Source organism: Dipodomys spectabilis, unplaced genomic scaffold (assembly GCF_019054845.1).
Source record: "Dipodomys spectabilis isolate Male_0828 unplaced genomic scaffold, ASM1905484v1 ptg000024l, whole genome shotgun sequence".
In the NCBI taxonomy this organism is placed as follows: Eukaryota; Metazoa; Chordata; class Mammalia; order Rodentia; family Heteromyidae; genus Dipodomys; species Dipodomys spectabilis.
The window spans coordinates 27,316,035-27,460,213 of NW_024870701.1; the positions used below are offsets into that span (position 1 = coordinate 27,316,035).

The following is a 144,179-nucleotide window of genomic DNA, read 5'->3' on the forward strand; positions in this document are numbered from 1 at the left end:
ACATAACCAAGTGGACAAAAACCACACACATTTCTAGCCACACACCTGAGCTCACAGTCTAGAAGTAGAAATAGATAAATAAGCTAAGGCGTTCTGATCTTACAGCCTGACACCCAGTTTTTGCTCTCTTTTTTTTAGTGTTTTTTGGTAGCTGGTTTGAGCTAATCTCTTAGACTCAGGCTCTGTATAAATGTGGAAAGACCATGGGAAGGAGTGGAGCTGTTGAGTCAGTTAATTTTTAGTTAAGTAGATGTACAAAGAGGTTACAATTCTACAAAGTAGGTTATGAGTACAATGCATCTTGATCAGTGTCACCCCTTCCATCAATCTCCCCCATTTTCTCCCTCCCATCTCTACCCTCAAGTTATGAGGTTCAGTTTTTACATAATGTATATTGAATATAATAACTGTATTTGCTCACCCTTCTTCCTCCATACAATTTGTTTTTAATGAAAGGATTTTTTTTTCTAAGAATTTGTGAAGCTAGAATTCCAAATGAAGCTTATATTCAACTTCTCAGAACCTGTGATCCACTCAAGCTGAATGACTAAAAGGTACAGGATCTAATGTGGACTGTACCCAAGCCTGTTTGATTACTGCATGCTCCTTTTCCTGAGGAACATCGTGGAACACTGCAAAAATCTAGCCTTATACTACCAAGTTTATTTGTATGTTTCACTTGCACAATTTATTCAGGTAATAATTTACTCATCTAAGTGCTTTCTTTATCCTAAATAGACTTTGAGTTGTCAAGAATTTATAGGTACCTAATTGTTGCAGATTTTTTTTAATATGCATTTTACATTTTCAAAAATTGTTTAGATTTTCCTCAGTGGCTTCAGTATTGACTGCATTTTCTAATATTCATGCCTCACTAAAGTACTTTTAATGAACATTGTTTCACTCGTAATAGCAGTTTGCTCAGTATTTCCTTAGGGAATTCCTTAAGATTCAAGAAAAGAAGACAGTTGTTCCTGACTCAATCACCCAAAAAGCTTCTACTTCTGGTCCATTGGTCCTCAGACTGAGGACTGAGTATGAGGTGGGTGGACAGAGACCCTTCTTCTTCCTAAGAAGAACTAGGTCACTAGGCCAGGATGGAACCTGAAACTCAGCATTTGGGGCAGTATTGAGATTTGAACTCAGAGCCTTGCTGGACTGGCACCCTATCACTAGAGCGATGTCCCCAAGCTTTTTTGCTTTATTTTACTGCTAAAGTCTTGGATTTTTTCCCTGGAGCTATCCTCAGATGCTGATCCTCCTACCTCTGGCCTGTTGCATAGCTGAGATCATATACCAACTCACACAGCTTGTTGATCCAAATGTGAAGTCTTGCTAGTAGTTTGTATAGGCTGACCTTAAACCTTGATCCTTCCCATCTCTGCCTCCTGAGTAGCTAGGATTACAAGTATAAGCCACTGTGCTCAGCCTTTGAATCCATATTTTAACAAGCCCCTTAGGTGATTCTGAAGTATATGAGTGGCAGACCAGCTAGGAGAAAAAAAAGCCTTTTTTTTTAAACATACTGAAATTGTGATGTCTACAAATACCTTACATATACTTGCACATACATGTATGCGTATACATGTCTATACGAGTATTTTTATATGTAGACTAACCTTCCTCAACTATTTTTTCATTTGAGGATTTTCCCACAGCATTAAATACTCTCTGAAAGCCATGAATTTCATGATTTCATGTAACTGTTCTACATAGTATCATTTAACCTTTTTGGTTGGCTATAGGTCATCACTTAAGAAATCTTTTAAATTTATTTTCATAGACTGGAGCTTCTCAAACTGGAGATCCTCCTACCTCAGCAGGAGGCTTCTCAAGTGCTGGGATTACAGGCATGCAATACCCTGCCCAGCATTAACCTTTTCCAGGAAGATCCTATAAAGATAATGTTGGGGCTAGAGATAGAGCATCTGCTTAGCATCTGAGGCTCTGAGTTCCAGTACTAATTCCCTAATACTACAAAAAATAAAAATAAATAAAATGCTAAGAAGATTCATTGTCATTCCTAATACAAATTAGTTTTATTATATCTTTCAACTAACATATAATTACTGACTTCGTATTCATATGCCTGCTTTAAAAATGGGTAATTTGGGATGAAAATTCTCACTTTTTCAAATAAGTCCATGACAAATACACAGTGAAGATTCACTTTTGTCCTAACAATGGTATAACTTTATAGTGAAATGGGCTGGCTCTGTTCTTACATATTGATGAGTTTTCCAGGCAATGAACAAGTGAGCATTTTTCTTACATGGAAATTACTAGAAGGGAATTGCTGGTTGTGTTTTGAACGTTTTGAATGTTCCTTCTTGACAGGTAAGATGAGAGTTGAAGGGGAGTAAGCCGCTGTTTCTTCCCCAACAGCAAGTAAGCAGTGTCTAAAACTGGAAAGTAACACTTTAACATGTTAGGCTTAGAGCAAAGGGGAGGGTCAGGGCTGGAGCTCAGTAGGAGCCAGTGAGCATGTACAGCATGCTGAGTTAACTGACAGCCCCTTCCCTCAAAAAAGAAGAATGGGAAAGAATACTAGATGAATAGTTAAAATTGGGGAGGGATCATGTGTAGGTATGCAAATATGTTAAAACCCATTCTTTTGTATAACTTCAGATACACTTAAAAGCATTTAAATTTTTTAAAGTGGAGGCAAGGGCCCGTGCCAGAAGGGCAGCAGCTCTGTTATTTTGTTGGAGGACAAGGAGAAGTAAGCCTTATAGTACTAGTACCATTTGATGCTTTGAACGACTTGTATATATGTTCATTCAATATGACAGTTACTTGAGCACACTATAGGAAGAAGAATATCTGAATCATGCTGTCAGTACTCACCTGTCTCCAGTTGACAATTCCACACAAGTTTTTAGAACATTCTAGTTCATTCTAGCTCTCTGCAGCCTCAGTGGCATTTTTTGAAGATGCACATCTGAGCCACCTCTTCAGCCTCATTCCAGTGTTGGCTATGCTGCTGCCCCAGTGCATGGGCCTTGCTGAGACTTTATGTTGTCACAAAACCTTCACAGGGCCTGCCTCCTTGCCTGCAGTGTTCCCTTGGCCTCTCCCCAATTAGTCGAGTGGGTTTAATCACAGCTCTGCCACCCCAGCCTCATGGGAGGCCTGCCTGACTCCTGGGTGCACATGACTCTCAGCACCAGCATTCACTTCCAGGTGCTCAGCACTCCGTGTTTGCGTGTTTGCTTTTGCTTCCGTGAGTATTTGACTTTTTCTCTTTTCCATCCCAAGAGCAAACTGTGTCTAATTTTGTTTCCCTTTGTGTCTAGCTTCATACTGGACTACAATAAATGATGTGTTGACCGGCTCCGTTTTCTCGTCCTCTGTTATTTTGTTAATATTCAACAACTTGTGCTCCTATTAAATCCATATTAAAATCAAAATCCGTACCCCTAATCTCTAAACATACACTGACGAAAAAATGGTTGGCCGTAACTCTTTAACAGGCAAATAATTGTTAGTATTAGCCTTAAAACTCTAGCTTGACTGGGCTCAGTCATGCCTGTAAAACCAGCTGCTTGGTGGGATATATCAGAGGGTTGTGGTTCAAGGCCAGCCTGGGCAAAAAGTGAGACTCCAGTTCAACAAACTAGTGTGGTATAGTTGTACCCTCTGTAATCATAGCTACAAGGGAGGCAGAAATAGGAGTATTGCAGTTCATACTTGCGCAGGCAAAAAATGTGAGATCTTAAAAAACAAAAAGGGCTGAGGGAATAGCACAGGGGTGCTTGCCTAGCAAGTATAATTTGATTTCAAACAAAAAATTTTGCTTGGTGTCTTAAGAAATGAAGACTGAAACCTAGAGCTAAGGAAAAAGTTGGAAGAAAGATTTTTTTTTTTCCTGCCAGAGAGGTTAATGTTGGCTCTTGCTCTGTGTAAGGATCAGAGCAAAGGGAGGAAGGAGGCGTGTGAGGGTTGAACCCCAGGCAGGCGTGTGGTGCCCCAGGAGAGTAGGAGAATGGTGGTAGAACCTTTACTCAAGTTTACTAGAAAAAATAGAAGATCTCATTTATTCTGAGCCACATATGAGTGGAATGGAAACAAGGATCCTCAATTTCCCCATTTCCTCAAATTTGGCTTAATACTGGCCCTGTTTCTTGGAAGTAGATCCTCATCTTGCCTTAAACTTCCTTTGAAGTCTGTTAGACTCATGATTAGGGACCTCTTCCCCCAATTTATAAACCATGAGTCAAGACTGAGTTCTGAATTCCATGAGTTGGATGACAGCAGGAGGGAGAGAGGGTGAGAGTGCCCAAAGGCATGCAGTTGACAGAACTGGAGTCAGAGGCAACTGCAGAACCTGTGACTCCAAGAATTGTTCAGAAAGCTAAGAGTAGGACCCTGACCTTCCAACAAGCTGCAGGATGAGGAGATGGGTTGAACCAATTCCATGTAGATGTTGAAAGGCCAGGGTGGCTTCAATCAACACCTAGACTCAGGTACTTATGTCCTGGATGCATTCCAAGGGTTAAAAAGCTGTCATATCCAGGATAATAAAGAAGTCGGAGGGAAGCTAAGTTCCCCAAAGGAAAAAAATATTTCCACCCCTAAATAAAGCTAGCTGAGAATCACTGCTGCTCAGATGTCAGCTGGCTAATTATACACTCAGTAGACATGGCAGGTACACAGATTAAATTCACCCAAGATTGAATAAAAGGAGCAAGTAGAGGGATCAAGTTTTCTAGCTAGAAAAATCCGACTCTCACTGCCAGGTGTTCAGGCAGCCTCAGACAGAGCTAAACAACATTGAGTTCAATAACACCAAATGACAACAAGGTCATTCTTGTTTTGTACATTGTTGTGGCTTGCAGTGATGATAGGTTTGTCTGACCACATTTCCTTCACACATTCTGGACAGGAGCTGACCTTGTAGCCTGGGGTGGTAGTCCCAGTGCAGCTGACTAGTACCCCTGGGGATAGCCTAAGACTTTCCCAAGGATACACAGGCAAGCTTTCACTTGTGTCCTAAAATTGATCTTCCTGACAACTAGTGTTGTCTTGTGTAATGGAGCAGAGCTGGGGATGAAAACTTTCCAGAATCCCAAAGGCAAGGATAACTGGAATACTGGTATTAATGGAAAAGATGGAAGAGTTAGGTAGTTAGCAATTTTTGCTTAGAACAAAATTGAGAGAGGATACAATCTATTTGATGGTGGTGTGTTTATTTTGGGGGTAGGTGCTGAAGATTGAGCCCATAATGACAGACCTGAGGCTTGAACTCTGGGCTTGAGCTCCTTTTGCTCAAGGTTAGTGTTCTACCACTTTGAGTCACAACTCCACAGGGATTTTCCTGCCTGGACTGGCTTTGAACTGTGATGTTCAGATCTTAGCCTCCTAGTAGCTAGGATTACAGGCATGAACCACAGGCCCCCACCATGACAGTTTTAAGAGCAACTTTATTTCAGGCTCGGGTGGCTCACATTTGTAATGCTAGCTATTTAGGAGGCTGAGATCTGAAAAACAAGAATCATGGGTCAAAGCCAGCCAGGGCTAGAAAGTCTGTAAGACTCATATCAAATTAACCACCAAAAAAGCCCAAGTGGAGTACAGATCAAGTGGTAGAGCTCCAGCCTCGCACATAAAAGCCAAAGGAAAGTCCAAAGCTCCAGTAATGGAGTGCACACAAGCATATGTTGTGTACATACACACAGGTACACAGGTACACACACACAACTTTATAATTCACATACTATACAACTCAGTGTGTGTGTGTATGTACCTGTCCTAGGACTTGAACTCAGGCCCTGAGCTTTGACCCCTGAACTTTTAATCTCAAAACTATCGCTCTACCACTTGAGCAACAACTCTACTTCCTGCTTTTTGGTAGTTAATTGGAGACAAGAGTCACAGACTTTCCTGAGCTGGCTGTGAAGCAAGATCCTTAGAACTCAGCCTCTTGAATAGCTAGGATTACAGGAGTGAGCTACCACCACCCACCCAAACCATTGATTTTTTTCCCCCACACATTTATAGTGTTGTATAAACATCACTACTCTCGATTTTAAAATATCTTATTATATATTTTTACATAACCCATATTCTTCGGCCGTCAGTCACTCCCACCTCCTCCTTCTCCCAACCATATATCACTAGACAATCTGGTTTCTGTTTACAGATTTCCCTATTCTGAACATTGTATTTATGTATTTATTTATTTATTGCCAGTCCTGGGGTTTAAACTCAGGGCCAGGGCACTGTCCTTGAGCCTCTGTACTCAAAGTTAGCGCTCTGCCACTTGAGCCACAGCACCAATTTGGCTTTTTCTGCTTATGTGGTACTGAGGAATTGAACCCAGAGCTTCATGCATGCTAGTCACGCACTTTACCACTAAGCCACATTCTCAGCCCAACATCATATTTTAATAGGGTTCTACAACACATGGTCCTAGGTAGCTAGTGTCTTTCATTTACTATAGTGTTTGTAAGATATACCCATTTTGCATCAGTACTCTATGCCTTTTTATAGCAAATAATATCCCATTATATTTATATATATATATTTTATACTGTATCCATTCTTCATTGATTCAATGATTGTTAAAAAATGTTCTACAAAATACCTATATCAAAAACGTAGGCTAAGCCGGGCGCTGGTGGCTCACGCCTGTAATCCTAGCTACTCAGGAGGCTGAGATCTGAGAATCGCGGTTCAAAGCCAGCCCGGGCAGGAGAGACCGTGAGACTCCTATCTCCAATAAACCACCAGAAAACCGGAAGTGGCGCTGTAGCTCAAGTGGTAGAGCGCTTGAGCTGAAGAGCTGAGGGACAGCGCCCAGGCCCAGAGTTCAAGCCCCATGACTGACAAAAAAAAAAAAACAAAAAAACGTGGGCTATATATACAGGTTAAATATTAATATGGTAACACTCTAAATTACTACTATTTCAGGTGAAAATATTAAAACTTTCTTTAAAAATACAATTTAGGAGCCAGATGTGGAGCTTCATGCTGTACCAACACTCAGGAAGCTGTGGTAGGGAGGGAGATCATGTGTCCAAGGTCAGCCTGTCTCAAAAATCAAAAGCCAAAACAAAATGAGAACTGGTAGAGATTGCATGTAGTCCCAGCTACAAAGAAGGTTAAGGAAAGAGGAGCTCAAGTTCGGAATCTGAGGACAGTCTGAGTAACAGTGAGGCCCCGTATCAAAAATATGAAGAACAGAAAACAATATAAAAATAGTTTGTGTCTGGGTGCCGGTGGCTCATGCCTGATATCCTAGCTTCCTAGCTATTCAGAAGGCTGAGATCTGAAGATCGTGGTTTGAAGCCAGCCTGGGCAGGAAAGTCCATGAGACTCTTATCTCCAATAAACTACCCAGAAAAGGCCAGACGTGGCTGTAGCTCAAGTGGTAGAGTTACAGAGCACAGAGAGGCTCAAGGACAAGGCTCAGGCCCTGAGTTCAGGCCACAGAACCGGGTGGGAACTGGGGAGAGGGGGGAGAGGAGAAGCACAGTTTTTCATAACTGACAGAAGAAAAAACTTTCATCACACACGTAGCTTATTTTCCCATCAAACAGAATTTGTGATTAACATCTTACAAAAACACATTTCCCAGGCCTCAATCAGTGAATCATTGTAAATAATTGAGGAAGGAACACACCTTTCCTTTACAAACCCTGCCAGTGTGGAGGAAGAGTGAATGTGTTCCACTCATTCTATGAAGTCAGCATAACCTTGCTGCTAAACCTGAGGGACATTAAAAGAAAGGAAAATGACATGCCAATCTCTGTCTTCACACCCTGAAGAAAATAGATAATTGAATCCAAAAGAATAAGACATCTTCACAACAGGAGTTTATTCCAAAATACAAGGTTTGCTTAACATTATTCACATGAACAAAAATTGGGGAAAAGTTGGTAAGATGATTTGCATAGAACATTCCTGATAATTTACTATTCACTTATGATAAGAACACTTATATTGCCGGGCCCTGGTGGTTCATGCCTATAATCCTAGCTACTAAGAAGGCTGAGATCTGAGGATCACAGTTCAAAGCCAGCCAGGGCAGGAAAGTCTGTGAGATTCTTATCTCCAATTAACCACCAGAAAATCAGAAATGGAGCTGTGGCTCAAGTGGTAGAGCACTAGCCTTGAGCTGAAGAGCTGAGGGACAGCACCCAGGCCCAGAGTTCAGACCCACAACAACAACAAAAGAATACATATTAAGAATGCTAAAGAATACCCTTATTCTGGTAAATAATATCTGCAAAAAGTAAATATAAGCTGGATATGGGTGGCTCATGCCTGTAATCCTAGATACTCAGGATATTGAGATCTATGGATCATGGTCAAAGCCAGCCCAGGCAGGAAAATCTTTGAGACTCTTATCTCCAACAAACTACTCAGACAAAGCCAGAAATGGTGTTGTTTCTCAAGTGGTCGAGCGCTAGCCTTGAGCACAGAGAGGGTCAGGGACGGAACCCAGGCCCTGAGTTCAAGCCACAGGACAAGTACCCACCCTCCTCAAAAAAAAAGTTAAATGTAATACTAGTATTGATAGTTTTTCTTCTGAGCTAACGGATAAAGATGCAAAATCAATACCACTTCTGAGGTTTTTTTTAACAAGACAGAAATTTGCACAAAAGAGAATTTATTAATGTGCACAAAACAACTAGCTCACAGGAGTTGTGTGTGGTCTCCGCATGAGGCCTGAAGGGACATCATCAGGGCCCTGTCTCTCCACTTTGTTCCCAACCATGTTATACAGTTTCTTCACATACCTGGCTGTCAGGACAGCCATCAGCAGCTTCAGGTTTCAAGGTGCAAGTTCAATGGGAAAGAGCTCCTGCCTCCTCTTAGCAGTCAGTGCCAAACTTCCCAGCTGAAGCTCATCAGATCTGATGAGTAATTTGGTTCCTTCAAGCCTGAGGACCTTGTACCTTCATGGAGTTAGGTGTTCAGTGAATTCCGTCCCAGGTCAGGGCATTTTGCTAGCAGAAGGGTGAATGGATCCCGGGAGGCTTGGGAAAAGCAAATAGCTATATGCCTATGTCTTAACAATACACAGCAACTCTCCTTCATTCTTTTTAGCTTCTCAGTACCATGAGCATATATTATTTACAAGAGCAGACATATAGCTCCAAATATCCAATAACCTGGATTACATTTTTTGGGGGGGTATGGGGTGAAGAGTGGAACTGTTTCACTTCAACTGTTTCACACTTTGGAGATGGAGTCTCATGGATTTTTCTGCCCAGGCTGGCCTCCAACTGTGATCCTCTGGATCTCAGCCTCCTGGGTAGCTACCAATATTCTTACATTTTAGATAAAGAATCTTAATACAAATAACATAAGCATCTTAGTGTCACATAGCCAAAGGAGATTGGGCCGAGGTATAAGAAATGAGTCTTCTGGACTGGAACACAAGTTGCTTCCACCATCCATTGCTGCTCAAGTCTGATTCCTTTCTCAGAGCTCAAATGCCTGTTCACATTTCTGTAGTCAGAAAATTATATGGTGCATATCATGATTGTTTTCTGCTCGGATTCCAAACCACTGCTTGTTTGTGAAGAAGGATGAATATGATCAAAATATTTTATATACATGTGTGCAAATGGAACAATGAAGCTTGATGAGATTGGTTTGGGAAGGAAGAGGGAGATAAAGAAGCATTACGGGGAGGGGATTCTGATCAAAGTACATTGTATGCATGTATGGACATGTCAGAGTGAAATTCTCTTGGACAACTAATAGATGCTAATGAACAATGAGAGCAAAAACTAATCTAAATAGGTGGTAGCTGAAAGGGATTTTAGGAATAATTAGTTCAAAGCTAACACTCCTACTTTAGAAGATGCGGGGGCCTAGGTGGAGAGAAGTATTCACAAGCACAGAAAGGCTGTAGTTAGAGTACCTAATGTCTATGTACTTGTTGGACTGTATTCACACCCTGATACTCTACTTTCTTTCCCTAGCCAATCTGGCCTTAGGAAACATACCTTAACTAACCCCTCTAAGCTTCACCCTGCACTTCCGTAAAATAAGGAAATTGCACTGAATTTCACTAGATCCTAAATTTACATTATTTCACATCTTAACCCAGATCTAAACGTGAATCATAAAAGAGCAAATCACAGTTTATGCCTTGGCTTTCTTAGCAAGATATAAAATAATGCCATATTTCACAATCAATGCTGATCAGATTCTAGAAAATAAGGAAATATACCCCTCCTGTGAAATCATTGCAGAAAGGCAATAAAATAATAAAAGTACAGCATTTGGAATAAAGTCTGGCAAGTGGTAAATACGGAGAATCAGGTGATATGGTGGTGGTGAGTACTACACCCTGGATTCTTTTCTCGGAGATGAGATTGCACCTGAGCTTTGTTTGTACCTGTCTCTGGCTTGTAGGCAGGATAGTGATTTTCCTTTTCCTTAAAAATATTATTAGCATATACATGTGCATAACTGTGCTTTGATCAAATCCACCGCTTCTGTTTCTTTCTTATCTTCCCCTTTTTGAAAACAATATGGAACTGTTTCATACTGTACTTTAAAAAATCATATTCACCCCCATTTACCTTCTCCCTTCACTGGTTTCTACCCTTAAATAGTTCTCATTTTATTCTTGTCATTCTTTTTTAAATTTGTAGGTTTAGATTCTACATATGAGCTCCGAGCTTTCCCTCCTTGCTTGCTTGGCAATATTAATTTACTAGCAGATTAGGCATTGTCTTGCTTCACAGGCTTAACTCAGTGTGATCAAGCAAAAATGAAGCAAACAACAAATGAAGAATGACATATAGAGGTGGAAGAAATCAAGCTGTCATTAATCAGCAGGTGATGTGATTATGTACATTAAAAAAAAAAAAGAGCTGGGCACCAGTGGCTCACGCCTGTAATCCTAGTTACTCAGGAGGCTGAGATCTGAGAATCATGGTTCAAAGCCATCCTGGGCAGGGAAGTCCGTGAGACTCTTATCTCCAATTAAGCAGTAGAAAACTGGAAGTGGCGCTGTGGTTCAAGTGGTAGAGCACTTGCCTTGAGCTGAAGAGCTGAGGGACAGCACCCAGACCCAGAGTTCAAGCCCCATGTCCACAAAAAAAAAAAAAGCACAAGCAGCTAATCTTTTAGGATTAATAAATTAGTTTAGCCAGGTTGCTAAATGCATTTAATATATAATATATAACATATGTACTATATAACATATAACATAATATATATATATAGAGAGAGAGAGAGAGAGAGAGGTTGGAGATGTGGCTCAAGTGGTAGAACACCAGCCAATGAATGAAAGCAGGTGTGAGAGAGCAAGTTTGAGTCCTGGTCTTGGACAAAAAAGAAGAAGAAGGAGAAGGAGAAGGAGGAGAAGGAAGGAGGAGGAGGGGGAGGAGGAGGAGGAAGAAGAAAGAAAAAGAAAAAAAGAAAAAGGAACCAAACAAATTGTATTTCTATATTTCAATAACAGACATGCCAGAAATTGGAATTATGAAATAAAATAAGGACATTCGATTCCTTCCTGCAGCATTTAGCTTCATGTTTAGGAGTGTGAGCATTTGAAATCCCAAGTCAGTAATCAACCATGTATCCTGGGCAAAATCACTGGATCTCTATAAGTTTACTATTCTTCCTTAGAACTGGATAATATAGCCATATCTATTTTAAAGATTCTCAGAAAGATTAAATGCATTTTTAATATGATCAAAGCACAATGGATAGTATCTAACACACAATAGCATATCAATAGGTATTAGCAAACAATATGATGTCTAAATTGCATGTTTCAAATTCTTCTAAAGCAGACATGCTTGCATTGTTTGTAACTCTGCTAATGTGTATAAACCACATGAGTTTTTCTCTTTTTGCTTGACTCAGCAATATTAATTTATTAGCAGATGTAGGCATTGCCTTTCTTGTTGGTGTCTTTATTTGCTCTAAATTTAGTCCTAAAGGAGTTGAAGGAGGTTTTCGAGTTTTCTGATCCAAATTCACCAGGTTTATTGTTTTGTTCAAAAACTGTAATTCAGAGGGTGTTTGGAAGCATCTGTTGAAGACCATTTTTAAACATGTTTTGTAGACATTTGTAACATCTCTTTAGATTGTTATGTGCACCCTGAATTGATTCTCCAACAATTTGCATATGGTGATATCCTGACTAATATTCCAAATTTGATACGACTCTATTTGTGGGCTTGCATGATTTCTAACTTATAATCTATGGATAGTAAAGAAATTGCCTTGTGAGAAGCAATTCACTTTTTCAATCTTGGTGAGTGGAAGAGCCACAAGCTCACAATCCAACTAGATAGGACCAGGGCATGGTAACTTTACATTTGAATAGCACATAGTAATAGATTTGTATATTTTCCCTAATTCTTATGACCATTTAGTCACATGGACAAGAGAGTATCATGAATTCCATTTTAAAGATGAGGAAATTAGAAGAGGTATTAATTGACTTTCCTAAGCTTATTAAATAGTACTAAATGATAAAACCAAGACCATAGTCAGGTTTTCTGGCTGCTAAGAGCCTTTCCCACTTTATTGGTAGAGGGAAATGATAAGGATTCCCATTTTCTTTCATCAATTTTTTTTTTGTCAGTCATGGGGCCTGAACTCTGGGCCTGGGTGCTGTCCCTCAGCTCTTCAGCTCAAGGCTAGTGCTCTACCACTTGAGCCACAGTGCCACTTCTGGCTTTTTCTGCTTATGTGGTGCTGAGGAATCAAACCCAGGACCTGAAACATGCAAACTCTACCACTGAGCCACCTTCCTAGATCTCTTTCACCAACTTTTACAGACCAGTTCTAGAAAAGGCTTGATAGTACTTGCCATTGTTGGTCTGTTAGGAGCTTTTAGTAAAAACCTATACCCAGCTGTGAGCCGGTGGCTCACACCTGTAATCCTAGCTACTCAAGAGGCTGAGATCTAAAGATCATGGTTTAAAGCCAGCCTGGGCAGCAAGTCTGTGAGACTCTTATCTCCAATTAACTATCAGAAAACCAGAAATGGTGCTGTGGCTCAAGTGGTAGAGCGCTAGCCTTGAGCTGAAGAGCTGAGGGATAGCACCCAGGCTCAGAGTTCAAGCCCCACAACTGACAAAAAAAAAAAAAAAATCTATGCCCAATCTCACCTTGGAAATGCTATAATTCATTTATTTATCCCAGGCAAATATTTTAGACTGTAGTAATCTAACAGTATGTCTTAGAGCTGAGAAATGTTGGGATTGAAAGATAGAGAATAGTCATTAATGAAGTAATTAGAATAACAGAAGGGAACTTTGTAGTTAACACTCAACCTTTTCTTTCTTTTCCTTAAGCAAAACATGCCAATAAAACCTCACAAAAGGGGGCTGGGAAGGTGGCTCAGTGGTAGAGCGCTTGCCTCACATGCCTGAGGCCCTGGGTTCCATTCCTCAGCACCACATAAGCAAAAAGAAAAAGAGTGCTAGCCTTGAGCTGAAAAGCTGAAGGACAGCGCCCAGGCCCAAAGTTCAGGCCCCACGACTGGATCCCCTTCTCCCCCCAAAAAACTCACAAAAGCCAGGCAGCAGTGGTTCACACCTGTAATCCAATCCTAGCTACTCCGGAGGCTGAGATGTAAGGATCACAATTCAAAGTGAGCCAAGGCAGGAAAGTTCACAGGATTCTTTATTTCCAATTAACAAAAAAAAGTGGGGGGAGAACCACCAAAAAAAACCCAAAACCCTACAACAACCCAAAAGCAGAATTGGGAATGTGGTTCAAGTGGAAGTGTTCCAGCTTTGTGTGGGAAAAGACAAATGAGAGCACAAAGCTTTGAGTTCAAGCCTCAGTACCTGCACAAAAAAGAAAAAGAAGGAGGAAAAAGACAAATGCACACATAGAGAACTAGGCCTCCAGCCCTGGTCTCAGGCATGTTAGGAGCTAACTTCCCTTTTGGTGTAAACGGAGGCAGCATAGAAGACAGGAAGTGTGGGGCAACTCAAAGGCAAACATGACAGCTGAGCAAAGTTGGTAGGAAGTGCCCAGGAGGCAAAAGTCAGCCATGGAAAGGAAAGGGGAAGAAGCAAACGCAAACAGGCAGCAGCTGCTGCTGGCAGGAGAAAGAAAAGTCTCAGAGGGGTCAGTGACCTGACAGGTGGGGCTTCGGCAGATCACCTGTCTTAGGAGGAGGGGCTGGCTACTAGAGCCACCCCTTGCCCTTCCTGAGGAGCTCGTGCTGAGATGCAAGGTAGCATCTCATCATGGGACTCAAATGCATCCTTCTCTCCAGTACTCATTTGATGGTAGTGTATTTATCCTTAGATCTTAAAAAACAAAAAAGTACTATTTTCAACCCTGCTCAGGTCTGGGAAGCTAAGCCTGGTGCTCTGACCTCATGTCAGACAATAAGGACCATTTTGATGGTGATAACGTTTAACAGTGTAGAAGAGGATGAAGGGCTAGATGATGACTTGGAGAATGCCAAGGAGGAGGGTCAGGAGATCATGGAGATGCTCCTCTCTGGACCAAGTATGGACTAGCTCATGTGCTGAGCATGGTGGTGGAGCTGGGCTAGGGGCCGAGGGAGACAGACTCTTTGCCCATTTCCGTGCAGGAACTCATGGTCTGAAGGTCCTCATCATCATTGCCACCACCTGGCTAGATGGGAGCTAAAAGGTCTAGGGAGAAATTTTGGGATGCATGAGCTCTTCGTTTACTGAACAGGAACATCTTCCTGACTGTGCTCCATGCTTATACTGTGTGTTTGTGTATGTGTGTGTATGTGTGTGTACCAGTATCAGGGCTTGAACTCAGGGCTGGTTAATTGGTTCATTGACGATATGAGTCTTTAGATTAATCTGCCCACATTGGCTTTGAAACCACGATCCTCATATTTCAGCCTCCTGAGTCACTGAGTAGTAGGGTTACAGGGATGAGCCATCTAGCTCCTGCCTGGCTCAGGTCCTATTTTTATGCTCACTTTATATGTGTAAATAATGAATTGATGAACCTTTTGAAAAAAATGCTTTTGGCCATAAGTAAAGTTAATTATTATCTCTGAAGAATAACATTTTTAAAAAATACAAAAAGACTGTGGCATTGGTTAGATAGGATAGTTTCCCAACAAGGTTGAAATCTTTTAAAAAAAAAAAGTAAATTTGAATATTCACTAGAGGAGGCCTTTAACACTTAATTATACCATTGCACAACATCCAGGTTTTGTTTATTTATTTATTTCTCCTTCTGATGAACTTGTCATTTCCGGCATTCTGTACCTGCAATGTTCTCTCTTGTACCTGTGACATAAGACTGTCAGATGACAAGTTCACTCACTGAATTAAAAATTGTCTGGATTTATAGCTGACTTGGAGTTTCTGGGAAAGACTATTTCAGTTCATGTTTGCCACCATCTAATTCTGAATTCTAAAAAGTGGTACCCAGTAGGCTCAGTGTGGTTGAAAAAGAAAGCCCATCATTGGAAAGCATTTTAAATGACAAACGATTTTCTAAATCATTCAGTGTTGTTCATTATGGCCCTCTCTAACAAATTTGCATTTTAAACCCTACAAGTCTACACCATGAGCCTACAGCCTGGCCTCTAAACCGCACAGTCCAGAGAACTTGTTTAGAAGGTAGGCTCTCCAGCCTAATTCACATCCACCGCATCAGAATCCACCTTTACTCAAGACTCCCAGGTGATGTGTGTGCATGTGAAAGTTGGACACACATTGCTCGGGGACACATCAAGAGGGTCTCTGAGGCCTGGCTTTAGGGTACAGCTATTTGGGGTACAAGGTAGCACCACACCACATACTGTGTAGAAGGCTGGGAAGCCAGAGCATTCTTTCTATTTCCAACTCTGGGGCTGGGAGTGTAGTTTAGTGGCAGAAAACGTGTTTAGTGTGTGTGTGATGCCCTGGGGTTCAAGCCCTACTACTTAAAACAAAAAATTAAGGGGCTGGGAAGGTGGCTCAGAGGTAGAGTGCTTGCCTCGCATGCATGAGGCTCTGGGTTCGATTCATCAGCACCACATGAATAGAAAAGGCCGGAAGTGCCACTGTGGCTCAAGTGGTAGAGTGCTAGCCTTGAGCTAAAGAGCTGAGGGAAAGCGCACAGGCCTAGAGTTCAAGCAGAAAAAATAAAATAAAATTTAAAAAAATAAAATTAAATTAAAAAATTAAGCTCTGTTGCTAAAGGAACTTCCACATATAAACAAGTGACTTAAAATTTTAGGAAAACTTGCAAGAATAGCACAAAGAACTTATGCATCTCTTTTACCCAGATTCACCAATTGTTAATGGTTTGCAACATAGACTTAAATTCTTTTCCCCTCTCTCCCTGTATATCCTGGTATGCCTTTTACCTTTTTTGCAAGGGCAGTATTGGAGATTGAACCCAAAGCCTCTTGTATCCAAAGCAAGTGCTCTACCACTTGAGTCACAGTCCTAAAACCCTAGCATCCTGCCTTTTTGTTTTTTGTGCTGGTCATGGGGCTTGAACTCAGGGCCCAGGCACTCTACCACTTGAGTCACAGCTCTAATTCCAGCCTTTGACAGTTAATTGGAGAATCTCATAGAGCAGGGTGCTGGTGGCTCATACGTGTAACCCTAACTACTCAGGAGGCTGAGGATCTGTTTGAATCAGCCCAGGAAGAAAAGTCTGTGGAACACATCTCCAATTAATCACAGAAAAAGCTGGAAGTAGAGCTGTGGCTTAAGTGGTAGAGTGCTATCCTTGAGCAAAAGAAGCACAGGGACTATGCCCAAGCTCTGAGTTCAAGACCCAGGACCAGCACACACACATATACAAAAGTCTCATGGTCTTTCCTGCCCTAGATGGCTTTGAACTTCCATCCTAAGATCTCAGCTTCTGAGCTAGGAGTACAGGTGTGAGCTACCAGAGCCTAGCTCACTGAGTCTTTTTTTTTTTTAATTTTTTTTTTGGGGTCCGGTCATGGGCCTGAACTCTGGGCCTGGGCACTGTCCCTCAACTCTTCAGCTCAAGGCTAGTGCTGTACCACTTGAGCCACAGCGCCACTTTTCTTTTTTCTTTTTCTTTTTGCTTATGTAGTGCTGAGGAATCGAACCCAGGGCCTCAGACTTGCAAGGCAAGCACTCTACCACTGAGCCACCTTCCCAGCCCCTAACTGAGTCTTAATGTAGAGGATAAGAATACAAGTTCCAGCCGGGTGCCGGTGGCTCATGCTTGTAATCCTAGCTACTCAGGAGGCTGCGATCTGAGGATCACAGTTCAAAGCCAGCCAGGGCAAGAAAGTCTGTGAGACTCTTATCTCTCAAGCCACTAGAAAACCGGAAGTGGTGCTGTGGCTCAAGTGGTAGAGCAGTAGCCTTGAACTGAAGAGCGCAAGGACAGTGCCCAAGCCCAGAGTTAAGCCCCATGACCGACTAAATAAATAAATACATGTTCCAGATAGCCTATGTTCTAGTCACTTTGGAGTTCCAATTTAGTTCAAATTTTCATCTTGTTTGTGTATGTATATTGTTTGTATATGTAAATACAGATATAAATAGAGACAACACATTTACATGATTTAGAAAGAAATTAACAATGAAAAGTTTCCTCCTACCTCACCTCCCATGTACCCAGTTCCTAGTCCATCTCGTACAACGATCGTTATAAATCTACATTATTGTCCTCCTTTTAAACACAAAAGACATCATAATCACATAGTTCTTGACCTTGCTCCTTTAAGATGTTTTCATATATATGAAAGCTGTACTGCTTGAACCATGCCTCCATTTCTTGCTGATTGATGGAAGATAGGAGTGTCTCAGATTTGTCTGCCAGGCTAGCTTTGAACTGTTACCCTTAGATCTCAGCCTCCTGAGTATCTAGGATTATAGGTGTGAACTACAAGCCAGACACCAGTGGCTCACGCCTGTAATCCTAGCTACTTAGGACGCTGAGATCTGAGGATCATGGTTCAAAGTCAGCAGAAAAGCCCCCCTGAGACTCTTATTTCCAATTAACCACTCAAAAGCCAGAAATAGTATTGTGGCTCAAGTGGTAGAGTGCCAGCTTTGAGCACAAAGAGGCTCAGGGACAGTGACCGGGCCTTAAGCTATTTCCTTTGCCTTGAAAATCCCTACCCCATCCTTTTCTGCTGGCCCAGTCCTACTTTACCTTGAGAGCAGCTGAAAAGTCACCCTTTCCCAAGCCTTCTGTAGTCCCTGGGGGCAACTTTCCTTCCTCTTCCTCACAATGCTGCTCTCTCAAAGTTTCAGAATTCTCAACAGCCCCTTCTGCCCCCACTATACTTACAGCTATGCGAAGACCTTTGTGGATTATTCTGAGTCCCTCATAGGTACTGCTTGCATGGAGATGAGATCATACAAGGTGATGGAGGAGCTGTGTGCTCCCTTGACCTTTGCTGTCAGCAGCCTCCCAGCCTCCATGGATACTGTGGACTGCTGCCAGACAAAGGTGGGCCGTGATTTTCCCTCCTTTCCCACCTAATTCCTTCCTTCCTGATCTGCCCCTTTCCCCCCTTGGGATGATGAGCTCAGCTGCCGGGAGGCCCGTGCTGGACTGGGCATTGACAGCCCTGTTAGTTACATTCTGGGTTTTCTTTTTTTCTTATTTGGAGAGAAGTAAAAATTAAAATGGAGCTTTTGGCCCCACCCATGTTCTCTTCCTACTAAGTCTTTGGCCTCCTCTCAAGTTAAAAGGACACATGGCTTGATAGTTAAATACACATCAAAGCTTCAAACTTCCTAGCTGTTAAGCCAAAGATGAAAGTTTCCTCCAAGTTTTTAGGAATATGAGAAACACTTGCAGTGTTGAGTCGTTTCTTTCAGAGGCAATTTATTTTTTGTAAACAGGTAAAGAGAGAGGTGTGGTATTACACACCTATAATCCCCAACACTTGGGGGAACAAGGCTGGAAGGTCCTGAATCCAAAGGCCAGCCTGAGCTATATAGTAAGACCCTGCCTCATAACAACAACCAAAAAGCAGAGCATGATAGCTCAAGCCTGTAACCCTGGATACTTGGGAGGTGGACTTCTCAACCAATAACTAGGCCAATTAGTGCATGCCTGTCATTCCCAGGAACATGGGGAAATATAATAGAAGGATCATGCCCAGGTCAGCCCAGGCATAAAGCAAGACCCAGCTTGAAAACAACTACTGCTATTGGGCACTGGTGGCTCAAGCCTTTAATCCTGGCTGCTCAAGAGGCTGCGATCTAAGGATCACGGTTCAAAGCCAGCTTGGTAGCAAAGTTCATGAGACTCTATCTACAATTAACTATCAACAAGCTGGAAGTGGAACTGTGGCTCAAGTGGTAGAGTACCAGCCTTAAGTCACACAAAAGCTTGAGGACCAAGAGTTCAAGCCCCTAGTACTCACACACACCCAAAACAGTAACCAATGGCACAGATGCCAAGTGGAACACCTGCCTGGAAAGTGAGAGACACTAAGTTCAACATGCAGTAGCACCCAAAACCAAGGCTGGGGGTGTAGCTTTGTGGTAGAACACTTGTCTAGCTTACTAAAGGCCCTGAGTTCAATTCCCAGGATGGCAAACACACACACACACACACACACACACACACACAAACACACACACACACAAAAACAACAACCAAACAAAAAAAAAACCCATTTGGGTTAACAATAAAATGCTATGACATGAACACATACCTGCAGCTGTGAATTGGGCTGTTTCCACATGCTGGAGGCGGAGATGTGTCAACCACTAAGGAAACTAGAGGAAAGAAAACACATATAAGCTTCTGCCTTCCCAGATGTAGGTAGGAATGAAGATGTTTCACCTGGAGAGGTCAAAACAAAGCAGGTACCTTTGCTCCCCTGGCATGCTTTGGGAATGTGGTCTTCAACATTTTTTTTTTGCTTGCCTACCCATTAAAAGAAATGTGAGAAATGTGATAAATTGTGCTGATTGTACTTTTAAAGGTCATATCTAAAATGTTTCACCATAACTTTATATAATTGCAAACTTAGTTATTTCTGTCCTAAGTATTGGCATTTTAAAGCCAGAGTGTTACATCATTCTATAAGTGTATCCAAGAGAATCTAAATATCAAAGTGCATCTATCATTCACTTAAGAAAACACACAAATAAGCTTTTCTTTAAAAGAAATTTTATATCACTCTTTTGTCTCTTTCTTGTATTTCTATTATACCTGCCCTTGAGTGTTTTAGTATATTTTAGGGTGGAAAGTTTTTTATTGCTCAGCCCATATTCCACGAAAATTAAAAAAAATTCTTTGTTTTGCATTACTAGGATTTCAACTCAGGACCTTATGCTTGGTAGGCAAGTGTTTTACCACTTGAGTCATGCCTCCAACCCTAAACATCCTTTTACACAACTAAATGTCTTAAGCTTAAAAACTCATTTTGATTGTACAATTAAGACATTAATACCCAATTGATCTAATAAATATAACATTTTAATTTCTTTTTTTTGCCAGTCCCGGGACTTAAACTCAGGACCTGGGCACTGTTCCTGAGCTTTTGCTCAAGGCTAGCATTCTACCTCGAGCCACAGCACCACTTCCAGCTTTTTCTGTTTATGTGGTAGTGAGGAATCAAACCCTAGGCTTCATGCATACTAGGCAAGCACTCTACCACTAAGCCACATTCCCAGCCCCAAGAAACATTTTTAAAGAAGAGTCTCATTATATAGCCCAGGCTGGTTTTAAACTCACAATTTTCCTGCCTTAACTGCCCCAGAACTGGAACTAAAGTGATGTGTCACTGGCTTAGAAATTTTGAAATATTATCAAAATTAAAGTATAGCTAAGCACTGGTGGTTTATTTCTGTAATCCTAGTTATTCAGGAGGTTGAGGTCTGAGGATTGTAGTTTGAAGTGAGTCCAGCAGGAAAGCCTATAAGACTCTTATCTCCAGTAAACTACCAAAAAGCTGGACATGGTGTTTGTGGTTAAAGTGAGAGAGTGCTAGCCTTGAGCAAAAAAAGCTTAAGGACAGTGGTCCTGAATTCAAGCCCCATGACTGGTCTGCATGCATGTGTGCGTGTGCACACACACAAATACACACATACACACATACACACACACACAAGCATACATACACTGGAGTGAAATAATACTTACTCTAGTCCTACTTTTTCTACTCCTATAGACAGGAACACGAAACATGCTTTCCATTAATTCCACAAATATTCAGCCAGACATAGGTGACTCTTACCTATAATCCTAGCTAGTCAGGAGGCTGAAATGTGAGAATCATGGCTTGAAGCCAGCCTGGACAAACAAATTTGTAAGATTCTTATCTCCAACAAATCAACAAAAAGTGAGAAGTAGAGGTGTGACTCAATTGGTGAAGTGCTAACCTTTATCAAAAAAGCCTTGTGAGTTCAAGCCCCAGTGCTGGTCAAAAAAAAAAAAAGAGTACCTTTACTGTATCAATGGCTATTCTAGGCTCCTATAATATGTCAATAGGGACTTATACTACCTTCTAGTATGGAAAATGATAAATGCTATGAGGAAAGGGAGAACGGGGTAAGGGGATTTACGATATAGCCTGAGAGTTAAGAATGGATTGTTGACAAGAATGTAGCTCAATGACAAAGCACTTGGCTAGTACGCATGTGACCTGGGTTTCATCTTCAGAAGCAATTGAATGGACAAAAAGAATGTATAGTGATTCTAAAACAGTCACGGTGGGTCTCATTTGGAAGATGGCTTCAGAACACAGAAGAAATTGGCAGAGTAGGTAGCTGGAGGACAGCTAGGCAGACAACACAGCCTGTGCACAACTTCCTATTGTGGGAACACACCTGGCACCTTCTAGGGTCAAGAAAGGAAGTTGGAAAAAGAAAAAGTAAAGGAAGTTGGAAAGGCAGGAGCAGAGTGATGAGGAAAATGAGAGGAGTCGAGAGGATAATGGCAGTACCTAGTGTAAGGATGTAGACTTACTCTCAGAAGCATTGCTGGGCACTGGAGGCTCACATCTGTAATCCTAGCTACTCAGTAGGGTGAGATCTGAGGATTGTGGTTTGAAGCCAGCTTAGGTAGACAGATCTGAGAAATTCTTATCTCCAATTAGCCAGCAAAAATCCAGGACTGAAAATAAAAAGGTCAGGGCTAGGAAGGTGGCTCAGTGGTAGAGTGCTTGCCTCCCATGCATGAGGCCCTGGGTTCGATTCCTCAGCACCACATAAACAGAAAAGGCCAGAAGTGGTGCTGTGGCTCAAGTAGTAGAGTGTTAGCCTTGAGCTGAAGAGCTGAGGGACAGTGCCTAGGCCCAGAGTTCAAGCCCCATGACTGACAGAAAAAAGCTAGGACTGGAGGTTTGCCTCAAGTAGTAAAGCACCAGCCATGAGTGAAAGGCTAAGCCAGAGGCCCTGAATTCAAGCCAACAAACAGACACACACATGCATGCACACACACAATTGGGACTTTAATAAAAGATGACATATTTTAAGAGGATTGCTTTATTATTACATTGAGAAGGCCCAAACACATGAACTAGAGACTTTTAGAGGAATGAATTCAAGCATCATCTGATGGCTGCTCAGACCAGGGGATAGCAGGAGATAATGAGGGACATTCTATCTCAGACAAGACATAGGGTGTAAGATTAAGAAGGAAGCTCAGTATGATTCTAGGGTTCTTGATCTGAGCAGCTGGAAAGATGCAGTTGTCCTCAACTGAGACAGGAAAGTGAGGGGGTTGAATAGATTTTGAGGAAGAATACTGTTTCATTTTTGAGATGCTAATTTTGGGATATGCACTATGCTGCTGTATTCAGGTGAGTGATCTGACCTGGAGATGTAAATTTGGGAGTTGTCATCATATGCGATGATTTCATATATATTAGTTGATATTGGAAGTCAAGAGACTGGATGAGATCACTAAGGACATAAGTATAGACTTTAAAAAAAGTCAAAGGAAGAGCCCTAGGTCACTCACTGCAAGGTTAAAGGGTTTTGAGAGAAGAGATGGAGCAAAGAAAAAGGCAACAACTGTGTCAGATGTCATAAGCAAGTCAATCAAGATGACCGTCCAGTTGATCATTGAATTTAACCAAAGTGAAGTCAACTGTCAACTTTGCCAAGAGTAGTTTGGATATAGTAGTAAGGAGTAAAGCATGATGGAGTGAATTGAAGAGGAGAACCTCTCAGTTATCAACTATATCTATAACCTTGTCTGTGTTCTTGTAATTATAGTCCATATATGTGTAGGTGTTTTTTTTAAATGAGGCAGAGTGCCATTGTATAATCAGGCTAGTCTAGAACCCACTATGTAGTCCACACAAGCCTCTGTCTCCCAAGGATTAGTATTACAGGCATGGGCCACCAGGCATAGCCATATGTGTGTGTATATGTGTGTGTTTATAGTGTTAACATACAAAATGTTTGATATGTTTTTAATCTTACCTAAAAGGCACCTATTTTTGTATATTGCTGCCAACTAGGAGAGAGCTAAGGACAAAGTATTACATAGAAAATTCTTAGTTTTGTTGCAAAGGAAGCAGAGATATGGGTGACAGATGGATCAGAGAAGACCTTGTAGGGTTGGGGAATAACAGCAGTTTGTATGTTTATAGGAATAAATCAGCAGAGATGGGAAATGATGCTAATATAGAAACAGAGTGAGCCAGATGCTGGTGGCTCATGCCTGTCATCCTAGCTACTCAGGAGGGAGAAACTTGAGAATCACAGTTTGAAGACAACACAAGTCCTGGGGCTTGAACTCAGGGTCTGGGTACTGTCCCTGAGCCTCTTTGTAATCAAGGCCAGTGCTCTACCACTTGAGCCACAGCTCAACTTCTGGCTTTTATTTTTATTTTTTTTAGTGTGAAAATACTGTACAGAGGAGTTACAATTACATGGACAAGATAATGAGTACATTTCTTATCAAGCATTGTAGCCTCTTCCTTTGTTTCCCCTTCCCATCCATTCCATCAACTTCTGGCTTTTTTCTGAGTAGTTTATTGGAGATAAGAGTCTCATGGACTTTCCTGCATGGGTTGACCTAGAACTGTGATCCTCAGATCTGCTTCCTAGTCGCTAGGGTTATACGGCCTGAGCCACCAGCACCTGGCCTCCATGTGATCCTTTTTTTTTTTTTTGTCAGTCATGGGGCCTGAACTCTGGGCCTGGGCACGATCCCTCAGCTTTTCAGCTCAAGGATAGTGTTCTACCACTTGAGCCACACCACCACTTCTGGCTCTTTCTGCTTATGTGGTGCTGAGGAATCAGGGCCTCATGCATGCGAGGCAAGCACTGTACCACTGAGCCGCCTTCCCAGCCCCTCCATGTGATTCTCATCTCCTATTAGTCACCAAATAGCTGCAAGTGAAGATGTGGCTCAAGTGGCAGAGTGCCAGTCTTGAGTGAACACACCAACCAAAAGAGGGCCTGAATTCAAGCCCCAGTATCAGCACAAATGCACACACACACACACACACACACACACACACACACACACACGCATAGACACAGAAGTGGGAAAGTGTGAGTGGACAATTGCTGGAGAAAAGGTGATGATGTTGATTAGGACAGGGGAGCATTGCCTTAGTACAGGGCCTTGTGCTAGCTAGGAGCAGGGAACTGCAGATGCATGATAGAGAAAAGGCTGGTGGGTGGGTATGGGTAGCCGTGATAGTGGGATTTTGTGGAAGTTTTTGTCTCATTGTTTTAGTTTCCTCAATGAACTAGGAAGCAAGATTGTTCAGTGATAATGAGAGCAAAGGGGAGCAAGTATAGGTTAGGGGCAAGAAAAGCTAACAAATCTACAAAGAATAGAGGAGGCAGATTGCTGGGCAGAACTAAGAGTCAAGCCAAGAGTCATGGTGATGGAATTGAAGGGAAAGTAGTCTGTGAAGGGGGGACACAAGGGATTTGAGGGTATGCAGGAGTGATTATAATGACTAGCTGGGGTTTAAGCTGGGTAGAGATGGATGGGGACCCAGGCGAGGGTTGATCTTTTAGTTTAATTCAGAAACACCTGGAAAGAAGCAAGTTGCGATATTGTAAACTAATCTAAGGCGACAAGGACCTGAGGGGGCCTCCAGATGACAGCATAGGGGCTGATGTCCCAAGTCCCACTCTGTAAGCAACTGCAAAGAGGTGGTGATGGGAATGTGAGATATTTGAAATCCTGATTATGAAGAAGCTAGAATTTACAATGATTAGAAACAGGAGAGGGAGTGGCTGAGCCAGGAGAGAGAAGATCTTTGGGGTGGGAGGAGTCAAGGAACTAAGAGGCCAGGCTGGGCACTGGGCAGACCAACTAAGTGGCACATCACTAAGTGGGATGGAAAGGAGGCTGAATGAGGGTGATGGAGAGATTACTGGGTAGTAAGATTTGAAGCGGCTGGTTGAGAGGGGTCACTAGTCTACAAGCATTGTTGTAGAGCAAGAAGGACTCCCTTCCACACCACCAGGCACAGTCTAGGAGGCTTAGGGTTGAAAACACTCTTGCTCCTCCTACTTTACAGGTGGAAGGTAAAACAGCATCCAAGGGGGGAAATGTCAGGTTTTAAGAAAAAGTTGAAGGGAATCTGAAGGGAAATTGGGAGAAGAGGCTGAACCTGTACAGAATGTCATTTGTATAAGCAAATGGCGTGACAGACTATCATCTAGACTCATAGGATTCTCCTATCCTTTTTAGTCCTGTCCTTTTGAGTGAAGTTAGATAGACCCTGCATGAGTCTCCGCATGTGAGTTTATGCATGTGATTGTGGTACACAATATGATAACCAAGCTAGAAGTGGTGGTGCATGCCTGTAGTCCTAGCTACCCAGGAAGCTGAAGCAGAAGGGTCACTTTGAACTCAGGTGTTTATTGCCAGGTTGAGAAAGAAACACTGACTCTTTAAAAAAGTGGCATTGGCTGAGATAGGAGGATGGTGACTCGAAGCCAGCCTGGGTAACAAAGTCTGTGAGACTCTTCTTCACTTAACCATCAGAAAAACCAAAAGTGGGGCTTGGCTCAAAGTAGTAGAGCGCAAACCTTGAACAAAGAAAAACTCAGGAACAATACTCAGACCCTGAGTTCAAGCCCCATGACCAACTTAAAAAAAAGTGGACTTCGAGTTCAAACCACAAACTGTAGGCGCGTGCACGCACACACACACACACACAGAGTAACCAGCATCTTGATGTTTTGATGAGATTCTTCCCTTTGCTAGCCATGATCAAGCAAACTGCCATCAGAATGAACCTATGAGAGGACTACATGTCAAAGAATGAGGGGTACCTCAGGTGACAGCCACTAGTCTGCTGTCCTCAAGTTACTAAATGCTGCCAATGACCATGGGAACCTAGAAGCAGCTCAGTTTTCCTAGTGGAGCCTTACTTTGTAGAGGATTTTGCTCAGCAGTTTCTAGACTCCATAAAATCTACAAGGTAATAAATGCGTGCTGTTTTACCTTCTAAATTTGTTATATTGTCACACAACATTAGTACAGATGAGATGGAAGATTCCGAATTAAAAAAAAAAAACTCCTGAGGAAGAGTGCTGTGGTTCAAAGCAGGAGAGCGCTAGCCTTGAGCAAATGAGCCCAGGGACAGTGCCTAGGCTCTGAGTTCAAGCCCCACAACTGACCAAAAAACAAAACATGTATGCCCATATGTGTGTGTGTGCGCGCGCGCGTGTGTGTGTGCGTGTGCACGTGTGCACGCACACACACCAATTCAAAAACCTCCTGAGGTGTATTACTGAAGAATCACATTGATCTATTACTAAATCATTTTTCATGACCTATCAGATGACAGATCTTTCCTTCAATTTTGTTGATCTCAGGCAATTACAAACCACCTGACTTGCAAAATAATTTCATATACATTCATTATAGTCATTTCCTTTCTCGGCACAGATATGCTTTTGAACTCACTCTATTGATTGTCCTGGAACTTTTTATATCTTGAGTCACCTCACTCAGGAGTGAGAATTAGAAAATAGTTCACAGTACATGGAAGATCTGGAAATGGATTCCCTTAAAACTACTTTTAAAAAGTCTTAAATCACAGGCATCAGGGAGCACTAATTTGCAGATGGCAGCTTGCCACCTGGAGTACCTCAATTCTTTGACATGTGGTCCCCTCCATAGGTTCATTCTGATGGCAATTTGCTTGATCACAGCTAGCAAACGGAAGAATCTCATCAAGACATCAAGATGCTGGTTACACACACACACACACACACACACACAGTCTCTCTCTGTCTCTCTCTCTGTTCCTGGTGGTACTAGGGTTTGGGGTTTGAACTCAAAGGCCACTTTTTTTTTTTTAAAGTTGGTCATGGGACTTGAACTTAGGGCCTAGTGTTTGTCCCTGAGTTTTCTTTGCTCAAGGCTAGCACTGTACTGCTTCCTGGTAGAAGAGGGAAGAGACCAGGCTATGATGTCTAGGAAGACACTCCCTAAGACATGACTTAGAGCTGCGGAATAACTGATCTTGGGGGGCTCCTGACAGAAGTAGTTCCTGGCTGCCTACACATGGAAGGGCGATGCTTCATATAATTAGCACGTGTTTATTGGAACTTAAATTTAAAAAAATTTGCTGCAAAATTAACCCTATGGCCTTGCACATGCTAAAAATGTGTTTTTACCACTGTCACATATCTACCTGTGGGTTGTGTGTGTGTGTGTACGTGCAGGTACTGGGGATTGAACTCAGGGCAGTGTTCCTTAGCTTTTCCTACTCAAAGTATTTTACTTTAGTGGTTAATTGGAGATGAGATTCTCATGGACTTTTCCTGCCCCAGCTGGCTTCGAATCTGGATCCTTAGATTTCAGCCTCCTGAGTAGCTAGGATTACAAGTGAGAGTCACCAGCGTGCCTGGCTGACACTTTTAAATGATAAATGCATATGCATCCTACTAAATTATCAACTACACAAAGTATATAGTCAGCGCAGCGATTGTGCCTTTCCTCCACCCCATCCACTGTTTTGCACAGCGACTTCCTCAGTTCTAGGCGACCTAGTGAATGGGACGGTGACAGGCTTGAGAGGTTGTTTCCAACTGGATTCCTTGCAGGTCTCTTCCAGCCAGAAGCGCAGCTACTCGGGAATCCCGCAAGGCTCCTTCTGCATGCGTGACTCCCTGCCTGTCCAGCGCGTCTCTCGAGTTCGTGATTCCCAGTTGGTGGGAAGACAAGGCAGGCACAGCCAGGGCCAACTGCTTCTCAAAGAAGACCATGACCACACCACCACCACCCCCGGGCCCTGCAAAGTCTCGCATTCCCCCAGCCGCTCAGGTCCTCCAAACAAAACAGAAGCCAAAGCCCGGGAGGCAGGGCCGAGGGACCTTCCTCAGCACTTCCTGCACGCAGGACTCGGACGCGATGCTCGGCTGTACTCGCCAGCACCGGGTGGCACTTTCTCCGACGACGCCCTCCAGGGGTAGCCAGTCCACGCGGAGAGAGCGCAGCGCGCTCCGCCAGGGCAGGGCCGGGCCACTGCCCGCGGGCGCCTGCGCAGAGCGACCCTCTCGTCTCGGGGCGGGAGGCGGGAGCAGCCGGGAGAGAGGAGAGCAGCTGGGGAGAGGAGCCAAACCCTGAAATTACCCGGATGTGGTCCCCGCGTGCGCATGCTCAGTGTCCTCCCGACAAGTTGGCAGCAACAACACGGCCCTGGTCGTCGTCGCCGCTGCGGTAACGGAGCGGCTCGGGTGGCGGAGCCCGCGTTCGCCGCCACTGGCTCGGCTCCGGAGGTCCTTTCCGCTCCGTTCTCGGCCCTGCGGCCGTCCGGGGGGGGCGGGAGCGCGGGTGAGGGCTAGCGGGCGTCCCGCGGGAGAGGCCCTCCCCCACCCCTCCCGTCGCGGGGCCGCCCGGGAGCTCGAGGCGGCCCGGCCCGCGCGAGCCGCGGCGCCGAGGAGGGGCTGCCGTGCCCGGCCCGGACGGCCGGGGCGGGGGCCGAGGAGCGAGCGGGCGGGCGCCCCAGGCGGCTCCCCGGGAGCGACGAGCCGCGGCAGGAGAGCGGCGCCCGAGCCCAGGTAACGCGCCATGTCCCCTCCCCTTCCCCCGGGCCCGCGCGCCCCGCCCCGGGGCGGGGGCTCCCGGCGGCGGCGGCGGCGGCGGCGGCCCCGGCCCGGGCGGCTGCGGCGAACGGGAGCGCGCGTCCGGGTGCGTCCCGGTAGCGAGCGTGGCCGCCGGCCCGGTCGGGCCGGGCAGGGTAGGGCAGGACCGGGGCCGGGCCAGGCCGGACGGGCCGCGGTGTTCGCGGAGCCCCTCGGTCTCCCAACTTGGTCTCGCGGCCCCAACTCCACTCGCAGTTTGGCGGTCCATCCCGTCCAACTCCGGCGGCAGCCGCTCCAGCTCCTCTTTGTTGTTCCTGCGGAGTGCGCCGGGGCCCCGGCCGGGCGCGGGGCGGGGGGCCGGGGCGGGGGGGGGGGAGGCCGCGGCGTGTCGCTGCCTTTCATCTCCTCGGAAGAAATCGCTCCATTCCTTTTTATTCCCCCCCCCCCCCCTCCCCGGCCAGGTTTTGTGTCCTCATTGTGCCTCACTTTCTCTTCCCGGTTGTATCTTTCCGGTCCGGGTCTCCCGCTTTGATTTGTTTACTTTTTGGGTATTGTGGGTGATGGCGGCGTGCGGGAACCCCCACCTCTCGGCCCCGCGCGGAGCCTTCGCTTCCCGTAGCGCCGGTCTCGGGGTGGGGCGGGGCGGGGTGGGGTGGGGGGGGCGTAGTTCACCTTGTGGTGGGGGCCGGGCCCGCGGGGTAGAAGTCGGAGTAGAGTTTGGTGGAGAATGGAGGGCGTTGGCTTCCGCACGCGTGCCCCGGCCGCTGTGCGGGTCTCTCCAGCTCGGTGTCCCCCGGACCCTGCGTGTGTTTGAGTTCACTGATCCCCGTTACCGGGTGTGGAGGGAAAAGGGCACGGTGAAGATGGATGGTTCTCCCGCTCGCTCTCCACCGCCGTGGTGAATTTGTTTTTGTTTTGAAAACATTAAAAACCTGTTTTGGGGCTTTGTTACGTCCCGTGTTGTAAGTGCTCCCGGTTACGGACCGCCGCTGAAGGTGGGATTGCCCCTTCCTTAGCAATAACATCCCAAGACAGTCAGGGGGTTAGGACTTTTTGCAGGCTTGGAGTCTGGGGCCAGGTTTTGCATCCTTTCTGTCTCAGGAGCGGTTTGATTATTCCAGTGGTGTAAGAAATAGATTCGATACTTTTTTTTTTTTGCTAGCAGAAACCAGGTAGAATCCCTAATTAAGAGATCCAGAAATACGCAGTTGCAAACAGTAACCATTAGAACGCAGCGTTTGGGAATTTTTAGAGATAATTTCATAAATTACGTTTACTGTCTGGTGTCAAGACTAAATATCTTTCTGCTGAAATATATGCGGTAAGTTCTAACGCGTAACTTTCCCTTCTAAGGACTTCTCTATATTGGCAAGTTCTGATATTAGCACCCGCTCTTCCAAAGTGTAAATAAATGGTCGATACAACATCTAACAATAGGGTTTCTCATTACTACTCGATAATGCTGCCCTAGTTTGTGTTTCTGAATGAGTTTGTTACAGAACAAATAGAGGTGGACCAGAATTAATTATTTTAGTAGTTTTAGCTCCAAATGTAGTGAGGAATTATGTAAATTACTGACATTAAAAGTCTTCCTAGAGAAAATATAACATTTTATGAAGTAGAAGTAGCATTTTCAGGTTTTTCGATGAGTTTTCTTTAAAAAATACTTCATGTTAAGTTTTAAATTCTTGAGGCAGGAATGCCTATTTCTAATTAGCTAAGTACCTTCAGTGCAAATCTTAAACTCAGAGAAAAGAAACAATTGCAAGTCATTTTCAGAATTAATGAAAATTAGTGCTGAATAAGTCACTTGGAGATACTTTGTAGTGAGTTTTATAAGGACCATTCACTTTCTCTGATGGCTTTGCTCTTGAAACAATTCCGCTTGCATTAGGATGCAGCAGATGTTATTTTTGAAAATTAATCTTCATTTAGGTTGCACTTCAGTTGAGGTGTTTCTCTCTTTGTGTATGAATACTTTTTCAGGATCCCTTTACTTTTCCCCTAAATTAAAACATTTAAACTAATTCATGCAGCCCAGTCACACTCCAGCTCTCTCACTTGGAAGCTGTTTTTTTGTTTTTGGGGGCGCCCCCCCCCCCCATTAAGCCAGTGTTGTAACATCATTAGACATCATTCTAAGTGAACTGTGGATTGCTGGCCTCCAGTGGGGCAGTTAACCTTACGGAATCTGCCTGGTTCTTTACATTTAAAATACATGCTTAATGTGTTGTTAAGTTTTTGTATTTGTGAGAACATTTTTTTTTCTGATACTTTTGCCAGTTCTTTCTTTCCTCTTTAGTTCATGTCTTTTTCTTTCAGTTTTCATTCAGTGATTTTAGAATGAATGGTTCTTGAATCACCTTGTAATAGCCATTTCAATACTCATTGAACATGACTGGATATCTTGTTTTACCCAGAAGATTATGTTAGATTGTTGTTTGTTTAAAATAATGAGGAGTAGTGACTCTGTAGTAACCCTTGGTCACATATAAAATTAACTGAAAGGCTGGGGTGGTGGTTTACACTTGGACACCTCAGTTACTCTAGAGGTTGGGAAGATCTTGATTAATAAAAAGTTAAGGAGATTCAGGCCCATATCTCAACTGTGTATTATAGTGAGTGCCTGTAATATCTACTTGGGAGGCAAAGGTTAGGAGGATTGCAGTCCAAGGCCACCTTGGTAAATAGTTTAAGACTCTACATGAAAGGTGTATGTGCATGACTCATGTAGAGCATCAGCCTAGCAACTTTGTTAAGGCCTTGAGTTTAAACCTCAGTAATGCCCTTTCCCCCCTCCCAAATTGTCCCCCTCCCCAAAGCCTCAATAGAACAGTTACATTTTATTATTTTCTGTTCGAAGTTGAAGTTAAAGGAATTAGACCAGTATAACATGGCATCTAAGACAGTTTTCTTACATTATCAAGTTTTAAGCATTTTGCCCAAAATTGATGAAGACTCAGTCATTTGATATAAGAATTTAAAACAGTTGACAAATATGTAAGGATTTTATTCACTTGAGCTACGTACAGTGTGATTCTGTGGGCATCCTAATATTCCAAATATATGATAATGAGACAAATTTAGGATTGCTGGATTTTTTTTTCTTATCTTAAAATGTGTAATTTAGGCAATGGAAAATTTGACTGAATTTGTTTTTTAGGAACAAGATAGTTTAGGTTGGGTCAACTTGACACTGTTACATGGTATAATGTGGCATCCAGAAAAATTTATTTTAAACAGGAGGAGTGAATGAAGACTAGGTAGTGCTTATGTTTGCAAGTCTAAGATGGTAAGTGGTCCAATTCTTATAATTATATGTATGCATGTATATAATTTATGGTAGTACCTGTGCTTGAACACATGGTCTTGTATTCTTTGGCTTTTTGTGTTCAAGGCGGGAATGCTACTCACATCTCCACTTGCTGTTTTTTCAGGTTAATTGGAGAGAACAGTCTCAGACTTTTCTGCTGTGGCTAGTTTTGAACTGAGATTCTCAGATCTCAGCCTCCTGAGTAGCTAGCATTACAGGCGTGATTATAGTGCCTGGCTATAAACTTAATAATTGAGTGGTGATAATGTGGCCCTGAAGATTAGATCATAGGACAGCTATAGGAGCTGGTGAATTTATTGTTACATCTTAATCAAGTTAAATTTAAAGATAATTATAAATACATTCCAATACTAGTACTCTGCATTTCATATTTATGTTTATATTTTATTTTTTGTCAGTTGTGGGGCCGAACTCAGAATCTGGGTAGTGTCCTTGAGCTCTTTTGCTCAAGGCTACCATTTGGAGCCACACCTCCACTTCAGTTTTCTGGTGGTTAATTGGAGATGAGTTTCACGGCCTTTCCTCCCTGAGCTGGCTTTGAACCGTAATCCACACATCTCAGCCTCCTGAGTAGCTAAGATAATAGGTGTGAGTCACTAGTGCCAGCTTTAATTTTTGTGCTGATATCAGAGCTAGACACAATGTCTAGGTGCTGCCCCTTAGCCTTTTCACTGAAGGCTGGCTTTCTGCCATTTGAGCCCTAGTTCCACTTCCAGATTTAGGTGATTAATAGAACATAAAGAGTTTGGCCGACTTTTCTGCCTTGGCTGGCTTTGAACTGCAATCCTCAGATCTTAACCTCTGTAGTATAGGATTACAGGTGTTAGCCATAGGTGTCTGGTTTCATATTTTTATTTTAAATGAGAATTTGTAGTGGTTTAAAAAACTTGTTGGTATATGGATTTTCCTTTTCTCAGTTGTGCCTTGGCTTACTTTCCCACTGGTAGGAATGAAACATAGGTTGTATGAATGATAGACAAGCTCTCTTAACACTGAACTGCACCCAAGTTGTAGAGCAGAAGATTTCAACCTTGGCCATAAATGGAGATTTCTTAGTGAGCTGTGCCAATAACTGATGCCTGCATTCTACCCACAGAAATTTTGATTCAGTTGGACGGGGTGGAGCCAGGTTCATTGAACCACAGTAGGTTAGCCATTAGGGTTCTCTTTTTCCCTGTGTCAACTTTACATTCTTTTAAAAAGAAAATAAATAAAATTTTTATTTCTTGCAAGGCTGTCTGTCTTTCTGTCACTCTCATCTTGTCTTCACTCTTCTCTTAATCTTATTTTAAAATTTTTGCAATACTGGACATTGAACCAAGGACCTGTAACTTCAGCACTATACAACTCGAGCCACATTCACAGCCATTTGGTTTGTATTTGCTTAGAGATAGGATCCTTTGCCAAGACTGGCCTTGGACTTTCTTCCTGCTTCTACCTTTGCCTTCTCAGTAGCTAGGATTGCAGCATGTACCATAGTATCTGGCTTCTTTCCCCATTTTTCAGTTTACTTGTAAGGAGCAAGTTTTAGGAAGCTTTAGTTTCCATGATGAGAAGTTAGTATATCATTATTTTAAGTAGGAAGTTGGTCTTGTTTTAAAACATTATTCTCCAAAGTGTTACTTTGTGTTTTTTAGTAGAAAAAAGATGACTTTAGGTCCCTAAATCAACATCTAAGCTTCCAGTGGAATTTCATCTTCACAGGAGGCTATCTTGCTTGGAAATCATAAAATTTTCTAGCTCTCTGCTAACTAGTTACTTTACTGGTTTTAAAGAAGGAAGTTATATTGATTTAGCTTTTGTTGTCAGGGATTAATTATACACTGAAGAAGTTGCTCCACTATCTCAACTAATTGACAGGTCTAAAAAGCTCATTCAAGAGCATGTTTACTTTTATTTGTTTCTTTTAGCAGTACTGGGATTTGAACTCAGGTCCTTTTGTTTACTAAGGAAGTGCTTAAGGTACAGTTCCAGACCTACAGTTCTCTTTACTTTTTTTTTTTTTTTAAACTGGTAATAGAGATTGAATTTGGGACCTCCAACATGGTAGACAAGCATTCTACCACTGAAACTACACTAGCCCTTAGTTCTCCATTTATATCACCTGAAGTAGCTCTCAAGTGCTGGTCACTGGAAGAGCTATTAAAAAAAAGCAGTATTTTTTTGGTCATTCTATGTCAAAACATCCTGGTTCAGAATGAGAATGAAGAGGCATTATTTTTTGAAGAAGCATTATTAAGAACAAACAAAAAATGAAAAAAAAGGAAAAAAATTAAAAACTTTTAAATTGAAACAGCTTTGATTATTGATCATGATTATTTGTTTTAATTTAGTACACTTTGTTTTTAAATCAGTATACTGGGACAATTTTTTTTGGGGGGGGTCTGGTCGTGGGGCCTGAACTCTGGGCCTGGGCGCTGTCCCTCAACTCTTCAGCTCAAGGCTAGCGCTCTACCACTTGAGCCACAGCGCCACTTCCAGCTTTTTTTCTTTTTGCTTATGTGGTGCTGAGAATTGAACCCAGCGCCTCATGTATGCAAGGCAAGCGCTCTACCACTGAACCACCTTCCCAGTTCCTGGGATAATTTTTTAAAATGTGAATGAATATATGCAGTTCAGGTCTTTAAAAATCGGTGTGTGTCTGTTTTTATGTGTTCTGAGTACAGATGGCTCACACCTGTACTCCTGCTCAGAAGGCTGAGATCTAAGGATTGTGGTTTGAAGCCAGTTTGGACAGGAACATCCATGAAATTCTTGTTTCCAATAAACTACTGAAAGAGCTAGAAGTGAAGGTCTGGCTCAAATGGTAGCACGCTAGCCTTGAGCAAAAGCTCTGGACAGTGCCTAGGCCCTGAGTTCCAGTCCCAGGAGTTGTTGTGTAGGCCTAGCTAGCCTGGTACTTGAGATCCACCTGCCTTAGCCTTCTGAGTATTGGGATTACAGGTGTGTGCTATCATACCAGACTTTGAAATGTATTTTAATTTATTTATTTTTGGTAGTAATAGGGGTTGAGTTCAGGATCTAGCACTTGCTAAGCATCTACCATGTGAACCATGTCAAACCCCTTTTACTTTATATATATGCCATATGTGTCTGGGCCAGTGTGAACCATGATCTTCCTATTTATGCTTTCTACATTCCTAGGATAAGATAGAGATCTTGTAGGTCTTTTGCCCAGGCTAGCACTCTTGCTGATCTCTGCCCTGCAAGTAGCTAGGGTTACAGGTCTGAGCCACTATGTCTAGCTTCAAAATGTGCTTCCAAATGTAAAACAATTAAAGTTATTTATCAGTAATATTCATTGGGTAAGTTTTAGAGATTTGATGCCAGTATGTAGGTAGGCAGTCATTGTAACAATTGAATTGTTTGGTGAAAGAAGTGCAAGTAGTACTTAATGAACTAACTAAGCCAGCAATCATTGTACATAAATAAAGTGCATCAATGTCATTGATATCTCCTACTAAAATTAGTTGTAGAAAGAATTTTGTATTTATAAATACTGAAATAATGCAGCTAATTGTCAGAAAAATGGCACAAATTCTTTGTAACTGGTCTTGAAAATTAGTTGCATGTAATTATGTTGTTGTACTTTGTTTCACTATCTAGTTTGTAATCTATAAAGTGACATTTGTAAAGTACATCAGTGCCTAGTAAAACTGATAACTGAGACTCCTAGAGTGCTTTCTAAAGGCCGACGATCCACCGTGATTGCTGTTTAGTAGACCTGGGCTACCCTGCATGGGATTCTTTTCAAAGAGTAAATTAGATAATATTAAATAGGTGTTTCAGTTATCAGTTATTAAAATTCAACTTATTTTCCAATGTCCTAAAATAGTAGACTGGCTGTGTTCCATGGCTCATTTGTAATCCTAGCCACTCGATAGACTGAGATTGGAGGATCATGTTTTGAGGCCAGGAGACTTCATCTGATTCAGTGAATGTCATCCCAGCTATTTTGGCAAAATGGAAATAGGAGAACTGAAGGTATAAACACCATCTGGCATTTGAAAAATAACAGAAGCAAAAGGGCCGGGGTATAATGTTGCTCAGGTGATAGTCTAGCTAGCACTTGCCTAGTAAGCACCAGGCCCTGAGTTTAAACCCTAGTATTGCCAAAAAATAAACCAGTGATTCCCAAATGATGGTGCATACATTCCTGGGGATCCCTAGGACCATTTTATTAAAGTGATTCTTGAAATCAGAATTCCTTCCTTCCTTCCCTCCCTCCCTCTCTCCCCCCTCCCTCCCTCCTTTCTCTTCCTTCCTTCCTTCCTTCCTTCCTTCCTTCCTTCCTTCCTTCCTTCCTTCCTTCCTTCCTTCCTTCCTTCCTTCCTTCCTTTCCTCCTTCCTTTCCTTTCTTTCTTCTTCCTCCCTCCCTCCCTCCCTCCCTCCCTTGTTCTCTCTCTCTCTCTTTCTTTCTTTCATCGGTCCTGGGGCTTTGAACTCTGGGCCTGGGCACTGTCCCTGAGCTCTTCAGCTCAAGGCGAGTGCTCTACCACTTGAGCCACAACGCTACTTCCAGTTTTCTGGTGGTTAATTGGAAATAGAGTCTCATGGACTTTCCTGCCTGGGCTGGCTTTGAACTGCAGTCCTCAGATCTCAGCTTCCTGGGTATCTAGGATTGCAGGTATTAGCCACCAGTGCCCAGCTCAGAATTATTTTCATAATGCAGCTAAAATGGTAATTTTCTTTCCATTGTTCAGATTTACAGTGAGAAGGCAAAAGGGGAGTGCAGAAAGGGAGGGAAGAAGGGTAAACAAATGCAATCATGCTATTCATTCAGTATGTATTATGTAGAAAATGACCTATGTAACTTGTGCAGGGAGGGGAGGGCTGGGGATGACATTCAAAACAAGAAATATATTCATTACTTGACTTATGAAATGGTAACCCTTCTGTTCAACATCTTAATAATAACAATAAAATTATATTTTAATTATTTCTGTCAGTCGTGGGGCTTGAACTCAGGGCTTGGACAGTGTCCCTGAGCTTTATCACTCAAGGCTAACACTCTACCACTTTGTGCCACAGTTCCACTTCCAGTTTTCTGGTGGTTAATTGAAGATAAGAGTCTTATAGACTTTCCTGCCTGGGCAAGCTTTGAACTGAGATCCTCAGATCTCAACCTTCTGAGATCAGCTAGCTGTAGCCACCAGCACCTAGCACTACATTAAAATTACAATGATAGTGGGATAGTAGTGGTAAATTGGTGATGTCCTAGAGTAAATTAGGATAGTTGCACCAAAACTATGAATCTTTATTGTATTCTTCACACATGGGAAACATTTGAAAATAATTTCAGCTTCACTTAAGAATGACATTGGTGGAGCACTAAAAAGTTTTAACTTTTAAAATCTATGCCCTTGAGTGTATGTCTTTAATATTTCATGTGATTAAATAGAAAGTATAAATACACAATTTCTACAACTTGAAGTACAATGTCCATTTCTTGGAAGTGTATTTGTATCACTTGAGTTGCATGCTGAACTTACTGCTTTTTTTTTTTTTGGGTCCGGTCGTGGGGCCTGAACTCTGGGCCTGGGCGCTGTCACTCAGCTCTTCAGCTCAAGGCTAGAGCTCTACCACTTGAGCCACAGCGCCACTTCTGGCTTTTTTTCTTTTTCTTATTGCTTATGTGGTGCTGAGGAATCGAACCCAGGGCCTCATGCATGCAAGACAAGCACTCTACCACTGAGCCACCTTCCCAGCCCCTGAACTTACTGCTTTTTAAAATGGAATAGTTAAACATTTTTTTTGAGCTTTATTATTTTGGTCCTGGCCCTCAGGTTTGAACTCAGGGCCTAGGCACTGTCCTTGAATTTTTACTGTCTAGTGTTATACTACTTGAGCCACAGCTCCACTTTTGGCATTTTTGATGGTTAATTGGGGATAAGAGTCTCCTTCCTTGCTTGGGCTGGTTTCTTATTGCATTCCTCAGATCTCAGCCTCCTGAGCAGCTAAGATTATAAGTGTGAGTCACTGGCACCCAGCTTGTTTTTATATTTACTTAAGAAATGACCAATAATGTGATAATATAAAATAATACTTAGGGGAATGAACTCCAGGAAATGGAAACAAGGGTTTTTTTTTCCCCCTTTGATTCTGCTTTTGTTTTCTGTCATGCTTGTTTATCTGTCTTTGGGAGGATAAGGGGGCCACAGAAATGGAGGGACAAGGGGTGGACAAATACAGTAGGGGTACTCACTAGACCCTATGTTGAAAATGAAATATAAAACTTGTGGGTGGAGATGATAGGGAAAAACTGGGAGAGAGCAAGGAAAGGGGTGACATTGTCCAAAAAGAAATGTACTGTTGACCTGAGTTATGTAACTGTAACCCTGCTATACATCACCTTTATGATAATAATTTAAATTTTTTTATGTTTTTGTTTGTTTGTTTTTTGGTTGTGGGACTTGAACTCTGGGCTTGGGCACTATCCCTGAGCTCTTCAGCTCAAAGCTAACACTCTACCACTTGAGCCACAGCACCACTTCTTTAAAAATTTTTAAAAAATGACCAATAGATACATCATACTTCTTAAGATCTAGATATTTGGCAGCTATTTCTTTGAAAATGAATGAAGTTGGCTCACCACATCAAGGAAACAACTATTGTTGCCAAAGATAAAATCTGATCTTTTAAAATGATAGTTACATTTTTGGAGAACTTGTATCTGTGATTGAAAAAAAAAAAACTGTATGTGTGTATGTGTGTATGTGTATATGTGTATGTATTCTATAGGGAAATGGGTCAATATGTGGCAGAATTTTCCCAAATGGCTAGTTATGTAACAAAATCATATAGGGGTAAGAGATCTACTCCCAAGTATAACACAGACCTATGGATTTTGTTTTTTTTCCTGATGCTAAATCTTGTGGAAATGAAGATATCAACCAATCCGGCTTTGCAATTTTCTTATCTAGTGTTGTTAGTATAGGAGAATGGGACAAACTGTAATGGCTAAAATAAAAAATCAAAAGTATGCTGGTTGCCAGTGGCTCACACCTATAATTCCTAGCTGTGTAGAAGGCTGAGGTCTGAGGATCATGGTTCAAAGCCAGCTGGGATAGAAAAGTCCGTGAGACTCTTATCTGCAGCTAGCCACCAAAAAAGCTGGAAGTGGAGCTATGGTTCAAGTGGTAGAGAACTATCTTTGAGTAATAAAGCTCAGGGACAGCACTAAGACCCTGAGTTCAATCCCCAGGACTGGAACACACAGGAAAAAGCAAGTCAGAAGTATCTGTTGTTTAAGTTTAAAACGAAAAACATTACTAAAAGGAGAATGCAAGGAGGAGTCAGAAGACATCCAGCTAAATAAATTACTTAGGGAATCTTTTTTTGAAATAACTATATGATAATGGACTAATAAAAAGATACATGAGTTTTCCTTTTATCAAGAGTTGTATGAAAATATTTTAAAATCAAATAATGATAGATGCATAAGAACTTAAAAAAAAAAACACAGTGGTCCAGTGGAACAGAACAAAAGATCCAGAAATAAACCCATAGACCTACAGCCATCTATTATTTGATAAGGGAGCCAGAAACATAGGCTGAAAGACAGACTCTTGAACACATGGTGCTGGGAAAACTGGATATCCACATGCAGAAAATTGAAAATGGATCCCTATTATTTTGTACCAGTATCAAGTCAAAATGGATTAAAGACCTCCATGTAAGACCTGAAACCATGAAGCTATTGCTGGGAGGAGTAGGAGAAACATTAGGACTCCTTGGTGCAGGTTAGAACTTTGTGTGTAAAGTTCCAGAAACACAGCAAACCAAAGAAAGTCTTAATAAATGGGATTGTCAAACTAAAAAGTCTGCATGTCAAAGGACCTAGCCAACAAGCTAAAAAGATAGTCTACAGAATGGGAGATTTTTACCAGCTGTATAATGACCTAATATACATATTATAGAGAACAAATTAAAACCCAACCAACAGCCCAATTAATAAATGGGCTAATGAGCTAAAGAGTCTTCTCAGAAGAAGTAAAAATGGCCAATACATGAAGAAATACCTAGCATCTCTGACCATAAAGGAAGTGCAAATCAAAACAGCACTGAGATTCTATCTCCCCCCAATTACAGTGGCCTTTTATCAAGAAGACAAACAATAACAGATGCTGGGGAAGTTGTAGCCAAAAGGGAAACCTGATGGGTATGTAAATTTGTTCAACCACTATGGAAAGCATTATGGAGGTTCCTCAAAAAACTAAACTTAGACCTACAGCAGTTCCACTCCTGGGCATTTATCCAAAAGATTACAAACCAAGGTACAGCACAAGCCACCAGCACAACCATGTTCATTACAGCACTATTCACCATAGTCAAGGTATAGGATCAGCCCAGATGCCCCCCTTAATGGATGAATGGATTAAGAAAATGTGATATATATACACACTTGAGTTTTACGCATCTATTAAAAAGAATGATATTGTACCATTTGTAAAGAGATGGAAAGACTTGGAAAATATTATGTTAAGTCAGGCCAAGAGACAAAAGTTGCATGTGTTCCCTCATAAGCTAGAATTAGCTTTTCAACTAATAAGTTAAATTCATTTGTTGGTATTCAAGGGTATACAAATGTTTTAACTGAAATATGGCAGATTCAAGGGAGAGTTCAAATAGTGTACCTTAGAAAGGCATAGTCAAAGTTCAACAGATGAACACCAGGAGACAGTTCTTGAGTGGGGAGGGGTCATGGCATGAGAGGCAGACAAATGAAGGGGAGAAATAGGGGAGAAATGCAGTTAATTCAGTATGTATCCTACAGAATTTATAAGAGTGAGGAAAGGAGTAGGTTGGGAGGGATAGATGAGAATGTTGAAAGAGGTGACATGATCAAGATGCATTATACTAATAAATTGCTTTGTTAAATGGCAATTTCCTTCTACAATTACTTAAAGATAATAAGATATTATTTTAAAATCCCAGTTTTGGTTACTTGTTTTACAGGCACTAACACAAGTGACTATTTCTGACCATTTCCTCTTTTGTTTGAATAGTGGTTATTTTATTTTTAATTGTGTGTCTGAACAGTTTTCTCTGAAAATTCTACTGATTAATTACTTTGGTTTGGCTTTTAATGCTCCATCTTTGCTAGAATTACCTTTTTCCCAAATGCCCCACAGTAGAGGAAGCTACAGATAGATCAGGTGGGACTCAGCACCAATGAGGAGCTCTTGGACAAATTTAAGCAACAGAGTTTTAGAAGAAAGTTTTTAGGCGGGGCTTACCTGGCATCCATTCTTGTCTTCTTTCTGTCCTGTAGATGATGTCCTAGTCTCTGAAAAATGCTACACAACAGAGAACATTACAAAGTTTCACAAGGCAAACACAAAACAAAACCAAGTATTAATAAAAACCAACAGCAAGTATTAAAAGCTAACTCATTTGACAGGTAAATGCTTGATAGTCATTGACCAAATGGTTGAATGCAAATGCTTCAGAAGGATCCAAACAGATAAAACTTAGTCTAATCATGGCTAAAATTTTAGTAGTTAACAGAATAGTTATTACCATTTCACACAGCATTTTTGTATAATAATTATGATGTCATTGTCAACATCATCAAGCTCTTTTTTTGAGGGGGGGCTCCGGCTGTGGTGCCTGAACTTTGAGCCTGGGCGCTGTCCCTCAGCTCTTTAGCTCAAGGCTAGCACTCTATCACTTGAGTCACAGCGCCACTTCCGGCTTTTTTTCTTTTTGCTTATGTGGTGCTGAGGAATGGAACCCAGGGCCTTAGGCATGCAAGGCAAAGCACTCTACCACTGAGCCACCTTCCCAGCCCCCATCAAGCTCTTGTCAGAATTAGGGCTACCAGGATACAAGCCTGCAGAAGGCTAACATCATCAACAATTTATTTTAGAGGACACCAGCTTGGCAAAGTGTTCTCAGATTTTGCATTCTAGCCAGGTGTCAGTGGCTCATGTCTGTAATCCTCTCTACTCTGGAGGCTGATAATTTGAGTATTGTGGTTTGAAGCCTGGCCAGGCAGGAAAGTCTGTGGACTCTTATTTCCAGTTAACTACCAAAAAAAAAAAAAAAGCCAGAAGTGGAGCTGTGACTCAAGTGGTAGAGTGCTAATCTTGAGCAAAAGAAGCTCAACGACAGTGCTCAGGCTTTGAGTTGAAGCCTCAAGGCTGGCAAATAAATAAATTCACATTCTAGAAAGCTTACATTATTTGGGAAACACAAATACACTTAACATACAAAAGAGCCAGAAACAATTATCATCACATTAACACATATGTCACACATACATATGAGTTTAGCTTTTATTTTTGGAATGAAGTTTTGAATCTTAACCTATGCAGGGAAATAGGTGTCTGTCACTGACTCAGTGCCAATGATTTAGTCATGACTGTTTCTTAATTTTTTTTTTTTTTTTTTTTGCTAATCCTGGGGCTTGAACTTAGGGCCTGAGCACTGTCCCTGGACCACAGCACCACTTCTGGCCTTTTCTGTTTATTTGGTGCTGAGGAATCGAACCCAGGACTTCATGCATGCTAGGCAAGCACTCTACCCCTAAGCCACCTTCCCAACCCTAGTTCTTAAACACTTTGAAAGAGAGTCCCAGGCTAAAGTTTATTAATCACATATCAAGACACATAATTTCTAGAATATAATACATTTGGCATGTGTAATGTAGTAAGCTCAAAAGTAAACAAACATCTTAGAAGTCAGTGCCAACACTCATTAACTAAAACAATTTAAATGTAAGCCTTAGATTGATTCTCAGCCTGTTTAATTTTAGAGTCTTTTAACAAGTTTGATTACCTGGCTTTGTAGTTTAAGAATTTGTTTTTCTAGTGAAAAACAGCTTATGATTAATAGCAAAGCTAGACGAAAAGTACACATTAGATAGATACAAAAACAAGCCTGTTTCTGTTGCTGACTTTATGTCCCATTAACTCTTACCATGACTGTCTAGCACCTGTGTTGTTGTTATTGATTCTCATATAGCCCTAACATCTCTACTAGTTTTTCAGACTGAGCATATTGTAAAACTGAATTTGTTTCCCCCTTTTAAAAGCTTTTATCCTTCATAATTCAGTTAACTTGGTTGGGAAGTGTATCATGTTTTTGCTTCCTCCCCTCCTGTCCCCCCAATACCCCCGCTCCCCACTGACTCTACTTTTTTTTTTTTTTTTAATTGTAAAGATACTATACAGAGGGTTACAGTTACATGAGTGAGGTAATGAGTATACTTCCTCTTGAACATTGTTACCCCCTCCATTGTTTTCCCCCTACCATCCCCTCCCTCCCTCCCTTCCCCGAGGTTCTTTTTTTTTTTTTTTTGATTGTGATTAAGTGATTACATAATTTCCGGAAATTCACAGTATTGTGGAATAATGATGCTCATTTAAAGTCATAAGTTCATTCTAACTTTCCTGGAGCAAATTGTCTATCACAGTCTGTAATATATAACTGTGTTCACATGTTATATATCATACATGTGATGAGCAGCATGGGGATATTTAGTAGTGGTTCAACCAGATGAGTGGGAGTTGTTTGTTTCTTAAGTCCTGTTAGTTTTGTCATATCACCTAGCATTTTGGATTTAGCATCCACTTATCAGGGAGACCATGTACCGTTTGTCTCTTCGTTCTTGGTGACTCCACTTTTTTCCTGTGCCCATACCCCAGTAGGCCTTTACTGTTTTGCTCATCATTGTTCTTTGATTCTTTCTTCCATGTTGTCACTGAAGTTTTTGTTTTGTTTTGTTTTTCCTACTACAAATCTAATGCTGTTATTCTCCCTCACAAACCTAATCTATAATATAATACAAATCTTATTTGTCTGCTTTTTTTCCTGGAATTTTTCTTTAGCCTATCTTTTTTTTTTTTTGCTAGTACTGGAAGATTTGAATTCAGGTCTCACACTTACTGGGCTTGCTTGCTCCTCTGGAACACTTGAAGCATGCTTCTTTTTGTTAGTTATTTTGGAGATAGAGTCTTGTGGACTTTTCTACTCAGGTAGGCTTTGAACTGTGATCTTTCAGCTCTCAGACTCCTAGATAGTGAGGATTTCTGGCCTAAATCATTGGCATTCTGCTTTGCCTGGAAAGTTTTTTTTTTTTTTTGGGGGGGTCCGGTTGTGGGGCCTGAACTCTGGGCCTGGGCCTGGGTGCTGTCCCTCAGCTTTTCAGCTCAAGGCTAGCGCTCTACCACTTGAGCCACAGTGCCACTTCTGGCTTTTTTCTTTTTTCTTTGTGGTGCTGAGGAATCGAACCCAGGGCCTCAGGCATGCAAGGCAAGCGCTCTACCACTGAGCCACCTTCCCAGCCCCCCCTTTTTAAAATTTTTTTACTTTTTATTCATTATTTTTTTTTGTGCTGGTACCATGGCTTGAACTCTACCTGGGTGCTGTCCCTGAGCTTTGTCTCTCTCATTGTGTCTGCCCTTTGAAACTAGTCATAGCTCAATTTCTCAGACTTGACATTCTAACACTTCAGGTTGGGTATTTGTCTTTGTTCTGAGGACTATCCTTTGTATTGGAGGATGTTTAGTAGTGGCCTTTTCCATACCACTAGATTTCCGGTAGTACTAGCTCCAATTTTCTCCTTATATTTGTGGCCATCAAAATTATCTTGAGCCAGGCACTGGTGGCTCACACCTTTAATCCTAACCATGTAAGAGGCTGAGATCTGAGGATCTTGGTTTGAAGCTAGCCCAAGCAGAAAAGCCCCTATGAGACTCTTATCTCCAATTAACTACCCCTTGGTGCTGTGGCTCAAGGGGTAGAGAGCTAGCTAGCCTTGAGCACAAAGAGGCTCAGGGACATTGCCCAGGCCTTGAGTTTAAGCCCCATAACTGATCCCCCCCCCCAAAAAAAAAAATCTTGTAAGCTGGGTGCTGAGATCTGAGGACTTTGGTTCAAAGTCAGCCCAAGTGGGAAAGTTAGTGAGACTTATCTCCACTTACCAAAAAATGCAGGAAGTGGAACTGTGACTCAAGTAGTAGAATGCTAGCCTTGAGTACTAAAGCTCAGGACAGTGCCCAGGCACTGCGTTCAAGACCCAGGACCAGCACCAAAAAAATAAAAAAAATAAATGCTAAGTATTTATCTAAGTTGGTTGCTGCTTGAGAATTGTTGTTATGGCCATATGACTCAGACCAGTCAAATGTGAGCATAAGCAATAGACTTTAGAAAACCATTTGAGCTATACTACTCCCTTCCTCTGCCATTTAATAATTTCATAACATATGTAAAGAAAAGTGTCTGTCTTCCTATTCCCTAAGAGATGGAATGAACAGTGCCACCATTTGACCTGTGATGAACAAGTAGCGTATACAGAACATTGATGTTGTGGGGGTTTATTATAACTGCAACATACCCTATCCTATCCTGACTGATACATTATGCCAAGGCATAGGTATAGTATAGTATATACATACTATACATATATATGTTTAATAGGTGTGTGAATTTTCTGGGTTCCTTCTTATGTAGTCCCAAATTACTTTGCCACCCTGCCTCTTTTAGCATTTGTTACTTAATGTGATCATGTATTTGAACTTCTTAGATCAGTATGTTTTTTTTTTTTTTTTGACTGAACCTAGAATTTCACACAAAGGCTAAGTAGATGTATACTACCAAGCCCTTCCCCATCCTCAAGATGTTTCGTTGTTATCTATAAGTGGTAATCCTCATTAATATGGGAGTACCAATTCCCTAGTAGTTGAGACTATAGGTGCACACCACTATACCAAGCCAAAATCAGTAATTCAGTAATTAAAAAAAAATTTAAGTAGTTGTACAAAGGTGTTGCCATTTAATGCAGTAATTCTTTTGTTTTGTTTTTGTTGGTCATGGGGCTTGAACTCTGGGCCTGGGCATTGTCCCTTAGCTCTTCAGCTCAAGGCAAGTATTCTACCACTTGAGCCACAATGCCACTTCTAGTTATCTGGAAGTTAATTGGAGATAAGAGTCTCATGGACGGACTATCCTGCTCAGGCTGGCTTTGAACCTCAATCCTCAGATTTCAGCCTTCTGAGTAGGATTACAGGTGTGAGCCATTGGTGCCTGGCTTTACTGTAGTAGTTCTTAATGGAGTAAGAACTGTTTTTGTCCCTCCCACCCTTTCCCCCCCTTCCTGGTACTGGGCCTTAAATTCTGGGCCTCATGCTTGTTTGGCTGGCACTCTGGCACTCTCCCACTTGATTTGGGGATAGAGTTTTGCAAACTTTTTGCCCAGGTTGGCCTAGGTTTCAACCTCTTCAGTAGAACTGCTTTTTAAGCAGTGTTGTGAGAATTCTAGAAAGGCGCATTGGTGGTGTGTGGTGAAATGTCATTCTGTAAGAGACTGAAAAATTGAGCTCACAAGGTCTTTAAATGCCCCTGAAATCCATGTAGTAGGAAAACATGGTTTAGAACCCAGTTTCATTTTAATACTTAGGCCATTTTCTAGGAAATACATTTTCTCAATTTCTAAATTAGTTTTGAGTTTTTGTTTTGTTTTGTCGGTCGTGGGGCTTGAACTCTGGGCCTGGGTGCTGTTCCTCAGCTCTTCAGCTCAAGGCGAGCGCTCTACCACTTGAGCTACAGCGCCACTTCCTCTAAATTAGTTTTATTTAGAGCTTTTTCAAGAGTTTACTGTATGGATTTGGAGGCATGGAGCTCAGGTGGTAAAGTGCCAGCCAGAGCCAAAGTGTCAGATACTGAGTTTGAGTTCTGGTTTCTGGTGTTGGGGAAAGTTCACTGTATCAAACTAGGTGCAAGCTGGGCTCACACCTGTAGTCCTAGTACTCACGAGGCTGAGATCTGAGGATTACTGTTCTAAGCCAGCCCAGGCAGGAAAGTTGACCTGGGGCAGAGGGGTGGGGTGGGGAGAAAGAAAAGAAATTAGGAGCTGGTGGCTCAAGCCTGTATCCTAACTATTTAGGACTCTGAGATCTCAGAGTTGCAGTTTGAAGTCAGCTTAGGTGGACAAATTTGCTGCAAGACTTTGCTCTCCAACTAATCATCAAAACAGTTCAGACTCCAGTACCATCACAAAAGAAAAGAAAAGAAAAAGAAAAAAGTTCACTGTGAAAATCACGTTGACATACACTTAGAAGGTCTGAATTTCTTTTGCCATTTTCTGTTTATGAGGTACTTAGGAATCAAACCCAGGGCTTCGTGCATGCTAGGCAAGCACTTTCTCACTAAGCAACATTCCAGCTCCCAAAGTTCTGAATTTCTAACTGTCATGTTTAGGATGCGGTCATCTACTTTGTGTGTGTATGTGGGTGCTACTGAGCCTTATTCTTGTTAGGCAGTACTACTGTATCACTGGAGCTACACACACCCTCAATTCCTCTAACTTCTTTATTACACATTTTTAAGTCAGTGGGTAGGTATGTCTGAGCATTTATGTATTGGCATACATATTTGATTATGTGTTACTTTTTCACTCTTGGTCTTTTTTTTTTGCTGGTCGTGGGGCCTGAACTCTGGGTCTGGGCGCTGTCCCTAAGCTCTTCAGCTCAAGGCTAGTGCTCTACCATTTGAGCCACAGTGCCATTTCCAGCCTTTTTCTGCTTATGTGGTGCTGAGGAATCGAACCCAGGGCCTCATGCATGCAGGGCAAGCACTCTACCACTGAGCTACCTTCCCAGCCCCACTCTTGGTCTTATAGTTAGGACATTGTTAAAAATTTTATGAATATGAAAGGAGGTTAAAATTTTATTTCAGGAGAGCCTAAGAGATGGTACAAATTAGTTAATTACAAAAATGGAAAGTTGGTTTGACAGAGTTGAGTACTACTTTGATTATACATCTACTTATGTTTGTAGTGCTGTGCAAATGAGAGATACAACACTGGCATTGACAATGCTACTTGCTTTCTTCCTTTCCCTTTCCTCCTTTCCCTTTCTCTTTCCCTTTCCCTGTCCTTTTTCCTTTCCTTTTCTGTCAGTCATGGGGCTTGAACTCTGAGCCTGGGCTCTGACCCTGACCTCTTCAACTCAAGGCTAGCACTCTACCACTTGAGCCACAGTTCCACTTCCAGTTTTCTGGTGGTTAATTGGAGATAAGAGTCTCATGGACTTTCCTGCTTGGGCCGGCTTTGAACTGCAGTCCTCAGATCTCAGCCTTCTGAGTAGGAAAGGTTACAGGCATGAGCCACTGGTGCCTGGCTTTGTTTTTATTTGTTTATTTATTTGTTGTGGTTCTGGGGCTTGAACACAAGACCTGGGCAGTGTCTCTGAGTTTTGTGGGTTTTTTTCCTTAAGACTAGTGCACTACCACTTGAGCCACATTTCCACTTCCAGCTTTTTGGAGATAAGAATCTCATGGATTTTACTGCTCTGGCTGGCTTCAAACCATGATCCTCAGATCTCAGCCTTCTGAATAGCTAAGATTATAGGTGCCTGGCCATTGCTCCCATTTTATAGATGAGATTATTGAAAAGGATGTTAACATGTCCACTCATTCTAGAACTTTAATTGAAACATGCAATTGTACTTACACCAATATCATACTATATATAGTATAGGAATATATTTGTGTATCCTTGCTGGTGCTGTTCTTTGTATGGAACTTAAAAATGATCTGTAGGTACCTGTGGTCATAGGAATATAACAAATACAGATATGAGAAAGTTGTGTTTAAAATCAAGGTCATTATCACTTGTGTTCACAGAAACTTGTGATTAAAGCAACTTTTGCAATACCATTAGGTTCCCAAATAGAACAAGTTTTAGAAATGATATTTGATGGGGAAGTTGTAGAGAAGCAGTTACACTCAAACATTTTTAATTATAAATTGTTACAGATCTTTTGGATTTATAGTGTATCAATTAAAGTATTTGTAGTCTTAAATAACTTATAATAGAACAAGCTAAACTGTAATAGGAATGTGTTTAAATCTGAACTGAGAGAAGGTTGTCAAGAAATACAAGAAAAAGAGTGAGTACACTAGGAAAGTAATTTTGGAATTGAGAGAAAACACATGCTAGGAGAAAATTCTTGGAGAAATTAGAAGATACAAATGGCACTTTGAAAGATAGGACTTTGTTGAGTAGCTAATAGGGCTACATGTTTTAGGCAAAAGAAATAGCATGACAAAGCATCTGAAAGCATATACAAAATTGTATAAAAACTTGTGTGTATGTGCATGCATCTGTGCACATGCGTACACATGCACATGGGTCAGTATGGGGCTTGTCAGGGCCTTATTCTCTTGCTTGGCTTTTTCACTCAAGGATAGTGATGTACCACTTGAGCCATACCTCTGTTTTCTAGCTTTTTGTTGCTTTATTGGAAATAAGAGTCTCTTGGATTTGTCTGCCTGGGCTGGCTTCAGAGTAGCTAGTTTCATAGCTACTGGCACCAAGCCAGCAATGTATTCATTGGAAGATTTACCTTTTGTAGGAACTGAGTATGTAATGGTGAAGACATTAATAACATTTAGTAATGGCTGTATCTACGAGTGCTAAGTACAGTCCTTGTTCCCTAGAGCTTGCTGTCTGGAAATTAAAATTGTGAATTTGGCATTGAGAGATATCAAATTGTTGGTTTTCTTGGATGAAATTGGAAGGCGTTTTGTTTTTTGTTTTATTTATTTATTTATTTTTTGTACTGGGATTGAATCTAGGGCTTCTAATATGTGACAAGCACTCTACCACTGAACAACATCCAAGCCTTTAAAAATTTACTTTTTTTAGGAGGCTGAGATCTGAAAGATGGTGGTTTGAAGCTAGCCTGGGCAGAAAAGTTTGAAAGACTCCATCCCAAATGAAGCAGCAAAAAGCCAAGTGGAGATGTAATTCAAGTGGTAGAACAATATCTGTGAGCAAGAAAGAGGACCAACTGACTGTGAGGTTACCAACATTAACCCTGGTACCTGGGAAAATAATTACATGTATGACAGGTTTCTGCTAAATTGCCCAGACAGGCTTTGAGTTCCTGCGTCAGCCTCCTGAGTAGTTGGGATTATATGTATATATCACCATGCCGCTCAGGTTTAGAGTGTTTGCTTTGGTATTTGCAGTGATTTCTTTTGCTTCTTGTCTTTATTTTCCCTTCAAGTTAAATCACCAGCACCTACAACTGATAGTTTACATACCTTGGACATTCTTTAATTTGTCTTAAATTGAAGATCTGGTAGTAGTGGGCTAGCCTTCTCAAATGTCACTTCTTTCAGTGAATAGTGGCTATTGACTTGATAGGCACAGACTTGGCACATTTTATTCATACATATAATTTGCCTGTTCCTGTTGTGTGCCTTTGAGTTCTTACATTTTCATTGTATTTTAGGATAATCTCCTTCTAAACCAATTAAGATAAATATTTTAGAACGTTTTGTCCCGGTCATGGGAGTGGTTATATCTTGCTCCAATCTTTTTTTTTTTTGGTCAGTCGTGGGGCTTGAACTCTGGGCCTGGGCACTGTCCCTGAGCTCTTCAGCTCAAGTGATCACTTTACCACTTGAGCCACAGCACCACTTCCAAATAAATATTTTAGTATTCGGACAGTAGGTATTTTATACTGAATACTATATGCCATAAAATTTCTGATTTTCTCCTTGAGTTATCCTTTTAGTACAGTTTCAGAGAGTTGTAAGTTATCTGTTCCACTAGTTAGTGTGAAAATTGGGATCCTTACTGAAGATCTGTGACTACAAAACCCCCAAGTGCTAGTAATCTTTAATTATCTAGAAAATGTGTCTTTTAGCATGCATTAACTAATATTGGAAAGTGTAAGTATTCAAAGACATGAAAAAAATTGCTTATCTCTGTAGAGGTTATAATGAATTGAGGACATAGGCATTTATTTAAAAGACCTAAGGGAAGCATTGTTAAATACTGAGTGATTATTAATTCTTTTTTTTTTCTTTTTTGGGGGGGGTCCGGTCATGGGGCATGAACTCTGGGCATAGGCGCTGTCCCTCAGCTCTTCAGCTCAAGGCTAGTGCTCTACCACTTGAGCCACAGTGCCACTTCCGGCTTTTTTCTTTTTGCTTATGTGGTTCTGAGGAATCGAACCCAGGGCCTCTTGCATGCAAAGCAAACACTCTACCACCGAGCCACCTTCCTAGCCTATGATTATTAATTCTAAGAAAGTTTAAAACTAGAATAGTGCAGGAAAAATAGAAAGCAGTGAAAATTTACTTTAGTACTTTATACTTGATAAGAAGTAATTGAGTATGTTTCTAATAAGAAAGACTAACTTTTAAATGTTTTTGGAATGTCAATAATAGTAACTTTTTTTCCTTTGTTTTGTTTTGGTTCTTAGGTTTGAACTCAGGGCTTGGGTGCAATCTCTGAGCTTTTTGGTGGTTAATTGGAGATAAAAGTCTCAAGAATTTTCTGACTGGGATGGCTTTGAACTATGATCCTCAGATCTCAGCCTCCTGAGTAGCTAGGGTTACAAGGGTAAACCATTGGTTTCTAGCCCCAAACAGCAGCATTTTTGCTAAGTCTTTTTTTTTTTTTTGTTGGTTGTGGGGCTTGAACTCTGGGCCTGGGAGCTGTCCCTCAGCTCTTCAGCTCAAGGCGAGCGCGCTACCACTTGAGCTACAGCGCCACTTCCGGTTTTCTGGTGGTTTATTGGAGATAGGAGTCTCACGGTCTCTCCTGCCCGGCCTGGCTTTGAACCTCGATCCTCAGATCTCAGCCTCCTGAGTAGCTAGGATTACAGGCGTGAGCCACCAGCGCCCGGCTTTGCTAAGTCTTATTAAAATCTAAGCATCAGTTATTTAAAAACTTATTTGCATTGTGTCTTTCTTTGACTTAACTAAAGTGTTTTTATCTTTTCCCAAATAATTGAATCTATTTTGTGAAATGTGCAATGTGTTCTCACATCTCTCTCTCTTTCTCTCTCTTTCTCTTTCTTTTAGATTATCCTGAACACCAGATGTCTTACAGTTTTCCTTGCAACATTAGCTATTTTTCACTGCCTCTAGAAGATCAATATTGCTCTGGAAATTGGAGACATATTTGACTTAAAAGAAAAAACTTGAACAAATGGACAATATGTCTATTACGAATACACCAACAAGTAATGATGCCTGTTTGAGCATTGTACATAGTTTGATGTGCCATAGACAAGGTGGAGAAAGTGAAACTTTTGCGAAAAGAGCAATTGAGAGTTTGGTAAAGAAGCTGAAGGAGAAAAAAGATGAATTGGATTCTTTAATAACCGCTATAACTACAAATGGAGCTCATCCTAGTAAATGTGTTACCATACAGAGAACATTAGATGGAAGGCTTCAGGTTGGTCTCCAATAGTTTTTTTTTTTAATGTTCTTTGTGATAGCAAATTTAAAAGCATAGTTTTTTCCTCTTAAGTTATTATAGGATAATTTAATGCAAGCTCCATCTTTGTAAATCCTGTGTATTCTGTTACCAGTATGCATTGTGGGAATATACAGATGACTATTCAAACTCAAAGGTCAGTCAAGAAATATTGAGAAACAAAAATAAGAAACAGAAGAAACCTTGTATCCTGAGAAAGCTATGTTTAGCACTTGTACTCAACTTTAAAAACAATTTGCTTATTCTTTTATAATTTAGAGGTGTGATACCTGCTTTACCAATACCAAATATTTCACTGGTCACATTTTTCATGTAGAACTATATAATATATCTTCTATGCATGAGTAGAAATTTTACATAGATTTTTAAAACACACTAGATTTTAGTTATAGTGTCTGTAACATTAAAAAAGCAACCGAGTGCAAGCTTTGAAAAGTTTCATATTTTAGCTTAAATGTATTACCATAGTTGAGATAGTATGCATGTATGTGTATATATATATGTATTTATGTATTTTATTTTGTAGTACTAGGATTTAACTTAGGATTTCATGTTTGCAAGGCAGGTACTCTGCCATTTGGGTTGTACCTCAGCTCTATTTTTGCTTTAGTTATGTTTTCAGGTAGTGTTTCCAGTTTTGCAGTAGACTGGTCTTGGGCTTTGATCCTCTTTGTCTATGGCTCAAGTAGCTGGGGTCACAAGCACTTACTACCTTGCCATTTGTATGGATTAAAATAGAATCATGTTAACCTATTGCCTATGCTGATTTTGTTTTTGTATTTTTAAATATTTTAATTGTTATAAAAGTGATGTACAGAGGGATTAAAGTTATGTAAGTCAGTAAAGACTACATTTCTTTTGGGGCAGTATCACCTCTTCCCTTGCTTTCTCCCAGTATTTTCTCTTCCATCCCTACTCAAGTTGTATAGTTCATGTTCAACACAGTTTCCAGTTAGTACCATTGCTGCATTTTTTCACCTTTGTCCCTCTATTTATGTGTCTGCTCTTACATTCCTCAAAACATATAAATGAATGAACAGAACACAAAGAAAACAAAACAAAAGCAGCAAAACAGAAAAAAAAAAAAAGAACTTGTTTCCATTTCCTGGAGTTCATTTCGATAAATACTATTTTTATGAGGGCTGAGGAAGGTGGCTCAGTGGTAGAGCGCTTGCCTTGCATGCATGAGGGTTCGATTCCTCAGCACAACATAAGCAAAAAGAAAAAAAAAAAAGCCAGAAGTGGCACTGTGGCTCAAGTGGTAGAGCGCTAACCTTTGAGCTGAGGAGCTGAGGGTCAGTGCCTAGGCCCAGAGTTCAGGCCTCATGACTGGACCCCCCCCCAAAAAAAAATATATATATATTATTTTTATGATCAGATCTAAGCTGATTTTGAGCTGCAATCTCTTCTTCCTATGTAGCTAGAATTACTGGTGTGAGCTACTATGTCCTACGCGCCCCACCCCCACCCACCCCACTTTTTTTTTTTTTTAGAAAGGATTTTACTGAAGTCTGATCCACTATACTCTGCCTTTCTGAGACAGGATTTTACCAAGTAGCTCAGGCTGGTCTTGAACTGCTACTTTAGCCTTGGGATTATAGGTATAAGCCACCACATCTGGTTTAAATTATTTATTTTGAGCTTTTTCTCATTTATGAAATGGCAGTTGTATTTGGAAAATAAACCTTTCAAACCATTGTAGACTTACAACACATATCACTTCTGTGAAAATTCTTCAGAAAGAAAGGAAGCAAGCAGTTACGCAGGAGACACCAGTTGGGGTTTTTCTAAAAACTGGAGATAGTGTCACATTCCACAGATTGAGGAATCCTCAAGATACTTCTTCCATCTCTGATTGCAATCACAAACCTCAGATGGCTTTAGTTATGTTCTGACCAACCAGGTACAAATAGCCTCCAATATCTCCCTCCCCCCTTAGGGTCTGTTAATTGGTTGCACTTAACAACTCAAGGAAGCATATTTACTGGTTTATTATGAATGATACTAGTATACAGGTGTGAATAGATGAATAAGGAGTGGTACATTTTCCATGCACACTCCAGGACTCTCCATATGTTTAAGAGGTTCTTATCCCAACCTTGTTCTTATGGATTTTTTATATAGGGTCCAGTAACTACATAAGCATGATTGATTATTAAATCTTGTCCATTAGTGATGAACTCTAGCTCTTTTCCAGTAGGAAAGTGGGGCTGAAGTTCCACCAGTCCTTCTTCGTTGGTCTCAACTAGCTCCCATCCTGCAGGCTGGGGGCTGCCAGCCTTTATTCAACTCATTAGCATAGAAAAAAAGACATCACTTTGAAGGGTCCAAGATAGAGTTGTATACAAGGAAAGGGCAAAACCAAATGCTTATTTCACAATGTCAAAAATCCCAAGAATAAGAAATGTGATGATGAAGTAAAAACATTTATAAAATACCTTGTTTAGGGGCTGGGAAGGTGGCTCAGTGGTAGAGCGCTTGCCTTGCATGCTCGAGGCCCTGGGTTCGATTCCTCAGCACCACATAAGCAAAAAGAAAAAAAAAAAGCCGGAAGTAGCGCTGTGACTCAAGTGGTAGAGCGCTAGCCTTGAGCTGAAGAGCTGAGGGACAGTGCCCAGGCCCAGAGTTCAGGCCCCACGACTGGACCCCCCCCAAAAAAATACCTTGTTTAATGTCTAACACATAACGGATGTTTAATAAATGGTTGTTTACTACTCAGGAAAGTAGTATGGAGGTTCCTCTAAAGACTCCTGAGCATTTACCCAAATGATCATAGCCTAGGCCACACTAAAGCTACCAGCCCAACTATGTTCATTGAAGCATTATTTACCATAACAAAGATATAACATCAACCCAGATGCCCCTCAGTAGATGAATGGATCAAGAAAATGTGATATATATATATATATGCATACACACACAATGGAATTCTATGCTTCCATCAGAAAGAATGATTCCGCCTCACTCATAAGGAAATAGAAAAACTTGGAAAAAAATAGTATTAAGTGAAGTAAGCCAGATCCAAAGAAACATAGGCTCCATAGTTTCCTTTATCTGTAATAATTAGTATATACCTCAGATAGTCCTAGCAGAATATTACAGTAGCTCAGTAACTATGTACATAGGACTATATAAAATGATGCTAATTAAAATGGAAAAAAAGGATTTTTTTAATGTACTGTTTGCAGTTATTTCTTTTTTCTTTTGTTCCCCCCTCCTCTGGTTTATTCCCTGTGGTTACTGTTTTTTATTTTGGTACCCTTTATCTTGTATATAGGGTAGGGAAGGGGAACCACAAAAACAGTGGGACAAAGGCTGAACCAATGTAACCGTGATACTCACTAGACACTATATTGGAAATGACCTTTACAATGGGGGGCGGGGGGAAGCTGGAGAAAATGAGGGAGAAGGTAACATTGTTTGACAAGAAATGTACTCATGAGCTTATTTATGTAACTGTAACCCCGCTGTACAATAAAACAATACAATAAAAACAAATACAATAAAATAAAAACAAATGGTTGTTTATTTTTCCTCAGGTTGCTGGTCGGAAAGGATTTCCTCATGTGATCTATGCCCGTCTGTGGAGGTGGCCTGACCTTCATAAAAATGAGCTAAAGCATGTTAAATATTGTCAGTATGCATTTGACTTAAAATGTGATAGTGTCTGTGTGAATCCATATCATTATGAACGAGTTGTTTCACCTGGAATTGGTAAGTAGACTATGTTTCTCATGACACATAAATAAAAAGATAAGAAGTGTTTTAATTTTGCTAAGACAAAGTTTATATTTGGGGATTACTAAGGACTTCAATTCAGGGTAAAGAATCTTACATTTTTAGCTGGGTACTAGTGACTCACACCTACCTATTCAGGAGAATCAAGGTTGGAAGCCTTTTGGGCAGCAAATCATTCAGACTCTTTTCTCTTAACTAATCAACAGAAAGTCAGAAATAAAGGTGTGACGGAAGTGGTAGAGGACTTTTTCTTAAGGAAAAAAAGTGGAGTAAGAGCCAAGGTCCTGAGTTCATAAATCAGTATTGACACCAAAAAAAAAAAAAAAAAAGCCATTTTTTTAATGGAATACAAATATTTAAATTTGAACTTGAGAATAAACCTTTATTTTGAAAGCTAAAGCTAAAAATTGGTAATTTGTCCATTTAGCACATGATTTTTGAAAACTAAGAATCATAAAATTGAATAATTTGTATATTTGATAGTATTTATGCTATTTCTGAAATGGTTCATAATTTTGTAATTTCTAGTTTAAATTTATATTCTAAAATTTAAAATAATGGAAGATAATTTTATGGTAATAATTAATGTTCCTTTTTTTTTTTCCCTTTAAAAAATTTAGATCTCTCAGGATTAACACTGCAGAGCAATGGTAGGTAATCTGTTTCTTGTAACTTGCTCTTTTTCACTTATCCTGTCTCCTTTGTCTTTTGGGTTACATGGAAGTAGTTTGTATGAGTGTCAAAAACCGTTATCAAGAAAAAAGCTTACTGCTTTGGAAATGTAGATTTTTTTTTTAAAGGGTATCCATTAACAAAAATTGAAATTAAATTGCATTTGGCTCCTTGGATTTGAGCTGCCATTTATGAATTAAAATACTCTTAAAAATATGATTGAAGTCAGGTGTTAGAGGTTCATGCCTGTAATCTTAGCTACTCAGGAGGCTGAGATTTTAGGTTCATGATTTGAGGCCAGCCTGGACAGGAAAGTCTTTGAGACTCTTATTTCCAGTTAACCACCAAAAAAACCAGAAGTAGAACTATGGCTCAAGCACACCTTGAACAAAAGAAGCTTGAGGATAGCGCCCAGACCCTGAGTTCAAGCTCCAGGACCAGCACACAAAAAAGATAGAATGCACCAACAACAATAATATACCATTCAACTTACTAGATTTTGAATTCATAGAAATGAACTATTTTGTTACTACCTGTAGTATATAATAATTTTATAATTGTATGTAACAAACATAATCTTTTAGAAAGGTCAGTAATCTAGGTTTTTTTTTTTCTCATTTTACCCTAACTTCTACGGATAATAATGGGAGTGATTTAAACTTATATGAATTCTTAGTTTTTATATCTTATGTTTGAAATGAATAAAACAAAGCTATTTTAAGGTATATGCCAGTGATAGATGATCTAATCCTATTTTAAGAAAAAAAATACTTTGAGGGACTGGGAAGGTGGCTCAGTGGTAGAGTGCTTGCTTTGCATGCATGAGGCCCTGGGTTCGATTCCTCAGCACCACATAAGCAAAAAGAAAAAAGCCAGAAGTGGCACTGTGGCTCAAGTGGTAGAACGCTAGCCTTGAGCTGAAGAGATGAGGGACAGCGCTCAGGCCCAGAGTTCAGGCCCCATGACCGGACCCCCGCCCCCCCAAAAAAGAAAAAAAGTATTTTGAGATGAGAAAGTGAAATCCAGTTGGAATATGTTGTGTGTGTATATGTGTGTGTGTAATATGTGAGGATGGAATTTTAAATCTTTAGCTCTGTTAAAAGTTGTTAATCTCTGTAAGAACCTACTAATTTGTAAAGAAGCTCTAATAGAGAGTCCCTGTCTTCTTTGAAAGGTGCTATTGTTCTGGAAGTAGCTTGGCACCTCTTTTCATTGTACCTCTTTTCAGTGCATCCTTAAAATTTAGGAAGAACATTCAATCATACTTGTTTTTATACTCCTGTTCTCCCTCATCAGTAATAGAAGAAGAATCTAATACTTTATAGCATACCATTGTTCCTGATGTACAGGTCTCTGACAAGTGTGGGTTAATACGAGCTGTAGTGTTTTGGGAATGGTAGCTTTAAGATTGCTTAAAACTCTGCTTCTTTGCCATTAAGATGGTATCATCTAGCCTCTTCTTTTGAAAGCAAACATCTTTTCTGTCTTCACCATCCTGCATGTTTTTGGAGAACATTTAACCCAATGGGTATTAGGGATAAGAAGACCACATTGGTGACTTCAAAATTTTCCTATGGAAATGGTTGTGAAGGATCTGAATCCTAAAGGCTCCTTACAGATCTCTATGCTAAAATAATTCCTATTCTGAATAGTTGTAATGGATGGGATTGTGTAGGTTGATATCCTCTCTTTAGTGTTTCCCCCCTAGTAGAGGTTATTTAAAGGCTTATTTTCTCAGAAAACAGGTACTTCTCAAAGTTCCTTCAAAAGTTTGACAAAGAAATAATACAGGGACAGGTAACTAAAAGTTAAGAAAATGGAATAATTATTTAAGGGTCAGTTCTTAAGGTTATCACTTCTAGTCTGTCTCATTTCCTTTTAAAAATTGTCTGCAACTATAATGACCTGTGTATTTTACAAATATTTAATGAGCATGTATTGCCAGTACTGTGTTAGGCTCAGGGACACTGTAATAAATACATGTTTTGTGCACTTCAGTCTGATGGAGGAAAATCATTTAAGTGAGTACCATACTATTAGACAAGTGCTGAGTCTGCCTTCTGGTAGTGAGGAAAACACAGACATGGGAAAAGATTCCTGGGATGGAAGCACTTTTGTTGTTGTTCTCTATAGAGGGAACATTTTTTACCCCTTCTAGAATTAATTAATCTATTTATTTATTTATTTGTTTATTCTTGTTGGTTGTGAGGCCTGAACTCTGGGCCTGGGTGCTGTCCCTCAGCTCTTCAGTTTAAGGCTAGTGCTCTACCACTTGAGCCACAGCATCACTTCCGGCTTTTTCTGCTTATGTGGTACTGAGGAATCGAACCCTGGGCCTCATGCATGCCAGGCAAGTACTCTACCACTGAGCCACCTTCCTAGCCCCCCCTTATAGAAATTTTACAATCTCTCTGTATGTGTTACTCCTCAGAAATTATGGTTAAGGGGCTGGGAAGGTGGCTCAGTGGTAGAGCGCTTGCCTTGCATGCCTGAGGCCCTGGGTTCGATTCCTCAGCACCACATAAGCAAAAAGAAAAAAGCCAGAAGTGGCGCTGTGGCTCAAGTGGTAGAGTGCTAGCCTTGAGCTGAAGAGCTGAGGGACAGTGCCCAGGCCCAGAGTTCAGGCCCCATGACCGGACCCCCCCCAAAAAAAAATTATGGTTAAATAACAATAGCTAACACTTACCTGAGTAGTCATTATATGTCAGGTACTGAACTAACTGCTTGATGAATATTATGTCATCATTGTTTTTGTGCTCCTACATGTCAAGTGAAATTATCAATACTTTTCCAGGTGAAGAGGTTGGTGCCTGGAGAGGTCAAGGAACTTATCCAATGTTAGTTAGCTAGGAGGAATTGAAATAATTGATGTTGCTATTGAGTGTATAAATGACAGAAGATTTAAACTCCAAGAGGTTAGGAATATTAATTTTGTTTATTGATATATCCCAAATGTTAGAAGAGTACCTGGAACGTAAGTGCTCAGTAAATATTTTTTCAGTGAATGAATTTGTTGAATGCTATCCCACAAAGAGAAGTAGTTTACAGTTTAGTGTCTGTTTTATGGACTTAATATATATATTTTTTTAAAATTTTATTTTTTGAATAGGCAATACATGGTGTACAAATCAAAATACTATAAAAAGGTATCCAGTGAAAAGAAGTGCTCTCACCCCTACTTCCATTCCCCCTATGTCAGGCAATCAATTTGATTAGCTTCTGGTGTTTCCAGTTTTCTTTTTCTTTTGGGTCCAGTCGTGGGGCCTGAACTCTGGGCCTAGGCTCTGTCCCTTAGCTCTTCAGCTCAAGGCTAGCACTCTACTACTTGAGCCACAGCGCCACTTCTGGCTTTTTTCTTTTTGCTTATGTGGTGCTGAGGAATCGAACCCAGGGCCTCATGCATGCAAGGCAAGTGCTCTACCTCTGAGCCACCTTCCCAACCCCTCCAGTTTTCTTTATGCAAAAACAAACATGTATTATTTCCCTCCTTTCTTACAGAAAAGCATACTGTGCACACTATTCTGGACCTTGTTTTGTTTATTTTTTTACTTACAATGTAAAAAAGTATGCACATGATAATAGTGTATAGTAGTGTTTTGTAACATTTCTTGTTGGCAAAAATATGTTACAGAACCCTGTCCTTATTGATACCTTAAATTTTATGTGGTGAATATACATTATAGGGTATTTGATATAAAAGATCCATAAGTAGTAATTTGAAGGTTGAATTTGGGAAAGTTTAGGCAGCATATTCAGGGAAGAAAAATTTAGGAGGCTTAACAGTCTAAAGTACAAAACAGTTGGTAGTTCAAAATCTTATGGTTACCCATTAAGACTTTTCAGGGTAAAAAATGAGTATTAGCTACAATAGCTTTTTCCTTTTCTATTAGCAGTATTGGTATGTGGGTAAAAAGATCTTAGTCGCTATTACAACAATATCCTAAAATGTCCAGGAATTAAATAGAGATGACAGGATCTATATGTAAAATGTTGCAGAACTTGAGTATAATACTGAATGAGTAAAGAAATACCCACTTCATGCCTGGAACAAATTTTCTGGGTTATTTTTATTATTTGGTCAGTATTAACAATAGAGTGGTTAGGTCCAACTTTTTATTGATATATTACTGATATATAATGACATGTCAAGCATTCTTTTTGTTTTGTTTCTGTGGAATGTTTTGTGCTGATACTGGGGCTTGAACTCAGAGCCTGGATGCTGTCCTAGTTCTCTACCACTTGAGCCGCACCTCCAGCTTTAGTTGGTTAACTGGAGAAAGGTATCTCATGGACCTTCTTGCCTAGGCTGGCTTCAAACTGTGATCCTCAGATCTCAGTTTCCGGAGTAGCTAGAATTACAGACATAAGGCACCAGTACCCAGCTCAATAGAATTTTTTTTGTTTTTATTTTATTATTATTACTTTTTATTTTGAAAATACTGTATAGAGGGGTTACAATTACATGGGCAAGATAATGAGTGCATTTCTTTTTTTTTGGGGGGGGGGGGAGGTTCTGGTCATGGGGCCTTAACTCTGGGCCTGGGCGCTGTCCCTCAGCTCTTCAGCTCAAGGCTAGTGCTCTACCACTTGAGCCACAGCGTCACTTCCAGCTTTTTTCTTTTTGCTTATGTGGTGCTGAGGAATCGAACCCAGGGCCTCATGCATGCAAGGCAAGCGCTTTACCACTGAGCCGCCTTCCCAGCCCCTGAGTACATTTCTTATCAAGCATTGTTGCCTCCTCCTTTGTTTCCCCTTCCCATCCCTTCCCATCTCTACCTCCCTCCCTCAATAGAATTTTTTAAAGATAAAATTTGGAGTGAAATTTATTGGTCTTTAGAATATTATCTTCAAGGCTTTTGATTATCTTCAAGACTTTTGATATATGAATTTGCTTTTTAATAGATAGTACATAAGAACTTAATAGATTATTCTTACCACTTTGAAATAATCTGAATTTAATATAAAAAATAACCATGTAACTAATTGAAATTTTAGTATAATAGTTGTTTTGTTTTGTTGTGTTTTCCCAAGATGGACTTAGGGAAAGATAAAGGAAATGACATACTGATTCTTAATAGGAAGGAGAATATCTTTTTGTGGACTCTTAACTTACTGCTTTAAGAAAAAAGCCCTGATACTAGAATTCAGTGTCTTTTAAAATTGTGGAGTAACATTAATTCAGAAAGAGATTCAGTGCGTGTTAGTAAAGTTAAAAAGCAAAAAACCAAAACAATATCCCAGAAACAAAATTGACTTTATGAATGCAATTCAGTTTTCTTTTTCATATGCAGCAAAACAAATTGTTCCCTAGTTGGCTAGTGGAAAAGAGTTACTGCTTCATCAGCTGAAGTTTATAGTTATTAGAAGTTCATTAAACTATAATAACCACAAGCTGGCTCATGCCTATAATCCATTCTAGTTAGGATCATGGTTCAAAGCCAGCCCAGGCAGAGACACTTATCTCCAATTAACCACTAAAAAACTGAAGTAGCAAGTGGGTAGAGTGCTAGCCTGGAGCAAAAGAGCTCAGGAATAGGGCCCAGGCCCCAAGTTCAAGAACTACCCCTCTCTCTCTCTCTCTCTCTCTCTCTCTCTCTCTCTCTCTCTCTCTCTCTCTCTCTCACACACACACACACACACACACACACACACACACACACACACACACACACACACACACACACACACGCGCGCTCTCTCACCGCATAGGTGAATGATATTGATTACTGAGTCTTGCATATCATGGCCATACATACACACACACGCTCTCTCTCTCTTACCGCATAGGTGAATGATATTGATTACTGAGTCTTGCATATCATGCACACACACACACACGCTCTCTCTCTCTCTCTCTCTCTCTCTCTCTCTCTCTCTCTCTCTCTCACCGCGTAGGTGAATGATATTGATTACTGAGTCTTGCATATCATGGCCCCAAGTTCAAGAACTACGACTGACACACACACTCTCTCTCTCTCTCTAACCACATAGGTGAATGATATTGATTACTGAGTCTTGCATATCATGTATTTATCATCATTCTTATGTGGATTGGGATTCTATGATGAAATTTCAATTTGATTTTTTTTTTCTTTTGTGTATGTTATAGTTATTGTTGTTTGATTTTATTCCAGAGTCTCATTTACTCTGTGGCTCAGGTTGGACATAAACTGATGATTCTTTCACCTCAGCTTTGTGAGTGCTAGAATTATAGTCATGCACCACCAAGTCCCACTTCAGTTTGATGTTTTTAGGATTTTTATGTTTGGTTTTAAACAGACACCGAGTATCAATTTCAAAGGATTTGTTACTTTATAATTCTAGATACTGAAAGTGGATTTGTCAGATTACCTTCACATCCCTAGTGTGAAGTTCAAAAAGAGCTAAGTATTCAGTCTCAGTTTGAACTGAATAGTAATCGGCCTTCTCAGATGAAGAAACAGTTTGTTAGCATTTGATTTTTACTTACCTCATATTATGTATTTAGATAATTACTTTTTTCTAGTTTATCAAGAGACTGAGGAATATCTCTTTAGGATCATTGCTAGAAGCCTTTAGAGTATGGTCTACCCTCAGATTTCAGTCAGGTTGATAAAACATATCTGGTACTCCTATGTCTAAATCAATAGTTTTTTCTGGTAAAGTGTGTGTTTTTAAAATAATATTAGAAAGTTAGAAATACTAAATATTCAAATAAAAATTAGGATTGTTTATGTTATAGATTTTAATGTTGTATGTGTGATTTTTCTTCCTGTGAATAGAAACTTGTAAAATTTTGAAATGTATTTAATGTTTTGCACAGCTCCACCAAGTATGTTGGTGAAGGATGAATATGTTCATGACTTTGAGGGGCAGCCTTCGTTACCTACTGAAGGACATTCAATTCAAACCATCCAGCATCCACCAAGTAACCGTGGGTCAACCGAGACATATAGCACCCCAGCTCTGTTAGCCCCATCTGAGCCTAATGCTACCAGCACCACCAACTTTCCCAACATTCCTGTGGCTTCTACAAGTAAGTTACACAGACAGTGTCAGCAAATTGATTGTTCCTATTAAACATTTATCTTTAGTCACTTGGAGGGAAACTCAAAGCAAGTACAAAAATTAAAAGTGCTGTGATATCTTTCATAGGTAAACAGTTTCTTTTTTAAATTTTTGTAGTGTTGGTTATTGAACTCTGGACTTGGGGCTTGTATGCAAGCTGTCTACCACTGAGCTATATACCTTGGCCCCTGTGGGGTGGAAGTGGAGGGGGGGGATGGTGTTTATGTAAAGATTCTTTTTTGTGTGTGTGTGTGTGTGTGTGCTGGTACTGGGGCTTGAACTCAGGGCCCTGCTTGTCTTTTTTGCTAATGACTACACTCTACCACTTGAGCCACACTTCTGGCTTTTCACTGGTTAATTGGAGATAAGAGTCCCTTGGATTTGTGCCCTGGCTGGCTTCAAACTGGGATCCTCAAATTGAAGGCTCCTGAGTTGCTATGATTCTAAGTGTGAAACATGCAAGTACTTGGAATTTTTTTTTAATTTTAATTTAATTTAATTTTTTAGTACTTGGAATTTAAGTGATGACTTCAGTTACATTATTTTAATCATTCATTAATACAGTTTCTGGATAGAGAAACATTCAAGAGTTAACAAGTAGTTTTGTTGTATTTTTTTTCTCCTGATATTGAGAATTGAATCCAGGACCTTGTGCATGCTAGGCAAGTGCTCTCCTCTCTGAGCGATGCCCCTAATACATTTTGAACTAAGATGAGATTTTGTTTTGTTCTATAGTATTTTATTTTTGGTGCCAGTTCTAGGGCTCAAACAGAGGGCCTGGGTTCTGTTTTTGAACTTTTATGCTCAAGTCTAGTGCTCTGCCACTTGAGCCACTTGTGCTTTTCATTGCTTAATTGGGGAAAAGAGTCTCAGGGTCTTTTCCTGCCTGTGCTGGCTTTGAACTGTGATTCTCAGATCTCAGCCTCCTGAGTAGCTAGGATTACAGATGTGAGCCACCAGCAACTAGTAAACCAAGATATTTTTAAAGATCCTGTTATTATAATTGCATCCTTCTTTTTAGTCCAGTATTCCAAATTTGCTTTAGCTGAGGGAATATTAATTTTATAACAGCCACCTGTTTTCCCTTGTGAAAAAAAACCAACAAACTTATTTATAAATAAATCATTAAATGCATTAGCCAATTTTGATACAAAAATTAAACTTTATACATTTTTTTCTCTAGTAAGTCTGTTAGAAAAAGATTCTTCCTGAACAGGTGCTGGTGGTTTATACCTATAAACCTAGCTATACAGAAGGCTGAAATTTGAGCATCCCAGTTCAAAGCCAGCTTGGGCAGAAGAGTATGAGAACCTCTTTATCTTCAGTTAACCAGCCAAATGCGAGTGCTAGCTGCAAGTGAGAAAACAGTGAGAATGTAAGGCCTTGAGTTTAGGCTGCATTGTTGTACACACACACACACACACACACACACACACACACACACACACACACACACACACACACACACACACACACGAGTATGAGAACCTCTTTATCTTCAGTTAACCAGCTGCATTGTTGTACACACACACACACACACACACACGAGTATGAGAACCTCTTTATCTTCAGTTAACCAGCCAAATGCGAGTGCTAGCTGCAAGTGAGAAAACAGTGAGAATGTAAGGCCTTGAGTTTAGGCTGCATTGTTGTACACACACACACACACACACACACACACACACTGCTGCACACACACACACACACACACGTTCTTCTTGTGGTAACAATGTGACCTTTCCTGTCACAGTCTAGGAGTCCGAGGGCTGTTAGGGTCATGTTTCCTTTCTTCTTTTTGCATTGGTAGCAGTTGAACTTTTGGCCTTATGGGTGCTAGGGAAACACTTTACCACTGAGTTATTTCCCCCCGCTCAGGTTCATATTTTCTTTCTTTTTTTCTTTTTGTACTGATCCTGGATCTTGAACTCAGGAGCCTCGGTGCTGACTCTGAGCTTTTTTTGCTCAAGGCAAGTGCTCTATCACTTGAGCCACAGCTTTACTCCCTAGGTTCAGCTTTCCTCTGGGCCTAAAGAAGATAATATCACCTAGTTTTTTTTTTTTGTCAGTCGTGGGGCTTGAACTCAGGGCTTGGGCACTATCCCTCAGCTCTTCAGCTCAAGGCAAGCTCTACCACTTGAGCCACAGCGCCACTTCTAGTTTTCTAGTGGTTTATTGGAGATAAGAGTCTCACGGAGTTTCCTGCCTGGGCTGGATTTGAACTGCGATCCTCAAATATTTCCACATTTTAACAATAGTTAAAGAGTTCGGTGTTTGGCAACCAGTAAAAATTACTAAATCATAGAGCGTTGCCATATATATATGGTAATTGCATTTGGTAGCTAAGGGGAATGTACTTAAATATCAGCAATAGATTGTTGGTAGATCTGGATTGATACTTTGTTGGTTTCTCTCAGAAGAGATTATTCTATTAATGTTAATATCAGGTAAAATTCAAACACTGAATTTTTTTTTTTTTTTCCATCATGGGGCCTGAACTCTGGGACTGGGCACTGTCCATTAGCTCTTCAGCTCAAGGCTAGTACTCTACCACTTGAGCCACAGTGTCACTTCCAGCTTTTTTCTGCTTATGTGGTGCTGAGGAATTGAACCCAGGCTCTCATGTATGCAAGGCAAACACTCTACCACTGAGCCACCTTCCCAGCTGCAAACATTGAAATTTTTATCTATGGAATAGATAGATTTTTTTCCCCCTTTTTCTAAGGTGCTTGGGATCCCACCAGGGTATTACCCATATTAGACCTACTTTGCCCACTGAGTTATATCCTTAGCCACCATGATTGTGTTTTTAGCACTTTTCATTAATCCATTTTATTACTTTAAAGCAATATCTTTTGGTTTGCTACATGAAAGATGACAATAACATTATGGATGATATTTTGTATTTATTTAGTATAGAGTACCGCTACTGACCACCAATCTACTATCTAATTTTGTCTTGGTATTTTGAAGGTCAATTTCCATAATTGAGGAGTAGATTCTGTATATTTTAGGATTTGTGGCAAAAGGTTTCCATATAGGCCCATCAGCTGCACTAGACTTAGGAGAAAAAGAACTAAGCAACCCAAAGACAGCGATGGGAAAGGAAGAATGAAAGAGAAAGAGGGAATAGCCTACACTAAGCAAAAGGAAAGAAATATAATCATCACCTGATGTGGAAGAAATAATTTGTATTGTCAAAGCTCATAGAATTCACAAAATTTATAGACTATGATAATGACGATTTGCCTTGTGAAGGTTACAATGTGTTTGTTACTTTAACTAAGTATCACTAGTCCACAATACCGTGAACTATGTGAAATATATGTAATTACCTAATCTCACTTTAAAAAAAACAAAAGTGAGAGAAGGTATGGATTAGGAGCAATGGGTGACAATGTTATCAGACACCTTGTACTCATATACTGTTTTGTAGAATGGGAACTTCTTTTGTGCAACTACTTAAAGATATAATAATAAAAAATGTAAAAAAATGTTTCCATATATTTCAAAAAGATATTTTGATAGGGGAAATGGAGCTATGGTTCAAGTGGTAGAGAGTCAGTCTTCAGAGAAAGCTGTGTAACAGTGTCCAAGTGCTGAGCTCAAGCCCCATTATTGCATAAAAATAAAATGAAGCAAAATAAAAGAAATGTGTTGATGGAATTAAAATAAAGCAATTGAGGTGAAATAGAGGTATTGGAAGGCTATTTCATATGTTCTATTATTGATTTTGTTCTATTATTTATCTTATGTACCTGGAATTACTTGATGGAAATATTTAGAACAGATAACTTGTGGGCCATTTTATAATTTGTGTTCATTTTAGTACATGAATATCTTCAGAGTTTCTAAGTATGTGTAAACTAAAATAATTTAGTTTCTTCAATGTAATGACAGTTTTTATAAATTAGATAAGAGTATGTAGCATGTAGAGGTGTTGAAACCAAGAGTAAGAATGTAATTAACCTTTAAAGATAACTGAGAATTTTGAGAGATAACCTTTAAAATAACTGAAAATTTGAGGGATGAGTATGAAGATAATTTGGTAAAAAACATTATTTTTAAAAAGAAATAAAAAGCTTTTGATAATATAATTTTTAACTTTAACAAAATATATGGTAGGTAGAGAGGAGAAAAAAGTTCCTTGTGTTTGGTACTTTGAGTAGTGGTGACATTTACTCTTCTCCTATACATTCCCATTTGATGAGAAAAGAAAGATTATGCCAGTGACAAATAACTATATAATTTCAATGCTATCCAAATAAACAGTTGGCTTAATGGTGTCTCTCTCTCTCTCTCTCTCTCTCTCTCTTTCTCTCTCTCTCTCTCTCTCTCTCTCTCTCTCTCTCTCCCCCTCTCTCCCTCTCTCCCTCCCCTTGGGCTTGAACTTAGGGCCTGGTTGAAACTAGCACTCTAGCACTTGAACCACAGCTCCACTTCTGGCTTTTTGGTTAATGGAGATAAGAGTCTCATGGACTGTCTTCGATCCTTGACCTTCAAACCTCAGCCTCCTAAGTAGCTAGGATTATACACCCCAGCAGGCTTGAAAATCTATTTTTTAATTTAAATTTTAATATAAAGGTGATGTACAGAGGGGTTACAGTTACATAAGTCAGGTAATAAGTACACTTCTTTTTTGAACAGTGCTCTCCCCTCCCTTCCCCATCCCGCCCTGGTTGTAAAGTTCATTTCCAACATAATAATCTAGTGCTATTTCTTAAAGAGTACATTAGTTGGATGGTGCTGGTGGCTCATGCCTGTAATCCTAGCTGCTTAGGAGATTGAGATCTAAGGGTCCAGATTGGAAGCCAGCCTAAGTAGGAAAAGTCCATGAGACTCCTATCTCCAATTAACTATCCAAAAAACCAAAAGTAGAACTGTAGGTTGATTGGTAGAACATCAGCTTTGTGCAAAAAAACTAAGGGACAGCACCCAGGCCTTGAGTTCAAGCCCCGGTACTGGCACCAAATAAGAGACAAAAGAACTATATTTTCAACTTAAGAAGAAAATCCCCAAAAAATGCCAGACAGTAAGCAATATAGTAGGATTTTTTTTTTTCTTTTTGAGACCAACTTAGGTTTATTTAAAGCTGAAAGTCTGCTATGCTGGAAAACTCTCGGTCTTTGGCCAACAAAGTTGGTTTATAGACATCAAATTATAATGGCCCAAAGTTTTTCTCTGCTTGTTTTAGAGATTACTTGTAGAGAGTGACAAGACATTTCACTCACTGGGGCATCTTCTTTCCTGGACACTATTGGATGAACACTGCCACATTTCAGTTTTTATAGTGTGCAGACCTTTGTGATTGTCCCATGCTTTCTTCCTTTATCTAATGTTGTAGATCATCTGGAGATGATTGTTCAGCACAACAGATTGGCTCACTCAGTGCCTACTGTTCATGAGATGATTTTTTGTTATTGTTGTTGGTTGTGTGGCTTGAACTCAGGGCCTGGGCACTGTCGTCCCTCAGCTCTTTCACTCAAGGCTAGCATTTGACCATTTCAAACCACAGCACCACTTCCGGTCTGCTGACTTTCAACTGTGATCCTCAGATCTCAGCCTCCTAAGTAGCTAGGATAACAGGCATGAATCACCAGCACCCAGCTGATTTTTGAGTAGAATAAAAGCCAGCAATTAGTCCTTTGAGAGAGAAAAAGAGAGACTAATTTCATGTACATTTGGGCCTATAATAGTGTTCTTGTAAAGGCACAGTTCTTGGTTTTTAAAGAAAGCACATGAAAAAAAAATTTAAATAGGCTGGTAGTATTATTTGAATCCAAATACTGCATTGGACAGTGGAGCTGGATGTTTTTATCCTCATCTTCTTCATCACATTCCGTTTAAAATATTTTCCTGATCTGCTTTTTAAAAATCAACTCTAGCATTCTGTCATTACCAGTACCACCAGTGTCTTTATAATTATAAAGGTAATTATAAATTATTAGTACCAGTATCTTTATAATTATAAAGATTTTATTTTATTTCAGTTTTCAGCATTTGCATGAGCCTGGGTTTTACAAGTCCAAATCAAAGTCCAGAGAGAATTAGATGATGTGGCAACAGGTTGAACTGATACTCTTCTGAAGTTATGGTAGACTAGACATGAAGTGGGATTTTGCTGTCATTTGAAGAATATTAATGAGCATAAAGTCCACTAAAATTAGGCAAACATTATTTGAGATGGAACAATTCTGAAGAAGTTCTCAAGATTTGCCTTTATAGATATTTTTGGGTTTTTTACTTGATAGGAAATGAATATAGTTTTGAGTTATGAGATATAATTGGTCCTTCACATATTGTATAAAACCATAGGATTGCTTCCATACATGTACCATGTTAATGTCTTCTTGTTTCTCTAGGTCAGCCTGCCAGTATTCTGGCAGGCAGCCATAGTGAAGGACTGTTGCAGATAGCTTCAGGGCCTCAGCCAGGACAGCAGCAGAATGGATTTACTGGTCAGCCAGCTACTTACCATCATAGTATGTACATGCTTTTCAAAGTCTTTTAAATAGCTTAGAAAAAAATAGGCAGCCTTTATAAAAGCAAATTAATCCATGTGGGCCTTAATTTTTAGACAGCACTACCACCTGGACTGGAAGTAGGACTGCACCATACACACCTAATTTGCCTCACCACCAAAACGGCCATCTTCAGCACCACCCGCCTATGCCGCCCCATCCCGGACATTACTGTAAGCTCTTGTTTTTGTTGTAAGGGCTTTTTCTTTTATAGGACTTTGTTTTCTTTCTGTTTCTTTATTTTTAAATGTTTTTTCATCTTTCATTCATCATCAGTTTAGTTCCATTAGTTCTTTTTGCTATTTTTTTTGTGTTTTTGGTAAACAGTATTATTTATAGTTACACCATTCTCTGTTGCGGATGATTCATTAACATCACATTGATTTCCATTCATTTGTCTGTTTGCTTTGTATGTGATTTTAGATTTCATATGTGTCTTGAATATCCTCTCAAGGTTTCCCTCACCATAGAACAGTGCCATAGAAACTCAGATATTGAATCTGATTGTACTTGGCAGGCATGATTGGGAGCACACAGATAGCTAGCAGTTTCAGGCAGCATAGGAACATTGTTCATTTGGCTTATTAAGATTAGGAATATAAAACTTCCCTTTTCTTCTTGTTTTAAAACTAATAATACAGACAACTTGGAAGATGTTGAGACACATAAATAAAAAAATTTTAAATACCTAGAATTCTATAATTCAGATATAATCACTTCCAGTCAGATAAATGTATATTTATTTAAAAAATGGGGGAGGGTTCATGCTATATGTATACGGTTATATATTGTTTTTTATTAGTTATTACTGTTTCTAAATGTGTTGAAGAAAGGAAGTTTTAATGGCTTCTTGGATCACCATTAGTAGTTAAGTATGCTGGATTTGGCTGTATGATGATTGCCAACTTACTTAACCTCATTTAGTCTCAAGGACAGTAGTAGCTATGTATTTCAAGGAGTCTTGTAAGAATTGAGTGAAATAATTCATGTAAGCTTTTTTAAAAAGCACAGTGACTTAATGCATAATGTTTTGTTATGTTAGCTACTACCTTATATAGCTTTAATTCAATAAACATGCACACTTGTTTTTATAATAGTCCTGTTTAAATTGTGGATTGTCTTATAATTTATACTGCATTAAATGTTATATGAATAATTCATTTATAATCCACATTAAATATAGCATGTAAAACTATAAATTGCTTAATAACACTTGATAGCACTAAAATGTTAGCTATTAAGTATCCACAAACGTAACTCAAAAGTCTTTGCTCATTATAATTATAAAGAACTTTTAAGTTCTTAGGCATTGCATAAGATTGATCTCAGTAAAGTCTTAAGTTATTATAAGGTTTATTAAAAGTTTTAGCATTGGAAAACTTTTAATAAATAAAAATGAGATTTTTATTGTCTTTTCTTTAGGGCCAGTTCACAATGAGCTTGCATTCCAGCCTCCCATTTCCAATCATCCTGGTAAGTGTATGTCAAAATTGATTCCCAGTAATTAGATAGTCATTATAGTAATTGGAGTATACACTCAGGTTTTAATGTAGTTAGAGGACAGCTTCTAATGTATGTTATATATTATGATACAGGTTAGTCAGCAGTTTTAGTGTAACTGATATAGTCATACATAATATGCCTCTATTTGCTTCATTTTACTAGTCTGAAAGAAAAGACAAGAAATATTTAGGTTTAGTACTGAATACATAAATATGCAGAAGAGTAAAAAAGTAGCCTTCAAAATACAACATCTGTAGAACTGTGTAGCTTAAAAAAAACAGGAAAGAATCTTAAATAGATACTGAAAAGAAAAAGAGTTCAACTGTATCTGTCTTAGAAGAAAGATTCAAGTCTGGGAAAGTGGCTCAGTGGTAGAGTGCTTGCCTTGCATGCATGGGGCCCTGGGTTCAATTCTTCAGTACCACATAAGCAGAAAAAGCTGGAAGTGGTACTGTGGCTCCAGAGCCTTGAGCTAAAGCCCAGAGTTTAGGCCCCATGACTGACCAAAAAAAAAAAAAAAAAATGCCTCAGAACTAATTTTTAAGCTGGGTGCCAGTGGCTCATGCCTATACTCTTAGCTAGGCAGGAGGCTAAGATCTGAGGATCACAGTTCAAAGCCAGCCTGGGCAGGAAAGTCCGTGAGACTCCCATCTTCAATAAACCACCAGAAAACTGGAAGTGGTGCTATTGCTCAAATGGTAGAGCACTCACCTTAAGCTGAAGAGCTGAGGGACAGCGCTCAGGCCCAGAGTTCAAGCTCCATGACTGACCCATGACTGAGTATTAAAATTCAGAACTTATGTGGTTATATTATGTTCAGAAGAATAACAGCTAGGTAGCTTTCTTCAACTAAGAGTTCATATATAATTAATTATTTATTACCTTTTGAAGTAATAAAACAGGTCTAATTTTTTTTTTAAGTATCAAAGGTCACTGGGTGCTGGTGGCATATGCCTGTAATCCTAGCTACTTAGGAGGCTGAGATCTGTGGATCGCAGTTCAAGGCTAGCCTGGGCATGAAAGTCTGTGAGACTCTTACCTCTAATATCTTAAACTACTAAAAATAATCTGGTAGTGGTGTTGTGGCTCAAGTGGTAGAGTGCTACCCTTGAGCAAAAGAAGCTCAGGGATAGCTCCCAGGCCCAGCATTCAAGCCCCAGGACCAGAAAAAAAAGAAAAGATGAGAAGAAAGTATCAAAGGTCCCCTCTAATACAAAAATACAATTTTGAATTTTTTTCCTTCTCAGAATTGTTTTTCTTAATTTTAAAAAGATGCAGATATAATAGTTGTGTCTTAGAATTTGCAAGGGGAATGGTTCCAGGATGCCCCTAAGATAGTAAACTCTGTGGATATATGTGTCTCTTATGTAAAATGACACCTGGAACTTATCCCCCTGTGGATACGGAAAGATAATGTATATGTTTGCAGTAAAGGTTATTAAAAGATAACTTGGACATTCTAAGTATTTGTTCAACTTTGTGTGACTATGTTCTGTTATTATTTATGCTGATTCTAATTTATCTTCCAGTTAAAAAAAATTGAAGACATCTTTGTGCTTATAATTTTCTCATATTTCAGTTTGGGAGATTAAAAGTACTTCTGGATCAAAAAGACAAATTGCTTTATAGTAATAGTAATAAAATCAGCAGTATGAGAACAGTTTTACATGTTCATTAGTAGCAGATCTCATTCATTTAGGAGACAGATCATATTTCCTTTGGGTTGACGAAAGTATAGTTGGTGAGAAACAACAAACTTTTTTTTTGACACTTGTGGGGCTTGAACTCAGGGTCTGGGTGCTGTCCCACCTTGTGCCTGTGTTCAAGCAGTTTACCACTTGAGCCAGAGCATCACTTTCAATTTTTGAGTGGTCAATTGGAGCTAAGAGTCTCACAGGGATTTTGTGCCTGGGCTAGTTTTGAGTCGCAGTCCTCAGATCTCAGCCTCCTGAGTAGCTAGGATTTCAGGCATGAGCCAACAAAGCCCGGCAAGAAACACTTTTCATGCCCTACATATTTACTAGTTGTTACCCTCTTAATATATTTTGTATATATGTGTTATGTATTTGTTACATTCTTTTGTGGGTCAAGACCTTTTACCTTTTCATACACTTTTTTTTTTTTTTGGTCGGTCCTGGGGCTTGAACTCTGGGCCTGGGCACTGTCCCTCAGCTCTTCAGCTCAAGGCGAGCGCTCTACCACTTGAGCTACAGCGCCACTTCCGGTTTTCTGGTGGTTTATTGGAGATAGGAGTCTCACGGTCTCTCCTGCCCGGGCTGGCTTTGAACCGCGATCCTCAGATCTCAGCCTCCTGAGTAGCTAGGATTACAGGCGTGAGCCACCAGCGCCCTGCTTTTTCATACACTTTTTAAAAAACTGTAATATACAGGAAAGCACATAATATATAGCGTAAACTGGGTTATGGAACTTTTGTTCTGCCAAGGGACATTTGGATATTACAATATTTGCTGGCCATACAAAATTGTTAGTGTTAGGAAATTGAGTCATGCATGTTAGGAGAGATCAAGCAGATGAAAGGAGAGAAAGAAGGCAGAGGCCTCAGTAGATTAGAACAGGCTGCAGAGGGATGCCATGTAATATCCAGCAGCATTGGAGAAATGAAGAGTGGGGAGTGTGTGTGGGGGGGGTTGTAGTTTTTATACATTCTGGAATGACATTCTTTTTGGAATTTCTTTGTCCTGTACTGCTGGAGATTTATTGTCCAAACTCTCCTGTTTGGGATTTATGGTAGGGGTATCCTCCTGACACCAGCAGTCCTGTACTTTCAGATAAGGTCAGGGGTGAAGTTTTCCTGTGAACCAGGTGGGGTCCCTGGGGGCAGGTGGTTCAGTGGGCCATGGGAGCAGCATAGAGTTATGAGAACAAGTAATTCCCATCAGTTAGTACAGGCAGCTGCACCATTGGGAAGCTGATAAGAATACCTGTCTGTTCCATCACATATCAAATAATTTCTCAGGTTTTATATAGCCCAAGGTTCAGACAACTTCCCTCCTCTGGATAAATAATATTAAAGCCAACACCTGTATAACTGCCAGCCCACATTGAGAACTAGAACATTTCAGTACCCCTATGAATACTCCTACCCCTTGCATTTTTGTCTTACCGATAAACCTTTTCCTCCTTTCTACTCTAAAATAACCACCATACTGTTTTGGGTAGTGTTTTACTTCATTTTGGTTTACTTCATTCTCATAGTAGAACTTCTGATTAGGTTGAACAACCCTTGGTGTTCAGACAATAGCATTGACTTAGATGAGTATATGCCTTTTCTGGAGCCTGCATATCACTGACATCTCTGTCTTTCAATAGAATAAGAAAAGCACTGTATTCATAAACTTCTTTGTTAAATTGGCAACTCCTTTTATACATCCACTTAAAGATGATAATAATTTCTGGAAAGGACTAAATGGTGAAGGACAAAGAAAAGGACTAAATGGTGAAGATGATCTGGAATGGTCTCTGTTCAGCTACTTTCAGGAGAAGACTAGCTTTGCATATGTACTTTCAATGATTTTAGAAATTTGGAACTCCCAGGTAGTTTTTGGTTGTAGATATTAATTACTCCCTGAGTAGTTTTACTTTAACAGTTTTTCATTTCTCTTTTTGTTAAAAGAATAATCAAACTGCTCTCTGTTGGGAGAGCTCCCCATCCTTCTGCCATTCTCCTTAGTAATTACTCTACTGCTATGTAGTTTTCTTTTAGAATTTGATTTTATACTTTTTCTCTGTGCAAGAACTTGTTTTCTTCCCCTGCTTGTTGCTTGGTTGCAGGACATACTTCCTTAGTTAGGCAGAAGGAAGTCTCTGATCCTATTCTATACTTTTCTAGTCTCATCTTATTTTAGGCTTTAACCATTTTCCACTATTTAAGCTTGCTAGGTACATTTTTTTTTCTTTCTGCTTTTTTTGTATATACTGTTTGTTGACCTGATGAGTACTATATTCTAGTATATATTGCAATATAACACATTATTCCAAAACATACAAGTAAAAGCAATAATTATTAACTGGTTTTATTACTCCGTTTTTATGCATAGATATCTTTTTTATGTCTTAACTGGATAGTCTGACTTGAGGTCTGGTGAGGTTATGATGAAGTTGTTAGCTTGACTGCCAGCTAACAACTAGTAGTCAGGAGATAGTTTGTCAGTATACTTAGCAAGTTAGTGTTACATATGGCAGGAAGCTCTAAGTTTTTCTCAGTATGGACTTCTTTGTAGAGCTCTTGACTATCTTACAACCTAACCAACAAGAGATCAGGAGAAAGTATGACAGAATCTCAGTGTCTTTGTGAACCACAGAAGTTACACCATCATTTCTGTCTTAAATGTGTGTGTATGTCAAGGGAGGGGGTAAGTGGCGGTGGGGGGGGGTGGGGGGCAGGAACTGACTATACATGGGTATGAATATCAAAACACAAGAATCATTGGAAGCCATCTTGAATTCCAGGAACCAGGCAACCCCTACTTTTCCATATGTAGCTCAGGCACACCACCATTGGGAAATTTGTTGGGTCCTTTGTCCCTAGCTACTTAGTACTTTCTCATCATCCAAATTACAGTTATGCGTTTACGTGTCTGTTGTCCTTATTTAGTAACAAATAGGAAAGAAAATGAAGTCAAGCTCTCTCCCCCCTAATAGTAGGGATTAGATTTGGTACCTTATTTTTTTAGGCAAGTACTTTACCACTTGAGCCATACCCCCAGTCTTGAAGTTTTCAGAAAGGATAGTCTAGCTAATTAATTTTCACAGACTTACTTGGTATTTACTTTAAGTTGACATATTAATCAGATTCATCAATTTGATTACAAGTTAAAATGAAAAGTTTCTTCTGTGTCTTTGAGGTTGTTTTTTCAAACTCAGAAATGGATTTGAGACCTACAGCTGTTCCATTTTGGGTGGTACTTTGGAGCTATTCACCATATGAAAGATATTACCTATATGTGTTAATAAAAGATTCTCATGGGGCATCTTAGAGATCTAAATAATAAAAGGAATGATTTGTAGTTATTTGTCCAGATTTTAACTTTTTTTGATGACTGTTTTCTCAAAAATGAAAGATAGTATCTTGGAGAGATGCATTTTCCATTATAAGTGAACAATATTTATATTTATTTGTTAAAAACTGTGTTTATAATCTAATTCCCTGAGGGGCCTGGGCATTGTTCCTGAGCTTCTTTTGCTCAAGGCTAGCACTCTGCCACGTGAGCCACAGCATCACTTCTAGGTTTTTCTGTTTATTTGGTACTGAGGAATCGAACCCAGGGCTTCATGTGAGCACTAGGCAAGCACTCTACCACTTAGCCACATTCCTAGCCCTAACTAAGTTCTTACATTGTAACTCAGTCTTTCAAAACAATTTTTGTTGGCCAGTGATAAGCAAAGATTAGCTTTTACTTTAGGAGCAAAAATTAAAAATTAAAATCTGAGCCTGGCGCTGTAATCCTAGCTACTCAGGAGGCTGAGATCTGGGGATCATGGTTCAAAGCCAGCCTAAGCAGGATAGTCCATGAGACTCTTATTTCCAATTAACCACCAGAAAACCAGAAGTGGCGCTGTGGTTTAAGTGGTAAAGCACTGGCCTTGAGCTGAAGAGCTGAGGGACAGTGGCCAGGCCCAGAGTTCAAGTCTCACTACCAACCAAAAAAAAAAAAAAATGTAATCTGAGTGCCAGTGGTGCATGCCTGTGATCCTAAGAAGACTGAGATGCAGAGAATTGTGATTTGAACCCAGCCTGGGCAGAAAAGTCCATGACATTCCCTGTCTTAAATAACCAGCAAAAATCTGGGTTCAAGAAGTAGAATACCAACTGAGCAAGCAAGACAAACAAGTTTAAGCTCTCAGTTTAAACCCTGTACCAGCAAAAAAGAAAAAAGAAAAACAAAGTCAAGCACATAACAATCCTTTATTTCCTTTTAACTAATTTAGAGCATTAAGAAAGCCATCTGTGCCAGATGACAGTGGTTCATACTTGTAATCATAGCTACTTAGAAGTAGCTATGAGGAACGTGGATCAAAACCAGCTTGAGCAGGAAAAGTTTGTGAGATTTTATCTCCAATTATAAACATGGAAGTGGAGCTATGACTCAAATGGTAGAGAGAGCCTTGAGCAAAGAAGCTGAGGGACAGCACCAAGGCCCAGAGTCAAACCCCAGGAACAGCAGAGGGGAGAGAGGGGGAGAAAGGAGGAGAAAGGGAAGAGAGAGACAGAGACAGAGACAGAGAGACAGAGACAGAGAGAGAGAGAGAGAGAGAGAGAGGAGCAAAGGGAGTAATTTCAAATGATTACTTTTACTAGACTTGACAAGCTGCAGGGTTGTCATTTAATGACATTTACTCATTGGTACAAGAGTGAAGAAATATCCAGAAATGTTTCATGTTTAATGAGTATTTTCTATCACCTTCCCCTGTTTTAAAAATTTAAGAATGTGATGGGGCTGGGAAGGTGGCTCAATGGTAGAGTGCTTGCCTTGCATGCATGAGGCCCTGGGTTCGATTCCACATAAGCAGAAAAAGCTGGAAGTGGTGCTGTGGCTCAACTGGTAGAATGGTAGCCTTGAGCTGAAGAGCTGAGGGACAGCACCCAGGCCCAGAGTTCAGACCCCACAACCAGGGGGAAAAAAATTAAAAATAAAATAAGAATGTTGAGAATAGAAGAGGAAAGTGTGTGTGATATTTTGTAGCCTAGCCCCATCAAATTTTCTTCAGTGTTCATCATAGCTTGAATTTTCTTGTTCATTTGATTACTGATTTGCCCCTGTAGAATAGGGATTATGACTGCTTTGTTTACTGCTGTGTGAGCAGTGTTAGATTTCTAATGCTGTGTAAACGTCTGTTTAATAAGCCAAAAAGGAAAACCAAATAATTTTAATGTATGTGAGTTCAATGTAATAATTGTATTTGCGTAAAATCAGAAATACTTGATCAACTATTTGTAGTCTAAACTATTGCCCTTTTCCTCAGTCATGTAAAATTATTTAAAATCATTTGTTGTCCAAATTAATATGCTAAATATAATTTTTAAAGTTAAAATGGTCATTGTTAACATGAATTAACTTTACAGAAAAATGCCTCTTGTGAAATTAATTACACAATTAATTACATAATTAAAATGATGTAAGAGTTACTGAGTTAGAAAATAGAAGACATGGAAATTCCTACTTTTTAAATGAACTTTCAACATGGTTTTAAACCATTTTTATGTACTTCATTTCCCTCTTGTCTCCCTTGACCTTTTCTTTTAGGAAAAGCTTGGTCTTATGGAGTGAAAATGAGTCCTATTATCTTTCTCACATGGGTGGATGTTTTCTTATTTATTTCATACAGCTCCTGAATATTGGTGTTCCATTGCTTACTTTGAAATGGATGTTCAGGTAGGAGAGACATTTAAGGTTCCTTCAAGTTGCCCTATTGTAACTGTTGATGGATATGTGGATCCTTCTGGAGGAGATCGCTTTTGCTTGGGTCAACTCTCCAATGTCCACAGGACAGAAGCTATTGAGAGAGCAAGGTATTGATGTATAGTTACTTATTTTTTTAAAAAATTATCTAGTACATTGTCTTTTAATCGAGATTCTTTTCCATGTACTCAATTTATGAGTTCTTAAATAGAAAGAAAGAAAGGTCATTTATTTTATTTTATTTAATAAATTTTACTTATTTAATACATCATATATTTTATTTAATAAAATATTTATTTAACTTTGATATATTATTTATATTTCTCTAATATATAATAAAAAGTAGTCAAGTTTCTGTGCATTGAATAGTAACTATATCTGTGCTGTAGAATTTAATAGCTATTAGCCACATACGGCTTTTGAGCACTTAAGCTTTGATTCATATGATTAGCTGAATTTTTAATTTAATTTTAGTATGTTGCTAATGACTATTGATTGGTTTATAAGCCTTAGTTTCCTCATAAAAATAGAAATTGTAGTATTTACCTTATTCAGTTATGTTAAATGAGATTTCATGTTAAATGTTTCTAACATAAACACTATATATATGCTCATTATTATTGCTATGAGAAGGAAAAGAAAGAAGGAACTGTAAAGTTAAACAGGGCTAGGTTATAGTTATGGTGTTATAGTATGTCCTTATTTTTAATTTCAGTATTGTATATGCGATAGGGAATAAAGTTTATTTGTAAATACATGAGATGAAATGTAATTCTGTGCTTCCTTTCTAAGGTTGCATATTGGCAAAGGTGTGCAGTTGGAATGTAAAGGTGAAGGTGACGTTTGGGTCAGGTGCCTTAGTGACCATGCAGTCTTTGTGCAGAGTTACTACTTAGACAGAGAAGCTGGACGTGCACCTGGAGATGCTGTTCATAAGATCTACCCAAGTGCATATATAAAGGTTAGTTGTAATTTTATTCAAATATTTTAGATTTAGAAACTTCTGTTTGTTGCTTAAAGAATTGAAAGGGAACTGGGCACTAATGGCTCATACTTATAATCTCAGCTATTTGGAAGGCAGAGATCAAGAAGATCATAGTTTGAAGCCAGTCTAGGCAAAATGTTCATGAGACTTTGTCAGTAGCTGGCATGGTGTCATGAATGTGTCAGTCCAGCTATGCAGAAAGCATAAAGGGTTCGGGACATGACTCAAATATGGTAGAACATCTATCTGACTTCAAACCTTAGCACAAATACATACGTCCAATTGAAGTGAGTGACAGAAAAATACCTTACATTAATACATAATCAAAAATTGTGTTTAACTGGGAGTGGTGGTGTGTATTTGTCCTCTCAGCTAGATGGGAGCTAACATGTAGAGAATCAAGTTCCTGGCTAACCCAGACAACAAAAAGTTTATGAGAGCCTATCTTAACAGAAAAAGCTGGGCATAATAGTGTGTAATCTGTCACCCTAGCTATGATAAGTGTAAATAAAAGGGTTATAGTCTAGCCTCTTCAGGACAAAAAGCAAGATACTTTTTAAAGAATAACTACTAGCCGGGCGTTGGTGGCTCACGCCTGTAATCCTAGCTACTCAGGAGGCTGAGATCTGAGGATCGCGGTTCAAAGCCAGCCCGGGCAGGAGAGACCGTGAGACTCCTATCTCCAATAAACCACCAGAAAACCGGAAGTGGCGCTGTAGCTCAAGTGGTAGAGCGCTCGCCTTGAGCTGAAGAGCTGAGGGACAGCGCCCAGGCCCAGAGTTCAAGCCCCACGACCGACAAAAAAAAAAGAATAACTACTAGAGCCAAAAGTGCTGATTTAAGAGGTCGGATTCTGTGTAATAAGTGCAAAGCCCTAAGTTCAGACCTTAGTACTGAAAAAAATTTGAGTTTGTTTTGAGTGTGGAACACATGAGTAGTTGTAGTTTTGTGATTGCATTCATGCCGTACAGTTTTATTAACAGATTTGTCAGATGTTTTAGAGTTATACAATAAAATAGTGAATAGTGAATGAAACTTCCAAATTCGTATTCCTTTAATATGAAATTGGTAAAAATCAGCTTCTAGAGTTTCATTTTAGCCAGTGTTTAGGATTTTGTGGAAAGCAACGTGACCATTAATAGTGTTTCAATATTAATAACATTCAGCATAAATAGAATTTCAAATTAAGATCCTGAGGCGCCTGAGGTGCTTTTCACTAGTTATTACATATTGCACGCGTTTCAGTTTGCTTTTGTGATATCTACTATTTGGGGAAGAGAAAAGTAGATGTAATTAACCTTAAAAGGGGTGTGTGTGTGTGTGTGTGTGTGTGTGTGTGTGTGTGTGTGTGTGTGTGTGTGTGTGTGTGTGTGTGTGTGTGTGTGTGTGTGTGTGTGTGTGTGTGTGTGTGTGTGTGTGTGTGTGTGTGTGTGTGTGTGTGTGTGTGTGTGTGTGTGTGTGTGTGTGTGTGTGTGTGTGTGTGTGTGTCTGGCTTTTCTGCTCCACTGCTCCACTCACTTCTGGCTTTTGATGGTTAATTGGAGAGAAGGGTTTTACCACCTTTCCTCCCCTGGCTGGCTTTAAACTGTGATCCTCAGATTGCAGCCTCCTGGGGGTAGTTAGGATTACAGAAATGAACCACCAGTGCCTCACAAATACGTTTTTAATTTCAGATTTTCATCTTTAAAATAGTTATGATTAAAATATTTTTAACTTAAATTTTATTAATTTCAGATTGCAATATTTTTATTTGCAGATATGCATTTTTAGCTATTGTATATCTCATCACTTATTTTCGGGAAGTTTCTTAAGATACAAATAATATGGCCAAATAGTATCGACAGAAATGCAAGTGTGGGCTGAGAAGGTGGCTGAGTGGTAGAGTGCTTGCCTTGCATGCCTGAGGCCCTGGGTTCCATTCCTCAGCACCACATAAGCAGAAGAAAAAAAAAGCTGGAAGGGGTGCTGTGGCTCAAGTGGTAGAGCGCTAGCCTTGAGCTGAAGAGCTGAAGGACAGCACCCAGGCCCAGAGTTCAGGCCCCACTACTGGACCCAAAAAATAAAAATGAAATGAAAGTGCTTCATTGTTTAAAATAGTAAACTCAATATTGTCACATTCAACTATAGTTCAGATTTTTAATGTGAAGCTTTTTTTTCGTTCTTTCTTTTTTTTGGGGGGGGGGCTCATTTGGGGCTTGAATTCAGGGCGTGGGGACTGAATGCTCAGTGCTATGCTCAGTGTTTATGCTCAAAGCTAGCCTCTGTCACTTGAGTCACAGTTCCACTTCTGGCTTTTTGGTGGTTAATTAGAGATTAGTATCACACAGACTCACCTGCCTGGTTTGGCTTTGAACCACAGTACTCAGATCTCAGCCTCCTGAGTAGCTAGGATTACAAACCAGGGTTACAACTTTGACAGTTTACTAGGTTCTTCCCAATATTTATTTTGCTTTCCCCATACTTTTTTCTTTTATGGAGTAATTGGATTTCTTGTTTGTTTTTAGTGGTACTAGAATTTGAACTCAGCTTTGTGCTTGCTAGATAGGTACCCTATCATTTGAGACACACCTCCAGTTCTTATGGAGTAATTTTAAAAAATTGTTATTATAAAGGTGTTGGACAGAGAGATTACAGTTTCATAAGGAGTACATTTCTTTTTGGAAAGTGTCAGTCCTCTCTTGCTCTCTGTTTATCCCTCCCATCCTCACCCACGAGTTACATAGTTCATTTTCAACATGGTGTCTAATGAGTACCACTGCTGCATTTGTTCACCCTTTGTCCCTCGGTTTTAGCAGTTTCTTAGAAAATGAAACACATTCTTACCATACAACCCAACAGCCACATTACTTGGCATTTACCAAAATAGTTTGAAAACCCTTGACCACAAAATAATCCTGCACACAGATGATCATAGCAGTTTTTCTTTTATAGTTGTCAAACGAGAAAACAACTAAGATGTTCCTTAGTACTTGAATGAACATCAGACAATGGAAAGGTATAAAAAACAAGTGAGCTATGAAGCCATGAAAAGACATGGAGGAAAACTTGATTGATATTTCTAAGTGAAAGAAACCATTCTGATAAGGCTGCACATCAAAGTATTACAGAATACTGGAAAAGACAATAGAGTTGGGTGCCAGAGGTGCTACTCAGGAAGCTTATATTGCAATTTGAAGCCAGCACAGACAAGTCACAGAGACTCCTAATAATTGGGAAAATGACTCACTAGAGCCAAAACAGAGCTTAAGGACTTGAGTTTGGTCCTTCAGTGGTGTTAATGAAGACAGGCTTTTTTTCTTTCAGATAAGCACTTAATAGAGAAAAGTGTTTTACTGTCTGGAGAGTTTATTATTGTTACATTTTTATGGTTTATGTAAATACCTATGTTTGAAGAAAGTTTTTAAAAGTATCTGAGAATTTATGGTTTGGGTTCCAAACCTGTTTTATTTGTCACCAACTTGTAGGTCATGCATTCTTTAATTTCTTTTATCTTCAGTGATAAATATGGTTGCTCATATTTGGTTTGTCTGTATGCCAAGAGAATTTTTTTTTAAATTTAGTTTACTTTTAGAAAGGGTAATGTACTACATGATTCAAAAACTAACATGATTTTGGAAAGAAGTTTATGTTGAGTAGCCTTGCTTCTGCCCTCTCTTTGTCCTGTTTTCTTGCAACTTAGATGACTACTCTTTCTTTGTAATTTTCTCCAGTTAAACATTCTAGTATTAGAAAATACATTATTTTAGGAAGATGGCATTTTCTCGGGAAAAAGGGTGATATGATTTGTTATCTCTAATTTATTGCTTTTTGGAAGAATATTACAGTGGTTTCACCAGGATAGATGTGAAAGTGACATTCACTCCTTCCTCACTCTGACAGTCCTTGCAAGGGATGCTATTTGATAAGGAGCAATGAAATTACTTACTAGCTCTTCTTTGCTCGTCCTGAAAAAGTGGCTTACTGGTACAGCCTCACCAAAAAATAATAAGTAACATTTATTAATAGCTTTTTGTGTACTATGCCTAATTTACAATTATCCTATGAAAGTATGTGTATTTACTATTCTCATTTTATAGATAAGAAAGCTGACATTCCTGTGGGGTTTTAAAACTTTTCCCATATGATTAGTAGATGTCTGTGGTGGGGTCCAAATTTGGCCTTTTTTTCTTTTAAAAGTATAAATATTTTCAAACTTTGAGAAAATAGAAACTAACTTAAGGAGACCCCACATAGTCAGCAGATAAATTATGAGTTTGTATTTGATCTATCCTGGATTTTCTTTTTTCTCTGGAGTATTTTGAAAACAAATCTAATATACTATGCTGCTCTTAGGTACAAGAATATACTTCTGTGATAAAAAGATCTATTTTCTTATTAGTGACATTGAAATTTGTTTAATTCCTTCATATACCATGAAGGATAACAAATGTTCAGGAAAGATGGTGGCCAGGTAGTCAGATCATTGACTTTAGCCTAATACTCAGCAATTTGTCTCTGGAAGATTAGGGCAATTTCTTAACTATTGTTTAATGTAGATAGGTGGCATTTCACAAACAGTAATGGCTTGTCCACATTGCCCAGAGCCTTGATTTAGAGCTCCTATGGCAGATAATTCATCGTGACAGAGAAAATGTACCTGTTGATGAGCTCGGACTTTTCCTAATTAGTACCACACAAATTACAATCTACCATAGAAATTTAGTAATTTCAGACATTTTATTGGAAGAAGCAAAACAAAGCTATGAGTTTTCAATAAATTATACATTTTTTTGATGTATGAAATAATCCTAACATTAACTACTTTTTTTGTTTTTGTTTTTTTACAAAAAAGGTCTTTGATTTGCGTCAGTGTCATCGACAAATGCAGCAGCAGGCGGCCACTGCACAAGCTGCAGCTGCTGCCCAGGCAGCAGCCGTGGCAGGAAACATCCCTGGGCCTGGATCAGTAGGTGGAATAGCTCCAGCTATCAGTAAGTATGCTTTTATTATTATTTTTAAATCTTGAGTCTCTAGGTGATTAGTTCCTCATATGGTGGAATTAAAATTTTTTACTGGGGTGATAACAGTTTTGAACTTGTAAAAACTTTTCTTCTGTAATAGTTGCCTTTGCCTAGAATAGGACCCTTTTTGTATTCTTTTTTATAGAACAAAGGGGAATCTGGGACAGGGGGCAATTACTTTTTGTTTGACGCTTATTATTATTATCTCACCAGCCAGGGTGGGTTTTAAACAAGGCGTGATTGACTTTATTCTGGTAAGGAAAGCTATTTCAGTTTCAGAATTGGACACCTCTTCAACTTTAAAAAGTATGCTAAGCATGGAAGAAAACTAAATAAGGGTGGTATTTTGATAACTTGTAGACTTTTTAAATTGTAGAGTAAAATTGAACTGTGTGCCAAGTTTCACACTGATGGGGAATTTTTTACTGCAGAGTTAAACTCCTGACTATAGACTTTTATGATGGAAACACGTGGCACCCATCTTCCACGTCTGAAGGCATAACTAGTGATTCATTCAACCCCTGTTCTTAACCTCTTCAGTGTGGTAAGCAAATCACACTGGCTAAGAAAACTGCAGTGGTCCTGCAGGTTTCTCTACAGTACATGCAAATTCTTCCCATTAGTTTCATGGTAATATTAATAAATGCAGATTGACTATATGACTATATGTTTGACTGGAAGATTAGATATAGACTCCATTGTGACTTATGTTCAGGAGTTTTCAACATAGACATAGATACCACATACTCATTAGAGAGTTTGATTTTTAACAGATCTGAGCATCTATATCATTTGCTAGTTTTAATGTTACAAATGCTTTTTTCTCAAGAGTTCTAACTAGTATTAAATTTTATATTGCCATCTACCTGCTTCCATTGAGTTATACTGCGAAATTGAGAGAGAGAGAGACATCATCGGGGTCAGCTGAATGTGGAACCAGGCATATGTACTGTCTGCGTAGTAGTCATGTCTTACTCTGAACTGTGCTGTTTAGATAGACATAGGTTCTTAGAACCAGTCTGTAGACATGGTCTACTGTTTACAAGCAAATTGTTTCTAAGCCCTTCACCTCCATTTCTAAAGAGGAAAATAGGGGTGTTGGTAGATTGTGCTTACTTTCTAATTGGTGGTGACTAGAAGACACCTGGTGGAGTATAAAGCTGCTTAAACCAAAAGTTTTCAGCTCCTGTTGAGGTTTAGGACTACAGTTATTTCTTGGCACTTTACCAGAGAAGATAAGTTGTATGCTGAGGAAAATAAAATAGGGAGGATGGGAAGAGATCACCTATCTCTCTGACATTTCCAAACTTCTCTGTTAGGTCTGTCAGCTGCGGCCGGCATTGGTGTTGATGACCTTCGTCGCTTGTGCATACTCAGGATGAGCTTTGTAAAAGGCTGGGGACCTGATTACCCAAGACAGAGTATCAAAGAAACACCGTGCTGGATTGAGATTCACTTACACCGGGCCCTCCAGCTCCTAGATGAAGTGCTTCACACCATGCCTATTGCAGACCCACAACCTTTAGACTGAGGTCTCTTGCCATGGGGACCCTTATCACATTCAGGATGGTGGACTATAAAATACAGTCCTGTTTATAATCTGAAGATTTATTTCATTTTTGTTCTGCTTTATAAAGGGTTGAAAAAATGTGTTTGCTGCCTTGCTCCTAGCAGACAGAAACTGGATTAAAACAATTATTTTTTTCCTCTTTAGACTTTTCAGGCATGGCTCAGAGCTTGAAGATCAGGAAGAACACACTTATTAATTGTCATCAGTTATGTATGAAGGAGTCATTCCAGTGCTGGAAATTTTAGTCCTTTAAAATGTCTTAGAGCCTTTTATATGCAGAACATCAGCGTGTGTGTTATTACAGAATAAATTCAATATTGCTGATTTTAAAGGCAGAGAAGTTCTCAAAGTTAATTCACCTATGATATTCTGTGTGCAAGTTGTTATTATTGAACGTACTTTCCTCCAAAATACTGTGCCATGTGGGTGAGTTAATTTTACCAAGAGCAACTTTACTCTGTATTTAAAGACTTAAGATAGTAATGTATTATAACCTTTTATCCAAAATATTTTTTGCAAGTTAAACTAGATTTCAACTCAGATTGTCTTGCAACTTCAATTTTCTTTTTGCCAAGACAAAACACTAATCTATGTGTATATTAAGAATTCGTTAAAATTACCAGACAGATGTCATTCAAAATTACATTTGTTATCCCCATTGGATGACTTTATCAGGAAGTGTACTTTTGCCCTGTTAAACAGTAGATGTATTCTTCTATATTTCTAGGCATAAGGTTGGTTACTTAGAGGCCTAGAAGAGAAATTCTTTCCTTCACTAATTCATAGGGGAAATTTTTGTATTTTTAAAAACACTAAAAGCAGTGTCACTATTATCTCACTGTTCTGCAAGGTGGCAGTGCTTAAATAATGAGTATTTTGGAAACTGCTAAATTCTATGTTAAATACTGTGCAGAATAATGGAAACATTGCAGTTCCTCATAGGTAGTTTGGATATTTTTGTACTTGATTTGATGTGTGACTTTTTTTTTCATATACTGTTTAAATCATGTATGTTATGACATTGTTTAAAATTCAGTTTTTGTATCTTGGGGCAAGACCGCAAACTTTTTATACCTTTTGGTTATTCTAAGCCTTTTGCCATCAATGATCATATCAATCGGCAGTGACTTTGTATAGAGAATTTAAGTAGAAAAGTTGCAGAATGTATTGACTGTACCACAGACACAATATGTATGCTTTTTACCTAGCTAGTAGAATAAATAAAACTGAATCTCAACATACAAAGTTGAATTCTAGGTTTGATTTTTAAAATGTTTTTCTTTTGCACTTTTGAGTCCAATCTCAGTGGCAAGACACCTTCTACTGAATGACAGCCATCAGCCAGATGTATTGGGCAGCTTTGGTTTCCCCTTACACTCTACCAGGACTTTCCCATGGACATTATGTATTGGGTAGAGTTGGTTATTTTCTGAACTTTTATTTTACTAAAGCAAAAATTGGCCTAGTGGTATATATGACATATAGATTGTCTTCTACAAGGTAGTGTGAAATAAAATCAAAGATTACCAGATACTTTTACTTTTTAGCTTGGAGGGTTTCTATAAGCTTTCTATTAATCTTTAAGGTGTGTTTTCTACATTTGAGCTCTAGAAACACTCATTAATAATTCTTATATCAACTGAAATGAACAAGTCCTACAGCCTCACTCAGAAGGTCTTTAATCAGACTATCCTAGAGGCCACTGAGTGCTCACTGCTGTGACTTAAATCTCCATCTCCATCCAAGTTACATGACTTCTTTTTTTTTTTTTTTTTTGGTTTTTTGCTAGTCCTGGGGTTTGAACTCAGGGCCTGGGCATTGCCCCTGAGCTTTTTTGCTCAAGGTTAGTGCTCTACCACTTGAGCCACAGCTCTGCTTCCTGCTCTTTGGTGGTTAATTGGAGATAAGAGTCTCATAGACTTTCCTGCCCAGGCTGGCTTTGAACCTTTATCTTCAGATCTCAGCTTTCTGAGTAGCTAGGATTACAGGTGTAAGCCACTGATACCTGGCTACACGTCTTGTTTTTTAACCAGCTTTGCTACCAATTCATTTCTATTCTTAAGCGCTCACAGATACTTTTGGTAAAGACTTAAATTTATGTATGTAAGTTTATTGATTTCTTTTAACAAAAGTTTTACTGGCAGAATTATAAAAAGGTATCTTTAGACGTTTTTGTCTTTAGGTCCATTTTACTATGAATGATGAATAAAAATGTGAGGAGAGAGCTTTAGAACAACAGATTTTTTTTTAAAATCCAGATTATGAATTAACCATGCAGTGCTATAATTTGTTGCATCTTTTTCTACTTTAAAAAAGGTTTTCATGCTAATCATCTTCAGAAAGTATGTGGAAGATATTTGCTGAGAAGTATCTCTTCAGAGCCAAGCCGCCTATCTTGGTTTCAAATAAGAGCCATAAACTACAGAAGTACTTCTAGTTATTGTTTGCTTGTATTTGACCTATATTGTCTTATGCTTTTGGGAAAATACCTTGTATGTTACCAGTTACTGTCTGACAACATGGTTGTCAAACTGTATTTCCATCGCTTAGAAGTGGTCATTTTTCATGAATAAGACTAAAGAATCTCACTGTTGAAATTGTATGTCCACTTTAGGGTAAAATCATTTCTGTACTGTTCTTAAAGTCTGATTATTATGTGGATATGGTTCTGGGTGGCTTTTCTCTAATTCATATCTCAAAGAATCTCAGAATCTCAGATTTCAATGAGAGATGAACCAGTTACATCCAGCTTGAAATCCATTCCACTCTTGTCTTGTGCCTTTCCTTGTATTGTCCAAGAAAATCCTTAATGGTGTTGCCTTTTTTTTTGCCTGGGAGTACATTCTTTGGTGGGATAGAGTCTATTTTTTTTAATAGTTTACTGCCCCTGGTTTACTAATGTAATGATAATAAATCACTGCCATATATAACCTTGCTTTTCCAGAAACATGGATCATTTGTATTGCCCTAACCACTAAGGGGTGGGAAGGGGAGGGGTTGTCTCTGCCAGTCTTCCTATAAATAGTACAGGTTTATAAATCAGGTGATCCGGCTTAATGTAACTGTACCTGGAAAGTCCAGTTAAACAGCAAATTACTCACTGTGTTGTATTTCAAAGTTTATAAAGCCATTTTTGTGATGGAATGGCAAATAAAATGTACGATCTTTCAGATGGTAAATCCCGAATTGTAAAAGTTGACTGCTGTTTTAAAAAGGTGAATTGTAGGCATCTTTTGGACTGGCTATCTGGGGAAGAAAATGTGGACTTTCCCCATAATGCTCCCTCAGTATCTGTTGAGGTGAAATATTCCTGTTCTGTTCTTGTGGTACCTGGTGAATAGTCACTCACTAGCTGTTTTATGCAAAGTCAGATTAGTTGAGGCCCTTAAGGAGAGCCTGTTGGGAGGAGTTTTAGTCTCTGAGCATGTCAGAGCTCCCTTTTTAATAGTTGCTATAATTTGTTTCCTTCATGGTCATTTTATTAGCATTTTATTTAATGTTAGCAGACTGGCAAAATGATGAATTTAGGTTACTGAGATAAATTGAATACATGAATGTGACTTTCTGTAAAGTTGGTTAACTCTTATAGGTGGGGTTAGGATAACACAGCATGAAGAAGCTTCTTTCATTCTAAAAGCAGAAATCATCTTGTTATAGTTAGTGATCTGTAAATAATTATCTGAATCCTACTTTGCATGATTATAGAGAGTAGGCTGTAAGATTTTTGTGCAAGCTTTTCTAGTTTTTAATCTTCTTTTCCAGTATACCAAGAAAGATGTAAAAATTCAGTGGCCTTATTTATAACAGTATTCTTGGCCCTGCCTTATTCTTAGCGCTTGTCCCAGTGCTGCTAGGTTATTTATCTGGTATTGCAGTGGAATGAAATTTCCCACTAACTTGCTCTAGTTAGCAGGAAAACCTTTTATTTCAGCTATTTTTGATGCGATTATTGAAAACATTCATCAGATAATGTATTGGATATAACATTTCTGGGTTTTTTGTTTGATTTGATGGTACTGAGGATTGAACTCAGGGCCTTGTTCTTGCTAGGAAGGTGAATCAGACTTTTGGCTCTCCCTTTTATAGTAAGTTTCTGTATTGATGAGTGTAAGTAGTCTGTAATAAGCTTTTTCGATGAGCCCCATTGTGATCTGTTGTTAGGAAACACTGCTCATGACCCCTATTTCAGCCCCTTTTTGTATTGGTTATTTTCAAGGTGGTTATTTTGCTGTATGCCCAAGACAAATGGGCAGTCTTACTTGTGTTTCCCTGTCATTGAGGGTTACAGGTATGTGCTACCATGCCCAGCTGTTGGTTGTGATAGAATCTCATGAGCTTCTTTTTGCCTGTGCTGGCCCTAAACTGAGGTCCACTTTCCTAGTAGCTGGGATTACAGGTTGAGCCATTGTGCCAGGAATAACATTTCTTTTTATGTTTAGCTGTGTGTGGACTTGTAAGAACTATTTTGTCTTTACAAATTGGTTCCAAATTGCTTTGAATTTTTGGTCTTTTTGACCCTCCTTTTCTCCTTTCTGACAGCGACCATTTCTTTAGTGGCTGTCAGTGTGCCTCCCCTGGCTGTGTTCTTCCCTTTCTGATTCATTATTTCTTAACAGCTTGAGCAAGGAAACCATAAGTGGAATGATTAGAACTTTTAATACGAAAGTCTGAACTGGGACATTCCCCAAGTACTTGACTATCAAGTGTTAAAAAGGACATCAGTGCTTTGGTGTTTGACTGCTTACAGTGCTCTTTGCTTCTTGGTGAGTTTTGTGTGGTTGATACGGAGGGAAGTGAGTCATATTCATAATTTTCCCCCTAGAGTAATGTTTGGAAACATTTTATTGCTTCTACTCAAGTACTGACATAAAAAAAAAAAGAGAGAGATAAAAAGTTGCTAAATTAGCATCAGTAACTGGAGGCAAATACTGTTGTCTAGAGGACTCCTGTAAAACACAACACACATATGCACATGCATGCACACACACACACACAGACACACACACACACATACACATATACACACTGGAAAATGAGGGCTCATTTTGCTTTGTTTTGGTGTCCTCTTAGCCATAATTTCTAGCTTTCTTCTACAGATACTTTTGACCGATAGGTGCCTTTTTGAGAATTGATAGTCCCATATCCTGTCCCAAGGAATAACTAAAGTAATGGCTGGTGTTTTCAGGGATTTTATCATCAGACTTGAATGAATGAAGCTTTTTATTCCTTTTTTTAAATGTTGGAAGGACGGAGTAGAAAACTCTGGTGAAGACAATCATTTCTCTCTGTTGATGTGGATATTTTTCACAGTTTATTTAAAGATGCCTTCTCAATAGGTACAGAGTTTATGTTCTTATTCAACCTGAAACTTGTGGCTCTGAGTTAGGCTAGACAGTTGCACTCTGAAGCTTTTGCTGTGTGACCTTGGGCAAGTAATTTACCTTCTCTGGGCCTCAGTTGCCTCATCTGTAAAATGAGGGAGTTGGACTAGAGCTCTTCCAGCTCTGAATTCTAAGTGGCCTTTCCTTCCTTGCAGCAGTTTTGGACTTTTTTCTTTACCTTTGCTCTGCTGATTGAGGGGGCTTTTTACTTACTTCCATGTTATTCAAATGAGACTTGGCTTGGTATTTTATTATTGTTCTTCTATGGACAAGACATTACATAATATGTCCTTAAGACTTAATTGTAACCAAAGGCCTAGCATCACTGTAGGAGCTGCAATAAATATTTTACAAGCTAAAAACAGGAGGGAAAAGCCTTCATTTTATTTTTCCATCATTTCTGTTTATAAAGGCTTTTCCTGAGCTATGACATTCTAGCTTTCAAGTTGGTATGTGTGTGGTACCACCCTCCTAAGTGTAGTAATGCTTTTCAATTAAAATGGATTGAAAATGTGTTGTTAATACCTAATATGAGAGATGATTTCTTTGAGTCTTTGGTTTCTTGTACACTCAATTCAGGGCAATCTGTCTGAATTGCATCAATGAAAGTGGATTATATGACTCAAGAAAACAGTACCAGTGAGTGATTATTCAGTACTCTGGCTCTTTTTAGGTCTGTATTGATGAGACAGCTTCTTGCTGGGTTATTCCTATCTGCGTTCTTTCCAGCATACCCTTGGATGAGTATAATGAATAAAGTTTGCTTTTTTTCAAGGACCTGGGAGCCTTCCTTGTGAGTGTGTTAAGGGTGGGGGGTGGAGGAGTCCTGGTAGAGACCAGCTCTTGTAGTAGCTGGAGAGTAAGGGATGAAACCAGCTGCTCTTGCTAAGGCTGTTTGTCACTGATAGAGGGACTCATGGGCTTGGTTTGGTTCAGAGGTTAATGGTGTAGAGCTGACAAAATTCCGCCAAGTATGGAGTTCCGTTCAATGCACTGGGCATGTGATTTAAGGGAAAAGTATGAACACTGATAGATGTTGAAAACCTGGTTGGCTGCAGAGTTTCATTGGAAAGATGTGACTTAGGGGCTGGGGACAGATTTGGTGGCACTATTTCCCAAATAAATCTCTTTCCCTGAGGTTGGAGGCAGGCAGCCATGCCAAAACTCAGAGGGGAGCCACCTCTTAGCTTCTGCTTTGGGGAGCACTGGTCAGCTGAAGATCTCGTTCATTCCTTTGTGGCTTTCTGTGTACTTTTTGCCTGCTTGAAGTCTGTGGCTAAAAAAATAGTTGAAATCTTTCTTGAGAACGCTGTAACAAAGTATGTTTTTGATTAAAAGAGAAAGCCAACTAAATCATATGTGCTCATTCTTTTTCTTAAGCTTGTGAATGTCTTGCATCTGGAAAAAGAGTTCCTAATCACATAAAGAAATCTCAAACTTGCGGTCAACATTTCCCTTCATTTCTTTATGGCCATTGAAATGGGAAATAATGGCATTCCAAATATGATCTGTGGAATAACAGTCCCCATTCTTCTGTGATTTCTCCCAAGGAAGGGGTGCAGTGGTAGTGATTGGAGAAGCTGTGGGTGCTGTAGAATATAAGAACAGGAATGTTAAAGAAGAGGCAGAACTCGGAGACACTGCCATTGCCCGTCTCAGGAAAGCCTCCCTCCCACCCGCCTCCTCTGTGAACGGGAGTTACTTTCCAAGAAGGGTGTGAATTAGGTAAGTGGTACTAAAATGGCTTGTAAGTAGCCCAACACATCAGTATTTTCCTTCTCTTGGTGACATAAGTTTCAGAGGTATTTATCAGACCCAGAGACTTGTTCTTACTTGTTGGCTAACCTAAAATATATAGTATTTTAGGCTAGAATTTGAGGCAGGTGGTAGATTGGCTATTAGTCTTGTTGAGAAATTTTAAAAGTTCTCTGTGGAGTACTTCAGAGGTTGTGTATATTCTTTGTCTCTATTTGCTCCCTTCTCCTTTTTTTAAAAACATTTTTATTTTTGAAGACAATCTCACTGTGGAGCCTTGTCTAGCCCCAGACTTATTACACCTTCCTGCCTTAGCCTCCCAAGTACTGGCATTACGGGCTTGTACCACCATGCCTGACTGACCTTTGCTCTTACCCGTGATTCTTTGTGCTTTATTTCCTCTCCTCCATCATCACAGTGGTCACAAATGGCTACCTCTAACATTGGGATGTTCACAGCCCTCCTTCAGACCTTTTCTACCTGCATTTTTTCCACTGATGAATTTCACTTAGCCCCTTTTTGTTCAAACAAAGGAATTCAGTTAGTTTTGGATCTACTACTTTTGGGTGATAACCAGTTCTGCATATTGGTATAGTTCTGTTGAGCCACTCCCTAGTCTCAGAGAGATGGACCGGACATGTTTGAAGGCAGACTAGAGAATTTGTTGTCAACAGATCCACACTAAATGAATGGCTAAAGGGAGTTTTCAAACAGAAAAGAAATGAGGATAAGGAAAGTGGACCACAGGAAAAACAGGGTCAGCAAAAAATAGGAGTAAGTCTTCAAGTTTTCTAAAATGTTTTTAAAACAAAAATTATTGGGGCTGGGAAGATGGCTCAGTGGTAGAGCGCTTGCCTTGCATGCATGAGGCCCTGGGTTCGATGCCTCGGCACCACATAAGCAAAAAAGAAAAAAAGCCTTGAGCTGAAGAGCTGAGGGACAGTGCCCAGGCCCAGAGTTCAGGCCCCACGACCGGACCCAAAAATAAATAAATAAAACTGCCTCAGATAGTTTTGGATGTATATAGAATGTTTGTAAAAGAAATATTTAGGGGCTGGGAAGGTGGCTCAGTGGTAGAGCGCTTGCCTTGCATGCCTGAGGCCCTGGGTTCGATTCCTCAGCACCACATAAGCAGAAAACAAAAGCTGGAGGTGGCACTGTGGCTCAAGTGGTAGAGCACTAGCCTTGAGCTGAAGAGCTGAGGGACAGCGCCCAGGCCCAGAGTTCAGGCCCCACGACCAGACCCAAAAAAAAAAAAAAAGAAAAGAAATATTTAGAACAGTATAAATAGGGGAGAATGGAGGGACATTTCTGTATTTCATTTCAGGTGGTAAAATTGCAATAGACTGATGTGTATGTAAGTAACAATACCTAGTACAACTACTGAAAAAGCTATTCAAAGATGATATATTAAAAAGTTCTGTGTAAATGAAATTATATATTATATATGCCTATAATCCTAGCTACTTAAGAGGTTGAAATCTGAGAATCACAGTTCCCAGGCCCAGAGTTCAGGCCCTACAACCGGACCAAAAAAAGAAAAAAATTATATGTCAGGTAAACAAAGGAAAGCAGGGGTTTGGGGCTTAGCTCAGCAGTAGAGTGCTGCCTAACACTCCTGAATCGCTGATCCCCAGTATTAGTTAGAGGGAGGGAGGGACGGGTAAGAGTAGAGTACATTAAGATGAGTAAAGAAGATACTACTTTAGGGTGAAGGAAAAAAGAAGTAGCAAAATTATATAATGATAAATGAGTCACTTTGGCCAAGCCCTAGCTACTTGGGGGATTGAAGCAGAAGAATCACTTGAGACTAGTCTGAGTAACTCCACCTAAAAAAAGTGTGGGGAGAGGTCAGTCCATTAATGGGTCATAGTGATCCTAAATGTCAGGCACCCAACAGTTGATCACAAAATGTGTGAAGTAAGAAAAACAAAACAAAGCTAAAACAATGTCAGAATCAATCAACAACTGTAACCCTCTTTGAACAATCAACAGAACAACTTAAAGTTGTTAAGGATATACTTTACAAGTGCCAATGCAACATACAGTAAGACAAAAATCATTTAGGTCATAGAAGAAATTTAGAAGAATTGAAGTCACAAAATGCTTTCTGGATACATTGTAATGAAACTAGGGATGGCAGAAAGGTAGCAGGAAATCCTTCACACAACTAATCACACATTCCTAAATAATCCATAGGAAAAAAGTCATGGGAGCTATAGAAAAAACATACTGAGCAGAATAAAAATGAACATAGAGCATAACAATGGATATGGGATATGGCTAATGCTGAAAGAAATTTATAACACTAAATGCACACCTAGAAAGAGAATGGCAACAACAACCAATGCAGCCAAGAGCTGGTTCTTAGGATTCAAATGGCAAATATCTAGCAAGACTGACAAAGGAAAAAGAGGAGGACTAAATGAGGTGCCAGTGCAGTGATCAGGGAAAACTGCGAACAGCTGCACACAACATGAGGTAGAGCAGCTTCTCAAACTACCGTATGAAATACATTTTTTGGAGAGGCTGGTAAGTGCTAAGGAAATTAGATTCATATTTATAAAATCTCAAAATCTGGGTCTGTAGACCCAGATTACTTCCATGAAGAATTCTAGCCAAAGAAGAAATACCAATTCTGCATTCTATTCTTGAAAATAGGAATTGCTTTACAATTCATTTTGTGAAACCAGTCTTACATTGATACAAAATAGCAAACAAAAGTAATTTTAAAAAAAAAGATTGTGGGGCTGGGAAGGTGGCTCCGTGGCTCAAATGATAGAGCGCTAGCTTGAGCTGAAGAGCTGAGGGACAGCGCCCGACCCAGAGTTCAGGCCCCACGGCCACCACCACCACCAACAAATTAAATAAATAAATAAAGATTGTGTGCCAGTGGTTCACTCCTGCAATTCTAGCAAAAAGCTATAAGTGGAGATGTGGTTCAAATGATAGAGCACCAGTCTTGATTGAAAAAGCAAAGGGAGAGTACCCTTGTCTTGAGTTCAAGTCTTAGTACAAAACAGACAAAATCCACAAAACTCCCTGCTATCCTTCATGAACATTCATAAAAATATCATGATATTACTTTCAAGTCAAATTCCCTGCCATGTAAAAACAAATGACACATCATATTTACTTATGGTTTATTCCAGATGACAGATGGGCTGAATATGTGAACCCATCACATTATTGGGCTAAAGGAAAAAAAAAATTGCCTTAATTGATGCAGAAAAAGCAGGCAGCAAAATTCAGTACTCTTTCATGGTAAATGATAACTCAGGATCAGTGAAATAGAAAACTCCTTTATCATGATACATATTTAAGAAAAGTTCTACAAACAAGGTGCCAGTAGCTCATGCATATAAATAATCTTAGCTACTTGGAAGGAAGTATGAGATTCAGGATACTGGTTTGAGGCCAGCCTGGGGAAGAAAACTTTGAGACTCCTAGGACATTGAGAATCCTGCCTAGGACATTTATTTATTATTAACAATTCACTGCAAAGAATATTTTGGTATGTTTATAAAGCATATATTGGGTCTTGAACTCAGAGCCTTGAGTTCTCAGCTTTCTTCCTCGTAGCTAGCATGTTACCACTCGAGCTACGCCTTCAGCCCTCCTTTTTAAAAATATAATTTACTGTTATTATTAAGATGTAGTACAGAGGGATTACCATTTCATAAGTCAGGTAATGAATACATTTCTTTTTGGGAGCAATGCCCCCCTCTTTCGCTTTTTCCTAGTTTCCCCCTCCCATCCCTGCCCACAAGTTACATAGATCATTTTCCACATAACTATATTGAATAGCATGATTGCACTTGCTCACCCTTTCTCTTTCCCTTTCTTCTCACCTCACAGCCCTCCTTAAAAATAAAAAGCAGGGCTGGGAATGTGGCTTAGTGGTAGAGTGCTTGCCTAGCATACATGACGCCGTGGAATTGGCACTGTGGTTCAAATGCCAGAGTGCTAGCCTTGAGCAAAAAGAAACTCAGGGAGAGTGCCCAGGCCCTGAGTACAAGCACCAGGACTGGGGGAAAAAAGGCAAAGCAAGGGGCTGGGAAGGTGGCTCAGTGGTAGAGCACTTGCCTTGCATGCATGAGGCCCTGGGCTCAATTCCTCAGCACCACATAAGCAGAAGAAAAAAAAAAACGGAAATGGCGCTATGGCTCAAGTGGTAGAGCACTAGCCTTGAGCTGAAGAGCTGAGGGACAGCGCCCAGGCACAGAGTTCAGGCCCCACGACCGGACCAAAAAAAAAAAAAAGGCAAAGCAAAAACATCGCTGCCATCACCAACAGTAATGTTAACAACAACAACAATCCCCAAAAAACATGTTTTCATTTTTTGGAGTGCATTTTGGTAAATAGTATTTTAAATGTACAGAGAGGTTACACCTTTGTGTTCCTTCTCTAAGTATCCTTTTTTTTTCCTTTTTTTTTGGTCGTGGGGCTTGAATTCTGGGCCTGGGCGCTGTCCCTCAGCTCTTCAGCTCAAGGTGAGCACTCTTACACTTGAGCCACAGTGCCACTTCCAGTTTTCTGGTGGCTAATTGGAGATAAGAGTCCCATGGACTTTCCTGCCCGGGCTGGCTTTGAATTGTGATTCTCAGATCTCAGCTCCTGAGTAGCTAGGATTACAGGCGTGAGCTACCAGTGCTCGGCAGTATCCTCTTAAATCTGTCTGTGTCTGAATGCCTAGAGTATAGTTTATGTCCAGTTATATTTTAGATCTAGATTCCACATATGAGAAAAAACATGCCATTTATCTCTCTGAGCTTGACTTACCTCACTTCAGCATGCTTTAGTCTAGGTCCATACATTTCCCTACAGATGTCTTTACCATATCCTGTCTTGTAATGTTCTGGATAAATGCCCAAGAGTGGTGTGACTGGGTCATAGGGAAGTTCTATATTTAGTTTTTTTGTTTTGTTTTTTAGGAACTTCCAAACTGCCTTCCAGAGTGTTTGTACTAGTTTACATTCTCACCAGTGGTGTACTAGAAGTTCCTACCCCTCTCCCCCCCATCTCTGCCTGCCAGTATTTGTTATTTGAATTCTTATTTTGGCTAATCTAGGGTGAGTGGAATCTCAAAGTTATTTTGATTTGTATTTCCTTTAGGGCCCAGGATGTTGAGCATTTCCTCATGTGTCTATTTGCCATTCTTACTTCTTCTGAGGAGTCTCTCCTTAGCTCCCTTTCCCATTTATTGATTGGTTTATCAGTTTTGAGGGTGTTAATTTTTTTGAGCTCCTTGTACATTTTGGATATTAGGCCTTTGTTGATATATTGCTGGTAAAGATTTTCTCTCATGTTGGCTCTCTTCCTAGTTTAGTAACTATGTCCTTTGCTGTGCAGAAACTTTTTTTTTTTTTGATGTATTCCCATTTGTTAAGTCTCTCTCCTATGTACAGTGCCCCTGGGACTCTTTTAAAAAATTTCCTACTTGGCAATATGTCTCCTCCATCTTGCACAAGTTTCAAAGTTTCAGCTCCGACATTGAGGTCTTTGATCCACTTTAAGTTGATATGGGTGCATGGTAACAAACAGGGACCCAATTTGAATTTTCTTTGGAAAATGTATGGATGTCCAGTTTTCCCAACATCAGTTATTAAAGGGGCTATGATTTTTCCACTGTATATTTTTGGCTCTTGTCAAATGCCAGATATTGCAAATGTATATTAGTCCTCCTTTTTGATGGTTAATTGGAGATATAGTCTCTTAAGATTTTCTGCTTTGAACTTCCATCCTCCAGGTCTCAGCCTCATGACTAGCTAGGGTTCCAGGCATAAGCCACAAGTGCCCAGCATGCAAGGGATATTTTTAAGCAACTCAGATAGAGAAATATGTAGGGTGAGGTCTCAAGCACAGAGCTGCTGTCGTTGTGGAGTTTGAGATACACCACCCCTCCTGGCGTGTAGTTGTATATTTGTTCATGAAGCCAGAAGCACTCTGAGCTATGTTGTGTAGGGTTTTTATGACGCCTTTATTACAAAGGACTAATTGCCTAAGTCACCAGCCGTTGGCGATTCCGTCAGTCTTCAAACTCTGAACCCATCAGGCTGTTCAGGATCGTAAGCCTACATTGTGGTTTAGGGCTTGCCTTCCAGGAGGGGGTCAAGGTGGCCATCCGGCCTACCTCATGTTTCCCTTCTCGTAGGGATTACAGTCCTGTTGCTAAGGGTCTCATATATGGAAACATTGCCAGTTTTCTAAGTGCAAGGAAATCAAGACTCTGCTCTTCTTTTTAAAAATTACTTTTTAGAGTGCTTGCCTACCATGCATGAAGCCCTAAGTTCAATTCCTCAGTACCACATATACAGAAAAAGCCAGAAGTAGTACTGTGGCTTAAGTGATCGAGTGCTAGCTAGCCTTGAGTGAAAGAAGCTCAGGGACAGTGCTCAGACCCTGAGTTCAAGCCCAGGGCTGGCAAAATGTGTGTGTGTGTGTGTGTGTGTGTGTGTGTGTGTGTGTGTGTGTGTGTGTGTGTGTGTGTGTGTGTGTGTGTGTGTGTGTATTGTTATTATAAAGGTGATGTACAGAGGAGTTACAGTTATGTAAGTTGAGTAAAGAGTACATTTCTTTTTGGACAGTGTCACCCCTTCTCTCATTCTCTCCCCGTTTTTCCTCATCCCCGCCCACAAGTTGTATAATATAGTTGTATAGTTGTATGTTTTTGTAACAGTGTCTAGTGAGTACCACTGCTGCACTTATCATTTGTCTCCTCCCTTTGGCTTCGCTATCCTTTTATGAATGGAAGAGAGTTTATGGACTCCAGAGAAGAACTGAAAGTAAAATTAAACTGAGGCAAAGTTTAGGAGTAGGTGAACATCAATGGGGTTACTCCACCACCCCATTTATATCTTAATCTGATTGCCTGAGATGCCTCCCTTATCCTAAATTCTGTTGAGTCTCTTTCGGGACTTTCTTTGATGTGTCCACTACACGAGTACTACACTGCTTTTAATTACTTCTGTTCCCCCCGCCCCCCCCAAAACAAAAAACTCTGTAGTATGAAATTGCTATCTCAACAGACAAACTCTGGGTCACCCTTCTATTTATTTATTTACTTATTTATTTGTCAGTTGTGGGGCTGGAACGCTGGGCCTAAGCGCTGTCCCTCAGCTCTTCAGCTCAAGGCTAGCACGCTACCACTTGAACTACTGTGCCACTTCTGGTTTTCTGGTGGTTAATTGGAGATAAGAGTTTCAGGAACTTTCCTGCCCAGGCTGGCTTTGAACCGTGATCCTCAGATCTCCGCCTCTTGAGTAGCTAGGATTACAGGTGTGAACCACCGGTGCCCAGCTGAGTCACCCTTCTAAAATGCCCACCTAGTACTTGCCTTCCATGCTGTGATTTGTATCCACTTCCATTGATCTGCCTGATTACTCTATTGTAATGAATGGCCTACTTAATACATGGCAATATATAGTACTATATCAATGTATGTCATAATATATATTAGATCTCCTAGGGTGAAGGTATTCTTACTTTACTTGCAGAGACATATAGAGTACAGTGCTAAAGCCTTTTTACTACTTCCTTCTTCAAAGGTAGCTTTTCATGGATGACTTATATCCTTCCACTTTTTTTCTCAATTCATTTACTATGAATACATTTATACACATAATAGTTTGTACGATGCACATGCTAATAAAATCCTAGCATTTTATCAGGCGCAAGATATCATATGTGCCACATGTTACCGAGAATATAACACTCTTCCTGGTAAACTGTGACACCATGCTGTCTTTTCACTTGTTTTTATTTTGTATTTGCTGACAGGGTTTGCTTAGATTTATTTACATATAGTTTTGTGTGTTTCATATCATGTCCAAAGATTAAATGTCAAATATAGGTGAGATATATTGAGTCTAGCGTTTTCTACAGCAATTGTTAGTGTTCAGAATTGCTGCTTTCGAATCATTTCCGACTGAATTGCCTATGTCTCTGCTGTCACACGGGTTCCTTCACACCAGCAGGAGCATTGGGATGCAGCATTTCTTGCAAGACTGCTACACTACTATTTCTGGTTGTTCACACCCACGCGGCAACTAAAAAATATCATTAGTGTATGCGAATTATACAGAGTGAAGGATTTCATTGTGATATTTCTCTGTCACACACGTGCACATGCGCACAATGCCCTTTGATCATATTCACTCGCCATTATTACCCCCTTTGCCCTCGCTCTTTAATTTTTGAGGTGGGCACTTCCTTGATCTTATATGATGTTAACAGAAAGTTTTCAGACAATAGACATGATCATGTCCTTCCTCCACTGGTCCTTCAGTGGCCTATAAACTGACATTTTAAGGGGCCATGTATGATTCGCAGTATGGGTCCATTTTAACTGGTGATGGATCAGTAATGTGTATGAGTATGTTTTCCAAGAGAAGCAAGTGATAGTACCTTAAGGAGTTCCGTCTGACAGAGTCTAAGCAGCTGAAGGGAGCCTGGGCCCATAGTTCCTAGAAGTGTTTCTCTCTCTCTCTCTTTTTCTCTCTCTCCTCTCTCTCTCTTCTCTCCCCTCCCCTCTGTTGCTGTCTCTCTACATCACTTTTTCTCTCTCTTTTTGTGCTGGTTCTGTAGTGTCTGGGTGCTGTCTTTGAGCTTTGTTGCTCAAGGCTAGATAGTACTTTACTATTTTAGCCACTTAGGGACTTAGCCACTCTACTTAGGGACTTTTTTTCTTTTTGGAAGTATATTAAAGAGTCTCACGCACTTTCCTGCCTAGGCTCGCTTTTAACCACAGCCTTCAGATCTCAGCCTTCCGAATAGCTAGAATTACAGACATGAGCCACCAGTGCCCAGCAGTCAGCTTTCGTAGGGAAACATTCCGAGAATCCTCTGCTGCTGCTTCAGGAAAGGCCTCAGGACTCCTATTTGTTCTTTCTCAGTGAGGAGAAGGGAGAGGAGAGGAGGCAAGTTTTCTGCAGACCAAAGTAGCTAGTGGCGGGTGCTTAACTGAAGTCAACTAGGGCCCACCAGCCTTGTGAGGGAAAAGCTGGAGCATCAGAAAGGAGTCCTGGAGGAGAGACCTGTGAACCAAGCCTTGAACGTTGGGGAGAATTTCAGTAGGACATATTACATATGGAAAGAGGCTTCCAGAAAGAATATGGCAAAGGTAGGAGCCAAGTTGATTTCTGGGAAGGGCATTCTGGAGGCTTTGGCAGTACCTGGATTCCTAGGAGATTGAGAATAGAGACACAACCCTAAAGACGAGTTGGGGTCGGATTCTGCTGAGGCTTATGGAACAGGCTCAGAAGTTGCAACTTCAGGAAAAATGCAAGGTCAGCTTGACTTGTTTTGACCTTACAATGTTCTTGCTACTGCCCAAAAGGGAGAGGCTATATTCCAAGTTAATATTCCATTTTATACCTGATATGAAAGAGAGAGAAACATGGGCACTTAAGCCAGGAGTAAACAGTCATTACTGTGACCACAAAGCATCACTGATGGACCAATAAAACGGGCAAGGAGTCACAGGAGAAACAAGTCCATTTCCAAAGCGTGGAAAGCAACACCACCCCATAAACCCACTGACCGTCCCTGGGACCAACAAGCCCCCTACCCGGCAAGCTTTCACTTTAGTTGAAAGTCAGATCACAAGCAGATTGCCCTTCAAGACTGAGTTGGATTGCGTTCCTGCAAACGACAAGTTAACATCCTCTCCCCTGAATGTGACATTATTTGGGTATAGAGTTGTGGCAGATGGAATCCAGCCAAGATCAGGTCAGTTAGACTAATGTCCTTATAAAAACAGAAAAGACACAGGCTCACACACAAGGACATCTGTGCAAAGACAGGCTGAGATGGGAGGGCTGGAGTTATAGGCCAGGGATGCCGGAGGGCTGATGCCAGCACTGGATGCTTAGGAGAGGGGCCAGGAAGGAGCGTCCTGGGGAGGTGGCCATACCATGATTTGGAACCTCTCCATACATTTCCATTGTGTGTATTCTTGGCTATGCAATCCTAAGCAATTAATGCAACTTCATTCATTCATCCTTCAGACATATAGCATGTGCCCAGTCTGAGTCAGGCTCTCTCTTCTGGGAGCTTCAAGTGACTGCTGAGTAAGATGCTGGCTGCACATGAGGACTTGAATGTGGCCAACTTAGTAGCTGATGGCTCTCAGAAGTCAGTATGTGACCAGGTCAAGGCGTATCCGCTATCTTTAAGGAGTTCCCCTGGGGACCCAGGCTCTGGCTGGGGAGGTCAAGGCGCATGGGATGCGATCAGAGCAAGTCTTTGGAACACCCGGGGCAGGGTTAGAATTAGGAGGACTTTCCTTGACACCTCCTAGCATCCTGGAGATGCCTTTCCTTGGTGCTCTGAAGATCAAGCAAAGAGCTGGTCATAGAAGGGGAGCGGAGGAGTAGAGGCCCTTCCTGGAGTAGAAATGTGTGGTGGTGGCAGCAATCTTTCTTTGCTGTTACATAGATGAGTCACTGGCAGACACCTGGAGGTGTCCTGACCTGATTACAGGTTAGCTGTCAGTAAAGTCAGGTCGCTGCGTTGTGCTCATTATTGGGCCTTTGGCAACGTATTCAACTTCTTTAAATCATCGTTTTTTCAAGCCAAGTGCCAGTGAGTGACTCATACCTTTAGTCTTAACTACTTTTGTGGCAGAGCTTGTTGACTTAAAAACCGGCCTGGCTACGTAGAGGAGCCGAGCAAAGGCATGGGCGTCTGCTCTGAGCTCTGAAAGCTGCTTCCTCTAGTTCCTGCAGTCACCACTAAGTGTCACCATTGCCCCGTGCAGGTCTTCTGTCCTCCCCACCCTCCCCCCCTTTCCTGTCTATCCCAGTGCCACCAGATCCTGGGGACCACTGTGCTGGCTGTCATGCTGCTTGCTAGGTTCACAGAGCCTGTCCCCTTGTATGTCCAGAATCAGCCCGTCAGGGCAGAGGCTCTGTCTCCTAGGGGTCTGCACAGGTCAGCATCCTCCCTCACATCTAATGGAAAGCCAAGCTCACTCCAGCCTGTACCATTGGTGTACAAATGGATCCTTGGGTGTCCTTAGACTGGTAAGGGCTCCTAGGCCTTTCTATGCTGGGAGTGGGGCCCAGTTCCAGTCCTGGAACCCAAGAGGCTAGGTCTGTTTTGAAAGCTGGAAGAATCTGGGGGTAACTGGGTCTGTGGCTCCTGGGAGACAGGCCAGGGCCCTGGGGTTGGGATTGCAGCAGGGATAGAAGGTGGCCTGACAGAGGGGAAAAGAACAGAAATGCCAGGCAGAACATTCCACTCGCGGCAACGGCTCTCTGGAATGTTTCTAGTCCTCAGCTTAGGCCATGTTCCTTGCCCTTTCTGTGCTGGAGGTGGCTCCCAGAAGCCTGGTTGGTTGTGCTAGATGTGTGCCCACTCCCTCCGATGTATTACCTGTGTGTGGACCAGACGCACCTATGGTCCTGGCAGAACACATCTGATGACTTGGAGCTGGGATGTTAGAGAACTGGAAAGAAGCCCTGGATCTGAAGACCCCCCTCAACCCTGGGTACCCCACTCCAGCCAGCTTCCAGTATTCAGTACGTGGCTGTGTCTCATCACCTCACTTCCTTTATGGGAAGTGAGTAAAATGGCTGCCTTCTCTTTTGTCATGGATCCAACCAAACATGTAAACCAGTTTGGCAAACCGGTGCCTTCAATAAGCCAGTGGGAGAAGCAGCCAGGGAAAATCTTTTGCTCTTCCTTAGAAATGTGAAGTTCTTTGGATTAACTTTAATTTTTATTGCCTTATGCTAAAGACAGAGAGAGGTAAGAAAAGTATCTTACTTTGCTTCTCCATCCTGCTGGAGAAAGACTGGAGGCAGAGTTGGCCACAGCTGTCCACTGCCCTGGGAGGGGAGAGGAGCAGCCTGGTGGGTGGTGGGATGAGAAATGACACCTGAGCCAGTGTGCAGCAACTCGGCAGTCAAGCAGGTCGCTGCCAGGCAGGAAAACCAGCCTCGTGCCACCAGATCTAATATTTCAGGAGAAACCGGAAACCAGTATTACTGATGTTTCCCAATGTTTGAAGGTTGGCAAATGATTTAAAAAATTATTAAACACTGCAGGCCAATCCAAACAGGTTTGAGAGCCAGAGTAAGGCCTCGGGTTGCCAGTTGGTTGACCCTAGATCCAGACCTCTTTGGGGCCCTGTGCTGGCAGCTGGCTCATGACCAGCCATTTCCACAGGCAGTGGGAAACGCCTGTACTCTTGTCCTTGCTACTCTCAGCTGTCCTGGAACTGAGGCGCATAGGGTACCAGGAAATGTTTCATTCGGAGGCATAGAGATTTGGAAGGATCTTTGGGAGGTTTAGCACCCATCTTTCTCTGTTTCTCAGACAGCTCTAGGTAAGGAGTGGCAAGAGGAGGGGCCTGCAAACCCCATGGTCACTGCTCCCTTGAACCCACTTTCCTAGCTACACAGTCATTCAGATCAAACTTTTCATTGGTTCTAGTGTCTTTTTTTTTTGGTGCCAGTCCTGAGGCTTAAATTCAGGACCTGAGTGCTGTCCCTAAACTTTTGTGCTTGAAGTTATAGCACTCTACCACTCTGAGCAACAGCACCATTTCCAGCTTCTTGGTAGTGAATTGGAGATAAGAGTCTCAAATACTTTCTTCCCCAGGCTGCTTTGAACTGTGATCCTCAGATCTCAGCCTCCCAAGTAGCCAAGATTACAGGCGTGAGCCACTAACGCCCAGTGCGAGTCAGTTTTTGTTGGGGGAATGGAAGAATTTTTGTAGCATGGTACTAGAATGTAACAATTTTGTTCATGGTTTTAGTTGAGACTCTAAAGTCTGCTGCTCAAAGAAAGATACTGTGAACCTCAGGTGTCAATTAATATTTCTAGTAATCATATTTAAAAAAAAAAGTTGGGTGCTGTGGCTGACACCTGTAATTCTAGCTACTCAGGAGCGTGAGATTTAGAGGGTTGTGGTTTGAAGCCAGCTTGGACAGAAAAGTCTTCGGGAAACAAAAACTAAAGCCAAACTGAAGACATGGCTCAAGTGTTAGCTGTGAGCAAAAAAGCCACACAAGAGCATGAAGCTCTGAGCTCAAACCCTGGTAATAGCATGTGCACACATGCATGCATGCACGTGCACACACACACACACACATACACACACAGTCAGAAAACATCAGTTCAGTATGTAATCAATCTAACATCCTACGATATTTTACAAAGAAAAGTTAAGATGCCTCTTGCCTGAGATGCCTCAGAAGGGCTTTTGCAGGTCAGCTACTCCCCAACTTTTCTAGGTAGCAGCTAGCACAGTAGCCCGTTGCCATGGGCTGGAGTACAGAGCCCTACAGCACAGGAGGACAACTTCCGGAAGGTACCGAGAAGAGCCAGCGCCATGTATCCCAGGAAACTGTTTGACACTTTGAAATGAGCTCCTGGCCTCTCATAAACAAACTGAACACTAATTAAGACGAGGGTGGGTAACTGTAGTTGAGGGTTGGGATCCCCACACTTCATGAGGTGCTAGAGGAGGCTTGGACTGTGAATTGAGCCCCCGCCCCAGGCAGCTGGAGGGGTGTGGGTGACTTTAGTCTTTGGGACAAGATGTGTGGCTGCTCTGGGAAGCAGCACATCAGCAAAGCCCCGCCCCTTTGGACCTGTGACCAGGCTAGCTGTCACTCACGGTTGAACGAGGCCATTCTGCATCCTGAGCCCATTTTTAGCACCAAAACTCACATGCAGGCCCCCCCCCCCCATTGGATTTTTCTACCTCCCAGGGGAAGCTGGTACTTTCTATACTTTGACTGTCCCTCTCCCCCCTCCCCCACCCAGTGGAATAGCTAATACTTTATGAAGACTTCCTGGGTGCTGCACATTGTTCTATGTTTTGTGTGAATTATTTAATCCTCACAGCAACCTGATGGGAAAAGGGATCATCATTGCCTTGTTATACAAATAAGAAGCAGGAGGCTCATCCAGATCGCTGCGAAGTGAAGTGACTTAGCCAGGATACACAGTGAGTAACGTTTGATCCCCAACCCAATCCAGTCTCAAAAGCCAGCCTCTCAATCGCTGTTTTAAGAAATAGCTCCAAGGACTCAGACCCATCACATAGACCAGGCGAGGGGTGAATGGCAGCCTCTGGGCTGGGCTTCCCAGGTGTGGCCCTGGAAGAGTGCAATATCATCACATTTTGGAGCTGTGTGGCCGTTTGGCACAAAGGGTGGTACTTGCCAAGCAAAGGTTCTTGGCAAAGAACCTGCCTGAGGAATGGGGCAGGCATAATGTGTGTTGGGGCCCAATGTTTCTTTTGAAATGCTGTAGTGTAATTTTCCTGGTGAAACCTTCACCTTGCTCAGGGACCTGTATGCTTCATCTGTTTGGTAGAATTGACTAGGGTCCCCCAGAGGTCACCTGAAGAAGGGAAACTAAGAAGGCCCAAAACTTTGCAAAGCTCTCCCTGTTCCTGATTGCTTTGCTCTATCTGTATCCTACCACCAGGCAATTCAGAGAATGAGGCAGAAGCCTTGTGAAGGTTAAAATGTGTTTGTGACTTTAAGTATCACTATTCCACTATACTGTGAAATATGTGAAATTTATGTAATCACCTTATCTCAATTTTTACAAAAGTGGGAGAAGGAATGGGTTAGGAGGGATGGGTGACAATGTTGTCAGACACCTTGGACTCATATACTGTTTTGTAGAATGGGAACTTCTTTGTACAACTACTTAAAGGTAAAAAGAAAAAAAGAGGCAGAAGACTTTAGGGATCAGAACCTTTGTGTGGCAGCTCAGAAGACTCTGAAAATATACATTCTAAACTGGTTTTCATAATTAAAAGAAAAAACTGGGAAAGGAAAAAAAGCCAAGCTGGTAAGATCTTAGTAAAACCAGCCTATGCCTCCTGAGATGCAAGGGGCTGTTTCTCTCCAGCTCTGTGCTTTGGTGCTTTCTTTTCCTGCACATACACCTGTCCTCCCTTCCTCCAGGTACTGGCATGCACCCTGGAGGAGAGCAGAATCGCAGCTGGATGCACCAGCCCGGGCAGACTGAGGGCTGCTTGAGTGGCTGCCAGCTGTGATCCCTATACATCAGACACTGCCTGGCCAGTCAAGGGTCTGTGGCTAACTGAGCTTGAATTTTCTCTGTGCTTCTTGGATCCCTCACAGAGACATAAAATTCATGGCAATCTCTTTACTTCAAGGATCATCTTGGTGCCCACTGTTGTCTGGAGCCTGGGGTGGTTAGACACCCCATCTGGGAAGCAGAAAGCCCCGCTCCTGGAGGTCCTGTAGTTGCTGGCTTCAATGTGTGTATAAACACTTCGACATGTAAATGCACATATGTGAATATATGCATACATGTGTCAGTGAGATGAAATGTGTTAATCATGTTTAAAACTTTGATTTTTAAAACCTGTTTATTTTTACTAAAACAGCCTTCAGACACATTAAGTCACATTATATAATCTACTGTTAATGAACTATTGTAAGGGGAACATTTTGTCATCACCACAGATGCAGGAAGACTAGAGCTTGTGTCACACACACACACACCCTGGCTGTTCACAGCCAGTCCTGCCTGTCTGAATAGAGGCCTGATAATGAAACCCTGGATTTATACTTTCTTATCTTCCCAACTGAAAATAACCTACCTACATTAGTCAGATCTTGTCTTTTTGATATATCCTTTAAATCTTTGTTAATTTGCAACTTTCTCTTTCCTCTCTGAGAAGTTCGCTTAAAAACATTTCATCCAGCTGGGCATTGGGGGCCTCACGCCTTTCATCCTGGATACTCAGGGGGCTGAGATCTGGGGCCTGTGGCTTGAAGCCAGCCTGGGCCAGGAAAAAGTGGAGGGTTGGCTCAGGTGGTAGAGTGACAGCCTTAAGCAGAAAACTCTAAGGGACAGCGCCTAGGTCCTGAGCTCAAGCCCTCGGATTGGCACCCAAACCCAATAAATCAAACCGTACTTCATCTGGTACAGGTTTTCAGATTCTGGATTTGTTCACTACATTTCCTGGCATAATTTAGCACTCTAGGAACCTCAGGATTCCTATAAGTTGGTAAGTGGATCTTAAAATCTTAGCAGGATGTGTTGCTTTGTGGTAAGAGTCTATAAAGTTGCTTGATCGATCATCGAAGGCCATCATGCATGACGCCCCTCTTCATGGTTATTGTACTACATATTGTGTTCCAGGTCTCCTTGCGTTGGTTCATTGAGGGGTCAAAACAGCTATGTATGGTTGCCCCATCCCTGTATTCATTTGCTGCCATACTTCTGTAATAAGAAATTTTACCTCATCTTCTATTTGGATTCCATTGTCCAGTGCAATAGAAAAACTCTGCAAGCACTTGATTATTTCCTTGTACCTACCTGTTACCAGAATGAAGACCTGGTTTCTCAGCAGCCTCCGTGATGATCAATTAGTGTTTTATTTTTTTGTTGTAATGAACCAATGGATTTTAAACATGTATAAGTACACACACATACACACACACACCCTGGATTTTAAACACACACACACACACACACACACACACACACACACACACACACACACTGTACAGGCTGAGCAGTTGGACCACTAAACTCCAACCCCTGATCTAAACAATTAGATGTCTCTCATCCATTGCAGTGGTAACCCTTCATACACAAATTGTCCCATATTTGGGCAGCTGGAGAGCGACTTGTACCTATGATTCGTTTAGCTTCTTTTCATCTGTTATAACAAGATACTCCAAAGCTCATTTTGTACCATTCTTGTCCTAAAACTTTCTCCCTGAAGTGCTGGCTCTTAGTAGGAAATGATACGCTACTGACCACATTTGGTTTGTGAGCACAGCTGAGCAGATTATTTTGGGTGTATTTTCTCAGTCTGTTTTGCTTCCCCTTCTCTGCTTTTCTATGGAGCATGCAGTCAGTACATATTATACTCTCTCCTTTATATCTCCAAGCAGGGTTATATATACACAAACATATGATTATCAAAACTTCATTCTTTAATGTTAGTCCCCTAAGAAAGAGTTAGAGAATTAATATTCTCTGAATTATCATATACGACAGGCACAATACTTTTGCAATATTATACTTTAAAGCCCAGAGCTGGATATTGTAATACGCGCTTGTACTCTCAGTACTCAGAAGGCAGAGACAGGAGGATTTTAAGTTTGAGGGCAGTCTAGGCTACATATGGAGGTTCTATCTTTAAGAAGGAAAAAAAGAAAAATAGGAGGGAAGGAAAGAAAGATTTTTAAAAGTTTGGATTTCATTTTCTTTTATTGAGTATTTAAAATACTTTACACATTTTCTTCTGGCATACAGTATCTATTATTTTAATGTCCATTATTTTAGTAAATCTGTTTTAGTATTAGTCAGTTTACTTTGGGTCTGTTTTTTTAACTAAGTCCTTTAGATTCCTTTTAGATATTTTTGTTTTCTCCAGTTTCTAGGAGAAAAGTATTACCAGCTTTGGTTTGTTTTTTTTTTTGGTTGACTGTGGGGCTTGAACTCTGGGCCTGGATGCTGTCTCTGAGCTCTTCAGCTCAGTGTTAGCACTCTTCCTCTTGAGCCACAGTGCCCCTTCCAGTTTTCTAGTAGGCACTCTACCACTTGAGCCACAGTGCCACTTCCAGTTTTCTGGTGGTTAATTAGAGATCAGAGTCTCACGGACTTTCCTGCCCAGGCTAGCTTTGAACTTGGATCCTCAGATCACAGCCTTCTGAGTAGCTAGTATTATAGGCATAAGACACCGGCACTGGGCTCAGCCTTTTTTATGATGATAAAAATACCTCTTTACCTATAGGAATGTCTTTAGTTGCCTTTAGTTGATTTGGTTTTTGATTGTTACATAATTTTAATATTTTAATTTCTATCAATTCTGGTCCCTTTCTTTTTCTCTTGTATTCCTTTAATGTATTTTAACTGTATTTTTTTTGTCTTTTCTTTTTTGGTACTGGGGATCAAACCCAGGATGTTGCACTTGCTAGGCAAGCGCTTTGCCACTGAGCTACATCCCAGCCCCTTTAATGTATTTTAAATTATTTACCTTTCTCTATTTACCTGGTAGCTATTTAGAAATATGCTTTTTAGTTTTCAAACTTGGACATGACAACAGACTTCAAGTTATCAAATTTTAAAAGAAATGACTACTGTCATCACTTCTCAGTATACATGTCTTACAAAAAGCTAATTGCATTTACTGCCTTCCGATTAATGAGCATCAACTATGTACAGCCCGGCAGCCTGTGGCCCTTTGCACGCTCTGTCTCCACAGGCTATCGACTCCAGATGTTTGTCTTATGTTTGTTTGCCTTCTGCTCTCTAGAGATCTTGACCCAGAAATTCTTCAACTGCACATCACCTGTCTGACGCTGTCATTTATCATCCAACTTTCCCACTTGTCCTTGGTGGCATGACTGCTAGTTCATCATCTGCCAAGGATGGAGGTGGCTGGCCGGTGCTGTTTACTGCACTCTACATGGTGGGTCCCCACTGAGCCTGCTTGGATGGGGTACTGCTCTTAAAGGAGTAGTTGAAATTTTACAGCTCTTCAGCTTCTGCAGCGTCTGGGAAAGATGAATCATAGACACAGCATGTGGTCTGGCATCAAGTGCTGGGGTGGGGTATGGGTTAGCAGAGCCTGGGGGCTGCACAAATTGCTTATTTGTCTGAGTAAACATAATCTAAAAGAGCACTTGAGGGCATGTGCCATCCTGAGTGGATTCTGGTAAATGAGAAAATATCCTTCTACTTTTTTTTCTTTCTCTATCTCTAATCCTTCCCTCTCATCATCCTTTCCCTCTTCTCCCTCCCTCCTTCCTTCCTTTCTCTTTTTCTGTTTCTCCCCTCCCGCCTTTTTCCCCCTCTCTCCCTCTTTTCCTTTTCCTTCTCCTCCCTCCCTTCTTTCCTTTCTTTCTTGTTTTGTGCTGGTACTGAGGTTCAAACTTGGCTATTTTTTTTTTGGTAGTCCTGGGGCTTGAACTCAGGGATTAGACACTACCTGAACTTCTTTTGCTCAAGGCTAGCACTCTACCACTTGAGCCACAGTGCCACTTCCAGCTTTTTCTGTTTGTATGGTACTGAAGAATCGAACTCAGGGCTCCATGCATGCTAGGCAAGCACTCTACCACTAAGTCACATTCCCAGCCCTTGCTTGGCTTTCTCTGATCAATGCTGGAACTATACCACTAGAATTATACCTCCACCTCCAGCTTTTTGCTGGTTATTTGAAAATAAGGGTCTCTAGCATTTATCGCCTCTGGCTGGCTTTGAACTTGGATCTTCAGATCTCAGCTTCCTGAGTAGCTACGATTACAGGCATGAGCCACTGGCACTTGTTTTTCCTTCCACGTTTATCTGGATGGATGCAGTGAATCCAGTGCTGGTTCAGCAACCTAGCAGTCTTAGCCAAAGGCCAGTCAGTCCCTCCTGAGGACAGGGAAGCCTTGGCCTTTTTCAGGAGAAATGCAAATGGCTGGCACTTTTCCTCTAGAACTGGGAGGAGATGAATTCCAGAGTGCATTTCCCATGTGCATTCGGGAGTATGTCAGAGGTGGGGTCAAACGCTGCGGGATGACAGGTGGGTGATGGTGAGCACTTCCGTGCCACCCACACGGTCCTGAGGGAGCTGCTTTTGGAAGCCGCTCCCCAGTGCTTCCTTAGCCGCGTTTGTGTCTAAGTATATCTGCGCCTGTTTCTTATTTTGTCTTCCTTTACCAACCACCCCCTTCCAAATGAGATTCCAGCAGGTTCCTGTCTCGGAAGGCAGGGAGCACAGATCTCTCAGGTTTCTGCCCAAGGGGACCTGGTGGCTGATGTCCCAGCTCAACCCTGGAGACTTATTGGCTGGATGAGTCCTCTATGTGGTCCCCACGCGTGGGTGGCCAGGATGAGACTCACCCACTGATTTGCAGGAACTTCATGCTTGATTCTTTTAGGAAGCTGCCAGGTTTCCGGCTCTTGACATGAGCTTGGACAGAGCTGTGACTCTTCCCTTCCCAGATGGCAGCCCATAGCCAACTCCTGTGCCAGGGTGGAGGCAGGGAAGGGGAGTTGTGGGAGGGAAGGGTCGGGGCGGAGCCAAGGCTGGGGAGTGGATAGAAGCCAGGTAAGGAGCTGCTGCCTCACTTCCAGGGCAATGACCTCACCTGCCCACCGAGCCTCTGGGGCATCTGCAGCTGCTGCCAGGGGAGAACTGTGTGTATGTGTGTGTGTGTGTGTGTGTGCACGCGCGCGCATGAGCATGCATACACACAAATACTTCCAAAACATACTTCACCTGTTCATTAGTCAATAGATATGTGTGAACTCGCTTCATATTCCTTGACCACAAGCAGTAATGCTAATAAACTTCAGGAGCATTCGTTGATGCCGGCCTAGTACACAGCCTGCATCCCTTCCCCAGCTCTGCCTTTGCCTCTGCCTTCTCCACATCTGCTTCCACGCCGCTCCTGGTAAGCAGCCAAGTGACAGCATACCTCCCCCGGGCCCATCTTGCTCGTCCTCAGCCTGAACAGAGTATTCTTCCCTCATTCACTTTCATCATCAACAATTCTGGAGCTGTAGTCAAACATTACAGTAGTTAGTTTTAAATCGGAGTCTTGAACAAGCCCCCCGGGGTGTGTGTATGTGTGTGTGTGTGTGTGTGTGCACCTGTGTGTGTGTGCACCTGTGTGTGTGCATGTACTGGTAGTGGGGTGCCACCTCATTGCTGGTGCTCTACCGCTTGAACCACACCCCCACTTCTGACTTCTTGCTGGCTAATAGGAGCTCTTAAGAGTGTCATGGATTTTGTTGCCAGGCTTGGCTTTGAACTTTGATTCTTAGATCTCAGACTCTCTAGTAGCTAGGATTATGGGCGCGAGTCAGTGACCAACCCTCATTGCCTGTTGTTAACGACAAATCATTCAGATGGCCGTCCTTTCACTGTACAGAGCCTAACCCACCATTTAACTTAGGAATACTCAGAGGACTTTAAAAAATAAATCGATTATTGATCCTTTTATTTTTTGTGCTGTTATTGTTGAACAACCTCTCTTAACAAAGGACACCAAAGTCTTACTCTTCTTCAGGATTGACTTAAATTATTTAGCTGATCATAGTACTTAAATATAAACATTATTTGCTGTAAGCATACAAAACATTAATATCACATGAAGTTATATATATTGCTATAGCTCTTATATATGTCTAAAACTCCAATCCGTTTATAAATGAAAATTTGAGTCCTCACAAAGCCACCAGGATTCAAGTTAGTGCCCACACTTTAATCTGCCAGGTTATTTTTCTGAACCTCTAAATTTGGGAATATCACCCACAAAGTCGTCTTCCCACAAGATGGGATGATGGGATTCTTCCATGACAAATGGCCACATTTCACTTGGACAAAACAGCCCTGTGTTTATGATAAACCCTCTGTTTCATTCTTCTTTTTAAAGAGACAGGGTCTGGTAAATTGTCCTGGCTTAACGTGAACAAGATTCAAGTGGTTCTCCTGACTTAGCCTCAGCTGGATTACAGGCACCATCTTGTCTGTCTCCTTAAAAAAAAAAAGTCCGTACTGTGTGATCTGAAATCTCTAGAAACAATTGTGAGACCTGTCGGAGGGTCTGAAAAACGTTTGCATTGTTTTGTGATTTTATTGGAATGAACGTTGACACACTCAGTCTCTTGATGTGTCTGGCAGCTGCCAGGGTGTTTGAAGGATCCGGTTCTAAATTGCCTGGATTTGAGGTTCTGGCTTTTGGCAAGAGAAGTTCTTTTGTCCTCGTGAGCCCAGGCGTGGATTTGTGGTCCCCCAAGAAGGAGCATGGGCCTGGCTTGTTTTCGTTTTGCTTTTCCCAAGTGAGGTCAGCTGCACACCAAGTGTAATTGGAACCCAAATACAAAGGGTTAGGTAACTGCTCAGGGGACTCCCACTGCTCTCCAGGGCTTGCCCCCTCCTGTGGCCTGTCCCCAGGGGTCACCTGGGGGCTGGCCCAGTGAGTGACCTCTGCCACCCAGCCTATCCTGGCTGGGCAGTGGACTAGCTGCTCAACAAAGAGGAAAAAACAAAGCCAAACAAAACAGCAGTTCTGTCTTTGGAAAAAACTAGTAACTTGCACGACCAGAATAGCAGCAACCAGAGATGTACTTCAAACCAGAAGCACCTGCTTCGGAATTATGACAGGAAATGAGATTTCTGAAATGCTACGAGAATTTGGTGGGGCTGCAGCCCCTCCCTCATACTTCCCCTGAAGCTGGGGCCCATGTGGCTGCTGGGCAGGCCTGGGGGAGCTGAGGCTGGTGCGTGGGCGGCGGGGCTCCGAACCCAGCATGTGGCCTGCCTGACACCAGTAACACCCCACCTGCCATGCTGGCTTCAGGCAGGAATCCATGTCCAGCCTCTGAACTATTCAGAGCGAGAGACCCCATCACAGGGGAGAACAGGTGGCCTCTGAGACCCCCAGGGTTAAGCTGGTTTGTTTGTTTGCTTGCCAGTCCTGGGCTTGAACTCAGCACCTGAGCACTGTCCCTGAGCTTCTTTTTGTTCAAGGCTAGCACTGTACCACTTGAGCCACAGTGCTACTTCCAGCTTTCTCTGTGTATGTGGTACTGAGGAATCGAACCCAGGGCTTCATGCATGTTAGGCAAGCACTCTACCACTAAGCCACCTTCCCCACCCAGAGTGAAGCTTTTTTTATATGGACTTTGTCGCTCTGAGCAGATCCTCTTGATGAAACATGCCTCTCTAGGGAGGGGAGTCAAGGGCTTGGCGTTCAAGAGGGAGCCTGGGGAAGATGATCCACGGGATTAAGGGGAGAAAAGACGCATCTGTCATTTGAACTAGTGTTTCCCTGCGAAAGTCAAAGAGAAGGTAGCCCGCAGTGCTGTTGATGCTGTGGACGATGGAGCCCTGGATTGTCCTGTGGGAGGAGGAAGGCTGTGTGTGTGTGCGTGTGCACACGCGCGTGCGTGCGTGTGCTTACATGTCCCCACTGGAGGGGATTTAGAGATCTCCTTATCTACTAATAAGTAAACATTCACAAGGACAAGAGGCTTTAAAACCACTTCGAAGACAAACCTTGGACTGAAGATAGCAACGGATGTGGAAATCGTAGTCACAGCCCTCTTCCCAGCCCTCCAGTGCGCTCCTTGTCACCAGGTCATGCAGTCGAAACAGCTGTGACCAAGGGTTGGCCAAAAATCAAAATCAACTCCACGAGCATTGAACTGTGGCTTCACATCTGTTAAATAAATGGGAATGCTGCTGGAATCAAAATGGAGTCCTTGACAATAAATACAGAAATAAATACTGGAAAGTGATAATGCGTGATCGCCCAATAATAACTCTCACAGAAGACTCTGCCAGATTCACATTCCTGTGTGGAGACCACCAGGGCTTATACAAAAAGTACTTTTCAAGAAGCTGAGATCTGAGGACCACAGTTCGAATCCAGCCTGGGCAGAAACGTCAGTCCACTCTTAATAACCAGCTAGAAGTGGAGCTGTGGTTCAAGTGGTAGAGCACCAGACTTGAGGGGAAAAGCCCAGCAGGAGTGCAAGGCCACGTCCCAGCTCGCATACTGGGGCACACGGGAGTATTTCCGTATAGATGTAGGATATCTGCTTAACCACTTTCTTATCCACTTGTGTTCTAAATCTTCGTGGGAAGGTTTACCAGTTTCATTATATCTGATGGAACTCCCTCGTTTTTGTCTTTACCCTTTCTCTCATGTTAACTTCTTTGAATACACCTATAGTTTACTATGGCACCTGCATGTCCATTACAATACTCCGCGGTTTCCCAATAAATCCCCAAGGAGAATATCTGATTTTACTAGGCTGACACACCCATGGTCACTTGCAGTGAGTGTTGTTGACGTGTGCTGAGCTGTGCACATGGCAGGAATTGAAACATCCTGTTAACTCTTGTTTTGTGTGGGGTTCTTTTTTTTTTTATGCTTTAAAAATAATAGAACTAGGGCCTGGGAATGTGGTTCAGTGCTAGAGTGCTTGCCTAGCATGCATGAAGCCCTAGGTTCAATTCCTCAGTACCACATAAACAGAAAAAGCCAGAAGTGGAGCTGTGGCTCAACTGGTAGAGTGCTAGCCTTGAGCAAAAGAAGTTCCTGAGTTCAAGCCCCAGGACTGGCAAAATAATAATAATAATAATAATAGAACTACATAACTTGAGAGTAGGGGTAAGTTGGGAAGAGATGAGGAAGATGATGGAAGGAAGGGATGACATGGATCAAGATGCATTGTAAGCCGGGTGCTGGTGGCTCACATCTGTAATAATTCTAGCTACTCAGGAGGCTGAGATCTGAGAATCATGGTTGAAAGCCAACCCAGGCAGGAAAGTCAGCATGATTCTTATCTCCAATTAACCACCCCAAAATTGAGAGTAGGGCTGTGGCTCAAAGTGATAGAGTACTAGCCTTGAGCAGAAAAGCTCAGGGACAATGCCCTAGCCCCATGACTGACAAAAAAATGCATTGTACTTGTATTCTGACTTGCAGAATTGAAACCCCTTGTACAACTACTTAAAAAATAAATATAAATTTAGCCAGGTGCCAGTGGCTCACACCTATAATTCTAGCTACTCAGGAGGCTGAGATATGAGGATTGAGGTTCAAGTTTGTGAGACTCTTATCTCCAATTAACCACTAGAAAACTAGAAGTGGTGCTGTGGCTCAAGTGGTAGAACACTAGCCTTGAGCTGAAGAGCTGAGCGACAGTGCCCAGGCCCAGGGTTCAAGCCCCACAACTGATAACATAGATAGAGATAGATAGATAGATAGATAAGATAGATTTAACAAAGAATAATAGTACACAGTACAATGTACGATGGAATGTCTTTTGGCTGCATGAACACAGGAGTGGCAATATGAAAGCTAGAGACCTGATCCTGTGCAGTGGGAGTCAAGCTTTATGTAGGTCACACTCACCCGGAGTCTTGCTAAACCTGGCCACTGCTCACTGTTGTTGGGCACAGCCCCAGAGTGTGTGATTCAGTGGACGCTCCCAGGTAAGGGATGTGGAAGCTGCTGGTGAGGGGGATGTGGTAGAGGTTAGGAAGGCACTGTGAAGTATGGAGCCCTGGTCTGTGGACATGACCACAGACTGACTGCAAGGAAGCTGAAGTAGATGAGCCTGGGGATCTGCCCCCACAGGCTGCCCCGCCCCACTGCCTTGGCCTCGTTCTGCCTGCAGAAAGGCTGGAACTAGAAAGGTGACTGAATACTGGGCAGAGATGTTCAGTTTTCCTCCTGACCTCACGGCCAGGTACCCTGAGGCTCTGATGCTGGAGCCATGTGGATGGGGTTCGCTGCACAGCCCTGCGCTACCTTCCTTGTGACTTCAAATACAAACGGGATGACTTCTACTTCTCTCTCTGCCTTCTCAGGAGGGAGCCTTGGCAGTGGAGGGAGGCCAAGGGGAGAAGCCGTGAGGAGTGGCTGCTAGGACGGCGTGGAGTGGGGAACTGTGGGCGATGCACACTGGGGAGACCTTCAAGCGCACGCTGTGGGCCAAGGCTGACTCCATACTAGCGGCTGGCCTCGAACCACCCTCCTCAAAGCAGGCCAGGAGGGCCACGCCCTGTATCCCATGGATGTGAGCCAAGGAGAGCGGCAGCCGGCGTCTCCCGTGGCCTCTCTCCGCAGGCCTCTCTCCCACACCCCAACCCATTTTTTTTCCTCCACATATACAGAAGCAGTGATACATGATGGGAAATGGCCTCCCGGGTAGGCCTACCCATGAGGTAGGCGAGCCCAGGCAAAGGAGTAAGACAGTGCATCCTTATCTTGAAGAACACCCACCTGCATCTGGGGTGCTTGCTCCCTTCCGACGGAAGGCCTCCTGTGATGTCAGTGTGTGGCACTCGCCGAGTTTTGGCTGTTGATAAAATGCAGCCGCTCCTGTGTGTGGGCTGCTGAGGAGCAGGGATGGCGTGCACACCGGCCTTACCCCAGGGGGCTTCATCTGAAGCTCCTGCCGGGCAGCATGGGGTCGTTTGCACTCCCTTCCTGTTTCAGCCAGGGGGTCCAGGCTTTGTCTTTCGGGTTAATCATGCAGCTTCCTTTACTAGAACGACTGGGGAGAACTGGGTGGAGAAAGCAGGCCTTGGAGAATCCAGATCTGTGCCCCATCCCTGGCCAGCTTAGGGACCTTGAACAGGGTTCTTGATGTCACTGGGCTCATCTCTCTGTTCTGTGATGAAGGTACTGACGGCGGATGGCCCCCAGGATGAAGCAGATGTATGCAAAGAGCTGGCCCATTGGATGCCCCTTGCGTTCTTTTTATGTGCTGATCCGATCTGCCCACACTGGAAAATCCCCGTGGGTTAATCCATTGAAAGAGAAACTCAGGGATTCTTAGTTGGGGACTCCTGGGGGCTTTGAAGGTTAGAACCATCAGTCCTTTCATACATCCATACAACAGATAGATAGTGCCACCTGTATGTCAGGCAAGGGAGTAAGTACTATGAACACGGGCTTCCCCGTGGTTACACATGCACCAGGGCCCTGGCTGCCAGGGGACTGAAGCCATTTCCCATCCAGGCAAACTGGCAGAACCAACACACAGGGATTCTAGACCACAGCAAGGGTCAGCCACCTGTGGCCTGAGAGTCAAACCTGGTCTGAAGCCAGGCGCTGGTGGCTCACGCCTGTCATCCTAGCTACTCGGGAGGCTGAGATCCGAAGATCATGGTTCAAAGCCAGCCCAGGCAGGAAAGTCTGTGAGACTTCCCTCCAATGAACCACCAGGAAACCAAAAGTGGATCTGAGGCTCATAGTGGTAGAGCACTAGCCTTGAGCGAAAGAGCTCAGGGACAGTGCCCATGACCCAAACCAAAAAAGCAAAGAACACCCGGTCTGAGCTGGTTGTGTGTGACTGGAAAGTGAGGGTGTTTTTCAGCTCAGTGGAATTTTGTGCCATGTGGACATGCACATGACTTGAAACTCAAACGTCAGTGTTCATAAATAATACGTTCATTTTGTGGTGTTGTGCGGGGCAACGTTCATTGGGTTGCCAGACAGCTCGTGGGGCCTACAAAACCTGAAATATTTGGTCCTTTGTGGCAAATGTTGGCTGAGTGATTGGTGCCTCGCTCTGAGAAACACACTCATACTTTAATTCATACCCATCCCCTTAAGCATACGACATGAAGCATTAATGGAATCCCAAGCTCCTATCTATGACAGGCAGCCTCCTCTGGTGGACTGCTGGGAGAGTTTGGGAAAAATGAAGGTGTGGGAGTAGAGAGCCGGCGGGGGGCCTGGAGCTAGGCCGCAAGAATCCTGTTGTCTAATTTCTGCTTCATCTGAGAAATAATGTGACAAGGCCTCTCAAGTGTATGTCATCCATCCAAGGTCTGCCCTCTTGACCTTCCAGAGGAAGACAATAGCTGTGAGCCTGAAAGTCCACTCAAGACATAAAGATGAGCCAATTCTAGAGCATTCTGATGAAGCCTGTCTGTTCCCTCAGGGCAGGACAAGGAAAACCAATGTCCACAATCGATGTAATGACCCTATTCTCAAAAATCATTGGTTTGACAAGACTTATTCTAGACCTATGGCATTTGTGCAAATGACATTTTAATCATTTCCAAGCCGACCAGAAGGTTCCTGACCTGCCTGTCTATTGTCTGGCAGATCTGCACATCTGAGCTCCTCATCTACCCAGAGTGAAGTGAGGGGTGGCCTGGTGTCTGCATTCCAGGACAGCTAGCTGTTCTTTCTGAGTTACAGCAGACACAGGACCCAAGAAAGGCCTCAAACATACACCTTGTAAAGAAAGGCTCTGTGTTCTTGATACGGGCCCTGTCTCTGCAGTCTCAGGAGGGACTATCCACATCATTTGCAACTTACTGACCATTAGGGACTCTGGCTTATAGTGAGCATTTTTAGAAGTGAACGTGTCTTTGAACACAATCCCTGGAAATGGCTTCCTTATATGGCAGACTCAGCTTCCGGTTCCTAGAAATTGCTGATTCCAGTTGCAGCGGCTCATGCCCACGAGTCACCTGAGAGGGCCTGCGGCCAGCAATGGATGACAACTACATTTTATTTGAACACCAAAGCAAGTTGCTGTTTGAATTGTAGCCACACCCTGCCCGGCTTGCAAGGCATGTGGCAGCAACAGAAGTGCCTCTTGGTGAGTCTATTTATGTTCCATTCACAGAACACGTGTGCTCTTAACATGCCAGCGCACACCCCGGGCCGTGCCAAAGGCACAACAAACAAATTGCATCACCTGGATTGTTTTCTTCTATAATAGCTACCCCTCTGCTGGCAGTGCAAATGGGCCAGTTGTGTGCTATTTTAAACCCTTCCTGCTTCTTTCCCCGTTTTGTGCCAAGGTCACACACAAAGCTGCACAGAAGGGAGGAATTCAATCAGCAGGAGAAGAACGCATTGAAGTCCGATTTCCTAAACCCCACGGGAGACCTGAGTGGGGGGAGGAGGACTCAGCTCGCTGAGGACAGGATCCTTTTTATGTGTCTTTCCCCAGTAGAATGCTAGGCCTGGGCTGACAAATGCCAATGGGAAGGAGCAATGTGGGAGGGTGGCTGGAGGTTCACAGAGGCCGGGGGATGAGGGACAGCAAAGATGTCCTTCCTGAGCATTCACCTGGGTTCAGAGTTGGAGCTGCCACCCCCAGAGAGTTGTATCTGCCTGCTTGGCCAGTCCCACTGGTCCTGACATAAAGGGCTGCCCGGGAGACCAGTCAGCACCCCATCCCTACCAGAAACCTCTGGCCAAACTATTCTCATTATTATACCTCTAGTTAGTACCTGGGCTGCTGGGCTAGCACTCTACCACGAGCCACAGCCCCACTTCCAGCTTTTTGAGCAATTAACTGGAGATAAGAGTCTCATGAACTTTCCTGTCCAGGCTGCTTTGAATTGGGCTCCTCAAGAACTCAGCTTCCTGAGTAGCTAGGATTAAACAGGCATGAGCCATGATGCCAGGCAGCTCTGCTTTTCTTGTTATATGTGTGTGTTTGCTATCTCTCCCTGTTGGGCTTGGGACAAATGTAGTTCCTCTGCTAGCCCTCTTCTGAAGAGGCATGCAGTTGCACTGAGTGTGTCCAGGGCTGGGCCAGCCAGGCTGGACGCCACGCATGCCCATGCCTCCATGAGCCGGTACATACCTGGGCTGCTTGCTAGCTGGTGACCACATAGCCAGCCTGCCTCCCAGTTCAGAGTAGCGCCACACCCCTGGTCCCTACTCATCCCAGCTAGTCAGAATGGACTGTCAATTGGTCTCTGGGGATAGATAAGTTCTGTGGCCTTCAGAATGTGGAAGCATGGGGTGTTGCATCAAAGTACAGCATGGGATCAAGTTCACCCTAATGCTGTTTCACATCTAGGATAAGTTAGCCCCCCAAATGGTAGGTGACTGTGTGTAGAGCCATAGCATATGAGGGCTCAGGAACGGGACTGGAGGCTGAGTGCTATGAACAATACAGAACAGTTTTGATGAATGAAATCAGCCACACTTGGGGGACTTCATTAAAATCAGCTGTGAAGGCAGAGGCTTAAGCACGTTCTGAGAAGAGCTATGTTGCAGGCTGGCATCCCAATCAGTAAATACACATGGGCTCTGCTTCCTGCTCACTGCGTGGGCACCACAGGCTCTGGACCTGCAGTTCAGGCAACTGCTGAGCCTGCTCTTCACTCCATCTATACACTGGGGTCACTGCCCTACCTCATGAGATAAAAGTTAATACTACCTGGAGCTCTAGAATGAAAGGGGAAAAAGGCCTGCAAGGCATTTAAGTGAGCATCTGCAATTCAATTGGCACCTTCGCATGGACCTAGTGCTAACTTTCTCAAGGGCTCTAGGTGACACTAATGTGCAGAGACTGGAAAGCACTGGTGGGAGGTGGATAGTTCCGGTGCACATTTTCTTGGCACTGGGTCTGGACCTTTTTTTTTTTTTCGTCATGGGGCTTAAACTCTAGGCCTGAATGTTGTCCCTCAGCTCTTCAACTCAAGGCTAGTGCTCTATCGCTTAAGCCACAGCGCCACTTCTGGTTTTCTTGTGGTTAATTGGAGATCAGAGTCTCACTGACTTTTTCCTGCCCTGGCTGGCTTTGAATCGCAATCCTCAGACCTCAGCCTCCTGAATAGCTAGGATTACAGGCGTGAGCCACTGGCGTCACGCTGGATCTTTTGTAGATGAGATAAAGTGACTTCTCCAAGATCTGAGGAATACTGAGATCACCCCTGGGGATCAAACCAGTGTTAACATCAAGCCCCAAGGCTAAGCATATGGAGTTGCGCCCCAAATGGTCTTGGCACGGCCCCTCAGCATGCTCTGAGAGACTGGGTACAGATCTGGCAAAGAGAAGGACTCACACTGAGGGGTCTTCTCTTGATTGGCAAGGGATACCGCTAGCCCCCGAGGACTGGGTGGAAAGGAGTCCTTCAAAGCCTGGGGACTGGAGGTAAGGGCTCTGAAGCTTTCTATTCCTTCTTGGCAAATGGCTGAAGGAGAAACTAGAACAAGAGGAGACTTCCTAGAAGCGTCCAAAGTTTTCAAATGAAGTCTTATGGACACATAAGAATGATTTGGGGGCAGCTTACTTTTGTTCCTTTCCCCAAGCAGATTCTGGGGTGACTGGGTGGGGCTCTCAGAAATGGAGTCTAAGCCAGGCAGGCGTGCAGTAGGTGAGGGTCTGCTCTCAGGGCTGTGTACTCATTGCAGCACGTGGAGCAGGCCAGCTGATCAGGGCAGGAAGCAGGACGCATCTGGCTGAAGACTATGCCACAGAATCTGCACGCCCCCCCCCCTACCCCCCCCCCCCCCCGCCCCGGGGCAGATGTCCTTCTCTGCATGACCCCATGGTAAGTGGACATCTCAGGTTCTCTCTTGGAGATCAAGGATTAAACTCAGTCTTAAGACTACTTGATTCAAGTACTCAAAATGGTGATTATTTTGGCCCCTTGAAAGCATTTTTCCTGTCACTTGCCCTAATATAGAAGACTTCGAGGTGACTGGCTAAATGATGACTTTCTCACTTGACTCTTGTAATGATTCTTCTTGTGATAGTGGGGGTGAAGGAGGTACTTCTGTCTGTGGTGTGTGTGTGTGTGTGTGTGTGTGTACAGCCAATGGCAGAAGATATTTTGCTTGCCACAACTGGATGCGAGTCATCTAGATATACTGACATTTGGAACGTAGAGGGCAGGGATGCTGGTAAACATTGTGCAGCTTACAGAACAGACTCTCCCTTGAAACCACTCAGCTCCAAATGCCAGCTGACTGCCCTTGACCCAGAGGGAGAAGCTGGCCTTGGAAGATACCGAGAGGGGGACATAAATCGATAGATGGGGAATCTACTGTCAGTGCCTCAAGAGGAAACATCCTTTTTTCAACTAGGACACTTTCAGCAGCTCTAACTGGAGAGTAAATAAGATACTGGACTCAGAATTATAGATCAGTGGACTGATTTCAACAGCCTTTTGGTAAGATGACATAGTATGGATCTATGATGCTTCTGAAACCCCCCATTGAACACTTGGCTCCCAGCTGGCTTTGGGGGCTGACTTGATCAGTGGATTTATTTGTCTATGACTTCACAGCCCAATGGGCTATTAGGAGGTGGTTGAGTGTCTACTGGAGCAAGTAGGCTCTAGGGCGTCTCTGAAGGTTTTATCTTGTTCCCAGGCCCTTCCTTTCTGCTTTGTCCCCCAGGTGACCAGATTTGCTCCACCACATGCTATCTGCCATGTTTTGCCTCTCCAAGAGTCAATAAACAGTGAAGTGACTGTGAACTGAAACCTGAAACCATGAGCCAGAATACATTCTATGATCTTCTAGGGTGTTTAAATTACAGATTTTGTGACAATCTGTCAGTTAACACAGATGTGAAGAAGCAACCGAACTGGCTGTGGTGGAGCACACCTGTAATCCCAGATCACAGTAGATAGAGGTGAGAGGATCTGTTTGAAACCAGCCTAAAGTATATATTGAATTTGAGGCCAGTCTGGGATACATAGCGAGATCCTGTCTCATTCCGCTCCTACTGCCAGCAATAGAATTTGGAGGATCAGAATAGAAAAGCAGATAGATGGGGGAAAAATAGGGACATTACATGCTAGTTTACTGAGACCCATCCTCTGTTCTTGATTTCCTTCTTAGGATAGGGATATAGTCTTCTTTTACTAAGACTATAAAAACTAAAAAGTAAATAGGAGGTTGCATTGTTCTGGAAAAAGACCAATAACAGAAAGTCAAGTTTTCTCGCTAGGCCACTGTTTGTTCATGCTATGGGCTCAGAAAAACATTAAATGAATATAAATTGACCCTACCATATTATAAGGTATGACAAATCTTTTGATTGGCATGTCCAAGAATTAAGGGAGCCACTGGATTAAATGAAAAATGCTCAATTGTTAAGCAACATATAAAACATTTTCCATGGAATCTTTTGAAAATGTATTGAGACTGAGGGATTTATACTTTTTCCTTAAGCCAGTTACTTAACTCTTAAGCCTAAGCTTTATTCGCTGCAAGATGGAGATAATAGTTCCTATACTCCTTGGGCTGTAGTAAAGATTAAATAAGATTATGGGCTGGGTTCACTTTGGGTCACACAACTAAAGGTAGTATTCTAGAACCTAAGGGATTTTTATTTTTACTTTACATTCTAACAGTATTTTTCAGGATTATGTTTTGTTTTTGTTGTTATTGTTTTAAGGAGCAAGAGAAGGATGCTACAGAGGAAAGCAGGTTACTTCACAACATCTATCTACAGATCTGCTTTTTGGGTTTCAGTCTTCAGAGGTAACTTTCCCCTGCATTTCACAGAGGCTGGGAAGTTGGCTCAGTGGTAGAGTGCTTGCCTCGCATGCATTAGGCCCTGGGTTCGAATCCTCAGCACCACATAAGCAGGAAACAGCCGGAATGGCGCTGTGGCTCAAGTGGTAGGGTGCTAGCCTTGAGCTGAAGAGCTGAGGTACAGTGCCCAGACCCAGAGGTCAGGCCCTACGACCGACTTAAAAAAAGAGAGAGAAATAAAAGAAAAATCAAAGTACCAGGGCTGGGGTTCAAGTGGCCTAGCAAGTGTGAGGCTGAGTTCAAACCCCAGGACCCCAACTCACTCATCCATGCACAATTTAAGTGCAATACTTGTGTGGAATTATGATGCTCTGACTAGGCCACTGGTTCATGCTATGGTCTCAAAAAAGATTAAAAGCAGAAAATAAGGAAACATGAGTCACAATGGAAGGCCCAGCTTCCATTCTCTCCTGCAGAATGAGTTCTACCTCTGCTGTGGCTTGGAAGGTTTGTAGGCCAAGCTCAGGAGCAGTAGCATAGACTCAACTACAAGGACTTGGAAAGCATGGGGAAGACTTTCCAAAAGGTGTACTCTACATAGTGACACAATTACCTTCAACCATCTTACCTCGGAGTGAAAGAAAACTCCAAGTGACTTATACCAAAGCTTGATCAAATGGTGTGAATTGCCAGAAGGCTGCTGCTCTGAGGAAGATTTAAGGTTGAGGATCCAACATCGAAACATCAAGGATAGGCCTGTCTACCCGTCAAGAAACTTAAGGGACCATCTCTTCAGCCCTACATACAACTAATCTTTAACCCCAGGATGTAATTTTCCAAACCTACCGATGGACCACCTGCTTAGGAAGAGAAAACATGAGATCCTCTCTCCTCATGTTGGTGGTTTGCCTGCAGGCAGGAAAAACCACACACAGCGGCCCAAGAAAAGCACATTTTTGAAGTCTGCCATCTCGGGGTCAGGGGATAGCAGCTTCAAAATATGAATTCCAAAAATCTTTATTCATTTGCTTAACAGATAAGCCCGGGAAGATCTGTCTAGCCTCTGGTGGAATCTTCTAGAATTAAAAGGAAACACCCTAAGCAAGTCAAGTGTGGAGCTGGAAAAGTTGGGATTGAATCCAAACACAACCAGTAGCCCATTTTTATAGTTCCACGTTGGTGGTGGTGGTTGTTTTTTTTAAATAACATTAGCTTATGTTGGTATAATTTGGGGAGGGGAAGGGAAAAAATTGTTTAACTAGGGATACAGGTGGACCCATTGCAACAATGAGATATACAAGACCTTATGTTGAAAAACGAACTTTACAACTTTGGCAGGGGGTGGGGGGAGATGGGAAGGGATGGGAAGGGGAAACAAAGGAGGAGGCAACAATGATAAGAAATGTACTCATTACCTTGCTCATGTAATTGTAACCCCTCTGCTCTGTATGGTATTTTCACAATAAGAAAACTTATAAAAAAAATCAGTAGCCTAGACATAGAACAAAAAGGCCTTAGGGTACCATGGGCTATTTGAATAAAGTAGCATTAAAGGACAGAAGCTCAGTGGTAGACTGTTTGCTTAGCATGTGCAAGGTCCTGGGTTCTATCCCTAGTACTTCACGTAAATAGCAGCTTTAAGCTGAGGTGTTGGCCCACCAGAATCCACTTGTTTGAGGTATGAGGATCAGGTTCAAGGTCAGCCTAGGCTGACTTTGGAACCCTGTCTCAGAATTTAAAAGGAGGAAAAAAAGCAACTTGAAAGAAAAGTTTTTAGACATCTACACACTGACACACACACATACACACAAAACCAAGAAAAGTTTCTGGCAAGTTTTGCTAACCTAGCCAGTTTTCCTGTGGTTTTAGCTGGTCTTTCAGGAAATCTCCTTCATGAACACTAACAATCTCCTATTAACTCTATTACGGTTTCTTCATTGTAATCTACTAAGTCTATACTTTTCAATCTAGGTAATTTTCAGGCAAGAGATATATACTACGCTAAGTCTGTAAACTATCAACTATCCTGTCAATTCTCTGACATTTTAGCACCAGTTTTATCTTTTAAGTTTTATTTATCTACAGTGTCCAAGTGCTTTCTATACTGCAGCACTTCACAACGGATTCAAGTAGACTGCAAGCTATACTAACCCATTTGTCTCATTCTACCTTGGTAATTCTAAAATTATGGGGAAAGGTCAATGCTCCACTGGTTTTGATCTTGGGAAATATCATAACACAGTCAGAGCTTTGGTGCTTTAAAACCTACAATTTAAGCTCCAGTTTAAAGTAATTGTCCAAGAACATTTTTAACACAATCTCCATCTATTTCTACATTATAGGCCATTTTATATTTTGAAGTTGTGTGTTAATTTTAAGATAGTGTAACTGATTCTTCACATCCTGATGTTCAATGTTAATGGGCTGCAAATTATGTACAGTACTACTAGGAGCTCTGGGTCAAGACAAGTTGCTGGTAAGGTGCTGAGCAGATTTACACAGACTTGACCCTTATTTACTGCCTCTTCTTCATCAAGCTTTTGTGAATTCTGCTCAATATTCTTGTTAAGCCTTCCATAATTTTTTTTTTGTTGTTGGTTGTGGAGCTTTTACTCTGGGCCTGGGCGCTGTCCCTCAGCTCTTCAGCTCAAGACTAGTGCTCTCCCACTTGAACCACAGCACCACTTCTGGTTTTCTGGTGGTTAATTGGAGATAAGTCATATAGACGCTCTGGCCTGGGCTGGCTTTGAACCATGATCCTCAGATCTCCGCCTCCTGAGTAGCTAGGATTACAGGTGTGAGCACCACCGGAGTCTGGCAACTTCCATAATTTTTTATTTTTTTGGGAGGTCCGGTCGTGGGGCCTGAACTCTGGGCCTGGGCGTTGTCCCTCAGCTCTTCAGCTCAAGGCTAGCGCTCTACCACTTGAGCCACAGCACCACTTCAGGCTTTTTTCTTTTTCTGCTTATGTGGTGCTGAGGAATCAAACCCAGGGCCTCATGCATGCAAGGCAAACACTCTACCACTGAGCCACCTTCCCAGCCCAACTTCCATAATTTTTTAAAAAGGTATTTATGTGTATGATATTAAGAGATTGATGATTTCTCATTTTAAACATATCCAAAGGCAGTAAGACCAGTATTTGCCACTCCTTCATAAACCCATTTACCATAATTACATATTAGTAAAGGTCTAAGATTTCCCCAAGGGCCTAAAACTGTGTGCTTTGTTTTCCTTTTGCTTTCCAATACCCTCCCTGACCACTTAATACTCCCTGCTGAAGGCCCCTTGCACTGTACATGTTGGTAGAAGTGGAGCTGTGGCTCTAGTGGTAGGGCACCAACCAGCCTTGGGCAAAAAAGCTACAAAGGTCAGTACCCAGGCCTTAAGTTCAAGCCCTGGCATAAAATAAGAACAGATAGGGACTGGGAAAGTGGCTCAGTGGTAGAATGCTTGCCTTGCATGCATGAGGCCCTGGGTTCGATTCCTCAGCACCACATAAGCAGAAAAAGCTGGAAGTGGTGCTGTGGCTCCAAGTGGTAGAGCACTAGCCTTGAGCTGAAGAGCTGAGAGACAGTGCCCAGGCCCAGAGTTCAGGCCCCATGACCAGCAAAAAACAGACAAACAAAAAAAAAATAAGGACATATAAAAATGAAGGCAACAGAAAATGGCAGGAAAATGTAAGTCTTTTACAATGTTTAATTATTCTACGTGGTCAGCTTAAGAAACAAAATAGGAAAAATTACTATTTGATTCCCAAATGGGGAGCCACTACTTTGTATTAAAAATGCAATTTTGTTAGGTTTCTCAATACCTTTTCCTGTATTTCTTTAGTGCTCCAATGCCCACAGTTACTTGATCACTGATTACTACTGGTTGGGTTACAGAAGAGACACTACCAGGATTACTGCAACCATATAGTTATAGATTACTGACATGAAAAAAGAAGTTTATTACTTTTTTTTTTTGCTTATGTGGTGCTGTGAAATTGAACCCAGGGCCTCATGCATGCAAGGCAAGTGCTCTACCACTGAGCCATCTTCCCAGCCCCATTTATTACCTATTTTAAATATCCCCAAGCACTTGCATTTATGAAAGTTTTTGAATGTGAGGAATAGAAATTTAAGGGAGGGGGGTAAGGGAGCAGAAAAACAGATCTACTGAAGAGAATCAGTAAAGTGTAATAACAGGTTCACTACATCTATTCTGTATGTATTTCCTAAACCAGCTCTAACCTTTTCCACTCTTGCTTAAAAATTTACACAGGGATTGCTCCGGTAAAATCCTTTAGAGAAAGAAGCACACAATTTGAGAATAACTAAGCTGTTAGGTAATATTTTCAGTTTTAGTTTAAAGGAGAAGCCCATGTCAACGAATTGTCAATCCTTAATTCCTGATTCCACACTGTGGCTTGGCTTTATGCAGTTGGGCTGCTGCTACTCCTAACAGAGTAGAGTTCCTAGAGGCTCCCAGTACTGTATAAATAAGACAGTTTGCACACAGCTCAGACTGAAGGGCAAACACAAACTTAGAGCTAGGGCAAATGCTTACCAGTTTTGATAACACCGGGTCCAGACAAAAGTTTTGGCTAACTCTGGCAAGCAAAACATTAAAAGATTATTTTTTCAAGGTCCCCTGGAAGATCTTGACCTTAGGTTAATTTTTACAGATTATCAACCTAAAGTGGCATTTTATACTGTTGTATAAATGTATACATGTCCATGTAATTTAATTTTCATCGTTCTGAAGGCAAATCTTAAAATAAAAAAAAATTCCTGGCAATTCTATGCTTCAATATTCTAGTCCAGCATCATTTTTTCCCAAGCTACAATGAAAAGATTTACTATGGTTGTGTGATACTAGGTATTAAAAAACAAATAGAAATTTAATTTCTTTAAAATTCTCAAAAACCTTTATTCCTTTTAACCAATTGACAACAATCTACTCTGATCAAATCAAATCTATTTCATAAATGCAGTAGTATTTTTGTTAATTGTAAAGCCACTCAGAAGGTAGTTTTAAACAAAACTTTAAAACTTGTACCTTCAGGTGCTGGGAATGTGGCTTAGTGGTAGAGTGCTTGCCTAGCATGCATGAAGCCTTGGGTTCAATTCCTCAGTACCATATAAACAGAAAAAGCTGCAAACAGCACTGTGGCTCAAGTGGTAGAGGACAGAGTGCTAGCCTTGAGCAAAAGCTCAAGGACAGTGCTCAGGCCCTGAGTTCAAAGCTGCAGGACTGACAAAAACAAAAACAAAAATCTTGTACCTTCATGCCAGAAGAGTGAAGTCAAAATTTAGGAATCAATTAATATTAATATGTAAAGTCACTTAATACTTGACTTACAATTAGGTCAGAAGTATTAATTTGTGGTCAAGTACATAGACATGCAACTAAATCTAAAATCAGCTAAATCTGCACTTTACTACAAATAACATCTCTCAAAGAAAACGGTAAACTTGGACTGGAACACAAGCCACATGGCTTACCAACTGCACAATAATAATTTTAAAAAGCCATAGAAAGTTGGCGTGGTGGTTCATGCTTATAATCTCATAGCACACGGTAAGCTGAGCTTGCAGGAGGATGCCGAGTTCTAGGCTACCTTAGGCTACAGGTTGAGACTGCTTTACAGAGAACTAAAACAGAAAGAGAGGCCACAAGGACGACACAGGTTGGGACTAGGGAGGCCTGGAGAGAAGAAAATCACAATTGTTTAGCAGTTCTCTTCCTTCTCGGGTAAACTACTGATGGTATGAAAAACACCAAGGAGAATACATTCAAGTTAATGGAAACAAGTCTTTATTAAGTAACTTTTAATATCAGAAAAATAAAACTCTTATAATTCTCTTTACAGCAAATATATAATATCAGTGCTTTGGCCATCTTAAGTTAAAGGCCCTTTATCATAAAATATATGGTTTTAAACTTTACTCAAATTGAATTTATAATCCCTATGACTTCCCTACATATACATAACAAAAGAGTGTAGTAAAATTAGCAAATACTAAACTATATTGATAATTTATCATTCTTAGTTTGTGGTTTTTAGAAACAGTACACGCACCTAATATATGTCGATTCCTTGGCTTATTAGTTGCAGTGTACAATGCAACAAAATACAAAATACATGCTTGGTGAACATTCGTTCATATCTACAAGACGACAGCTAGAGATTAGGTTTCAATACTGACATATTTACCTACCCTACAAGCAATTAGCATTACATCATAATATGCCATCAAGGCAACTTTTTTATACTGAAAAAATCAAAATAAAAACCGTTATTTGTAAACTTTTATACGAAATGTAACTCTTCAAGTGGAAATAAAAAATAAAATTTGTCTATTTACTATTGAATACACAGAGGATTTCAATTTTCGTTATACTGAGAAAAAAAAAGCTCTTTTGTGTTGGGAAAATAACGCTTCAAAAAAATAATTAGTAGAAAAACCCACCAGTATAATATTTTGTCCTTTCAATGCCAGCAGAGATTTGGGAACATACTGAGGATGACGTCAGAGGCATCCACAGGTGAAATGTACAAGTGTTCTTAAATCTTTCCTTGTGATTGGAAATAGTTTTGAAATGAAGTAAACTGACTGGAGGTTGTCACAGCTGCTTTTGTGAATTATGCCAAGGGCCCTGTTACCTCCCCTCCCACCCCCATTACTAAAAAATAAAAAACATATTTATAATGTGCAAGACAAATATGGTTTGAACATAAAATGTTTCACATTTTGATCTGTAGTCTAAAAATTAATCAATAGCTTGATCAGACTAATGAATGGAATGTTCACATCGTCAATTATCAGCCAATGTAGGTGCATCCCAAAGCCCTTCCTGAAATGGGAAAACCCAGGCGGCCATTCCCACATTCACCAAGAGAGGCAGTGGGAAGGAATTCACAATCAAAGACAATTGCATTCCTGATCCATTGATCATACCAGCCTTGAGCACTCTGGGCGAGATGAAGGTCAATGTAGCAGTTTTGTCCCAAATTCTAACCAATGATCTAGTTAACTGCCATCAGCCCTATTATTACCAATAAGTAATCACAATGCATTTAAAAGTTACTTGCAATCCTGCAGAATTAGGCATAAATTGTTGTAAAATAAAAAACAAACAAACCTGTTTTGTCAAAACTGGCAGTGTAAAGAAGGCAGCACTGGAAGTGTCTGAGTCATCTGTAATGCCAAGTACCCTCCATAAACTCTTAATGTGGTTAGGCTTTTGGGACCCATTGTCTGGAATCTCAGACTTTTCTCATAGATCACACAACCTATGATCTTCACTCAGCCAAGTGGAACTTCAGCTTTAGCAATCTTACATAAACTGTGTCTCTGGGTCTACAGAATAGTATTAAGAATTCAAACCAAACTAATAGACAAGAGACCACTTAGGTTTAGTGTTACCATAGCAGCCTTTTGTAAGTTTACTAACAACTTTAGCCTAATCCCAATAAAGCCTGCTAACAGTCATAAGAATTCATTAGGAAGTTTACTGGGGTACCATTATACCCATGCCTTTACGAGTCCATATAGAGATATACTATTTATGTATATATATATAGTTAAGAGTGAATTTGGATTGCCTGAGTAACAGCTGTCTGGCAAACTGGACATGATGGCGTTCTCTTTTCACAGATCTTGTTGGCACATTCCATGCAGAAGAGGTTGTGGCCACATGGAACTAGGGCAGCAATTACTTCATTCTCAAAGCAAATCACACAGTCGTGCTTTCTTCTTGATTCTGGAGGTGAGCTGGAGGTGGAGCCACCATTGGAAGAGGAGTAACTATTGGTACCATTAGAAAAAGCAGGGATGTATATTGGAAGGCCGACATGGTTGCCTGTACTAGGTGGGTCGCTCCTAACCCTCCGAGCAAGTGGGTGTTCTATGCTCTCGGGAAATGTAGGAGACAGACGAGGAGTAGATGGCTGACTTCCTCTACGCTGAGTCTTCATGTTACCAGAAGGATCACTCCCAAAGCCAGAGAGTGGGTTAACTGGTTCAAATGGAGTCCAGATAGTTTGAGCGGATGTTGGTAAAGAGTCAAAGGCGGGAGAGTCAACTGCAAGATCTTCCGAGCCTACAGATGGTAGTGTATCTCCAAACCAGAAGTTTCCTGTGCTAAATGGGCTTGTTGGACTAAAGTCGGCCAGCCTATTGCTTCCAAAGTAGGAATCGGTGGAACCACTGCCTAGAGAACTGGAACTATCATTTCGATAATTGGATATCATTCTCGCGCGGCTAGGAGGAACTGGATTGGAGGAGAGCCACGCAGAGCCAAGAGTGCCACCTTCAAAACTTACATCGGTACCATTGTAATGGAAATCATTCTCTTCATTGAGCTCTATGTAGTTTCCGGTACGCATGGCAATATGCATTTCGATTTCTTCCCGCGCTCGGTCAACATTTTCCGGCATCCCTGTCACTTCAAAGACAGGTTCCTTATCTCTGCTTGGAGTCACTATGTATGTGTGGGTCTGTTGCTGAATTCTTTTAATTGTTGCTCCTTTGGGTCCAACCACTAATCCCACCACACGATAGGGGACCCTGACCTGGACCGTCGTCTGACCGGGCAGATTAGGACTACATGACAGCCCTCCCAGGGCAGGGCCATTTTTGTTTCGAGATGCTCGAATCATGGAGAAGTGCTCTGCGGCTGACAGGATTTCTCTTTTGGCCATGGCAACATCTTCTTTCCGTCCAGTGACAACAAAAATGGGCTCTTCACCACGAACAGGTGTCTTGATATATGTGTTTGTCTTGGCTCTCAGTGCTTTAATTTTACAACCTGTTAAGAAAAAAGATTCAGAGGAATCAATACCTACTTCAAAAACACAAAGACAAAGCACAGAAAGCTCTTTTTAAACTGCTTGCCGATGGGGCAATTTTTATTAATTTTTTGCAGAGTTGAGGACCGAACTCAGGGCCTTGTACTTGCCAGGCAAATGGTTTTCCACTGAGCTAAATTCCCAGCCTCACAATTTTTACTTAAAGAAAAGATCTCTCAGTACAGTTGAGTGGCAGTGGCTCATAGGCTTGCAACCCTAGCTACTCAGGAAGCTGCCATCTGAGGATCAGGGTTTGAAGCCAGGTGAGGAAGGAAAGTCTATGGGACACTCATCTCCAATAACACTACTAAAAAATAGAAGTGTAGCTAGTTGTGGTTCAAGTAGCACTGCACTAGACTTGAGAGGGAAAAAAAACAACAGGCTTAAGAACAGCATCTAGGTCCTGAGTTCAAGCTCTAAGACTGGCACACATGTATGTACACACACTCCTACACCATAAAAATGTATCACTACACAATGAAATTTTCCTGATTCCACTAAGGCTGCTAGATCTGGGCATGTACTTACCTGATGGTCTTTTCATGTGAGAAGAGATGGTAACTCTACTGGGAGGTTCTAATTCAGAAGTCAGCTTTACTATTTTCTTACTGTTTGTACTACTCATTGCAAATGATAAATAAAGTCTGCTATATATGAAAGCTATATTGTGAATGGGCATGATTTTTCGAACACTAATATTTAGTACCTAGCAAGTGTGTGGGTGGCAAGAAAAACAATAGTGTGCAAGTGAAACAATCTATTGTCAAAACTGACTTCAAAAATCTAAAGCCTTAAATGCAGCAGTGGACACTAAAAAGCACTAGACACACTATGTTGAAAATGAATTATACAACTGTAGATGGGGATGGGAGGGAAAAATGGGGAAAGCAAAAAAAGGGGGTGACACTGTCCTATAGCCCTGCTGGTCACTGGTAGCTCGCATGCCTGTAAATCCTAGCTGAGGAGGCTGAGATCTGAGGACAGTGGTTTGAAGCTGGCCTGAGCAGGAAAGCTCTCCAATTAACTAGCAAAAAGCCAGAAATGTACAGAGCCTTGAGCAAAAGCAACTCAGGGGCCAGTGAGCAGGCCGTGAGTTTAAGCCCCAGGACTGCCAAAAAACAAAAACAACACAACCAAAAAGACAATGTAAACCAAGGCCAGTAGTGTATCTTTGCTTCTGTTCCTTCAGCTAAATTCTAGGTCCATCACAAGTCAGTGTATTTACTTCTATCTTAGTTTAGTTATACTAATGTTTAGTCATACTGATGCTACTAAATTCTCTAAATTATGACAAATGAATAGAATATGTATCTACAAAAATTAAGCTGAATGAAGGAAGGGAGCTGGGAGAAAGCTGCTGCTGCTGCTGAATTATGAATGGGTGGGCTTGGGATAGAGCAAAGAAAGAAGCGATGGTGTAAACCCTATGAAGTTCTTGATCCAACCAAACAGATACGGGACATGGCATGATGTGGATGCTCAATGTACTTTTATTAAAGAATTACTCTAATTCAAGGCAGACCTGGGCTCAAATAAAGGGACTTGCTTTCAAATTATTACGTTAAATAAAACATTGAAGCATCTATGCCTAACGTGTCATAAATGCCCATTTTAGTCAACATTTTTTCCTTCAGTACCAACCGTGCAAACTGAAACTCAAAATCTCCAATACACAACCAAGGTTAAAAAAAATTATGGTGCTATACTTTTCAATGATGCTAACACGATTTCATGAGTATCATGCTATTTTTAGTTTCTAAAAAGAAAGAATATAAAGTACTATTGAAGATTTAAAAAACACAAAGTAATAATGTGTAAAATTTAAAACCATTTCTAGTCTGCCTACCTACAATAGTACTCCCACATACAACCCCATATAGCTCCCTGTGTTCAGTCTTGCCCAACTCCAATATTATACATGTTCTTTAGTGAAATGAAACCTTCTATAAGGTATCCTTCCCACCAAGACTGGTCTGTCCTACACATTGCTAAAGCACCCAACAACTGAATATGCAAATATCCCATGCAACATGTTGAAAAGATCACTATGTTTTATTAGTTTGCTCTTTATCATAAAAATGTATCAAAAAGATGAAACCTTCCTAATTCCACGAATACTGCTACATCTAGACATGTACTTCAGTAGTAAGTATTTGGGGGGAGACTATAATTCACACTTCCCAGTACGTATGTATTTTTTTCCTCTCCTAGTTCAAGATTTTCATATGGCCCCATATTAGTAATCCATTTTACCAAAGGGAGCTGATTGTTAATTTCAACTATAGCATATTCAAAGTGACTTTACTCAATCTCCAATTTTTCATTCACACACACACACACACACACACACACACACACACACACACACACACACACACAAAAACACAATTCAATTCTCAACTTCTCTCCTATAAATGAGAACATTGAAAATCTAAAAGACAAGTAATCAAAGAAAAAGTAAGCATACTGCTGGTATGCATACTGGTGGCTCATCTCTATAATCCTATCTAGACAGAAGATTGAGATCTAAGGACTGTGGTTCAAAAGCCAGCATGGGCAGAAAGTATGTAGACTCTTATCTCCAATTAACAACCAGAAAACCAAAAGTGGCACTATGGCTCAAAGAGGTAGAATGCTAGCTCTGAATGACAGTGCCCAGGTCCTGAATTCAAGCCCCATGACTACCACCGCCGCAGCCAACAAAAGCATACAAATAGTTCCCTAGATCCTATCATCTTAAAGACTGCTTTCTAGCTCCATTAGTTCCATGAAGCAAAATAAATAATGTAAAAATTAAACCTGGTGTAATAAAGTGAGAGGAAATGCAACTTCAATACATATTTATAAGTGTTAATATTGCATTCTCCTTGGCCTTTGGAAGCCATGTATTGGATACAAGTTGTTCCTTTGGTTTTTATTTTCATTCTTAAATAGTTTACACTTAGGTAGTTGCAAAAGGACATGTCTTCTAACTATATAACATTTTTTAATTAAAGTATTATATAATAAAAATTTAACATTTAGGTCACTAGTCTACAATTAGAAAAATATAGTCCATTATCCATCATTCGTTACCAAGTCCCTAAAAAAAACCCATCTCAGCCTTGAGGGCTGGGATTGCAAAAGTAATCCTGTACCACCCCACCCAACTAGTTAACAATATTATGAGATGAATAACCAATGCCCCAGGTTCCAGACCCAGGTATAAACATACTTTCAGTTATTCAAACACAAATTTAGGCGTCCTGGGAAGGTATTTTGTAGATGTAATTATAACTATTGTTTAGATCAATTCACCTGGAAATAGGGATAATCTGGGCAGGCCTGACTTAATGAGTCCTTTAGAATGTTTTCCAGACTACAAAAAGCTTGGGTCTGAGGATGTAAACCCCAGGGTAAGGAATGGAGTCCTGGCCAACGGCTTGATTTCAGCCCAGTGAGATCTGAACAGAAAATCTGGACATACTATGTCTGGACATTTGGTCTGCAGAAACGGAGGTGATAAATTTATGTTGTTTGAAGCCAATAAACGAATGGAAATTGTTAGAACAGAGTTCTTATGCCTTTTAAGGGTTCTACAACTAAGAAAAGCATACCTGTATGTTCTTAGTATCACACCAGACATTCTAGAGGACTTTCCAATCAGAATTAAGCAATAGCTTTCAACACACAGTATTACATTACTGAAAGGGCATAGTAAACATAAACTTGACATTAGTTCGACTACAGTCCAGAAATCTTTTGTCTATAATTCTTACAATGTTCTTATAATGTATATCCCTTCCCCCTACATATTAAAATGATAAATTTGTGTCACTGAAGCCACTGTTAACTTTTTATGGCAGTATTAGAAAACTAAAGCACGTAATAAAGTGTTGATAAAGGTAACTATGTTTAGAGGTGAGAGTGGCTTGTTGGAAGATAAATTAACAAACAAGCTGGTCCTAGGGCTTTGCTGGGGCTTGAATTTACGTCCTGGGCACTGTCTCCGAGCTTCTTCTGCTCAAGGCTAGCATTCTACCACATAAGCCACAGCGCCACTTCTAGCTTTTTGTTTCTGTGGTACTAAGGAATTGAACCCAGGGATTCATGCATGCTAGGCAAGCACCCTTACCACTGAGCCACATTCCCAGCCCTAAACCATTCCCTTTCTGAGGCTTAAGAGTAGTTTAGCAACTGTAGGCTAAAGTTCAGCTTAATGCCTGAATTTTTCCATTCAAATATTAACTCTTTCTGAAGGTTCTGGTGCAATTTCCATAGTTTCATGAGGAACTCTTATCATTTAGGACCTCAAGAAGCATAATCAAAAGTGAAAATAAGCCGAGCACTGGTGGTTCATGCCTGTAATCCTAACTACTCAGGAGGCTGAGATCTGAGGATCACGGTTCAAAGCCAGCCCGGGCAGAAAGTCTGTGAGACTCTTATCTCCAATAAAAATCACTAGAAAACTGGAATTGGTGCTGTGGCTCAAGCGGTAGAACGCTTGCTGTGAGCTGAAGAGCTCAGGGACAGCACCCAAGCAGAGTTCAAGCCCTACAACCAAAAAAAAGGGGGGGCGGGGATAGTCATATAAGCAATACAGATGAAAGACAATTGCTAACATGAAAAGCAGCATATTAAGATAGTGAAAATATACAAAAGATGACTTTACAATTTACACTAAATGAAAAAAGGCAAAGGCATTTGCACTATGACTTGAAGAAAGTGGTTTGTCTGTGTGGGAAGTTTAAGAACCACAAATGCAAATCCAGAGAATGGCACATCCAGAGGATGGCACAATGGGAACTGAAGCTGGTTCAGCACTCAGTGAGCTTCAAGCAACTGGAGGGCGGAACAGAGATAGGGCTGGATGGGGAGGCAGAAGTCTTCAGTGTTAGACAAAGGAGTTAATCAATTTTGGAAAGAAGTAACATGATCAGATATGCTGTCAGGCTGATGGGAGCATAAAATATAGACCAAAAAATAGACAAAGAGCCAGGTGCCTTTGGCTCACACCTATAATCCTAGCTCTCAGAAGAGTTCTGATGATGTCTGCTGGAAGCCAGTCTAGCCAAGAAAGTCTGTGTGACTCTTATCTCCAATTAACCACCAAAAAGCCAGAAAAGGAGGTGTGACTCAAGAAGTATTGTACAAAGCTCAGGGACAGTACCCAGGCCTTCAGTTCAAGACCTAGGATGGTGCCGGTGAATGCTCACACAAAGACAAAGAACTTGGAGACTTATTTATCTGAAAGGCCACCATAATCAGAAAATGAAACAGTTCATAAGACAGGGACCAGGAAGAGCCATTGTTATATTTTAATATATAGTATATGTAGTATACTCATCTTTTTCTTGTGCTAGTTTTTGACAAAGCTGAGTTCTCCAAAAACTAAACTCATTGTATATATGTGTACGTATCTCATATGGAGTAATTAAAAAATTTTGTAAGAATTTATATGTACACATAATTAACTCTCCTCCTAGAGACTCTTATCTCTAATAAACCACTCAGAAAACCGGAAGTAGTGCTGTAGCTCAAGTGGTAGAGCGCTTGCCTTGAGCTGAAGAGCTGAGGGACAGCGCCCAGGGCCAAGAGTTTAAGCCCACAACAGACAAAAATAAACAAACAAAAAAACAAAAAACACCAAAAAAACCCACACAAAACATCAAAAAAAGACAAACAGGACAAGAGCTATGCCTGGTGGTGGCACATGTCTATAAGTCAAGCATTCAGGAGACTGAAGCATGAAGGCAAGGCTAACCTGGACTGGCATAGTATGACCTAGTCTCATAAAGCCATTCCAGGGGCTGGGAAGGTGGATCAGTGGTAGAGTGCTTGCCTAGCATGAATGAAGCCCTCAGTTCAATTCCTGAGTACCATACAAACAGAAAAAGCCAGAAGTGGCGCTGAGGCTCAAGTGGTAAGAGTGCTAACCCTGAGCAAAAGAAGCTCAGAGACAGTGCCCAGGCCTTGTGTTCAAGCCCCAGGACAGCCAAAAAAAATCAACAAACCAAAACAAAAAAAGAAGAATGTGGAATAACCCAGATTAACAAACATACCCAATTCAAAAAATGGAAACTGTCAGGCTCTATGAGCAGAATCATAATACAATCATTATCATAACCACATCAAGAATCCTTTATGGTCCAGTTCAAAGGAAATAATAAGTGAAACCAGACGGGTTCTACTTGACTTCTAATAACCTCCATCCTGATTAACTTCCAGGCTGGGTTCTAGCCACTTATCTTACTTTTGGTCACTCAACTTTCAGGTCTTTTCCAACTTAATATTTGTGATCAAGTCTCTCTTCCAGGAAATACACAATCATCTCTTCTTCAAAATTACTTGGGGGCAATCAGATACTATAATTTCACACATATATTTCCTCAATGAAAGGTTACTTAAGACTTAAGAACACAAAACTTTGAATGGAACATCATGAAACATCTTAATGAACGTGTCACTAAACCCTACCTCTCTTTCCTGTACAAGGATCTATGATTAAAGGTATTTTCCTCACTTAGTTGTTACTCATAACAACTAAGTACAATACTGTATAACTGGGCTAGGGTTGTAACTCAGTGGTAGGGTTCGAGCTAACCGTGCCTTGGCCCTGGGTTCATCCCTTCCTTTCAAAGCTGATCACAGTATTTGGCAGTTTTTTAAAGATCCATTCCTCACTATTCACTTCTTCCCATCACTTCATGAGTAAACTCAGCTAACATCTCGGGGCCTCAATTAACTCTGAAATAATAAAAAATTCACAAAGCAAAGCATTCTTTTCTTTCATCAGTATTGACTTTTGAACTCAGGGCCTCGTGATTGCTAGACAAAACTCTATTACTTGAGCCATGTCCCCCAAGCCCACTTTTCCATTTTCTAAAGGCTGTTTCCTAGATACAATATTTTCATTAAATGACCATAATAGAACAGTTTTGAAAGGAGAGGAAAAAGATTAACGAAATTGCTCCAAATCTCCCAGCTATTCAGTTGAGTATCTAAACTAAATTGTCTCATTTCACACGCCTTTCATCACTACTCTGCACTCCTCCTGTAACAGCACATCGTTTCACATTTTTAATGATAGATTATAATAACAAGGGGACAGGGTCATATAATATAATGATTTTTAAAATAAGGGCCTTTCCTTATCGGGATAGTCTATTCAAAAATTCTTTTCACTTGACAAAATGTCCATTTTGTCAATGGGCATGGTGATTCACACCTGTAGTCACGACACCCAGGAATGTGAGGCGGAGGCCATTCTGGGCTATGCAGTAGGACTCTGATACAAACACTACAAACCAACGATTAAAAACTCAATTTCAGCATCACATGTTCAAAGCTGGTTAAATATTAAGTTAAAAATTCCAAGGAAAATGTTTCGTATGCATTTACTGTAAGAATGCATTGTCTGGGAAGGGAATGAGGAAAGGAAGAGACCATATGAAAGGAAATGTACTCATTACCTGACTGCTAATTGTAATCCCTTTGTATATCACCTTCATAATAACAATATTTTTTAAAAGTACATAGTATAACTGCAACCTCTATGTACACCACCTTTATAACAACAATTAAAACCTTTTTTTTTTTTAAAAGAATACATTGCATTCTGGTCTGGTGGTGATATATATGTCTGTTAATTCCCAGTACTCAGAAGTTAAGGCCAGATGACCTCCAGCTTGAGGCTAGCCTGGCTGCTACTGAGCCTCAAACAAAATGAAACTAAAAACAGCATAACATATTTATAAATGTACAATATAGTGTGTGTGTGTGTGTGTGTGTTGTGGGGCTTGAACTCGGCCTGGGTGCTGTAGGGACAGCAACTCAGCTCAAGGCTAGTGCTCTACCACTTGAGCCACAGCGCTGCTTCCAGTTTTTTTGGTGGTTAACTGGAGATAAGTCTCTCAGGGATGTTCTTGCTTGAGCTGGCTTTGAACTGAGTTCCTCAGATCTCAGCCTCCTGAATAGCTAGGGTTACAGGTGTGAGCCACCAGTGCCACACAGTAATAGTATTAATAGCTTTCCTTTACAGGGTGTGTCAGTCTTTAAAGTAAAACTTAGCTGAATTTTCAGTGATGGATACTTCGTTCATCTCAGTTTTGGGATTACTACACCAGCACTTCACACAACTCCATTTATTATGCAGTTATGTTCTGTTTACTATGAACATTTAAAAGAGGAATTTAATGTCTTCAATTTAAGCAATATCTTCTATACTTCAAAGCTCCACATCTCAAGGTTGGTTGACTCATTAAAGGCAAGAGGGAAAAAAAGACCCCATTACTACAGTTTGGAAAGTAAATCAGAAAATAGCAAAATACCAAGTTTCTAGACTAGTAATTCAGCATAATTACATAAACAGCATCTACTTTATTATTTCAGGTACTTTAACTGATATTAATTACGCAAAAATGACTGATATCTTGTTCTGCCTTTACTGTTTTATCTATTGAAGAATCAAAAGGATTCAATGTTTATATGTTTTTGTATTGGAAGTATTCCAATCACCTATGATCCTGCTGATTTTTTGCTTTCCTTATTCTGTATCTTGATGGGACAGAT

The 144,179-nt window shown here is 41.1% G+C and overlaps 3 protein-coding genes across 4 annotated transcripts in view; 1 reads left to right on the forward strand and 2 right to left on the reverse strand.

Moving 5' to 3' along the window:
* Positions 1 to 28,476: 28,476 nt before the first annotated feature.
* LOC122104264 (basic proline-rich protein-like) lies at positions 28,477 to 29,169 on the reverse strand. The gene has a single exon (XM_042675006.1). The coding sequence runs from the start codon at positions 29,167 to 29,169 to the stop codon at positions 28,477 to 28,479; it is 693 nt and encodes a 230-aa protein (XP_042530940.1).
* Smad4 (SMAD family member 4) lies at positions 28,797 to 88,179 on the forward strand. 2 transcript variants are annotated; one of them, XM_042675122.1, is made up of 12 exons: positions 28,797 to 28,877; positions 52,063 to 52,438; positions 56,020 to 56,194; positions 56,839 to 56,868; positions 63,693 to 63,905; positions 70,297 to 70,416; positions 70,512 to 70,628; positions 71,878 to 71,928; positions 79,306 to 79,489; positions 80,172 to 80,340; positions 85,196 to 85,334; positions 86,684 to 88,179. In XM_042675122.1, exons 2-12 carry the CDS (start codon positions 52,190 to 52,192, stop codon positions 86,893 to 86,895), a joined length of 1,659 nt encoding a protein of 552 aa, XP_042531056.1. In that variant the 5' UTR covers positions 28,797 to 28,877; positions 52,063 to 52,189; the 3' UTR covers positions 86,896 to 88,179. The 2 variants fall into 2 exon arrangements, 1 of the variants encoding a protein (XP_042531056.1); XR_006146909.1 differs by lacking the exon at positions 28,797 to 28,877 and adding an exon at positions 85,796 to 85,908 and having other exon boundaries at positions 86,684 to 86,763.
* Positions 88,180 to 132,569: 44,390 nt separating this feature from the next.
* The window catches only part of Mex3c (mex-3 RNA binding family member C), a 19,629-nt gene continuing 8,019 nt past the window's right edge, over positions 132,570 to 144,179 (reverse strand). The window contains exon 2 of the mRNA XM_042675142.1: positions 132,570 to 135,589. Coding sequence (XP_042531076.1) covers positions 134,364 to 135,589 — 1,226 coding nt within the window. The 3' untranslated portion in view covers positions 132,570 to 134,363. The remainder of the gene's footprint in view (positions 135,590 to 144,179) is intronic.

What these genes read in the sequence shown, in the direction of transcription:
- Smad4 (XM_042675122.1), top strand. Translation starts at nt 52,190, where the DNA reads ATGGACAATATGTCTATTACGAATACACCAACAAGTAATGATGCCTGT. An exon ending in ATTAACACTGCAGAGCAATG is followed by an intron (nt 56,869 to 63,692) that starts GTAGGTAATCTG and finishes TGTTTTGCACAG; the next exon opens with CTCCACCAAGTATGTTGGTG. An exon ending in GAAGCTATTGAGAGAGCAAG is followed by an intron (nt 79,490 to 80,171) that starts GTATTGATGTAT and finishes TTCCTTTCTAAG; the next exon opens with GTTGCATATTGGCAAAGGTG.
- LOC122104264 (XM_042675006.1), bottom strand. Translation starts at nt 29,169, where the DNA reads ATGGACCGCCAAACTGCGAGTGGAGTTGGGGCCGCGAGACCAAGTTGG.